Source organism: Orussus abietinus, unplaced genomic scaffold, assembly GCF_000612105.2.
Source record: "Orussus abietinus isolate OABI.00-Male unplaced genomic scaffold, Oabi_2.0 scaffold45, whole genome shotgun sequence".
Taxonomy (NCBI): Eukaryota; Metazoa; Arthropoda; class Insecta; order Hymenoptera; family Orussidae; genus Orussus; species Orussus abietinus.
Genome location: NW_019394256.1, coordinates 657,248 through 801,426, shown reverse-complemented (window position 1 = coordinate 801,426; position 144,179 = coordinate 657,248). Strand labels below are relative to the sequence as shown.

The following is a 144,179-nucleotide window of genomic DNA, read 5'->3' as shown; positions in this document are numbered from 1 at the left end:
AAGGTGGACTCCGAGATCTGCAGGCAGAGCAAAACACGGCCGCTTGCCGAATTGATTTCCACTTCGAATGAGTTCCGCCATTTTTCCGGACGCCTTTGGGAGCACTCGACGGAGCGGGTCAATTCACTCGGCTCCTCCGTGATATTCGATCAACGAATTACCCGAGTCAATCAGCCGTGTCCCTTGATGTAAGGCACGTCCAAACGGTCCTCGGTGCAACGGCAAGACTCGCTGTGTAATTAAGTTTCTTTCCTCCGATTTGCAATTCATCGTCGGGCACGGGACGTTTTCGAAAGCACCGGCACACGAGGAATCTCTGCTGGTAAGACATGAACCTGGATTGAGAGTCCCAAGTCTTGAAATTCAAGCATGACTTCGAGACGATAAGCTGTTCTAAATGCTTAGCGTCGGCGGTATCGCCATTTGTATTTTAACCGCACTCAAAATGTTTCCAGACAATTAATTAGATCCATGCGGCACGCGAAACGGCATAAATCCGAACGACATATTGTAATCGTCGAACTTCGTTAAGACCTTGCATGTCATGCCACTTCTGTTGATGGGACCCAAATCTGGCTTCTGACCAGCGTTATAAAGAACTCAGGGATTTTCAGCGTGGAATGTAACACACTTTATCCGTTCTGGAAATGTCGATTTGAAACAAATTTATCGAGTCCACTCAAAATAAATCCGGGCGACATATTGCGATCGACAAGCGTCGACAAAGTCTTGCATGTCGTGCCACTTCTGCTGATAGGATCCAAATCTGGCTTCTAATCAGCGTTATAAAGAACTCAGGAACTTGGAATGTAACACACTTTATCCGTTCTGGAAATGTCGATTTGAAACAAATTTATCGAGTCCACTCAAAATAAATCCGGGCGACATATTGCGATCGTCAAGCGTCGACAAAGTCTTGCATGTCGTGCCACTTCTGCTGATAGGATCCAAATCTGACTTCTGACCAGCGTTATAAAGAACTCAGGAATTTTCAGGGTGGAATTGAACACACTTTATCCGTTCTGGAAATGTCGATTTGAAACAAATTTATCGAGTCCACTCAGAATAAATCCGGGCGACATATTGCGATCGTCAAGCGTCGACAAAGTCTTGCATGTCGTGCCACTTCTGCTGATAGGATCCAAATCTGACCTGTGACCAGCGTTATAAGCAGTTCAGAAATTTTTAGCGTCGAAAATATCACACGCTCTGAAAATCTCGCTTTAAAGAAATGTGTTAAGTCCATTCAGCACGCGAAATGGAATAAATCCGTGCGACTTTTCCTGATCACCGAGGTTGGACGAAACCTTGCATGTCAGATCGCCAGCAAATGGCGTGCAAACTGCCAGCAGGATGATCGCAACGATATTTCGTAAATAGCCACAGTGTATTTCTCAAATTCCACTTCAAGAAAATTGACGCGTTCCCATCACTTTAATGCTTTTTCTCAATCATTCCTGCTTCCGTGGTAATTTATTTCCGCAACGTAGTCCCCGATTCGGCTGGAGAGCTCGGCACAGTGCTCCACTAAACTCTTCTCAACTTCTCTCCATCGCTCCCCGAGCTTTCACTAACTTTCTTCGGCATTAGTTTTATGTATGGGCATAATTCTTTCGGATGCCAGCCCTGGGCTGGAAATCGATCCTTACGATCTGTCCGATCGCTGGCAGAGTTCGATCTAAACCGCGGAAGACCATGAACGATGATCGTGTCTGGTCCAGCATTGAACTCACTGAAACCTGGACACAAACCACTGCTCGATACTTCTAGAACTGCAACCTTAGCTCCGTTTCTCTTTTTGCAATATCTGACGGAGAATAGAAGGATAAGAAAGCCTGCGTAGTGGAACGCTGATGGAAACTGGCATCATCTATTCGCGTTCCGCAAGGACCAGGGGTTATTGCATCGTTGTGCCATTCTTCCATTTCCCGAGCCAATTGTTACTTCACATTGCGCTAAAGCGAGGCATAAATGTCAAGTCTGGACTCAGTTCGGTTCCGAATCAAAGGATTTCCCGCTGTCGGCTCCGAAGCGGGGATCTGGAATGATTGCTGATCCCGCAAACGTGAGTTGCCTAACGAAACGAGCAATCGCTCCAGACCCCTACTCGGAATGAAAGTGCAACGTTTAATCAGGAATCTGGAACTGCTGTTCGTTCCGTTGTCGCAGGTAATGAAACGGGTGAGACAGGATTCGAAATCCACGGACAAGTGAGACAAGATTGGGAGTAGATCCGGTTTGAAACACTGGGATACCTATCTAGCGTGGGCTTGAACAACCACGCTCCTTACGGCGTGTATCTCAAATCACTGACAGGGACTTACTTATTAGCTGAAACCGAACTAAACCAGCCCTTGGGAGATTTAATTCCGCAGAGCTGTGCACCAGAAATGCCTGTAGTTTTGGGTCACATCGGCCACATTGGGTCACATTATCGCCACGACTGATCACGACTCCTCTTCCAAAGGGACACACACCGCTCCCCTATTCTTCGGATCGTTCGACCATCCGCTAAAGTAAAGTCTAACAGTGAACGGACAATGAACTGTTCAACGAGTCTCAGACCTAGAGAAGAACTTTGCATACCAAGAGCATGCCAAATGCAACCCATCAGTCGCTCTCCCAGACTACGGTTCCAAGAAGGAACGCCCAGTTTCGGAGAGCTCGGTCCAACATGGAATGCAACATGGTTCCCAATTCCCCCTACAAAGTAAAAATCACAGTTTCATTGCGACACGAGGTGTTCCACGCGCAAAAGAATAATTCACCCTCGCAATAAAAAATTTCACTCGCTCCAGGAGCTGTAAACACTGAAAAATTGACCGAAGAAATTTGTTTCGAGCGAAGTTTCTCCTTTGCGGACAACAAAAAGAATTTCCCGGCCCAAATGATATTTATGCAATATTTTGACCCACCGATTGAATCTTTTCCTCGGTTGCATCTGTGTTTATTGCCGTTGTAAACGTCTTTATTGTTAGTGGAGTTACCGCAGGAAGAGAAGCACTATCAGCAATGAGGTGACCTGTTCTAAGTCGTCTAGGGCGTCTTTCTACCCGTTCACACGAAGGGGCAGCTCGAACACTATCAACTACCAATCCGATCGGCTCCCGGAAGTGGTTCTGCCGCGAGCGTCTCGCAGCAATGCGCGAGCATCGCTCGGCGGGGAACCCGCGGGTGTACCTGGGCCTAAGCGGGCAAGAAGTACCTCCGAGGTACAGGCTAACAGAGTTGCAGATTGGGCTCGGCGGAGAAACGTCGGAGGCATATGCGTGCGTCACGCGAGCGGACCGCACGCGTGTAAAGATGGCTCGCAACGCGTCCAGCCCCGGCGCGGCCAACTGACTGGCTGACTCTCCGGTACCCTTCAGGAGGCACGTATCAGGGATATCGGATAGGAAACCAACGCAGGCATCCGCGTTAGACCCCGGGATCGACTCGACATCGAGGCTCCGGGATCTTTCCCTGGGCCCGGCGCCTTGATTGACGCCCGACGTCGAGCCAAACTCCAAGGCACGCGAGCCGAACTCCTGGGTGTTGGTCGGGCCAAATCGGTACAAGCCAACCCGAAACTCGTGGTCGCAGCTCAGGCTCCTTTTAATTCAACCCGAACACAACTGACTGTCAACCTGACATCTTGGAAGACACCCTAAAATAGTCGGGTGTTGCTATTCAGTTACTCATTAACGCTACAATCGCCACAAGGGGTAAAGGGAATTGTCAGAAAAACCACAATTGTAATGACTCCTGGGTGTTGTTCGGTTCAATTGAACCCCAACACGACTAACTGTCAACCTGACATCTTGGAAGATACCCTAAAATAGTCGGGTGTTGCTATTCAGTTACTCATTAACGCTACAATCGCCACAAGGGGAAAAAAAAGGAATCGCCAGAAAAACCACAATTGTGATGACTCCTGGACGTTAGTTGATGCAAATCGGTGTAAGCCAACCCGAAACTCATGATCGCAATTTGCATTCATTTCAATTCAACCCGAACACGACTAACTCAACTTGTTAAACGTCTTGGTGGTACCCGATTACTTACTAACTCTAGAATCGTCACAAATGAAAAAAGGAACGATCAGAAAAACCATAACAATTACGACGGCAATCATTCTTCAAGGCATCATGTCGGAGAATCTTGGCCGAAGGCTATGGCATCCAGCGAAACACATACGAAGAACAAAGTAAGGGTTACTTCACCGTTTAATCAAGGTAACTACAAGGTACGTATACCCATAACACCATGCTTATTGTAACCCCTTTACATACTTGACATCGCCGTTTCAAACAGTAATCACGACTGCAATTTTTTAGCACAGTGTCATACGTACACCCACTATTGACAAGGTAACATTTACCACCGGATGTGATCAATTTCACCGTTTATATAGTACCAAGTACCACAGGTTCTAAGGTGCTGTCAAGTCCAGCGGTTCTCCTGTCAATCCTGAACTGACCGCCGAAATTGTCATATACCGCAAACTAGTCAATAAATGATCTGTTTAAGGTTTGTGTTAAAAATTGTGTTGTAAAGTGAAGAATACTCTATATAATCGCATCTCATTACTTCGGTCCCGTTTCAGCTGTGCTGCTTCTAGCGCGCTAACGCGTGCGGGATGATCGCGTATTTGCATAATGTTTCTAATTTTTTTTTTTACCTTGCAAATCGGTCACTCCTTCGCGCTACTTACTGCTCTGCGATACCGTTTTAGTGGCATCGTTTACCGCACAATTTCGCCCGCGCGAAACCGTCGATAAACTGCTGTCAGCCGACCCGCGAGTCGTGACCGCGGCTTTAAGAGCCGCGTTTCGTCTCGTGCGCCGTTTAATTATCGTGTGTAACGAGTTGGAGTGGTTAGCGTGTGCTCACGAAACCCGAAGTAAGAGGGAGCGATACTGTGCGTGGACGCCCGCGAATCATTTCGATTTGTGGACGTCCCGGCGTGTTTCCCGGCGACACGAGGGCTTCCGCCGAGCGAATTGCGGCCAAAAATTCCGCGCAAAATCTGGAAAAAAATCGAGACACACTTAAATCGATCGATGCCGACCCAATATTTCACTGAAATGTCTGATTAATACACATTTCAGCGATATCAACGATGACAACGGCCGCGCGTGTCGGCCATCTTGGAGAACGGTGTACCAAAGCTATAACCGGGATTTACGAAGAAAAAATGTACAGAAACATATTTCGGTAATAATCCCGATGAAATTAAAGGATCAGATCGTTCTGACATCTCGTTGCAATTATCGTGCAATTTTAGTACACGGTTAAAAATAACCAATTCATTAACTACACGTTCTAACTAAATTTATAATCTCCTTGTAAATTTCTTTAGTATAAAATTTGTAATTTTACAACCCAGTGCATTTAAATTCTCTGAAATGTACAGACATCTCTATCAGTGTAGGATTTAATCGAAGAACGACAGCCTACGTTATCGAGACTAAGCGCGATATATGCATATTACGGGGAAATTGATAAATCGATATACACTGATAAAATATAAAATGTCATTGAACCAAACATCCCTGGGAATAGTACCAAAGAAATATTGAATTAATTCGAGGATTAATTGTTTGACTAAAATAAACTCCAATAAATAGGATGCAACATTCCTTCGGGATCGGGAAAATTCATTTTCCTTTATTCGAGTCGAATTAGTATCCCTTGAATTGAAATATTTCTTAGATACCATTCAAAGAAATATTTCCTCGGTTCATTGAATTTATTCTCCTCAGTGCAGAGATATCAACGAGAAGACACAAATCAAATAAGTCTTCTTTGAATAAAAATATATCTTAGGCACCATTCAAAGGAAACAATTCCCTGGTCTGATGAATCTTTTTTTCCTCGGTATATAGATATCAACGAGAAGAAAGAAAATTCAGGAATGATTCGTCGTTACCTCGCAAAGTGTAACCCGAGGATTTAGGTGCGCCCACCCCGATGTGTGCCATCGGGCGATATCGCGTCGAGATAATGTTAGCGCTCACGTGTGTGCCGATGCTGTCGGCCATCTTGACATATGGTACGTGTAACGTTGCCCCGCTGAAATGACGTAATCTGGCCGATCGGTGTATATCGGCGGGGCAAACGTACAACCATAAGGGGAAGTAGTAAGAGGTACGGGGTGTACACACGTGGAGGGCATAATAGGGGTTGGATCGACCGAGTGCGACACGCCACGAGGCCTGCGAGAGGGACAGAGGGAATCCGCCGCTCCCGGGCCGATTCCGAGTCGCCTTTGCATAAAACGCGGGTCGGGATTTATGGACCCCCCGCCGAGAAGGGGCCACTCGGCGGCCATCTTGCCCCCCGAAGGCCTGGGGCCGACTGGCGCCTCCGCGACTAACCCCCTCGGAGGGGGCGAAAGCGCCGAGGAGGACGTCGCCGGGGGCTCCGGGCTCTGGGGTTGCTCGCCCCCGCCTTGCAGGATCGGGGCTGCACCAGAGGGTAGAGAAACGTACCCCTGGGGGTCGCAGTCAGCTGTTCCGATGTGGGTCAGTCGCTTTTGCGGGACAATCGATGGTTCGGCTTTTTGGGCCGAGGGCGCGTCTTAAGGGGTGCGCGTCGGGCTTCAACCCTTACGGGCTAATAACGGATGTGGCGGGGAATTGTGCCCATTATGGGGGAGTTCGGCTACGCTAATCGTGGATTTCCTTGAGTGGAACCGTGGCGGATGTTAATGGACCCTGTGCCCAAACTATCCATGTTGTTAAAAGCGTTCATAAAATGCACGCACTTTTCATACGTGAAGATGTAGTTCTTAATTATATGATTTAAAAGTGAATGGTGCTAATAGACCCTGTGCCCAAACTATCCACGTTGTTAAATGCGTTCATAAAATTCACGCACTGTTCATACGTGAAGATGTAGTTCTGAATTAGATGATTTAAAGGTGAATGATGCTAATAGACCCTGTGCCCAAGCAATCCGCGTTGTTAAAAGCGTTCATAAAATTCACGCACTTTTCATACATAAAGATATAATTCTGAATTAGATGACTTAAAGATGAATGATGCTAATAGACCCTGTGCCCAAACTATCCACGTTGTTAAAAGGCGTTCATAAAATGCACGCACTTTTCATACGTGAAGGTGTAGTTTTTAATTAGACGACTTAAAGGTGAATACCATTACTATGGATTTCTAAATCAATTTCTAATACCAGAACGTTATGTTATAATTCTGTGAAATAGTGTAGGATACTTAATACATCTATGTGTATTAAATGCATGACATGCTGCACATTTGGAATATATGTTTATTTTATATGCACGCTATTTCGATGTACGCAATGCTGATTGAAACCTTGGAAAAAAATCTATTAAAACTGCATTATGTTTTCATTAACAGCGTGATTCACTGGGCCAATTTAAAAGGGGTGTGAGGTCAAAGAGATGGAATATGCAAATCAAATGTATATAATTACTGGTTCAAATAATCGCGATGCTTGGTGTAATAAGATCACAACTTTTCCTGAATTAGCATTGGAGTTTATTAGTGTCTGTATCCAGAAATTCCTTTTTACGTGAAGAAGGATCATAGATTGAAAGGTGACCTGAATGCCAACCGTTGAAGAAGGCTAAATTTGTTTGGCAGGTCATGTCGAGGGAACAAACTGTTCGTGTCTCGTGATTAAAAATTCCGACACGAAACAACCACCCTCAAACGATTCTGCGACGAACCCCTTCCGGGGAACTCTTACACAAGAGTCCACCTATGTATCATCTAGAGATTCCAGAGAGGATCTAAACTATCCATTAGAGAAAGCCAGAATATTTTATCAAAGAGTGGAAATCATTAAAAGCACCATTACCGCACACCCACGTTGTGCTAAACAACCGCTCGTTCAACAAGGGACCAGCCTGAATCATCCCGACGAGATCGGTGTCGAAATCCTTCCTTATAGGGACAGCAGGATCTCCCCGTCCCATCTATGATATCTCATCAAAGCATCCGAGGTGCGTGCAGAGCAGTCGTAACTTCTGCACTGCGCATTATTAGGCTCAGCTACATGTAGACCACTCGTCGAGCATGCACTAGCAATGTTGAAAGTCTCATTCAACACGAATGACGGGAACTTCAATGAGCAATTCGTACCGATGAGCAAACTCGGTCTTGATCTTACAGTTCTAAGAGTTCACAATGTAAATCTAACAAGCACCGATGGGTGGAGGAGCCGCGATACTCCTCGATTACCGAAAAAGAAGATGAGTCAGTCCGTACCGAGCCCAATTATGGGCGAGATTAATTGTAACGAAGGCTCTAGAATAAATGATTAATACTTCCTTCGCGCAATCGTGTTTTGCTTCTCCATGCATCCCCACGTGTACATGTTCGTGTTCAGATGGAAAACCTTAAATAGTCTTGGACTTGGTCTTGGACGGTCGAGTTTTGGCCCTTGTCTTGGAAATGTAGTCAGGACTTGGTCTTGGTCAAGACCAAGCATAGCCCGGTTATCCGATGCAGGCTAAAAATCACCTCAAAATAAATAGCCCGCGTTTAACCTTCGATTCTTTTCTTTTTTTTCCTTATTTATGGCTCGCAACTAAGTAAACCCTCGTTGGAAGGGAGAACGCCATCCCTAACTGGACCAGCAAACCAATCGTTAATAAATACGTAGAAAGAACTGCCAGATCGTAATCGGATTATTAATTTGCCGTTGGGTTATTACTATTTTCAGGAAATTTCCTCCTGGCTCCCTTAAGTTCAAGATGCCGACGCGGATAACGAGGTGAGTTAACCGCATCCGTCCTGTCTGGTAAAAAGTGCAGGATCAAGACCAGGACCAAGATTACACGACCAAGACTAATTTTACTCGTGACTAGTTGGTCGAGCAGCTTCCTGGTGGACGCAAGGTGGGACTGCACCTAGGCTATCTTCGTTGGGGGGATCAACAGGGAGTTCCTGCCTTACGTGGAGGACAAAACCCGTGATATACCGTCTAAGGGTCTCAGGAGCGGCCAGAAAGAGAGACGGGAAAGGACGTGGAACAGGAGCCTGGCGCCATTGCCGTGCAACACGGTGTCCCGATGACTTGCAGTTGTAACATGGCGTCGAAAGGGCCGTGATTATGGTACCAGTGGCTCCGACCTTTTTCTACGGCCCGTCAAGGAGGAACGTTCCCGTCGAGATGCTGTGGCACCTCCGTTTCGGTCTACCAGACCACATCGAAAGAACGTCGACATGGGATTTTTAGGTAATGACCGACACGTGATCTTCGGTCGAGGAAATAATACTACTGATACGAGCGATACAAATATTTCAATTTCTTGTTTCATCGGATATTCCCGTTACTTTAAGCACTTGGGTTTATGTATCTGACATGAGCTTCATAATAATCCGAGGGGTGTCGAAGAACCTAGAACCATTAAGGTGAAGTGAAACACGTCGAGGAACTTGATCGACGTCGATAAAGAAGATTTTTCTAAATGCCTACGCTGCCGACGTTCGTTTTTATATTGACAGCTGTGTCGAATTATATTGGGTATTGTACCAAATGGCATGCTTCACCTGTCAATTAAATTTTCACCCCGAGACCTCGTATTACCATCTTTTTAGCATAGAAGTGCATACAACACTTTTTTCGCCTTTATCCCGTTCAAATGCGAGTTTATCGATTACCGGAGTGTTCTAAATTGTCGTAAAATTGTCCTGACCCTTTCGATTCTCATATCAAAGCCCTCGATAATTTTATATTGATCGAAATATGAGAGCTCGACGCCATTTTGGTTCTTGCCTGGGCTGAGTTAAAAAGCTTTTTTTAAAAATCCAAATTTTGAAGGTGTCAGGTCTAATATTGTGTTGGTGTATGTGTTTGGTCTAATATTCTTAAAAAAAAGTGTTGTATTCGAATCGACTGATTTAAGGGGGTTTCACTTCACCTTAAGGATCGAAATCTTTAAAACTAGGAAAGATGGTATATCCCGATAAACTAGGGAAGTCCTTAGTTTTTCTTCACTTCGCTTTATATTAATTGAATTGACAACACGTAATTGTAACGCGTCGAAAATTCTGGGGTTTTAATGTTAGTGGTCTTGAGAATTTCCAACAGAAGTTCAAAGGGACGCCTCTAAATCTCCACTTCGTCCTTCGAGACTGCATGAAGAATACGTGGAAAACGTCGAAATGGGCTTTGAACTGATGAACGAAGGTGATCCCGTAACAAAGAGGAATGTAAATATCTTTCAAATTGTTTCAACATTGTTTATTATCGGACACTGCCGTTATATTGAAAAGAAGTCGAAGCAGGAGGAACCTTTAAGGGTCAGGATTTCCAAAGCAAGCAAAGATGGCGGATCTCAGCGGAGTGGACGGCGAGCGGAACGGGGAAGGGCTCCCTTAATCCTTCTTGTTTGTCTTTGTATTAATTATCTAGAATTAAGAACGCCGAGCGCCGCGGCCGGATTACTGGCTTTATTATTACTTGTTGCAGATTATTAATTGCCGGGTATTAAGAGGGGTGGCGCGCGAGGGGTGCCCGTAGGAAGAACAAGGAGAACAAGTGGAATGAAAAGAAAAAAGGGGGAAAGGTAAAGGCAAGAAGGAGGTTCTCGCAGAGATTTGTGTTTTCAATTAATTTCCAGGGAATTATGGAAGACCGGGCAGAGGAATCGGCTCGCCCCGGAATAAAGTTGGACAGAATCGCGGAGAAAAGTTCATCGGTACTTAAACCGAAGGACTTTGCTTAATTGCGTTCTCCCAAAATGTCGGAACACGGTTCGATGACTATTTCCCGAGTAAAAAAGTCGACCAATAATTCACTGCGATTCTATAACCGTTAAGGGGATGTGAAAGTGGCCTCGAAGAGGTTATGTTTATGAAACCTTTTTCCGAACTGGGCTTATCGAATCGTTTCGAACTATACAATGTGAATATGGAGAGTATAAGGAAGGTCCCGGCATGAAATTTCAATTTTTTTTAAATGTGTTTATTGATATTTTCAAAGTTGTACATAAAAACTGTAATTTCATGAGCATCAGGACCTCTTTATAGTCTCTATATTCACGTTGTAAAATTTGAAACGATTAGGTACACCCAATTTGTAGAAAAGTTTCATGAACGATTGAGCTTTCGCATGCCACTTTCACGTCGCCTTAAGATGTCACAAAATAAATCAGCGTGCAATAAGAATATTGTAACATTATTTAGAAATCAATAGAGAATTTCTGTACAGGGGTATAAGAGAAAATTTGAATAGATCGAGTTGATGCGACGTTAAACAAGCATATAAAAAAAAAACATTGAACAAGCCTTGCAGAAAATCCAAAGACGATTTACATCGATTAAACGAAAAATTATAGGGGGAGTGTAATCGTTAAAAGTTTAACAATAAATCATTCCCAATCCCACTCCCCAGCAATCAATTTTCATACAAATCTCTTCAACCATTTCTTCTTAACACAACATTCACTTTCCAAATTCCCACTTCCCATGAATGGTTCCATTCTTTTTTCTTTAATCGACATTTTCCTCCTCAGTTCCCCATACAATTTCAATACTCCATCTCCGAAATGTCATACAAATTAGTTGCGCCGTGAAACAAAAGTTCTTTTTTCTTGTTCTTGTTCTTTTTCTTTTTCTAAATCACAGCCACCTGGACCAGGACCTGAAAGGGCACTAGCTGGAAACAGTGATTTCCCTGCACTTTGCATGCCCCCAATATCTCGAACAATTACAGAAGCCCGTGTACGTAGGACGGTAATCCGAAACAAGGCCGGCAAGAGAGAGAGAAACATCATCGGCCTCCCATTGGGCGGATGTTGCCGGCGAACTTAATGCCATAAAGTGCGTGTATCTATATCAAAAGCAAAACCAACAATGGGGCACAGGAACCCTTATAATATCGCGCCGGTGGGCTTTTCTCCCCGCTGGTAGAAGGAAAAAATCGAGGGGCAGCTGCCATAACCGATAGAATTTATTGTAGCGAATAGACGGAGAGGAAGCGCGTCGAATACACGCTCGAGTGTCGAGGTCTACTTTGTACTTCTGTCGGGCACCAAGGTAGCGTTCTCGGAGCATGCAGCGCATGGGAGAACGAGAGAGAGGGAGACGGACAGACGGGCCACCCTGGGGAGAGAAAGAGAGAGGACGAAATCAAGAGTGATCTTTTTCCCGGTCGTGTTCGCTCGAGCGATCCAGGATCCTGGCCGGAATCCAGGATCAGAATCGCCGCTTCCGCCCTCGACGCTTCCGACTTATATATATATTTTCGATAATTTCCGAATCTGAACGCATTTTTATAAGAGGGCAAAATCAAGAGTGATCTTTTTCCCGGCCGTGTTCGCTCGAGCGATCCAGGATCTTGGCCGGAATCCAGGATCAGAATCGCCGCTTCCGCCCTCGACGCTTTCGACTTATATATATTTTCGATAATATATATTTTCGATAATTTCCGAATCTGAACGCATTTTTATGAGAGGACGAAATCAAGAGTGATCTTTTTCCCGGCCGTGTTCGCTCGAGCGATCCAGGATCTTGGCCGGAATCCAGGATCAGAATCGCCGCTTCCGCTCTCGACGCTTTCGACTTATATATATTTTTGATAATATATATTTTCGATAATTTCCGAATCTGAACACGTTTTCATGAAAGTCAGTCTTGTACAAAACGAATTTTTATTAATCGAGGGAATTTGGCGCATTGAAAGCAAAATTTGGTGGTTCGATAGGAAGAAAGGAACATGCATATGGATCGATATCTTTTGTTTAAAACATATTTTCGTATATTTTTATACGTGAATTCGATTATTCGGGAGCGATCCAGGATCAGGATAGCCGCATCCGCCCTCGACGCTTTCAGCAATAATGTCGGAAAGCGAATGCATTGTCAAGAGAGTCGGTCTCGCGCAAAACAAATTTCAGTAATCGCGAAAATTTGGCCCAGCGAAAATAAAATTCCCCGGGGCCCGAAACGATCGGAAAGTGTTTGCCAATTATTCGAAATGAATAATCGACGTGAAGTCGAAAAGGACGAACACCGAATACTCGTATCGAAGGATTCGTCCATATCACTAAGGTTCGGAAATTGTTGTAGGTGTTTTAAGATATGTAAGGATATAAAAGGACATTTATTGAACCCTTCGCGATATATAAGGATCCCTCAAAACGCGCACCAGGAAGGACCGCATTCTTCGAGAGAAGCTATGGACAATTACTTTTATTTTCAGGCTACTTTCGTTATCGCACTACATCATGAAGTGAAAATAAAAGAATTGATCGTTACCAAGAGTTGCCACAATGGGTAAATAATGGTTACCAGAGAACATATGGGAGACGACCGCAGGACATTTATCGGGGACTCCACATTATAAAAGGATCCCTCCAAGAGTGTCGATCCTTACAAATCAATTGAACACGCACATCGCGGTACATCCCATTCTCCCTAAAAAAGCCCTTGAGTCCACAAATCGGGGAGCTTCAAATACTATTGTAATTGAAGTGCAGCCCATAATTACCCGTCATATGTGCTCGCGGGGCGTAATTAAAGGAATTTCAAGTGGTCATTACCTCGTCCGGCGGTTTTGTCACGTGGCACGGAAACAAAGAAGAGGGGAAAAAAAAAGAAGAAAAACAGTTTATCAACGCTCGCGACTCAAAATACCAGGTCCGCGGGAAAAGTCAACAGACCCGGTTTTAAAAAATACTCCAAATGAAACGACCGCTCCGACGCGCTTTTCGAAATATTACATATTTTCGCCACCCCACGATCACCGCGTTCGATAAAAATGAAAATAGCCGGGGAAACAGAATGGGAGAGAGAGAGGAAAAAAGAGAGAGGGAACGATTCGAAAACACCGCACTCACCGTGGCAACTTGAAAAGTGACTCGAATCACGGCCCGTTCAATTACACGCCGCTCGGAAGAGTACCCGAGAAAATCCACCGGCCGTCAATTATCCGCCACGAAACCGCCGGTCAATTAAATTAAACGCAAAAAGTCCCGCCGAATTGAATATATGCCCCTCCCAAATTTGGGGCCACCCACGGAGAGACCAGTGGAGACATAATTGCTCGGTACTACGCCGCACTAATTGCACGTCTCTAATTAGGCGCAACAGAGATCAGCGGAGAACAAACCTCTGAGTCAAATTGAGAGGACTTCGAGCACAATTACCACTTTCAGGGAGAATCCTGCCCGTCCTCGATTAAGACATTCGGCGGTGCAATTAGCGCGGGAGGAAGATGGAGGGAGGAGGAGGGAGAGGAAAAAATTAAGAAAAAAAAACAGAGAAAAGAGAAGAATTGGCCAGAGGTCGGGATCGATCGAGTGAGCGATCGAGGATCGAGGAATCGAAAGAACCCCGGTCGGAATTTTAGGCCCACTTTAAACCGGTGTAGTCTAAGTAAGACCTCTGTTGGTTTTACTCCACTTTTTACGTCCTACTCGGTACGAGTTAGTAACACGGAATAATTTCTAAATATTTCATGGTAATCTTCGCTAAATTCCTCAGGCGATAGATTTTTCAAGATGTTTCGTAGATTTTATTCGAAGATATCTAAAATATTTCTTGAAAATCTCAATGACGTATTTAGTTTCAATCATCTGTAAACATATATCCAAATTACATTTTCAATTTATAAGCGATAATAATAATACATTTTTTACTTTACGATTATTATCGGAATTGCAATATTTTCCTTCCGCTATTTCATTGTGGTAGCAAAACATGGAATGACATGCTGCTTGTGAAATTTTATTTTTTGGAAAAGAAAAAAAATGTTATATTTATCTCGGAAAAGAACCAGAAAAATATATATATATATTTTTTTTCGAAAAGTGAAATTTCACGGCCAGCGCGTTCTTCCTTAAATCCTCCATAATCACGTGTTAAAGTTTTCGACAATATGGAGCGCCCAGTTTGTAGGAAAGTTTTATAAATATTTTCACTTTTTGGTATGTACATATCAGAGTTTCATATCACCTTAAGGTGTGCAATTAGAGATCCTCGAAATCTCCACGAGACAATATCCTGTATCGCACGGCCATCCGCGGGACCGGAAAATAAATATTAATAATCGAGAAGGTTGGTGGGTCTGCCGCGCCGTCGAGGCCCATTACGGGAGCCAATTAATCTATGCACGGTTTATAATTAAACGGCTAATAGCGCATAGAATTACGGACCAGGGCCACGTACTCCCACGCATATGGCGTCTGCCCTCTCCCTCTTTCTCCTTTTCTCTCCTTTTCCCTCTCCTGTCTTCCCCTCTATCTCTGGCGAGCTCTCCCGCGATCGGCGCGAACGGCACGGGCGATCTACAGGAAGAGGAGGAGAAGGAGGAAGAGGGGAACGGGGCCAGAGAAGGACGGAGGGAAGAACGATAATGGGTGAGCGAGAGAGAGGGGCCTCGGCAAAGGGAGAAAATTGTTAATCGCGCCTTTTTTCCGGGATACCAATTAGAGAGCTCGCTCGCGCACTCCCGAGTGGGCCCCCGATACATATAGGATGATCCTTCATTTGACTTGGTTAGGCAAATTAATGAATATAATTGATGCGACTCGTTAGCCGCACACAAAGAGCACCGCGTTGTTATTATTTTCCCCGGCGACCATTAGGCCGCGTATAGGTGCAATTATTTCAGCCAAGTGATACAATCGGCACGGTGCATCGGGAACTTGCATGGAGGATGCACCGGTGATAACGCGCCGTGGGTGTCTGAGCGAGTCTTCGATTACCCTAACCGAGGGATGAATCGATACCACCAGGGCGTCGATACGTTTACTTATTATCTACTTGCATGAAAATAGACCAGGCGTCGAAACAAAACAGTCGATATCTCCTCGTATCGAAACAAAGTATATACAAGGTTACTGACCAAGTCCTTGTAGATGGCAGACACGAGCCCTTTGCTGTCCAAGATGTTAAAATTTACTTTTTTACGTTAAGGGGAGTATCTGATCCAGCTGAGGTTATTTTTCAATGCGTTTTTTTTTTAAGGTAAAATTTATTACGTGTAAAGGTACATTTGAACAAAAAAAAACACTATTAAAAATTTGATTTGAATATATATATAGCGGCAGCAAGCGGAGAATGTGTTAGAAATTTGGCGTGAAACTCCACCGTATTTCTTAATTCGACGACTAATTATAAGTATCTAGATAAACGGATACTTTTGGTGACGCGTTTCAATTTTGCGAAATCATTAAATGAAATTAATACACTCGTGCACGAAATTTTTGACATGTGCGTAAGTATTATAAATTTTCTAACATATGTTGCACTTGGTGCACAAGTGTATTCCCATTAAATTGTGTTATAAAATTAGTACGTAATGGCTGAATGAAACTTCCGACGAGATGTTACGAAAATTAGATTATCCTTAACAGCGCGTATCCGAGCTTGTCGCGTATCTCAGATAACACCAAGTACAAACGAAGACGTCCACCTTGTGACCCTAAAGTTCCCCAGACGTGATTTTCCACCCGCGTTTCCTTGACGAGGACAAAAAGCGACGATCACAGCGGTCCCTGGAAGGTAATGTCACTTGCCACGAAATAACGCCACACGGCATGAAATAATTAAAGGACGACGTTACAGGACGTCCAGGAGCATTAGGAGACGTTAATGGAGAAACATTAAGGAGGAAAGCGAGTGCAACGTGAACCGCATTGCACATTGGAGAGCGATAGGCTCGCGATAACCGGCAGGACGTTTATCAATTATCAGCGGATTAACGTTAACAACGTGAGGAAAAGCGGCGGGGCGCGACAAAGGGCCCTATGGCCGCCGAAGTCTGGCGTAAAAGAAAAAAGAAAAAAAAGGAGGGGAAAAAGAATAAACCAGTACGTGCGGAATTTTATTATTTCCCAGTGACTAGGAAAGGCGCACGGGTGCAATTATGTCTGCCAAGTGATACAATCGGGGCCGGGGCCCGTTGCACGGTGCAGTGCTGCACCTCGGGCCTAAGAGAAGGCGCCCTAGCCCCGACCGGGAGCCACGAGTCCATCGAAAACGAGCGCCGTAAAGGAAAACTCGTTAAAAAGTGCGAATCCCTGAAAGCCATCCGGCCGGGTTAGGCCTTAAAGTCGCCGCCTCCGAACGTGCTTATTACACCTCCCAGGGAATGGTTCTCTCAGTGCGTTAAGGGCTTTTTGTTTCCGGCATTTCGAGGATCTCGATGCCGCGAATCGGACGAGCATATCGAACTGGGTGCCCTTCTTCTCTTCCCTCCTCGGCGGAGGGAAATAAAAAACCCGGTGGGCGCTGTTACGAGCTCCGGAACGTCCGCTGGAAAGATCGGCAAGCCGCTAGCTACCGGCAAGGCCGCGCGATTCGACCCGTGATGCGATGTACTGAGATATAACACGGCTCGATATAACGCGACTCGATATAAAGTGACCCGATGGGACGCGGCTCGATGTAACGCGTCTCGATGTAATGCAAATCTATATAACGCGACTCGATATAACGCGGTCCGATGTGACGTGGTTCGATATAACGCGACTGGATATAATACTATTTGATGAAAAGCGAATGTATATAACACTACTTCATATAACACGACTCGATATGACGAGACTCGATATAGCGCGAATTTATATGACGCGTTCAGATGTAACGCTACTCCATATAACACGACTCGATATAACGCGACTCGACATAACACGGATTGAGACGTATATCGACATAACGTGACTCGATATAATGCTATTCGATATAACGCTACTCCATAAAACACGACTCGACATAGCACGGATTGAGACGTATCTCGACATAATGTGACTCGATGTAACGCGACTCGATATAATGCTATTTGATATAACGCTATTCCATAAAACACGACTCGACATAGCACGGATTGAGACATATCTCGACATAACGTGACTCGATATAACGCGACTCGATATAACACTACTCTATAAAACACTACTAGACATAGCACGGATTGAGACGTGTCTCGACATAACGTGACTCGATATAATACTATTCGATATAACGCTACTCCATAAAACACTACCCGACATAGCACGGATTGAGACGTATCTCGACATAACGTGACTCGATATAATGCTATTTAATGTAACGCTATTCCATAAAATACGACTCGACACAGCACGGATTGAGATGTATCTCGACATAACGTGACTCGATATAACCCGACTTGATATAACGCTACTCCATAAAACACTACTAGACATAGCACGGATTGAGACGTATCTCAACATAACGTGACTCGATATAATGCTATTCGATATAACGCTACTCCATAAAACACTACCCGACATAGCACGGATTGAGACGTATCTCGACATAACGTGGCTCCATATAACGCTGCCCGGGGGGTGCGTTTTCCCCGGAACGGGATCCTACCCGAGCGGATCCTCCGTGTCGGACACTCGATCCGATCCGTAACACCCGGCGCCGTGAACCGCAAGAAAAACGTCCTGAATTATAGCTGCGGTTCCGCCCGCGCGTTACCGCAGTCGCGCAGGGTCCTCGCGCGCTGCGCTGCAGCGCGCGGAGACACAAGCCGACGCAACACGCGCTCCCGTATCCTCAGCATCACTCTACACGCAGGAGTGCACGCACCTATTCCCAGCCTATCTTCGAAATTACTATTCTCACTTGTAATATCCCTAAATTGCACCTCTTTAATTAAGGTACGAGCACTTTCCGATCAGAGGCGTTGCCTGTGCTTTCCAGAAAGCGGATATCGAATCGATCGGATCGATCGATCTGGCCGTTCCCGAATGTGATCGGTGGTACCTCGACATGTGCTGGGAAATAGAGAGAAAGAGGCCGATAGCAAGTTAAAAAGGCCTTTTATTAGTTGGATTTTTATTACACGGATTTTATTCCACCCTAGCATAATGCGCGACCCTACAATCTTTGGTATTATTCATGTGTTTCTCATATTACTTTCTATTATACTTTTACGAGATGATTACATTATTTACATTAAACGTTTAACAAAAAATGACATTAATTCTTTTTACTCTGTATTAGAAAGAAGAACGGTTATAGAACTGCACAACTGGCAAAATGTACCTACTCTATCTTCTATTACATCTTCTAATTCCAATAACGTACCAACGTGGACGATAACATTTATTTTGAATTTCTCGAAGAATTTCGTGAGAGCCCATAACATTAATGTTCAAAACTGCTTTGCCTTCATTCTTTACCCTTTATATTTTTCTTTACGGTTTGGTATATACTCGTCATCCATACAATCTTGATTTATGCTTATTTCGCTTCGCAAAAGTCAGTTTATCGATGTAGTATGAACACAAATCGATATTAAATCTTACTGAAACCAGAAATCCTTGAAAGATCGCATCTCCTTTTTTCTCGGTGATTCGCGAATTGTCGAAATGCAAAACTGTCAAGTAATACCACTGATGTTCAGAGTGAAGAACACGCTTCGGTTGCTTCCGACAACCAATCGGAGAACGCATGAAACGGCGAGAATGTTTTACCCGGGGATTTTTTGAAAAGAGATACCGGATACTCGATCCGATCCGTAGCACCCGGCGCCGTAAACCGCAAGAAAAATGCTCTGAATTATCGCTGCAGTTCCGGTTGCGCTGCTGCAGCCCAGGGCTCCGGCTTGCTAGCGGCCGGTGGTGCATTATCGGAATGTAACGATGCACCACGACTGCACACGAGGACCCCAGCCGCTTCATCACGACATTTTTCGCGGTTGCCAACACGCCTTTTCCGATCGATGGGCCGCCAAGCGCGGAATACGCAACAGGATTTTACGCACCGCACACATGACGCTACGAAACCTGGAACGGACCTCGAATCCCAAAGAGATGCACCAAATGCACCAGGGAAAAGATTGTAACGCGACATCGGAACCCTCCAATCTCATCAGGGAAAGAAAACACCGCTAAAAGGAACCGCACGCTCTTAAAAGTACAGTAGACCCCCATATAACGCAGTTAACCCTTTGGCTACTAATAGCGCCTGAAGGCGCCCGACGTTTGGTCCAATATTGCCTGCACGGTCAGACGAATTTCACCCATATGTCCAAATGGCTCCGTGTTCGAAGGGTTAATGCGTTACGCGCTGTATGAATTCGCGTTATAGGAATGTTTCTTGTATAACGCGCATAATGTAATTTATTATTTGACGCGTTATATGAAAACAATAATCGCAATATCTTCAGCGCGTTACAGGAATTCACGTTGCAAGAACACGCATTATACGGAAATATGAACTCGCGTTATAGGAATTTTTTTCGTATAACGCGCATAACGTAATTTGTCATTTGGCGCATTATATAAAAACAGCAGTCGCAATATCTTCGGCGCGTTATAAGAATTCGCGTCATACGAATCTACTGTATTCATGAAATGTATGCATCTTCGGTACCCAAAAAGTGATAGTGTTATAAGTTGTAATAGAATCAGAAATTATGCGGCTCAAAAGTGAATTCCAATACATTTATTGTATTATAAATTCCTGAATGACTGTATAATTATGTAACGTAGCGTTACAAGTGTGTGAGATTGTGTAGGAAAATTAATAGATTAATGTACAAAATTTGTAACGTGTGCATATATCAAGATATGTCATAGAAATAGTGTATCGCCTTTGTACAAATCTTCCGACTGAAATGTCACAAACTTGCGGCGTTTTTTTCAACAGTTCAAGAAACGGGTCTTTCTTTAACGTGGTCCGATAAAAGGACGTGTAATCGACGCGGACACGTTTCATTAACTCGATTAATCGTGCGTTTTTCCTGCTCTTCGCGCGATCGTTTATCTTCCCTGCACACGTTTCTTACTAATGCGACGATGCAAATCGAGGCGGAATTATTTCTCGGCAATCAGGAAACGTGACGACAGAAAGGTTATCTCTGAGAATGTCGGGAGAGATGTCTGAAAGGGAAACTTGGTAAAAGCTAGAGAAGAGAGAGTAGACAAATGTAAATGTCGTGTCTTGTCGAGATAGCTTATTTGCGAATTGTTAAAAATATTCATGAAATTCATGGACGCCTATTAAGGCGGTAGTAAAATTATACCTTTGTCTTCTTAAAAGTGACCTACCATATATTTATTATAAATTCCTAAATAAACCCGTAATCTTATGACATCGTGCCTCGACATTCTGAAATCCTGCAGGAAAATTAATACGTACCCACGTACCAAATTTTCAGCATATCTTTCGAATTTCCCTAGGAATTGTGTTGTAGGATAAAACCTTGAAGCGAAAATGTTATAAAGTTTTATAACGGTATTTTTTGTAGCAGGTCAAATTTTAACTCCGATGAGTAATGGATCTCGAGCGATCGTTGCTCTCGGCATTAATGGTAAAACAAGAGATGGGCCAAATAAATGGCAGGGAGGGTGATTCTTTTTTTTTCTCTTTTTTTTTCACTTTTTCGCATTGCTCGTAAATGAATGTTTTCTCTATCATTAACGCTGCGGTCGGCGATTATTTCGTCGTTTTGCGGCGCACCGGCACCACCTCTGAAGCTTATCAAATCCTAAATAGACTGCGACCCATGAAAACACAATTTCACGGTCCAAATTGGTTTTCGCCGGGCCGACGGCTCGTTTCGCGGCTGGCAATTATTCCAAAAGTGACAACACACTTGTCAAATGTTATTCCTATGACGGAAAAGGGCGCGCAGGGAAAACGTCACAGCCGATGGAAGAGAGAGAGCCGCAATTTCCACCCTCTCCCTGCATTTCCCTTTCCAAAGATTCGGTTTTCCTAAAAAGAAGAAACCGCCAGAAGTCTTGACGACATTCCGAAAATGGATCCATCGAAACTCACCTTGAAAAAAGGACCAACGATTTTGCGCATGCAACTGTTATAATTATACAGCAAAAGAATTCAACGCCTTAAAGTGAAGTGAAACACGTCGAGGAACTTGATCGACGTCGGTAAAGAAGATTTTTCTAAATTGAGATTTGAAGGGGGTTTAACTTCACTTTAAGGCGGTTGGAAACGTTACGACAAATCGTAGCGATTTGTAAACTGCGCGAAATTAAGTTTAAATCGAGCTCTTACCTAACTTCCACCCGTAAGGTTGAATTCTCTTATTCGAGGGAAAAGAAAAGGAATATTTGTCGAATCGAAGTGCCGAAGGAACAAATGCAACGAAAGCCTAACTCGCAAAACCATCTTTTATTGTAAAAATCCGTTCAATGTAGAGGAAAAAAGAACCGTGAATGGATAAACCATTATTCTCCACACCTACGCTTTATTTCCACTACGTTTACCTATCCCGTTAAAAAGACATTATAACTTTATAACACTTTCTTAGAAGTTCAATTCACACACGGTGTACTAATTCCGTAACATTTTATAAATACATTTATATAAAAACGTATCATACACTAATCCCACGCGTCATGTTATAAATTTAATCCGCCAGTGTTTTAACCCTTTGAACACGGAGCCTTTTCGACATATGGACGAAATTCGTCTGACCGTGCAGGCAATATTGGACCAAACGTACGGTGACTATAGTCACCCGTCGTAGCGAAAAAGTTAATTTCCCTTTAAAATTTCATAAAATTACAATGCAATGTCATACGACTATCATTTAATTCAGGTATTTATAATAAACACCCACCAATTAGAGTTTCACAAGTCAAATGTACGATTTAACAATTTTATCTAATAGAAGTATAAATTTTACAAACACCATTGACAGTTTACTAACTTTCTAACAACGCACCGCTGCCGATTGTTCCGAGGGGGTATGTTCACTCAGGAAATCATGGATATTACCCTTGAAATCATGTGGAAATCAGTTTAAAATCACCTAATGGTGTCCCAATTTTAAGGCCAAGTATCACTTGTTACCGAATCTCATTGTTTATCACCCGAAATGAAAGTAATTGGCCCTTAAACAAGGAAATCGTTTTCATTCATTTCCAAGTGCATAGTTCCTGGGATTGTTCCAATCTAATCTCGGTTTGCACCAATCCTATATCCTAGGAGAATGGAAAGAAACTCAGGAGTTAATCGCGGGACCTCTTTCAGAAGTGTCGGAAGGTTTAACAAGGTTTAACCCCAGCAAACCCTCAGTCGAGGAAAGGACACATTCGCGGTTGAAATTGGTTGGCGCGGGGCCGACGGCCCGTTCGCCGTCCGGGATTATTCGCTCCCTATCCCGACTCGAGATACACGATCCCTCTCTCTGTTCCTCTTCCGGGTCGCCCCCTGCTTCCGTCTCGCTCTCCGGGGTTCCCTCGACGGGTCGCGGCGAATCCGTTTCCGTTACGAGTGCCACGAGCCGGGCTGGCGAAATATTGTCCTGGCCGGGACCAGGACCCGGACGGGACCCTCAACCCCATCATCGCCGACGCTCACAGGACCCCAGCATCCGAGGGACCGTCGACTCCCAGCTGGAGTAGAACTAGTTGCACCGAAAGAAACTCCGAAATAGTCGCCAGGAATGGTGAATATCCTGGGGAGGTCCTCGGAGACCCTCCAGGCTGGCGACAACATTTCCCCAGGCGATCCGAGATCCCCTCGTTCCGTTTACCATTCCGTTTCGTCTGCCGTCTGCCGCGTGGGTGGGGTAAGCTTGTACTACAAGCACCTCTCCCGAGGTGGGGAATTCATTCAGAGAAACTGCCGTGAAAGGGACACCTGTTGGCCTTGGGACCCGGGGACAATCCTAGAAACAAGGGGCGCGTGCCGCGTCCCGACCGCATCCGGACACGCCGGGAGACACGTTCGGAGGGAAACGACCGGGATGCTCCGCGGGGATGATTTGCGATCTCGTCATCGCTGATTTACTGCCCGGGAGTTTCGAATGCAGGAGCCTGAGGACGCCCACGATGCCTCGGTATGGGAAATTAAGGCGACACGAAAGCGGCGACTGAGAGGTCTTCTTCTATATGAAACTTTTATTCAAACTGTGTACACCGAATCGTTCCAAACTTTGCTACCTGAAGATGGAAGCTATAAAGAAGGTCCTGACCCCCTCATTAAATTTCAATATTTCAATAAATTATTTACAGACATTACTAAAATCTTTATTAAAAATTCATATTTTATGGGCGTCCGGACTTTCCTTAGAGTCTTCATATTCGCGCTGCAATGTTTCAAATGATAGGGTGCATCCAGTTCGAAGAAAGGCATTTTATCAATGGTTGATCCTTCGGATGCCACTTTCATATCACCTTAAGTGTTCGCAGGATATTGGTCTGGTCGCAATACCGACCACCCCGCGAAATGATCGACCACGTTTCGTGGTGAATGACCGTGACGTCGATGATTGAGATCATCCGATCATCATCAAGTGCAGAAACGTAGTTGACACTCAAGTCCCATAATTGTTTATAAAATTCCATTTCCACAGTTTTTCTCGCGTTATCGCTGCTCGACGTATCAACCGACTACAAATGTCACCAAAGACCGCATTCACATTTTTCACATTTTCAAGTGAAGTCTAATTCCTTCAATACCCTGTATCACTGTTCCTAGTCTGACTTGGAAAGTGCAGAAACGTAGTTGACGCCCAAATCCCATAATTGTTTATAAAATTCCATTTCCACAATTATTCTCTCGTTATCGCTGCTCGACGTATCAACCGACGAAAAATGTCACCAAAGACCGCATTAACATTTTTCACATTTTCAAGTGAAGTCTCATTCCTTCAACACCATGTATCACTGTTCCTAGTCTGACTTGCAAAGTGCAAAAACGTAGTTGACGCCCAAATCCCATAATTGTTTATAAAATGCCATTTCCACAATTATTCTCACGTTATCGTTGCTCAAAGTATCAGCCGACTACAAATGTCATGAAATTCACATTCTTCACATTTCTAAGTGAAGTCTAATTCCTTCAACACCATGTATCACTGTTCCTAGCCCGACTTGGAAAGTGCAAAAACGTAGGTCACGCCTAAGTCACTTAGTTTTTTATAAAATACCATTTCCACGGTTTTTCTCACGTTATCGCAGCTCAACGCATCAACCGACTACAAATGTCACCAGATTCACATTTTTCACATTTCTAAGTGAAGTCTAATTCCTTCAACACCACGTATCACTGTTCCTAGTCTGACTTGGAAAGTGCAGAAACGAGTTGACACCCAACTCCCTTAGTTCTTTTTAAAATATCATTTCCACAGTTCCTCTCACGTTATCGCCACTCGACGTATCACCGACTACAAATGTCACAAAAGACCGCATCACATTTATTTAGTGAGCCGAAACTTCCTCAACACCATGTCCCATGCAAAGTACGTTGACGTAAAGTCGCGACATCGTCGTAACTCGAAATGTGATTACGTAGAGCAAAGGGGTGCTTTTCCCGAGTTCTCGTCGTTCCGTTTTTCCCACTTCTTGGAGCATCTTATCCGAGGATCGGGGACCGCATAGAGAGCGGAATCGCGTGCGGTGGAACGAGAGATGATTAAGTTTTAAGAAGCGGGAGGCGCACAATTAAAGTATTATTCGGCCCCCTGGTAGCGAAACGGGGCTGGGCGAAGATGAAGTGCTGCCCAGCGGCGACACCTCGCGTTATTAATGTATGCGAGGATTTTAGCTTCCGTTGGCCCCGCAACGGGGCCTTAAAGGAAGGCGTTTAAGACGAAGGAAGGGGACTAGAGCGTTTCATTGATACTATGAATCACGGCGATGGCCTCTGCAGATAAACCGATGAAAAATCCTAATTACCGCGCGAGGAACGCCGCTCCTCGCGCTATCGTTAGCCCGTTGTTCGGTGCCGAGATAACTCGTTATTCGACTGTTAACAATCGACGAGACAGAACAATTACGACGGTCTTTCGAAATTACGCGTCCCGTTGCTTGGCAACCTTAAATTAGTCGATCGCGTAAAGAGACTTGGCGCCACGTGATGAACAATCCCTGCTGAAGAAAAGTCGGTTTATCAAACAGAATTATTTAATCGACTGCCCTCGGTTAGTATAATATCGTTTTGATCGAGTTAACCGAATTTTAGTCCACCCGAGGTGCCGTCCTTAATTCGATCTGATGATTCTGGAAAATATTTTAGAAAAATGATCTAAACCTTCCGGTTAAACGCGCCAAATTACCTTAATTAACTGTAACATTAAGTTGGGGTGATCCATCATAATACTTAATGCAATCGGAAGTTATTAACCGATGAATAGTTTTTTTTATTATTTTTTTTTCTTTCTGTCAACCAAGTATTTGGTAATGAGTATATCCTGGTGAACCAATAAAAGTGGTGTAAATTCGGCCAAATAATTTCCCGCGATTAAACCGCGTTTCGGATATTTATCTTCGCGGATCATCCGGGGAGATCGATCGCGATCTTAAAATTTCGCGTTTTCTCTCCTAGAGGGACGGAATGTCCGCAACGTCCGGATGACTTGCAGCCGGCAGGTGTTAGAAAAATCTCACTTCATCAACGCCGGGTGATGGAAAGGTGCTTCGCGGAATTAAAACGGCATTCCCGAAGATTTACCCCGGAGAAAAGTTGAGAGCGTTTACGACATTTCTCTCAGGGAACGAAGGAAGGAATCCGAAAGCCGGAGTCGCCGGATTCCGGACGACCGACTCTCCCCTGTCGGAAACATTCGCTGTGGCGAATTAGGGAAAACCGAGGACCCCCTAAGACCGACATCTTGAGCCCTGTAAACCCTACACGACACGGTGTAAACCGTATTTACCAAACAGACGAAGAACCAGCCTCCAAAATTCCCGAAATGCGCCCTGACCATTTTATCAACATCGGAATTGCGATAACTTCTGATATCGAATCGTTTCACAAAATTGGGGATAACGTTATTAGCGTTTAAAGAACATACCTTCCGCAAAGGAACGAGCCGTGGATAAATTAATAATATACTCCCTGGAATTGTTGATCACTAATTAAAAAGCGGGTTCCATAAGGTCGCGGATAAAATTATAAATGTTTAAAGAACATACTTTCAACTAAGAAAGGAGCCATGTATAAATGAATAAGATCTGCAGCACTGTTGATCACTGATAAAAAAAGAAGCGAGATCGCGGTAACTTCTGATCTATCGTCAACTCTGATATCGAATCGTTTCATGAGATATGGGATAAAATTTTAAACGTTAAAAAAAAATACTTTCCGCAAAGAAACGCGCCATGTGTATATTAATAATATACTCCCCGGCACTGTTGATCACTGATAAAAAAAAAGCGAGATCGCGGTAACTTCTGATCTATCGTCAACTCTGATATCGAATCGTTTCATGAGATCTGAGATAAAATTATAAACGTTTAAAAAAAATATTTTCCGCAAAGAAACGCGTCTTGCGTATATTAATAATATACTCCCCGGCACTGTTGATCACTGATAAAAAAAGCGAGATCGCAATAACTTCTGATCTATGGTCAACTCTGATATCGAGTCGTTTCATAAGGTCTGGGATAAAATTATAAACGTTTAAAAAAATACTTTCCGCAAAGAAACGCGCCATGTGTATATTAATAATATACTCCCCGGCACTGTTGATCACTGATAAAAAAAAGCGAGATCGCGGTAACTTCTGAGCTATCGCCAAATTTGATATCGAATCGTTTCATAAGATCGGGGATAAAATTATAAACGTTTAAAAAAAATACTTTCCGCATAGAAACTCGCAATGTGCATATTAATAATATACTCCCCGGCACTGTTGAACACTTCACGGCACCTCCGGCGGTTTCAGATAAGCAGTTATCTCCAAACAAAAATCTATGCAACAGAATTTTCCTCTCGAAATGGATGAACGATCGAGATGAGTAGTCCCGAATTGCCCTGAATTTCTCGAAATTAGTAGAGGATAAGAAACGAACCCTTTTCAACGAAGCGAATCAGGATTAACAACGTACGCCGTGGTTGATCACTTTCCGGCTTCTTAGGTATAGAATTCAACGCAAGAATTCTTTCCTCGCGAGCTAATCGAACATCGCGATAACGATGATCGTCAAACCCGACGCGACACCTTCAAGGAATTGGGTTTATCGATATCGAGCTCCAGGAGTTCGGAGGCTCGATAAAAATAGAGGTCTCCTTTCCTCGACTGGCCCAGGTACCGCGGGACAACGTAAACCGCACCCGGGAAGAGTTTTCCATCCTGGCCGGAGGATCGACCCTCTCGAGACGAATCGCAATCCACCTACCTGGCCGTGGTGCAGTCCCTGTAGAGGACGTCGAAGTCCTTGCAGCTGAGCAACTTGCATCGGTTGACGCCGGGCTGAATGGCACCGAGACCCCTAAGGATCCTGACCTGCTCCACATTACACACGAGGGGCACGATATCGAGTCTCTTGAGCTTGGTGTAAACGGTGTGGAGTCCGCCGACGAGGTGTTTGAGGAAGAGCTCGAAGGCCTGGGGCAGACAGAGCATGGTGTCGCCGGCGATGATGAAGGCGGCGACCTTCTGCCCGCGATAGTCGACGAGCTTGCACTCGTTGGCGGTGGGGTCGGTGGAGCTGATGGGCGGCGGGCTGTTGTAGGACCTGGGGGGCAGGACGGCGTGATGGGCCGCCATGAGTTCCAAGGGCGAGCCGTGGTGGCCGCCGAGCATGCCGCCGAGCTGGCCCAGCAGGCCCAGCCCGGGCGGCGGGAGTCCGGGCATCCTGGGGACCATGCCCGGGGGCGCCCCGGGTCCGGCCCCGGCCGACAAGGGCGGCGGACTCAGGGGCAACCCCTGGGGCGGCGAGCCCCGCGTGGGCGAGCCAGGGGTCGGGACTCGGCGGTGCTGATGCTGCTCGCGGATCTGCTCCCGGGCGTGGGCCTGCTGCTGGTGGGACGGGGGCGGCTGCTGGTGCAGCTGCTGTTGCTGGCTCTGCTGCACGCTGGGACTGTGGGGGTGTTTGGGGCTGCCGGTGACGGGGCTGGCGCGGCTGCTGTGGTCGGATGAACTATCCATCGCTCCGTGGTCCATGGGCCGAGCGCGTCCGCTCCCGACTCGGATGGCTCCGTGGATTCCCTTCGGCGAGGGCGCGTCCTAGCGCATCCCGCGCCGTCACCCCGGGTCTGCTGCGCTGCGGCCGGCTCTCTGTCGGGGCGCCGAGTCACAGGCTGCCTCTCGGGTCCATTCCGGGACACTGGCTCTGGAACCGCGGACTCCCGGGGAGATACTCGACGCGGCGGAACGGTCTCGCTGCCCGGGACGGCGACGACGGGCACGACGGCGGCGGCGGCGGCGGCGGCGGCGGCGGCGGCGGCGGCACCCGTAACGCAGGAACGCACGTCGCTCCTTCTCAAAGTGGCAAACGCTCTCGGTCGAGTTGGGAGTATTTCCCTACCCAGTCACAGATGTAATAAATAAAAACATCGGTGGGAGCCCTAGCGAGGGGAGGCTGGGCGGAGCTGCGCGCGGCACTCGGGCCGCCGATTGGCGGCGTCCGCCCCGCCGCCCGGCTGGCGGTTGGCGGACCGTCAGGCGGGCGCCCTCCCGAGGTGGGCGCTCCCGCCCCTCTGGCCGCGCCGCGCGGCCTCCGCGGCGGATCCCCTCCCGACTACCCCCACCACGGCGCGCGCCCCCCACTCCGCGGCCGGCCGCTCGCCGTCCCCCCCCGGCGGCGCCGCCGCCGAGGCACTCCCCGCCGCGCGCGGCAGCGCGACGGTTCGACTGGGAACCGGGCCCGCCGAGCCGGGCGACCGCTTTTTTCCCTTTTTCCTCGCGACTTCTTCCGTCTCTACGAACAACCCGAAGAATGTCGCCGGCGTTCGAATCGATCGCCTCCGAGAGAGGGCGCAACGGCGCAAGAGCGACGCCTAGGGGCACGTCCTTTTTCTCTCCCTCTCCCTCTTGCCCGTTCTTCGCTTACCTCCGTGCGCGGGTATGCGCATATTTCTCCCCCTACTTACTTCTGCACCCGCGAATGCGTATTTCCATGCGCACTTCTGCATACTTACGGACGTATCCGAGGACGCGAGCGTTCTCCTCTCGGCTCTCCTCTCTCTCCTCTCCCCTCGCCCGTTTACCCTCTCCGATGTACGAACGGTGGACGAACACCCCGATGCCCGACATACCGATATACGTACGATGAACCAACACGCTGCTTCGGGCATATATCTTTGCTTACCTCTCGACTTCTGCCGCTCGTTCTTTCTCTCTCTCTCTCTCTCTCCCTCTGTCTTTATGTCTTTTCTCTCCCCGAGTTTTCCCCTCCCCTTCCCTTCCCCCGTCGTCGCCATTGGCATTACACATCGCGCACACTTATTTCTTCCGCAGGCACCGCCACCGCTTTTCCTTCTCTCTCTCTCCCTCTATCTCTTTCTTTCTCCCTCTGCGCCCCTGCGCGCGGACGCGCGCAACTTACCCTCTCTCCATCCCTTTCTTCTCCTACGTCTACTGTGTTTCTTTCCTCCGTGCCCCCCCCCGCCCCCCTCTTCACAGTACTTCCCCCACGCTTCCACCTCGGTGTGCGCACTCTGTACGGCTACCAGCATCCACGGCGTCTTCTTCGCCGGCTGCGGGTTTGTCTCCGACTCCCAGATCTCCCGAGGGAATCGCCACTCGGGGTGGCTCGACCTGGCGACTGCACTTCTGAGTAGAATGATCACTTCGACGTGGATTAGACCTCGGATGGATGTAAAATGGAAGTCTTCGTGTCAAGATACCCTTTTAGGGGGCGCCACTGAGAATGGAACCGATGCTGAGGCCTTTTATGGGACATGGTTGAGAGAAACTCCTGTATGTGGAGAAACTTGTACTATGTCGGCAAGTCGGAATTCCTGATATTTTCTGAGTTTAGAGAGTTTGAAGGTTTCATTTTCTTGGGTTTGTTTCTACTTTTTAACCGAATGGTCGCGTTGGACAGTCATGCGGATTGGACGCCTCGCACAGGATTCAGAGAGTGAATACATTGAATTCTAATCGCTTGAAATTTACTTTGTATGAAGTGAACCTTGAGTATTGGCGAAGCGATATTTAACGTTTTTTTGGGAAAATACTCCTTTGGGCGTTTATATCAACTTTTCAACGGCTTGGTCGCGTTTTCCCCCCATTAAGATCGGACACTTGGCGCCGTATGATGTAAATGAATTCTCAAAAATTTGGCACTGAAAATTGACTTCATCTGGAACGAATCTCGAGTATTGGCGAAGCGATATTGTACGTTTTCGTGGGAAAATACTACTTTGGGCGTTTATATCAAGTTTTTAACGGCTCGGTCGCGTTTTCCACCCATTAAGATCGGACACTCGGCGCCGTATGATGTAAATGAATTCTCAAAAATTTGGCACTGAAAATTGACTTCATCTGGAACGAATCTCGGGTATTGACGAAGCGATATTATACGTTTTCGTGAGAAAATACTCCTTTGGGCGTTTATATACATTTTTTAACGGCTCGGTCGCGTTTTCCACCCATTAAGATCGGACACTCGGCGCCGTATGATGTAAATGAATTCTCAAAAATTTGGCACTAAAAATTGACTTCATCTGGAACGAACCTCGAGTATTGGCGAAGCGATATTAAACGTTTTCATGTAAAAATACCCCTTTTGAGCGGTCGGGAATGAGAAAGGAATCGTTGCTGGGAAGTTTACCACATTTGCGACAGGCACATTCTTTCCGTTTTAAATACTGAGTACCGGCGAAAATAATGAAATTCTGAAACTGGTTGCCGCAAACTTGTATCGCATATCGTCATGGACGTGATTCACGTCAGCGGCAATCAGGAATAGAATTTAAAATGACGTGAATTAACGTCAGCGGCAACCAGGAATAGAACTTGAAAAGACGTGAGTTCACGTCAGCGGTCGCGAATGTATTAATGTTAGTTGGCTCGTTGGAGTTCTTGATTTTGTAAAATTGTTACAATATATAGTTATGCAAAAAATATACAAAACAATATAGTTAAATAATATAGTTAAAAAACAATATAGTTATAAAAAAAACGTATTAACGATGAGGCTCGAGCCGGTTACATGTACCTAGTAGTTGCCATATTCTGTACGGTGTAATCTTTTGACGCACAGTTGCGTTATCCGTAACGGATGATAGTATTCCAATTGACGGAATTTTTCCCCATTCGTTGTTTAGGTGTTCAATTTAAATATTTCTTTCGCGTGATGTCTTCATGTTTTTACGGCTATCTGCTTCGAAGTTTGGTTAACGAATCGGCAGAAACCTGGTCGCAAAAATTCACGTCATCGAGGAAACGAATCTTCGATGTCAGGGAAGCGCCATTAAATTCCTGAAATTAATGTATTATATATGAAAATACTTTGTCCACGTAAATATACGTTTTCAAGGAATTCGAGGTATCGCTGGGTTTTCGGGGATCATATATGTACCGAGAGAATTTCTTGTACGAGGACTTGAACAATAAATATGACATGTACGCGAATGTATGAATGTATCAAGAAACTTGTGTAGACATTTTTAGGGAAACGAGAAGAGTCATTTACCCACGAAACCTTGCGTTTTAGTGTTGGCAGTAATTGTCTACATTGTCGTGCAAGGTAACGCGTTGAAATCATTTGAAACTAGCAAGACCGATAAAGCTGGGTAACAATAATGTTAAATCAGTGGGAGATTGTTTGATACCAAGGAAATCGTAAGCAGAATGTTAGAAATCACTGAAAATCTTTAGAAATCTACAAACTGTTACGGAGATATTTTCACTTCTGAATTGCATTGTTGCTTATCAAGTGAAATCAATGACAATAGGTTCTCAAAGGACATCCTTTGGCTAATTTCCAAGCGAATAGCTCCTCGTGCACATCTTTAAATTTGTGCATTCCATGCAATCCAATGATCCGTGCTTTTTAGTTATCTGATTTGTACCTGGGGCGACAGGATCAGCATTATGCACAGAGGATGCTCACGCTTCACATTTTGGTACCTGGTCAAAAGGAGAAGTACGAAGAAATTGTTAAGTGAGAATTTCCGAATATTTCGGCGTATGGTATAGCGAATGACGTTTTGGAATAAATGTAATTTAACGCTTGTAATGTTTTTCCAATCTACGTGAATGTCGGATATCTCGAACGAAGCTGTACCTCCTGGGTTATTTTCACGACGATAACGACTTTTTGGAATAAATGTTATTTAACGTTTGTAATGGTTTTCAAATATCGGGAATTAAGCCGCCTAAAATCTGATATTTCGACCAAAGTTCTACATCTTCGGTCACTTTGACGACGTCGACGGCTACGAAGGTGCAATGTATAGGTACAACGACGAGCCGCGGAGTCACGGTCTCGAGATCGCGAAATTATCGATGTCTTCCTCGGCGGCAAATGGAAAACGGATCACGGGTCTGCATCGCAACGAGGAGGAAAAAAGGTCCATCCGAGATCCAGCGTGAAATGGATTTTTAGGAAAAAGCCTCGAGGAGGAGGCTTCTTTGGACCTTTGGCTTCTTTCGAGTCATTTGTCTCGAGCCATCGTACATTTTCGCCCGATCCGCCCTCGGCCCTCTACTACGAGGCTGGAGAAAGACCCGGGAACTCGGAAGCGAGGAGCCCCGGGCCTCTAACGCCTTTCTATTTATCGCCTTAGCCAAAGAACGACATTCCGTGGCTTGTCCACCAGAAACCAGGAAGTTTCCTAGAGGGAGTTCAATATTAGTTGACCATCAGATGGCCGGTGAACGAATAAATGATAAAAGATTTAGCAGTTCCATCGCCTCCACCTTTATAAAAATGCCCATGTAAATTGACATACTCAATCATTGGTTATTTTGATCCCATAATAAATTGCAGTAAAATTACAATGCCTCTATAATATCGTATTCGGCATCTAATTTAAGTCAAAGAAAGCTATAATGTAATATTACATCTAATTTAAGTAAAATTGCATCAGGAAGTTTCCTAGATGAAGTTTAATATTAGTTGACCATCAGATGGCCGGTGAACGAATAAATGATAAAAGATTTAGCAGTTCCATCGCCTCCACCTTTATAAAAATGCCCATGTAAATTGACATACTCAATCATTGGTTATTTTGATCCCATAATAAATTGCAGTAAAATTACAATGTCTCTGTAATATCGCATTCGGCATCAAAGTTAAGTTAATGAAAACTGTTATGTAATATTACATCTAAATCAAGTAAAAATGCGCTAGTACGGTTAATATTCAATGTTACGTGTTCCTAATTTGTAATTTTTCCATTTTACGTTTCTCTATCTAAACCTTCAGTTATGAGGTATGTAAAAATTTATGTAAATTTCCATCGATTCTTATCAGTGCACAAAGTATTTGTGATGCACTTGTCTCAATAATCGCACCCCACCCTTGTTACCGTAGAAATATGCAGGCAGCTCTTTTTTATTGGAAAAATTTATTGTAAATGGTGGGAGGCGAACTTTACTATTTACGACGTATTATCTGTTTACGAACGGTCGCTAGGAACCACTTAATTCGTAAAGACAGGGAAGATGTGTATGGATGTTTACGTACACTATTAAACAATATCGAAATATTATAACGTTATTGTTAAAAGTTTTAATTAGACATGCTATCCTAATTTTATAACGTTTTTTAGATTCCTTTATAACATATGGGTTAAATGTAGTACATAATTATGCCGAGCTTCCTATATAACTTTGTAACATTATGGCGCGGCGGTATAATATTATACATTTATTTAGTAATTTATAATAAATGTGTATTAATTCATGGGTAAGACAGCAAATTTATAATTTCCCTACAACTTTATACAGTAAAAGTATATGAATTTTATAAATATTCCAGACAACGTGGAATCTCTTTGATCCTCAAAATATATTTAAACAATTTCTATCATTCTTATTTTAATGATTTCTCATTCCCTACTTTAACTGAAAAGGAACGCAAAGATGTAATTAGTATCAACCGATTCGGTACTTATACAATGTTCACATAAGTTCTTTTAGAAAAAGATAACAGGAGAGTTGCCACCAACGATTGTCGATTCCTCGCGATATCCCTCGAAAAAGTTTAAAGAACTCTGAGACAATAAACATGAAATAAAATTGGATGTATATTGTATCAAATATTACATGGTCTATAAATAGGCCGTCTATAATGCATTGTTCTTTTTCCTGGAAAGTATCAGGCTACCAACTTGTATGTATATCATTTTTAGAAACAAAATTCGAGGGTGACTACTTTCATACCCTGATAAAAAAATAATATTAATGTGAAATAGGTATTACTCCCTCGAAGGGATTCGATATACAACAATATACCCACTTACGACTTGTACATTATTCCATCTTTCTGTAATTGTAATACAATTTTACAGTGATTACAATTTACGCAAGTATTACTTGTAAGTTATTCCTTGTTTCCGTAATTGCACGACATACGATTTTACAGTGGCGGCAATTTACCCAGGCACGATTTGTAAGTTATTCCTTGTTTCCGTAATTGTAATACAATTTTACAGTGACTACAATTTACGCAAGTACTACTTGTAACTTATTCCTTGTTTCCGTAATTGCACGCCATATCCCTTTTCAGACCTGTCGCCTATTCCGCAACTTTTCCTCGGTGCCCCGAATCATAAGAGCTCATTACCCGAAACTAAACCCCAAGAATGTAAAAACCTGTAAAATGGATGTAAAATACAATGAAACCAACATATCCTCGGTGCCCCGAATGTCACATCATAAGAGCTCGTTATCCGAAACTAAACCCCAAGGATGTAAAAACCGTGCAAAGGGAGAGCGCAATTCGATACAATTCAGGTACATCCTGTACCTGGGCTTCATTACGCCTGTTTCAGTCCCCATATGTCGAGCTCGGCGATACTTCGGAGCGAACTTCAGCAGACCCCTGGTGCCCACTAAAACCGCGGACTGTCCGATAGAATTTCATCGATCGGCATGGTTTATCGTGCGTTTACGAAACAATGCGCCGTAGGAACGGAGCGGGGCAGTTATCTGCAGGGGTCTTTCGTCACTTGGCGAAGAAAACGGGAAAAGCTGAAAGTGGTCCAATTTGTGCGAAGAGTGGGATTTAAGCCAGGCCGTGTCGGAATAATCGGCCGAGCCGAGGAACCAAGAGCTGGAAGGTAATCGCCGGATAGTAAGGCAATGCACACACGTGGTTGACAGGAACTCACACGTGGACAGGACGTTAAGAGTCAGCCTACATGTATCTGCGAAGTCAAATCGTTGGGGAAAGTATTCCCCGAATTGGGTGTACCGATTCGTTTCAAATCTTACCACGTGAACAAGTTGGCCCTGAAGTAGGTCCTGAAACTCATGGAATTTCATATCTCATTAAAAAATGTATCTACTCATCATAGACTAGAACCAACATGGCGTCGTCCGCGCACGTTTTCGATGTCCCACGCTTCTTGGAGGCTTAGGATCGAAAATCAAGAGTTTCAGGACCTAGCTCGAACAATTTAGAATACCGTAGATATGGAATATTACAGAGTCAGATGGGAAAATATGGAAAATACTTTCACCGACGATTGCGAGAGAATGTTGGCTTGTCCCGGGGCTAATGCTTGTTTTTAGAGCAATGATTTAGTTGCAGCTAAGCGCCACAGATGGCGACGTTGGTCCGTCAGAATATGAGCAGTCATGAATTCACGGTATTTCGGCAGTTTTACGTCGATCTTTTTATCATTACTCTACCGAAATGACATATGGAACGCTTCGGTTCGTATAATTCTCAACGTAGGCCGTAAAAGACTTGAACATAAATATAAATGTCGTTAACGGGACGCGACGGCTAATATTACCACGGCTAATGTATTGAAAATGGCGTTACCACCAACAGGGTATAGATGAATTTTAATTAATCGACCTCGATTAAATTTCCCAGCGCCTTTCATAGTATCTTAACACATTCGCATCGGGCTATTTTCAACGGTTATCTTTTAAAAACGAGAATTTTCGTTTCCCGATGCGAATGGGTTAAGTAAGCGGGCCGAGAGGCGGAAAGAAACGAGAGCACTCCGGCCGGCGTCGGCTGCGCGATTATCTTGTCGTAGACGAGATTCGAGGATGACCAATCGGGGGTCAGGGAAGTGGACTCGGGGGTCCCCCTGGCTCCTCTTTTGACCGGTCAACCCCTCGACTGCCCTCGTAGGCCCGCTGACCCACATCCGTAGAGAGGGTCCCTCCGCCCCCGCGGCCGCCAGGGACGCCGACGGTTGACCACAGCTGATCCCTTGACCTACGACAAGCCGGAACCCAAAGAGACTCCCGCTCCCTCCGGTTGACGACGCTCTCTTAAAAATACGCGCAATCGATTTTTTTTACAATACTTTGACATTTGTACTCAGGATTTTGGTGGCAAAGAACTCCACAGAATTTCGCGCCGAGTACAATGGGATCCGCGTAAAGTATGTGTATAACGTGTATGAGGCATGAAGGCGGAGACTTGTAAGCGGGTACGAGTGTATAATTTCGGAGGGCTTTTATCGCAGGGGGGATAAATTTATACATGTTTTGTGTATTCAGTGTGGGGTACACCTAGGAGAGGTGTATTCATGTTGGGGTACGTCAGGACGTGTATGGGTGGTACACGTGTATAGGAAAATTCGGATACTATAAAGGATACGATAACTATAAAGAAATCGAAGTAAAACTCCAGAAATCCTCTGGATTCATTCTTTCTGGGGCCCTAATTGACAGCAGAGGGACCCCCTGCGCCATCTGTGATTTCCAGGCCAATTAAATTTTCACTCCGAGACCTCGTATTGCCATCGTTTTAGCATAGAAGCGCATACAACACTTTTTTTGCCTTTATCCTGTTCAAATGCGAGTTTATCGATTGCCAGAGTGTTCTAAATTGTCGTAAAATTGTCCTGACCCTTTCGATTCTCATATCAGAGCCCTCGATAATTGTATATTGATCGAAATATGAGAGCTCGACGCCATTTTGGTTCTGGTCTGGGCTGAGTTAAAAAATTAAAAAAAAAAATCCAAATTTTGAATGCGTCAGGACAATTCTTAGATGATCAGGAGTGACGTGTCAAAGTTTCGGACAGTTTGGTCTAATACCCTTAAAAAAAAGTGTTGTATTCGAATCGACTGATTTGAAGGGGGTTTCACTTCACCTTAACGATGTGCAAGGAAGAGAGGACGATTTCGGGCGATTCGAGGTGCATCCTCGTGGTCGAGATTTCCCGCCTCCTCGGTCCCACCCCGTTTTTCCACCCGGTCTTTTTTCAACATCGGATGCGAGTCCGGCGTGCATTTTCAGCCAGGCCACCGTGTGATACGCATTGTTCGTCCGCCGTTCCCGGCCGCGTCGCGCCGTGTTTGCATTGGCGAGCTGTGTTACGTAGACCGCCGCATTGTTTGCCCGCCGTTGTGAACGTCGGTAGGACGAGAGCGAAAAAGAGAACGGGGGCGACGGAGGGGCCGACCCGGTGGATTTTTCACGTTTCGCGGCCACTAGGTGCATCGGCGTCGGACACGCGTCAGAAGGCCCGCCGAGCCGCGAGGCGCTCCGAGAGCCCTGCGGCCCGGCCGCGCGGAAAGAATCGCCCGATGGGCCGCACGACGACGCTCTTGTTGGCCTCCTACGGCGCTTCGTAACACTCTTTTTCCACGATTGGATGGCACCGTTTATTTGGCTTTCTTGTATGTCTTGTGTGTCTTCGACAAAGATTTGTCGGGATTGCTTAAGAAGAGTATTGGATGGGAAGGGACCATTGGAGATTTTAATAATTCCATGATTAAATGTCTAAAATGGTTCATGACACCTTTTTCTCAAAGTTGGATGTTATCGTTTGACTTATTTCCTCTACATCCTTCTCGAAGAAATATTTATTGGGATTGATAAAAAGTGCAGGTCAGTCTGGAAGGAATCTAGAACATTTTACCTTACAGCCCAAGCATTTTATTCACGTTCTTTTATTTAGCTTTTTCTTTTATTTAGCTTTTAGTAAGCTTCGTCGTTTCCTTCCAAGTATCGAATGGCTGCTTGGCACCGTTTCGCGTTCTTATATCGAGGATTCAACGAAACGGTTTGCTCCTCTTTTGTAAACCTCCCGCCTGGAACAATGGCACTTTGGAATGACCTAACCAGCGCAACAAATTAGAACACCTCATTCCTAGAGCTATGGAGCTCTTATACCGATTCTAGGACCATTCTTAACCCTTTCTCCAGATAATTGGATAATATTTGTTTTGGTTTGTCCTAGTCCTCCAATCTCGAACGAAGCTTCGTCGTTTCCTTCCAAGTATCGAATGGCTGCTTGGCACCGTTTCTCGCGCCTGCGCCGGTTCGACCGGTGGTCAACGTCGTCCTGGAAGTTCACTCGAACGAGATTCCACCTCCTCGATACTCGGGCGATCTAATCCTCGAACCACCTGCATCCGTTTCGTGGTCCAGGATGCGATAACGCCGCGCGTCTCCGTGCGTACCGCCCTTATCCCAGCATCCCCGTTCCGGTCCCCGATGGACCAATCCCTATCGATGGCCATTGTGCCGCATACAATGGCCACGATTTTATACACCCGATCCACCGTAATCCTCCCCTAGCCCCTTCTCTCTCCTGCGTGCTTCTCTCCCATCCATCTCGCGAACTCCGTCTCTCTCCTCGAATATTTCAACCACCGGGACGAACTCGCCGACTCATTTTCTTCCCCAAGGATATATCCCGAACACGCTGATTAAATGACTCCAAAGGCTATCTATCGACCCTGTCCATTCTGGACGATTCCTCGATCATTCGACATTATACAACCTATTATTAAATTATAAGATATTCTTAGATTCCCGAAATTCTTGCATTTCTTACGTTCTGATTATTTATTTCTGGAACACTCTTCGGTAATTCGATAACGCATCCTACGTTTAGATTAAAAAAAAAAAAAATAAGGCGTTGCGTTATATTCAAGTATTCGTTTCTGGACAATTTCTTAACAATTAAATACCATATATCCTATCCTTGCATTAAAGAAAAGTAAAATCTTTATATCTATTACATTGCAATAGTCATTTTTGAGCCACTTCTCAATCACTCGATATCGTATAGCTTAAATTTAGGTTCCAAAAAATGTAACCTTTGTACTTTTTACGTTTAAATATTAATCTCTGGACTGTCAATCATGTTACGACAAACACCATAGATAACATTCGATTAAGAAAAAAAATGTATATATGTATTCCTTGAATTTCTTACATTCAAATACTATTTACTTGCTATTTATGTAAATATGAATGTTACATTCGTATATATAAAATGTCAAAATATTTATACAATTTTTTCTCCGAACCGGGTACACCGAATAATTTGAAACTTTAACACGTGATTATAGAAACCCTAAGGAAGCACGCGATGCTCGTGAAATTTCATTTCTTTCAAAAAATGTGAAACCATTTCGAACAATTTTAATAAGAAATGAAGTTTTGCGAGTTTCAGGACCTACCTCAAGGTCTTTTTATTCATGTGGTGAAATTTGAAGCAAATTGGTACACCCAATTCGGAGAAAAGCTTTATGAACAATTTATACCTAAGATGCCACTTTCATATCCCCTTAAGTTCAGCAATGAAGAGAATTACCGTGGACTGTTCGGTGAGGTAGAATGGTAACTAGTTGGAGGAATGTGTGGAAGATTAGGAGGTTTAAGAGGACGTAAGGCATTATTCGACTCGGGGTCAAAGATACAGGGATGAACTTACAGGTAAACTCGGTTAAACTACGGCAAGGGGACGAAAGGACGATGGCGGGCGCATAATCGAGTTCCACCCTCTGGGTTGTCTGTTTTATTTATTCGATGGCACGCTATTACGGACACCACGCGTGTGGGTATCCCCGTAACGATAGGCTATTTATAATAACACACGGTGCTCCGGTAATTAGTCGCGCATAATGTGGACAAGGACAAAAATTGCGCTAACGATTACGGAGATAAATTAGATTCGTATTTTCTGCCACGTGCATTGGATGCATCGTAGGTCGGGAGGTACGGGTACTACCTACAATTAGATAGTTATTATTAAATAAAATCGGAATGTATCCCTGTATGAAGAATGAACTCTTGAATATTAATTGTATATTAACATCGAAAAATAGGGCAAAATTTGGAAGGCATTGCTGATTAGTACAGATGATACCCCTGTGCAATTGCGTATGTAACCCGCCTGTAATAATCAACGTAATCCTTTCTAAATACCCAATATTCAAGAAATGGAGAGAAACTTGGAAATTTAATGTATCGGACATAGGAAGATACAGATATCAATCGGCAATTATATTAATTACGGTTGTAGCGTAATTTTCATGTTTGAATATACGCGCAATCGCATGTAACCGATCTGTGAGGCCTCTACCGGGTTGTTCGAGTAATCTCTTCGGTGCTACGATTTCGGTGGTATCGGAAGGCCAGCGTTCGCTCTCTCTACCGACAACCTTCGTCCGGTGCGCATCGTTAGGAAGGACTGAGCAGTCCAAGGGTTCCAGGATGGAGCATAAGAGACGAACGTTTGTTGCTGCCCATACGTGACCACCCTTTCATCCTCCTGCGACGGGATACACAAACTCCTCGTCCGCATCGAGTGCAGTGAATCCCCTGGATTGAGGCCAGTCAAATTTATAGAGACTTATATTTTCTTATTCGTAAAATTCTAATTTAAGTGAGCATCTGTATTTCGTTAGCCCTATCGTATATTTGTTTATTTCGTTTCGCGACTTGTTAAGAGAATTAGTAAAAAAGACAGAGTAAGAAAACAACATTACACGGTGAATCGATTGTATCTGAGGGGAAATGGACTCTTAACCCTTTCGTTACCTTGGACGAGATATCTCGCGACCCAATACTGGCCGATTAACGCTTTTGATGAGATGTTTCGCGACCCGATACTGGCCGATCAACGCTTTTGACGAGATATCTCGCGACCCGAAAGTAGCCGATCAACGCCTTTGACGAGATATCTCGCGATCCGGTAGTAGCGGATTAACGCTTTTGACGATAATCTAGCTTCCTAGCACTAATATTTTGACATTCTAGACAAATTATTTTGTGTTCTGCCTTTGAGTTTTTATGTCGCTTATGGTATGTCTTGAGCATTATGTTGACAAACATTGAAGTTGAAACTGTATTTATTTCTTCCTTTTAGCTATACGAATAGAATTAGTTATAGAATATATTCATCTAGAATGTCAAAATATTGGTGCTAGAAAGCTAGATTATCGTAAAAAGCGTTAATCCACCACTACCGGATCGCGAGATATCTCGTCAAACGCGTTAATCGGCCAGTATCGGGTCGCGAGATATCTCGTCAAAAGCGTTAATCGGCCAGTATTGGGTCGCGAGATATCTCGTTCAAGGTAACGAAAGGGTTAATTATGAAAAATTGTGGAAAACTTGGAATTTTGGCAGCATGTGATAAGATCGCTCAAATGGCCCCAGTACATGCTTACTAATCAGTGCAATTATTTCTGATGAATTCCTATATGAGAAATGGACGCTTGCATTTATCATCTAGGTTTTAGCATTTAAAAAACGACGAAAAATCCAAGGATTTGATAGATGGTGTCTGTCTCATTCCTACTCAATGGTAGAACATCCTGAGTTTTAATTTATGTAATACAAGGTGTAGGAACACCGCCGCGCAAAGTGTCGATTGGTAATTCGTCTTCCGTCTAAATTGAACGGCAACGTAATGGCTGTATTGTAATAACGCAAATTGAGCCAGGGAGCAGCCCAATCTAATAGAAAAACCGTAATTCGAAACGACATCTTTGGAAGCGAGGAGGGCCGGGATCAGGACCAGGACCAGGGATGATCCTGCGGGACATTGGTCCCTGATTACAGAAGGGGAAGGTAGCGCTTTCTTAAATTGGAGCGGCCCGTCAAAATGCGTCTTTAACGACTTGCCGGGGGTTTCGTCACACGTGGCATTCAGGCTAAATACATTAGAAGGCTCATTTGAATACGACACAATGACGAAGGCGGACGCCACCGCGCGCGGATAAATTCCGGACCGAATTGGAGCTGTCCCCATAACCAGGGTTGGAAACGGGGCCAAAAGGACCCCCCTCGGCGCCGAATTTTTCCAGAATTTCCCACTTCCCGGAACCCCGGAAAATCTCGAAAACGTCGACGCGTTCGCGCGGAAAAACGCAGCGGCCATGCGAGAAAGAAGGTCGCCAGGGGCTGTTTTTCGGGACAATACTTTTCCGCGGTATTGGCCGCGGAAGACAATCACGTTGACACCGCGTGATGGATGTCCTACCCCCTCGAAAATCCGCCCCTTCGCCTCTCGCTTTTCCCGCCGGCAAAGCCCATTGTAAATGCGAACTATTCGAAATATTAGAGCGGCCGCGGCGATTACCTCGCCGTTCAGTCATGCCGCTGACGCGGCCTAATCCTTTCGCAGGATTTGCATCGAAACAACCGACGAATTTCGTCCCTTCCCCGAAGCTTCCAATAACGTTACGTTAGGACCAGGTGGAGACCTCGTCCTTTCAGCTTTTTCTATTATATTGCGTAAAAGCGAGGGGCTAGTCACCCGGAAATCGGACAAAACGGTGTCTTTTGGGAGCCTTTGATTTCAAGTGAAAACAGGGTAATCCAGTAGTAAGTGATGTTCGGTATTGAAATCTTTGTAATACTTATTCGGTCGACCTCTAACGATCACAGCAATTTCTTCATACTCTTCTGTTTGTCATATCATTCGCATGAAATAATTTCTCATTGATTTCGGATGACTCTTAACGAGTTTTATCGTTGCCAATAGTTTTAAACAATTTCAGGGAGTCATGTTGTACAACCTAATGCATAGAAATACTCGTTCGGAATCATTCGAAATCAGTGGGAGATGATCCGGTACAAAGAGAATCGTAAGCAGAAAGTCGAAATCGCCGAAACTACAGAAATCTTAATGCTAATCGCCAGTTCTTATCGAGTCAAATTGTTGTTTATCTCATGAAATCAACGCGAGGTGGTATTCACTTAGGAAATCATGGATTTTAATGCTGGAAATCACGTGAAAATTAGCTGGAAATCCCGCAAACGTTGCCACAATTTTGCCGACCGTCATTTGTTACTGAATGGTATTGTTGTTTATCATATGAAACCACAGGCAATTGGTTCTCATAGAAGGGCAACGTGGAATTCAATGCTCGAAATCACGTGAAAATCAGCTGGAAATCCCGAAAACGTTGCCGCAATTTTGCCGACCGTCATTTGTTATCGAATCGTCCCGTTGTTTATCATACGAAACCAAAGGCAATCTTCTTAAACAACGAAATCGTTTTCCTTCATTTCCGAGCGCACAGCTCCTAGGAATATCCTATCCTATTTACCCAACGGTAATTGCGCTTCCCTGATGACCGCGATTATGAAAATAAAAAATCCCCCGAATATCGCACACGCCTTCGCGATGACGTTCGTTATAAAGCACCCCCCAACGTATGACGCATTGTGAAAAGGAAATCCGCCCCCATGAGAATCATAGGGATTTGCGGAGGCACCTTTCAGAGCTTTTGCAGCCGGGGTATTTATAGGCCAGGCCGGGCAAAACGTCTTATTTACGCCCGTCTTAATCTCCATTATAATCGCACGTAGACCCGGGCAAGAGCTCTTCGGGTTGAGAACCCGATCGACCAATTTCGAACTCGGATTGCCCGGAGATGATGGATCGCTCTTTTGTATACGATGCTGATGATACCTCGCAGATGTATCCAGCACCCCTTTGGCCAGGGCCACTTGCTGGTGATTATCGATCGAGTGCATGCTCGCCGACGAGTCGACGTTTTCGATCTTCCTCCGGGCCGATTCCTTTTCACCTTGCCGATAATTCCTGTCCGAAACTCCGATCCCTTCGGCCCCGAGAAGTGCCCCAACGGCTCTCCGAGATTCCCACCAAATCGGCTCGCTCCTCGCCGCAGGACTGGCCGTGAAAAATATTCACAACCCCGAGGTTGAAGTGCCCGTTAAGGTGAAGTGAAACACGTCGAGGAACTTGATCGACGTCGATAAAGAAGATTTTTCTAAATGCCTACGCTGGCGACGTTCGTTTTTATATCGACAGCTGTATCGAATTATATTGGGTATTGTACCAAATGGCATACTCCACCTGTCGTTTTCGTATAATAATTATAAAGAAATCGAAGTAAAACTCCAGAAATCCTCTGGATTCATGCTTTCTGGGGCCCTAATTGACTGCAGAGGGACCCCCTGCGCCATCTGTGATTTACAGGTCAATTAAATTTTCACTCCGAGACCGTGTATTCCCATCGTTTTGGCATAGAAGCGCATACAACACTTTTTTTGCCTTTATCCCGTTCAAATGCGAGTTTATCGATTACCAGAGTGTTCTAAATTGTCGTAAAATTGTCCTGACCCTTTCGTTTCTTATATCAGAGCCTTCGATAATTTTATATTGATCGAAAGAACTCGATGCCATTTTGGTTAAGGTGAACCTTAAGGTGAAGTGAAACCCCCTCAAGTCAGTCGATTCGAATACAACACTTTTTTTTTAAGGCCATTCGACCAAACTCTCCGAAACTTTGACACATGACTCGCGATCATCTAACAAGGAAGGTATCCCAAGTCGATCTCTCCGATTTCATTTCTTTTATAATATGTTATAGTAGACTAAAAACTAAGCGACACGTATTTTTTTTTATCTGCCATTAAACACTTTAAGGGGGTGATTCATGCATATACTTTCGGAAAACAAATGAACATATTTTCGATTTTTCTGATGTTATAAAACGTAATTACCCCTTAGTGATTAATCGAAGACCCTCTGGGCTAACTGAATGAGAAGAGTGAAGAGTGAAGTTAAAGCTTAATATCTTCTTGTTTTTGTATTTACTAGGAAGTTCACGTTGAACGCTGACTTCCTAGAATATCTTTATTTAAGTATAAAAATAAATGCCTACCGTAGATTCATCAATTATTTAAGGCGATGTGAATCTGGCGTCAGAGAGGTCTCGTTTATGAAACTTTTCTCCGAATTGGGTGTACCGAATCATTTCAAACTTTGCCACATAAATATAAAGGCTTTGGGGGAGGTCCAGACTCCCTTAAAATTTTAATATTTAAAAAATGTGTGTACAGACATTTTGGAAAAGTGATAAAAAAATTAATTTTCATGGGTACCTTCGTTAGGTCTCCACGTTCATGTGGCAAAGTTCCGAACGATTGGGTAGATCAAGTTTGCAGAAAAGTTTCATGTACGATTCACTTCTCAGATACCACTTTGCACATGACTTTAATTCAACAAAGTATTTCGAAAAGCGCTCACGAAAAACCTTTAGCACATACGGAGAAACTGTAATCGATGCAGAGGGAAGAGTGGTCCGGACAGATGTCAGCTCTTCAGCGATAATCCGGAGCTTTTACAGTAATCTAATCGGCAGTCCCCATTAAATACGCAATGCGCGTAATAACGGAGCCGTAGGTGCGGTCGGCGAATGAAAGGGCCGATAAGGGCCGTCGAAAGAACGAGAGTGGAAAAATCCGAGATGTAAATCGACAGGAGGCGGAATATCGGCGACGAGGCCAAGGGAGGATTTATATTAGGTCGAGGAATAAGTTCCTGCCGATTTGATAACGTTGCGTTACTTTAACCCTTTTAGTGCCGGGCGAAAAAGAGGTGCTTATGCGAAGATAACCGGCCGAATTTTACGATTTTACTAGGATTTGGAAAAAGGCTCATAAAAACCAAACGAAAAGCAATGTTTACATAATTCAAAAAGCAGGGTATTGAGGACAAAATAGAGAATAAAACAGTGACGCTAATTTTTCTATATTCATTGAAAATTACATAAATAACAAGGGTATAAGTGATCAAAAAAAAAAATAAAAATTGAGTTCTCTGTTTCAAAACGTAATTGCTCATAGGAAAAGTCATCTTTTTATCATAAACTTATATAGACCGTTTATTGCAAAGTATATACTTTAAATTTCCAATATACTTTTTAACAAAATAAGTAATATTGCACATGAAACATAAAAAATAACTCCAAGGCACATGGTAGGCGCCGGACGGATTATCTCATCCGAAACAAGAAATTGTTATAGGTTATAGGTTGTTATAGGTAGGTTATAGGTTGTTATAGGTGTTGTTGTATTGTTATTTTAATTCTCTCGTAATGAAATTAGACTGTTTATAACGTATTATAAATTTATTTTGAGATAGAGATCTTTCGCAAAGCGAATAGTAAAGCGCTACAAGGTGCGGGCCGATATATCGGCTCTGACACTAAAAGGGTTAATAACGTTGCGTTACTTTAAAAACGGTGGGAACTTATTCCTCACCTTAATATTTCCAACGGTTGGTCAAATTATTGGTTACACGTGTTAAATTTGGACTACGAACAATTTAAAGCGGCAATACTTTTAAACATACAGTGGATATATGAATTATCAATTTTGTCCGAAGAATAAGTCTCACAAATTACGTAATGTGTATTGAAAAATAAAACTTCAAACATTTGTACAAGTGTATTCAGTGATACCGTGAGAATTTTTTACAAAGAACCCCCCTTGGCATCGATTACATTTTCAATCGATTTTGGCGTGCCTTGGATGCATTTTTTGCATCATATTTCGGTACTTGGTCATGACGCCAAACTTTTAATAACGCGACGATCAATTTCGTTTGATCTGTAGTTTTTTTCCTCGTAGATTTTTCTCTCGGGAAGTTCCTAGGCATCCTCGATGGAAGTATTGGTATTGTCACTAATTAAAACAAAGACGATATTGTGGCATTAAAATATAAATATCCGTGGAGGAAGGAATAAGTTTATGTGTAGTTACAAGGGTTGAGACTGAAACGTTATGGTGTGACTAATAAATTAGCCCCCCGACTGTAAATGTCCGCACTGATAACAATCGATGGAAATTTCCATACATTTATACGCACCTCATAACTGAGGTTTCACCTAGAAAAACGTGAAGCGATAAAATTAGAGAGTAGAAAATGTATAAATACCCGTAACATTTTACATTTACCGTATCAGCGCATTAAATGTAACGTTACGTTATAATTTTCATTAACTTAACTTGGATGATTGATGCGACATTACAGAGACAACATACTTTTACCGCAATTTGTGGCATAGAAATAACCAATGATTGAATATGCAAATTTCCCGGGTCATTTTTACCAGTGCGGAACTTTGTCGAGCGCTAGGCTGGAGAGCTTTCCAAGACCGTGCATTTTATCACTGGAAAGCTCTCCGGGTTTCCTTCTTCGGGGTGCCGAAGAAAGGCTTTCTCCGAGTTCCTCGAGTTTGACGGGCCACCAGCTTCGTGGCCGACCATTCCTTGGTTCGATTCGCCCCGCGCCTCTCTAGGTTCTCTTATATGGCCCCGGCCTGGAGTTAACTCGCCCAAGAAGGCGCAAGCTCATTCGACTTTATAAATAATAAATTCGCGAGACGCGCGAGAGAGAAGATGGCTGGTAATAAAGACCGAGCAGTGGGAGGCGAAGTGACGTCCTGTGTCGCGGAGTCGTAAAACCGTGCCCGGGCTCCCCGGGCTTACACTCTTATTAAAGCCTCGTCCTGCATATTGATGGTTATTGATCATCTTTCGTAACTCGGAGTTTTTACGAGCCGGGGACCGAGTGTCCTTAAAAATATCGGCTACCGGCTATGGGGTCTCCTCGGGTCCTGGGGACGAGCCCTTGGCTTCTGGGACCACGTGCTTCTGACGTCTCGGGCTTGACGTTTCCACTCCCACCGGCATGTGCCCATTAGCCACCGCAGGTCCTTCTTCGCTCCGATCCGTATCCCCGATGACTGATTTATTGCCGAAGACGGACAACCTTGTGGTCGCGATTGTCCCCTGAAAATGGGCAGGCGAGTTCCCGTCGTTTGGGGGCCTTCGAGCCGGAGGATTATCGGTGGATACGCTACGATTACTGGGAATGTATTACAATGGCTGGACATTTGTATTACAGTTATTAATTGCTGAACAGATACCTTCTATACCTTGACGAAGGGTGGATGGACGTTCCTTTGTCCCTGGTTTATAAATCGCATTTGATCGCACAAATATATTTCTCTTTATACATATCCTCCGTCTCTGGTAAACATTTGATAATTATATTAGTTTTCGCCATGAGTGCATTGTTCGTTTAGAAGATCTATTCAATGGATTGTTTATAATGTTCCTGCTGGTCCGGTTAATTGTCGGCATTTTAAAAAAGATTCTCGGAAAATAATTTGGAATTGAGATAGATGGGTTAAAATTCTGAATTCTTCAGACCTAATGAAAAGAATAGAAGGTCTGTGCTGTAAAAAAAATGTAAAAACCAACGCTACGCGGTGTTCCCAAGCGGTCACCCATCCAAGTACTGACCGCGCCCAACGTCGCTTAACTTCGGTGATCGGACGAGAACCGGTGGAAAGACGTGGTATGAGCGTTAGTTATGAATATATGTTTTATTTATAGTAGAGATACAATAACTTAATTTTAATGATTGAATAAAAACATACAATGTAAACAAAAGTTCTATGTGAGGAAAACATTCTACAAACCGTATCTGAAGGCATGTGTACAAAAATGTAACAAACTAGCATTTCGTCGCGATTTTGCTTGCGATATGTGGAAGTAGAATTCAAAATGTATAAATGTTTGTTATTTAATCAATTTCTATATTTAAACTCCTTTTAACCCACTTCAAGGTTGGTTAGAGGAAATCCTGAAATTGGTTTGTTTATAAAAGCATTTGAATGAGTACATCTTTTAAATAAAAACCAAGTCGATAATTCAGCGAGCTTCAGATATATTAAGAAATTTATAAAATTACGTTTACCCCTTTTCACCCTCTTAGGAGTTGAATTTAAAAAATCATGATGGAAAGTCACGATGCTCATACAGTATTATTAAAATGTCGTATCTCCTACTATTTTAACAATGTTTTTCTTTCAACTGTTTATCGGTTGTTGCAAATTATGGTACCGAGGCGTACTGAACATTTGAATGTAATATATTTTCATCGACAAAACAGGCGATCGATTGTAAAATCAGAGAATGCCGCAAATAATCTACTAATAAATCTTTTCGTTCTCATTTTATTGTGCTTTCGTCTTTCATTGCAAATGCGTAAAACTAAAAAATGATAATAATATTCTGTTAATACAAAATTTAATACTTATTGTTAGTTTCCATTGACGTATCCACACAAGTGAGTGTAGCTTCGCCATCTCGCGGACGCTCGAAGAATTACGGTTAGTGAGCAGGGTACGATAACTCATGAATTAAGGTCAGAAAACTGTATTACCAACACTTGGATTTACCTAGAAAGGGTATTTACGTTTTGCGTATTCGAAGTTTGGAACCTTGTTTTGGGCGAGAAATTTGAAGTTTTTTGACATGAAGTTGATATTATAGATGTTTATTTATTGATACTTCTTAATTTGTTTAACTACCGGTAAAATAAATTTGCTCCATTGTTAACAGATGCAACCAAATTGAATGCCAAAAGGAATATCTGTTTATTCTTATGTAAGGAAAAGTAAAAATCATACGCGACATGGCTCGGCTTACATCCGCGGTTAGGTAAGCCTCGGGAGTTTTTTTGAAGCATTCGACTCTTACGCATACTCGCTATGAGGGTCGACACATGCATGCTCACGCCTCGACTCGTAGCTTGGCGCTTGGCTGGTTGGGACGCGCGAATATTTCTAGGAGCGATCGCATTCACTCAGATTCGTTACATGTAGGTTCCGTACGTGTACACCGCATGCCCAACGCTCCGCATCTGCATCCAATTACAGTGCCAATCGGTATTTCAGAGTATGATTGTATCTAGTGTTTAACGTCTTTCTGTCGGTAAATGTCAGTGGGTAACTGCTTTTCGGCTCTGCGCTAGATCAACCAAACCAGACTGGACTCTACGTTTACTGACGTATCGCGCCTTTCGATGCCTCAGCTCCCGAGAGGGCAGCACCGCACAATAGTTCTGAAATAGGAGGTCTGGCTACTCTCATCTTCTCTCTGCGCTGTAGAGACATGAAGTCCCGGTTTCAAGTAATTTACATCGCTTACAAAACTCGTGACGTAAATATCTAGTAATTTACCTAGGGTATTTTACTTACCCAACCGTGGTGGAACAATCTGGTTCCATGCATTCCATGTTCCACGACGTAAATACCTAATAATTTAACTAGGATATCTTACTTACCCGACTTACCCAATTGTGGTTGACACTAGTGGAATAATCTGGTTCTGAATTGTTCTGAATACCGCAAAAAATTGAGATAAATTTGATAAATGCGTTGATAACTGTAGTTTTGTGTATAACGTGTAATTATTTATAATTTATTGATCATGTCAAAAAGTAACGTTCTTGAAGTCGATGAGTATGCATTGTGGAGAAATCTCTTACCGGTACGTACAATTTACATCTATTTGAGGTTAATTTTGTTATGAAAATGTAACGTATCATTCTGGGTGAGTTTACATATTTTGACGTTTTATAGAAAAGTGAAGAGCAAAAAGAATTTGAGGAGCTTCTAAAACTTTCAACTCCTTCTGATTGTCCTTCCGTGAAAGTACGTCCATTACCTGGTAATGTATCAAAAAATTGTTTATATAAAAAAATGTCATTAATGCTTTATATCCGAATTCATCCTATCTTTTGTTCTATGCAGGCATTTGCATAAAAACTAGAACGGAAGATGGTAAGAAAGTATTCATAAACTTGTGTCAGACATCTGAGATTCCTGAACCGAAAGATATATCGGAAGACATGTTATTTCAAGAAAAAAATCTGGAAGTTTCTGATTATGTGATACCAATGAGTATTGGCCAGGAAAGATTAGAAACTGATAAAGGTAACATTGTTTTTAATTAAATGAGTTACTTCTCTGGTGAAGGAATTTTCTTTAAGGTTTTGTATTAATTGTTAATCGCGTACAAGTTATATTCTTCACATTTCAATTTTTATAAGATTGTTGTTAATTATTAAATAGTATGTATTAATGAGTTCCTTATAATTAGATGGGAAAAACTGTTCAACATACGATGTAGCTATTAATTCAAATTACTTTCAAAAATGCCAAAAGAAAAAGATGTTCTTAGTGTTTACGATAACAGCTGTGATAGAGGCAATATCACAAAAGTATAATAAAACTCTGAATGAAAATTACATTATTCTTAAGAATAGAAAGGTAAAATTTAAATATTTATACAATTAGAGTACTTGTAAACAACATAAAGCACTTTAGAACTTTAAGTTTCTATCAGGTTATGGGTAATATACAAGACCATAGAATCGAGAAACGAGAAGTTAGGAAACCCGAAGTAAAGAGGCCTTTAATAGAAGAACTTCCAAGTGATAATAAGAAATCTGAAAAGAATAATGAAGATTTAGCATCGTTAAGTTATGTAATCCTTCGAACCCCTAAGGAAGGAAAAGCAGAACAGTTAATTGGCCGATTTAAGATTCACAACTCAGTTAAGTATTACAAATCAGGGATACTTTTTATGATAATGTTCTCATGTGTACTAATTCTTTAGGTTTCTCCAGAAGACATCACCGTTTATGTAGGTGAAGATCGCATAATTGTTAATGCTGAAAAAGTTGGATATTCGGTTGACATCTTTGTTCCACACTCAATTATATCAGAACAAGTCGTTGCATTAATGGATAAGAATATTGGGGTAAGTGTTTTGAGTTTTCTTTTGTAAAGAACGTACTGTTATGTAATAGTAACTTACTTTTATATCAATTCCAGATTTTGCAATTGAACATGCCTACTCGATGTTAAGCCTTTTATTACTTAAGTAAAATAGCAATAAATCGGATTTTTGATGTTTTCTAAATTATTTTACTAGGATCCCTGTATATCTACACTTAATGTAATTATTTGGCATCCTGTAAACTTTATGACAACGTTAACAAGTACGTATAAAATAACAACTCGGAGTACATTACGAAATGGCAACATTGCAATTATAAGCATCCCAAGCAGGATGCATTGCTAATTAAAAGTATCATTACATAATAGTTAACATTTTTTTACTGCACTATGTATTAAAAATTACTTATTTAAAGTAATTTTATAGATATTGTTATGAAACATAAAAGAGATGTACAAAAAAGAAAACAGAATTTCATCTAGAAAAGTCTTGATAGTATTTGGATTATCTAAGACGACTTACATTATCAGGACCAGTTGGGTTTGATATAAATTACCAAGAAAGTATATGTAAAAGTTAAGTTGTTTTACAAGGATGAATACATAAACGTGGTTATTGCTGATCTCAGTTCACGACAAAAGACGATTTTCTTCCTGTCTCTACATTTCCGTGTAAAATGTTGGCCGCTCTATACCGATCATCGTAAAAACGTTTGGCAACAGATAAACGGTATTAAATCCTATCATGAAGCAAGCTATGTACTTATAGACTAAGTCAACCAGGACTTTGTTTCTATTTTCCAAGCAGTCTTGACTCTTCATAAGCTCCTTGGAATTGACTCTTAATATGGCACACATAGTAGCATAGCCCAGGGATTTGCAAAGAGCTTTTGTTGCCATTACGCAACAAAACCCTAGTACAGTTCTAAGTATTGTATTACCTAACATTGAATACGAGGGCCATATAATGTTGTATGGTGGTGGTTGCAGTGGAGTGGACAATGCTCCAGTCCTGTAATTGAGCCATGCTCCCACGTGAACACCAGTTGTAACGGCAACGACCATAGTTGTATCACCTCTGTTTAAAAAATCTCTTCAGTATTTTCTGATAAGGCAAATAATGTGCATACCCGTTCTATGTACTTACCTCGTGGGAGTCCATTTATCACAACATGGATAGTACACTACGGTAGCAATACTAATTGCAATTAGAATTGCCAGAGCCCAGTCCTTTGTGAGAAAGTAATAGTCCGCTGCATCCACCAATGGCACTAAAGGAACCATTAATAGAATGGCTAATATCAAACCTACTATGACATCTAATACGGTGTGCATACCCAAATACAGTCGACTCATACAAACTAAAGTACACCTGCAAAATTCAAGATTAAATGAAATGTTTGTTTTTAAATAACCTATCGTATAGTATTAAAGTATGAAATGCTTACCACAAAGTAGCAACTACAAAACCTATAGGGAATGGGTAAATGTATCTATTTGTAGTAAATAATACTACACTAAAAGGAATCGATACACTAATCATTGCGTGAGTCGATGGCATTCCGTACTCTTGAGACCATTTTTGCTGTAACCTGTATGCTGGTGGACAAGCAGGTCTAGGCCAACATATTATATCTTTTAAGGTTTGACCTATGGAATTAAAGTCAATATCAAAATTAAGTCAATGCCTAATAAAAGTTTAAGTATAATTTGAGTTATCTATAAAAATTAACCATTTCTAAGACACAAGGTATCTAATCTTACTAAGTTCAGGCAAATACATAACCGTTGACTCTTATATAAAAAATTTGTACATTTGGTTAATTAAATAAATAGTATTTCATTTCCGATCTTACATATTTCAGAATTTGATAGGAGATAAATGTATTTTTGAAATGGTTTGCTTTTGGAACATAATTCCTTTCCATTTAACATGATCAGTCTTACCGATAGTCATAATAATAGCCCAAACTAGAACAACTCTTCGACCAACAGCTCCATCGATATTCCAAAACCAGAAAGGAATAAACGAGGAGTAAAAAATTTCATCGCCCAATTCTGTGCCAAATAAAAATAAATAGTACCAAAAGTGATTAGTAATTAAAAAATTTGGCTGGTCTGAGTCAGATGTCGATATGGTCTCTTCTTCACTCGATGCATAACCCTCTTTTCGATTTCGTACAGTACTAGCCTTGATACGGCCATTTATGCTATTTGTATGCGTGTCATAGACATATCTACCTTTGTTTTCTTTTAAGTCCGTTTCATTGATACATAAATTTAAATTATCATTCTCACATTTTTCCACAATGCTCTGAGCTTTGTTTTTTATTGAAGCTGAAGTTTCACCAACATTTGATCGAACACCAAAAAACTCCTGTATTCTTGCAACTCTCCATGGGTCCTTTAGGTATTCTATGGTTTCTAACAGCATTGTTATAACTTTAATTATGAAACATGAAAACTAAATTCATGGTGCTCCCATAATTCTAGAAAATAAAAGGAAAGAATATTTATAATCAATAAAATATTTTAATGGATTACTCAGTGATTAAAAATCACGAAATGCAATAGATAATTCAGCATATCGTTAACTAATCGATCCAAATAACTTGAATAATTCAAACGTAAAAGTATATGAATCTTGAAAAATTAAAATATTTACTATCATTTAAAAGTTGTATTTGTAATAACAACCAACATTTCATTCAGTCTCGTCATCATCAAAATAGAATTAAAACCTGGCTAAGAATTACAATTTACATTTGTGTAAAACTGCTATACTTTCCAAAGTATTATACATTTGAGAGATATTACTGACGTTATTAGTTATCATAAGTATTGGCAAAAAGATGCTATAATACTTATTTACGTGCTGCCTTTGACAAAATTAATATCTGTTTTAAAACATGATTCAGTATAAAACATTCGAAATAGTTACTTTACGGTCAAAGAGAAAATTTTCCATTAAACCTTATTAATCGATGTGTCATGAATCTTCGTTGCAAAATTTAAATGCGAAACAATTTAATCAAAAGTTTCAGTGTCTCATCATAATTCTCTCAAAGGTACTTGCCATTTCTGCATGTGAACACAATTCGACCCGCGACTTTGAGCTGCTTTGAGCGAGTTTTGCCGCATTTACCATGACAGTTGTCAACTAGGTAGATGAGTAGCAGACGAACAAATTCCGTGCCAATCATAGCTGTAAGAACAGAGATGAGTTGGGAGATTGCTTACGGGCAGGATGGTGCGATCACATCCTGTGCTGCCCTCTGGTTTTGTACGTTAGCTTTCACCGTTTTTTGCCCCAAGGGCGGCGCCACGAATTTCTGATAGCAGCTCGCGCACTCGCGATGGCGGTACCATCTACCAGTCGCCGTTGGCGGCTCACGTACTCGTGATGGCAATACCATGCGGCAGGTGACGGTGGTGGCTTACCTACGCTTACCAATACTGCTCGCTTTTGATGGTAAGGGAAGAACACTCGTGACGCTCCATTTGACTTTATCTACTTATCTACTACTATTAAGTACATTGTTGCCTCGAGTCGACGTGATGCGGAGCCTTGGGGAACGCGTCGGTGTCGCGTACGGAACTCTCATGCAGCGAATCTGCGTGAGTGCGATCACTCCTAGAAATCTTCGCGCGTCCCAACCAGCCAAGCTCCAAGCTACGGGTCGAGATGTTGAGTATATGTGCGTTCGGCGCTACACTCGACGAGTATGCGTGAGAGTCGAATACTGCAAAAAATCCTCCCGAAGCCTACCTAACTGCGGATACAAGCCGAGTCATTTCGCGTATGATTTTTACATTTCTCCACTAGCGTTATCAAGCATTTCCCTATTAGCGTTTTCAAGCGTTTTTGAACGTTTCCGAGCGTTTCTCGATCATTTTCAGAGCGGTTTCGAGCGATTCCAAGCGTTAACGAGCATTTTTCGACCGTTTTTGAAAGTTTTCGAGCGTTTTCAAGCGTTATCGAGCGTTTTTCGACGGTTTTTAAACGTTTTCGAGCATTTCTCGATCATTTACAGAGTGCTTTCGAGCGTTTGTCAAACGTTTTCGAGCGTTTTCGATCAGTTTTCGAGAGATTTCGAGCGTTATCGATCGTTTATCGAGCGTTGTCGAAGGTTATCGATCGTTTTCGCGCGTTTTTCAAGTGTTTTTGTTCCTTATGGAAGACCGTACAGTGCCGTTGCGTGTTGTTAAGTGCACTAGAGTGCCGGAGAGTGCCGGAGAGTGCCGGAGAGTGGCCACAGAGTGCTGAAGAGTGCCGGAGAGTGCCGAAGAGTTGCCAGAGAGTGCCGGAGAGTTACCGCAGAGTGCCGGCGAGTTGCCAGAGAGTGCCGGAGAGTTGTCGGAGAGTGCCGGAGAGTGCCGCAGAGTGCCGTAGAGTGCCGGCGAGTTGCCAGAGAGTGCCGGAGAGTTGCCGGACAGTGCCGGAGAGTGCTGGAGAGTTCCGCAGAGTTGCCGCAGAGTGCCGAAGAGTGCCGGAAAGTGCCGGAGAGTGCCGCAGAGTGCGAGCGCGAAGATTTCTAGGAGTGATCGCACTCACGCAGATTCGCTGCATGAGAGTTCCGTACGCGACACCGACGCGNTTATGAGACGTGATTACATGTTAAGCAGTTTTGGTAATCAGAAATTCGTTGCGCCGCTCTTGGGGGCAAAAAACGGTGAAAGCTAACGTACGAAACCAGAGGGCAGCGCAGGATGCGATCGCACGACCTGCCCGTGAGCAATCTCCCAACTCATCTCTGCCCAACAGAGGTGCACATCTCTGAAATGAAATTTCATATTTAAGTACAGGGTTTCAAGTCTGCTCTACAGATGGCGCTGCGGCGTTCCCCGAGAATTCAAATTGAAAGTCATACAAAGTCAACAAACGAATGGTTTTGTTCGACCAGAGAGTTTGTGCTTTTAATAAGTGAATAATGTGAAAAATGTAGTTCTTTTAAATCATTCAAATGGAAATGTGAAGAGTGACATCGATAAGAAGAAGTGTGCCTCCTTGAAGCGGAAGCGGGCGAAGATAAACAGAGAGAAAATGTCGATGGCGAATTGTTCAAGAATCTCTCTTGTCCGATACACATAATATGCCTTTATTCTAACATAAACAACTAGATATAGTTACAATTAGTTGACACAGCGCGAATAATAAAAACGGTAGCTTTTGATTGTCGAATAGGCACTCAACATGCTTTTTGCGTATCGAGTACTCAAAACTCGCAGACGATTATTAAAATCACTTTGCGGGGCCCTTATTAATAATTACATAGTTAAGTACATGCGTTTGTAGACTGAAAATCTGTTTGGGTATATTTAGTTTATTGGACTGGCATTCTCGTCCTCGAGTGTGTAGAAAAATATCGAGGATGGCACAAGTACACGTATACTTAAGGGCCTAGTGCTTATAAAAATAGATGAGGTTTTACATTAATTTATATCGAACTGTAATGTATTTCCTTCCACTCCCTTGTGAGACCGTTCGTTGTCTCTTTTTGCAACTTCGACGCAGACACAAAAAAGTCGAGGGACATTAATGTTGTTAACTGTAAGGTAATCGTGATAATTACTTGCGGTATTCATTTCTTCTTTTACCTCCACGTCTATACAAGATATTGAGGATGGGTGTAAAAGGAAGATGCTTTATTAAACAATTAATTTCATCCCCGATATCAAAAAAGAAGTTGTATTAAACAGTAAACGAAAATGATGGCTGCTGTAATCTATGTATTTAGTCGCAATAATGAATACGATCACATCCTGTGCTGCCCTCTGGTTTCGTACGTTAGCTTTCACCGTTTTTTGCCCCAAGGGCGGCGCCACGAATTTCTGATAGCAGCTCGCGCACTCGCGATGGCGGTACCATCTACCAGTCNTCATCCCCGATATCAAAAAAGAAGTTGTATTAAACAGTAAACGAAAATGATGGCTGCTGTAATCTATGTATTTAGTCGCAATAATGAATAACAAATAATTATTATTAAAAACGAATATTGTTTATGAAATGAAATATTAAACGTACTCGTAATGACTACCAGGAAACTCCATAGATTTTTGCGCCAAATACATATAAGAAACATGTTTAATTAGATGAAGAGGAGTTTCTGATGTGATATTATTAAACTAATGTAATGAACAATTGCTTTGTTGTTTATATGTACTTGAGATTAGTATTTGTAATTGATGTCAATGCTGTTTTTTTGCAAGTTACATGATTATTATAAGATGGACCTGGTGTCTGAGCTTTTAGGGATTGGCGGATCTCTCTTTTATCAGTGTACATAATCACTATTCAAATTATAATCATATACAGTAATCAACCATTATAATTACAATAAATGAATGTAATAAATAATTTCATACTTATTTTAAGGACTATTAGTTATGTACTACTTATAGCTAGTATAGAAAATACACACCAGTTATTGTATCAACAGAGAAAATATGTAGTAACAATCACTGTAATTCATTACAATAGTAAATTATGTAGCGCATTCTCTTATCGCTAAATGTGTAAACGTAGGCGAAACTTATTCTGACATCCGAATATAATTGCTAAACTATTAAATAATTCCGAATTTACTTTGCAAAATTAAATTCTGTCCGTGAAACGAGGTAATTGTTACTAAATAGCTTTCTCTACTTGTTACTTACGTGTTTTGTTGTTAACTAATTACGGGTACAATTTATTAACAACTACTTATCTCAGTTACAACCACAACTTATTGGTCTTTATGTTTCTAATATTGAATAATACGTGGGTAACAATATTTTCCTACCTTTAATCGAGAAGTTCATAATATATTGTTACATTTAAGATTATACATTAACGTACTACTTAAATATATTTTTGTTTGCAGTAAAAAGTGGAGAGACGACCAGCGTCATTTCGGACGAATCCAGCGTCCATTGACAGTCAAAATTCGTAAGTAGAAAAGGAATGTTTAGGAATGCGAAATTCCCTTTTTTTTTTTTCAAACTTTCGTTCGCTTATTTGTGCAAGTGCAATCCCCTCATATAGGGAAATGGGAAGTATGAAAAAAATGTTGTACAAAATTTCAAAAAGATACCTGATAATAGATATATCCGTATTCGAAATGATTTCAAAGGTATTACAGATAATTATCATATATAACGTTTGAAGATATATTTTATAATTCGCAATTTATAAAAAGACCTATGTAAACCTAATATACTGGACAGCCACGTCGGTCAAAATATGAGAACTGGAAAATTATTATTCCTCCATCATTCGAAAACTTGCAATCTTAAAACCCATTCTTATTAAAAAAAATGACAATTCCATAATTGTGAAAAAAAAAACACTTCAGTGTATTAAATCCAGCCGAGAAAATGGAATGGCTTTTAAATTTAGTGTTAGTTTAATTTCAGCCCATATTTATGAAATTGTTATTGACGTTCTTTTTTTTAAATGGTTGCTGTACAGAGTGTTAAATGTACAAATTAATTAACACGTTCGGGTACTCTTTAAAGAGCGAGAGTACATCGATAGGTAGTTGTAGATGCACGTGTTCCGAAGTTATGTTAATAACGTTGATTACCATTATAATATGCGAGCACTAATTTATACTACTCATTAAGGGGTGCGTAAAGTGACGCACATTGATTTCTAATGCTTAATCAATTCACTGCATTGCACACAGATGGTGTGTTCCCATTATCTGCCATCGTCTCTATAAGAACGTTCTGTTTGCAAATTATGACGAAAATGATTGCACATTTTGTCATATTTTACATATTCTGAAATCCTGAGTGAAAAATGAATGAAAATATTATATATGAATCGTACTATTTTTTTTTTAAATTAATCGAAAGCGCTTGATATGCACTTAATATATATAAAAATTAAAGCAAATGATACAAATAGTAACGATTTGATATTGGAAATATTTTATGAGACGTGATTACATGTTAAGCAGTTTTGGTAATATGGGTCCACACATTAAATTCTTACAAAAATAATTATTAAAATCTTCAGTTCTGTGACAAGTATAAAACCAATAACAAAATGTACATGCATATACGTAATAACACACCGTTCAGGTATATTCTTTACCTTAAATTGACTTCTCAAAGAGTATGTGTATTATGTTAGCACTCATTCTAATATTTTTCTCAAGTTATTGACATTAAGATAAAGGATATTTGTTTACATATTATTTTTCAATGCTTGTCGTTTGCATAAAAGTATCGTCCGTTCTGAAATATTCTTTAAGTACTTTTTAAGTTATGATGGTACAAGTCTTATACAATTTGAATTTCATAAATATTTCTCCCTCATGAACGACATTTCGAGAGTACAGGAGATAAGTGTTTTAATAATTATGCTTCCACGTTAATTATCATAGAATAGTTTTTCCATCTATTCACATTTCCTTACGTGAATAATTTAGAACGATATTTTGTTGTATTGATATGTATAGTGCGTAGTATTGAGAGTCGCAGTTGCAAGATATTTTACATTTTGCTACCGATATCATAAAGTATGGAAAATATTAATTTATAATTAACGACATGTTCAGATATTTTGATGTCAAGTTTGCACAGATCGAAATGGGTAATTTTAAATAAGTCCATTTGCCAGATTTTGGACTCCTCACGTTCGTTTCTTATTTTTTATTATTGCGACTAGGAAAGAGCCCATTTCTTTATTACCTACACCCGATTATGGATTGTTTATCATCATTTTAACATATATTACTTAACTAAATCATTCTGAAACCGCCGCGATACATTTTACAAACAATAGAATCATTTTATAAAATTCTTCTCTGTAAGTTTCTGTCGTTTTCTCAACTTGGAAATTGATCTATTTAATTCGCATTCAAAATTAATATACGATCTGCCAAATGCCGAATATATAACAATCTGTCAATATAGGTTATTATGCTCCTGGAACAAGTTTCTAACGCACTTTCTCTATTATTTTATTTAATAAATTGCACCGTGTAAAATCAGTACTTAAGTTTCCACTTAAAAATATATCATATATCAAGGGTTATGCAGATGATTTAAAATCCCAAATAATTAGTCTCCAAGTTGACTGTCCTCTATACCACATTCCCGTGATTATTTATTGAATTTCGAAGACTACACCCCCGTTTGGCATTCAAAAATTTGCTCATTATTTCCTCTCATCGACAAGATCTTATTTAAATAAAAATGTTTTCAGGAGCGCCATGATGCACAACTCTTTACTTAACCCTTTGAAGACGGAGCCATTTCGACATATGGGCGAAATTCGTCTGACCGTGCAGGCAATATTGGACCAAACGTCGGGCGCCTTTAGGCGTTCTAAGTAGCCAGAGGGTTAATTCGCAACGTAGTAATGCTAATGATTCACACATCATCTACAAGATGTTTCCTCTTCCGTCTATTGCATTTGACAAAGGGCATTTTCCTTACTATTTTCCTGATTTTACTTTGACGCTTTTATTTGAATTTCAGAGAATTAAGGTCGCTTTTCCTTCTACAAAACGTGGAGGTTCTCGCAACTCTTGCTTTTGTTGTCGTTCAAGCAGATCTTACTGAAGATTTCTTTGGCACGATTCAAGCTCAAAGCCGTTTTGCTGTTGTGCAGCTTTGACAACATCTTCCCCTTGCTGCCTTGTCTTCGCAGTTTCTTGTCTCTCGTCTCTCTCAGTCGAATTTGCTTCAAAACGCCGACTAAAAGTTCGTCGACGTTATGTTGAATTCCGCTGGACGTTTCTATGAATTTGCACTCCCGCGATGTCGCTAATTGCGTGCCCTCTGTAAAAAGAAATCAACGGTTAATCAACAGCTTATTATTATTAAAGTAAAGGAGAGTTGGCAGTTTAAGCAAATAAAATCAACAAAAGAAATTGCATTTCAAGCACTTCGACTCTGCCGTGGCGTACAAAAAGGAGGTAATTATCTCAAAGTAAAGAAGAGTCTATTATTCAATATTTGCCTCTTTACAACGTTTTAAGGAACTCGTTTCTCTTAACTATTTTTTTGTTATCGTAACATTTTCGTGATGTAACTGACTTTAATACAGGAAACTTTAAAATTATTCATTTTTATGCAACGCGTTACCCTTTTCCGTTCATCTTTAAATAACTATGTGACAGTTAACTATGTAGTATTTAATTTATTCTTCTATTCATTCTCTATTTCAGATACATATGCTACTTATATACAGGATGTCGTTTTTGAGATTCCGTTCTTTAAACTCAAGTAACTTCTTACTTTTTATCCGATTTCGATGAAACTTCATTTTCTTTCGGAAAAATGACGTTATTTAGATTTTTATCGGACTATTTCGTCCAATTGGCGAAACATTCAATATGCAAATGGATAAGATTCAAACAGATATTTTTTCGTGTCGGAAGACATTTGACTTAATCAATTTGTTCAAAATGCTGCGAGTGCGACAATTCTAGATTCAATCGATTCCCTATAAAATTCTGATATCTTGTATTAAAAAATTACCCGATATCACGATGTCAAAATGGTGTTACTTATTACAGAAAAAAACCTATGACGTCAAAATGCTACATTTACAGTTTAATCAAAATAGGCTGAAAAAAAAATGAAAAGTTCATTCAAATTTAAGAAGAGGATTCTTAGAAAGAACACCCAGTAATTCGGAACAGTGTCTCTTGACTATATAGATAGCGATAACTCATTTTACTACATATTAACTGATTTCTTGGGTTATTCAGTAAGTTATCTTTTTTTTTATTTATTTATTTTTTTTAATTATTTAACGTCGCATCAATTGCTCTGGTTATGAGCGACGCACCGTTGGCTTGAATAAATTGTGTAGGTGAGTAAGTAATGATGGTTAGGTTTTAAGTTATTATCTTGTTTATTAGTCTATTATGCCTTCCTAACCAGAAGATTCAACTTCCTAATGAAAAACACTTCCTAATCAGTAGCAAATACTTTCACAGACGTTTGTTATTGAGAAAATTTAGGAATTTTACCAAATGTCTAAAAATAGACGAACGACGCTTTACAAACGATTAACGGAGCGAATGGACAATTGTGAACACGCTCATGAATAATTATGCACGTTCCAATCATGCACACCGTATATCCATATCTCGCCTCTGCTCAGTTCTGTATAAACGTTTGATCACGCAAACGATCAATCGTGCACAAACTCAATCTCGGAGACGATAATGGCGCCGTGGATAAAGCGCTACTTATTGTTAGTTCCTCGGTCGTAGAATGGAGTTACAGCCCTTTGTCACACTACGATAATGTCGCATGTCTGCATATAGTTAAATCACGTTACGCCCAAAGGGCTCCGAAGTACTTTGCGACTGAAAAGCCAACTAGTGTTTCAGGAAAATTAGAGGGCCCCTTTGAAGAATCATTAATCACTTACAAACTCAGCCCTGCACACAAAAAATGACGCAGAAGTAGTAAAGAACTAAGTTATTTATCCGTTAAATATTTGATGAATTTAATTATTTCCTAAATTGGAAATTTAGGATACTCTCTGGCGAAAAGCGAGACAAGATTCCGATTTTTCGAAGTTCGGGATGTTTGGACCAATCGAAGTTCCTTAACTTCTTCCCTGGTTCTTTAATTACTTCGAGAGGATGGATTTCCGCAGTTCGTGGTTGAATTAGTTTAAACGAGCTCTGCTGAAAAAGTTCGGGAAGAAAGTAGTCGGGTTTTATTTGAACACTTGGAATTTAAGAAAACATGGCTCGATTAAAAAAATATAGATTAATAAGTTCGTTTCGTACTAAGGTTGAGAATAATTATTGATGTTCATTATTGAAACACTGGATTAATTTAAACGAACTCCACTGAAAAAGTTCGGGAAGAAAGTAGTCGATTTTCATTTGAAAATTTGGAACGTAAGAAAGCATGTCTCAATTAAAAAAATAAAGATTAATAAGTTCGCTTCATTCTAATGTTGAGAATTCATGTGCATTATTTAAATACTATAGTTACGTAAACGAACCTCGCTGAGAAAGTTCGAGGAAACTGTACTCCGATTTCACGTGAAAATTTGGAATTCAGGAAAACATTCTTGACGTATAAAAAGGAACAGAAATCAATACGGTCGCTTTATTGTAAGGTCAAGAATAATGATCGATATCTTATTTGTTTAATAATATAGGGCTCGTGTAAAAGTCCTGGCTTTTCATTATTACTATCCACGCATAAACGCTATTTAGATATGTAATGAATAAATATAGACACATTTCACAATTTCTAAGTAAAACGGATAACGTCGTTCTCCGAAAGTAAAGGTTATGTTTGCCTGCATTGTTAGTACGGCGTTATCCGGAATGTAGTTTCCTTTTGTCACGTTGAGCGACAATATTGCGGACGGAATCGATAACGACCAATCATGTTGAGTGTGTAATGTGTTCCTCTTCATTAATTTTGCGCGAGCTCTTTATGCAGTTATTATTGTTCGACATATTTTTAGAAAGGCAAACCCTGTACGTTCCATTGCAGTTCCGTCTTGTTTCCGCAGAGTACGCGGAAATAAGTTTTCCCGGTTCGAAAATGGCAAAATGACTCCGATTGGTTCCGTCATCCCGGATTCCGGGATTCCGGGATGTAATGGGACTGACTGTCCTCTGTGTGCAGTTTAGAGGAAGCCACGTAATTTCCTGTCTCGGTACTCGGTTGAGGTACTCTCACTTTGTCATAAATATCAGAATTGCAAAATTGAAACTTTTGGTACCAAAGCTTATGTGCACCAATTGATACCCGGAGTTGTGATTGTGATTTTACTTACAAGGAAAGGATGAAAGGTGTACCTCATTGATATTAATATCTCTGACGTATGACTCGGTACTCGGTTGAGGTATTCTCATTTTGTCATAAATATCAGAATTTTTAGAAAGGTACTCGTTCATGAAACTTTTCTGCGAACTGGGTCGTTTCAAACTTTACAACATGAACATGGAGGTCATAAAGAAGGTCCTGACACTCATGAAATTTCATTTTTCAGAAAAAAATTTCAAAATATCCATGAACAAATTGTTAGAAAATTGAAATTTTAGGGGCGTCAAGACCTTTCTTATATCCTCCGCGTTTACACTGTAAAGTTTGAAAGGATTCACTTAACCCAGTTCGGGGAAAAGTTTCATAAACGAAACCCCTTTGACGCTACTTTTATATCACCTTAAGTATGATATATTGTTGGAATCGTGATTGAAATTGTATAAACTGATGCTGATCCGGTCGAGAAATAATCCATATACGAGAAAGGATATTGTCTATGTATGATAAACATTCTATGAGGTAATTTTCAATTTGTGCTTCCTGTTAATAATAAATCCGTGCTTAACCCAGTTTATGTGCATCGATTGACAGAGAACGTTACCTAGGTACAATAAATGATCTACGTAATAACCGTCACCATGTATATATTTAATCAATATTTATCAAGCTTACGTGGAGTGATTTGACATTCCCAGCACGGCAATTAATAATAATGAAAACATGTCCTGCATATGATTGAACTAATTGTTTCCACTTTTCATTCATCCGTAACTCTCTACTTTGAGAGCGTTTGGTCAAAGTCGTAGTTATAATATAAGTAACAAACCAAAATCGCGTATTAATTTGTATAAACATTTAGAACATTGATAAATCAGATAATAGATTTAGTGTGCCATGCATTGTAGGGCCGATTATTATTAAAATGGCGACTATTATTATTAAAATTTTTACCTCCGGTCGAAATGGTTCGGCTTCTGTGGAGGTCTGCTTTGTTTCCGACAACTATTACGGATCGCTCTTGAGTATAGTGTTCCCTCCACAGATAGTTCAAGGTCTCTTCAGCTACTTGGAAGCTCCCACGCGAGACTATGGAGTAGACGACGATGCAGGCATGTGGCTCGTAGGTGGACATGCAGTTTTCCACCTTGAAAGAAGAAAAAGGTGTGGATTATCTTCAACTTGGACGTGGTGAAACGTTGAGGTCGATTTCGACGTAAATCGGCTGGAAACTTACAACCCTGTGATATGTCGTTCTTCATAGGAAATCCCGATACGGAAAATCACGGAATGTCAAAGTAAATTTAAATAAAATGTATGCGATAACTGACTACATTTCTGAAGAAAGAAAATGCCACGAGAGTTATTTCCTATTTTTTTCTTAAAAATGAAATTTACAAAAAGGGAGGTAACTGTACGCCAATAATTATGATCGAAGTATAATTGAAGGATTAGAGGAGCGTTTAAGTATAACATTAATTTTTATAAACCGTATTGCCATTTCATTCTTTTTAATCATTTGTAATATCACGATTATATTTCCAATTATATGAGACAATTTAGGTTTGGAAATTCAATTAATAATTCATTTGTGTATGTGTAACTAACAGTTTAGAACTATTTCATCCGAAGAAGTGTTATGATAACGAAGTTGTAATTACGGTTATGAGATTTGAGAAATGATACGAGAAAAATGAACTGTAGGTATCGAGTGTCAACTCCTTTAGGGAAAATGAAACTAGTTTCCAATGTTTGGCTTGCCAATATTCATTCAGCAATTTCTGGGTGAAAGAAAAAAAAAATATCGATTCCGCAAACGAGACAGCGGAATTCACTTCACGTGCACGCCGTGAGATAATTAATTTTTCCTCGACCTCCTCGATAGTACATCGAGGAAATTTCACCCGGGAAATTGCATCAGGAGTGTTCTCGAGGAGTCTCTTGAGAATCACCGCACTTAGGCTCAATTTGCAATTTGTAATACGTCTGCAGGTGACAAAGTGGAATTGAACATAAATAGAAAAATAAAAAATCGAATAATGTCTTCGGCGTATTTTTGGATACATTGAAAGACATACTTCTAAATCATTTCTTTTATGTAAAATGCATCGCTGGGGATTACAAATGGCGATTACGTAGGAAGGCACAAAGAACGTATTACCGATCGCAATGACGAACAATGGGGTTAACATTTTATTCTTAGGCGAAAAATAATTTCTCATTTCCCTTGGATGAACGTAACTAATTGGTTATTGAACGGCAGTAATCAGTGGTTTTTGTTTACGGCTGAAAGATTCGTTGCCTGGAGATGCACCGAGCGGCATATTGATTTATTTTCTATAAAGATTGTTGCCTTTTTTCCTTCGGTTGTTCCCTCCCAATTTTCTTGAAGAAGAAAAATGCAGTATTCGTTTTCCAATTTAAAGAGGGTGATATGTAAATGTGTGTTACATGTGTATATTTAAATTTAAATGTGTGTGCAAACGAATATGTAAATGCAGTTTACTCTGAAATTGTTTATCAAAGCATTTTCTACAAAAGTTTTATTTAACTTTCCGCTCTACTCACCAGGGCAATTTAACTTTTATATCCTTATAATGTTCGTTCAAAGGACGAAAAACACGTTAAAGTTCCTCGACTTCTGCATAAAGAAGAAGAAAATCTGCGCTAAACCAAATACTCCGTAATTTGGATACTTTGAAAATTTAGAGTTACTTAGAGTACCAATTCGAATTTCCTATTTTAAAATGGAAACTAATAAAATCCATAACAAATTGAAGAAACATGTGCCGGAAGTTTTCCTCGGACACGTATACTAATTTTATAATACATTTGTAAATGTGCTTAACATACATGCTTCCTAATTTTTCAGTCTGGCTTAACTCGTTAAATTGATGAACACTGCATACTTAAAATCATCGTATACATTTACTTTTAGTACAACTCTGTGATCTTAAATTACATTTACAAGCATTTTGACAATGAATGACCTGTTCAGCTGAAGGGACTTATAGAGATCTTGAAGTATGCTATCAGAGCAATACACCTTATCATAACATGGAAAAGGGTGAATCCTGGTTCCCAGGATCGGGATCAGAATTTAGCGAGCAGGCTAGTGAATTCCAAAACCGATTATGTATCTCGCGATTTCCCCTCGTAGGTCCGTCACCGACATTCGTAATGTCAAGTTTCCTCTTCCAACAGGAAATCCGCGGAAATTCTCATTTCCCGCCGACCACCGTGTCGAGTTTTCCTCTCCTCAGGGGCGCAATATTACGGGGGTGGGTTCTTCATTTAAAATTCCCACCTCGTACCCTGCCTTTCCGCTTTGATGCCCTTCTAGGCTTCGATACAACGAGGGATTCTCAAGTTCTGCGATCCGAATAATGCTCACTTTGAAAGAGCAACCATATCCACGTAAAGAAACGTTGAAGTCCCGATATACCGATACCCGATAAGAAATACAGGTCGAATTTGGTAGCTGATTGTATGAAGTGACGAGCCCAATACGATAACAAAGGATTAATCATTTAAAATTGCAGTACCCGATGATTCGGTTCAACAAAGACACGGTATTTTAATTATTGATTGAGAGGTCAAAATCAAGAGCAGAATGCAATAACAAAGTACTAATCATTTAAAATTACAGTACTCGATGACTTAGTTTAACAGAGGCAAGGTATTTTAATTATTGGTCGAGGGGTCGAAACCCATTTCCCATTATCTTTTTACTACCATGTTGCATTTCCTGAACAGTGATACAAGGTTTTGTGAATCCAATATTCACTGGATATATGTAAAGTTTAATTTATTTCAATTTATTATATATTCGATATCTCGAGAGAGTTGGAAGTTAGAGACTTATGTCTGTACTCATATCTCATTTTTAACGCTAAATGACGTCTCTTATCTGTAGTTTCAAAATGGCTAAAAGACATCCATTGTTGCTAAAAGTGAGATATGTATACGAGTCTAGAGGACATAGATTTTATTTGAATACTAATTTAATTTATGTTTAATGTGATGTGCAGAAGTTATGTACTCAAGATCATCATTCAGGGCTATGTATTGTAAACGACACGGCAAGGGAATTCCATATTCTTATAGGAGCTACAATGCGGCAACATTCGGTTAAAGGAAACGGCACGGAACGGCTGATAACTTATCAGGCCCGGCCAGCCCGGGGAGAATATCGTGCCGTATCCGATCTGTGATTGGCACGCTTCGATGCCACGAAAAGGTTCACAATTGTGCCCGGAATCATTATTTACTTCTATTCAATAAAGATACTTATCATCGTAGCAACAATGGCGACAGAATATTGTGATGATTTTCTTTAAATAAGTGGCACGATTTATCCCAAAAATAACATTCAGGGATTATTGTATATTTATTTGCGACTTGAGTGATCATCTATTTTTATGACAAGATGACGATTGAGCTTTTTAATTATTCTTTTCCTGCAGATTATGATATTTAGCCCAGAAGTCGAGTTTTAGGAGTTTTAATTAATTTTTCATACAAGAAAAATTGTCATCTATCGAAGAATTGAAATTGCGGATTTTTCAACGTTTTCATTAATGAAATCAATGTATTTCGCTCTGGACGAGTATCGACCGTGCCTTTGTCGGAACGTTATCATGCTGATAAGCGAAGCAGAGCGCAACTGTGTCGTTTCGTTACTGATACACTAGTGAGACAATCAATTTCTAGAAGAAAGAATTTCTTGAGTTGAATGGATCTTTACTGGCTACTATCAATAAAATAAGATAAAGTAAAGTTACGGTAAATTATAAACAATATTTAATTTTCATAAACTCAGTTTCACCAAGACTGTTTAACTTAATATTGTTTCATTTTCTGTGCATAAGTGCGTTAGAAAGAAAAAATGATTCATTTCAAAGGACGAAAGACTAAAAGAATTAATCATATTCTCGTAATAAACTTTAACTTAATAAAATTATCAGTATGTTTGTTGTTTTTTCCTCAAACCTCTAATAGTATCCGTGAACTCGTTCTTGCATCAATACTAAACGATATTAATTTTTCATATCAAGTACTACGTTGGTGAAGTTTAATACAACGTTCTATCCAAAATGTGATATAATTGTCATTAATACTTTCAACGCTTGAGACCAATTTTGTACATAAAATTGTTTTCGCAAAATGATTTCCCCTTAATATTAACTTACCATCGATCGAGTTGCAAACATGATGATTTTTGTAATACGTACAATAATCGATAAACTCCGAAGAATTTTTAAGACTAATGGAAAACGCTTACATAATTACGGGGTGTAAGAATAAAGTATAATGGAAGAAGAAGAGATAGACTTTGGCAGGAGATGACACTTACGCTCATTTCCACGTGGGGATGATCGATGAAGATCATATCCGACTCTTCACCATCCAGTAGAATGGAAACTGTCTTTTCTCCGAATTCGTCATCTGAAAATCCCAAGAAAAGAAATTTTCATTCGTCAACATTCAAGCGAAACCTTTTTCATCTGCACTGCTAAAAATTGATATAAATTCCGTGCATTTCCAGCATACTAAGTAATATTAAAATTACAAACTCAGCGTGGTGATGTAAATTAGGATCCTGATAATTAATAATAATCCTGAATTTATGAACAAATTGTATGACGTGTTTTTGGAAATCTTTAAAATCAGCTTGTAAAATCAAACTTCCAGTACATTTTTCATCAATTCATCAATTTTTTCTCAACAATGTACTCGTACAGGAAATGACTTATCCTACAGTTTCATTTAAAGCAAATACAATTACCATAGCTGTCGTTTCTTTTCAATCGTTACAAAAGTACTCTTGTTTATATCAAAATGAATGTTTCTGGTAAAACTTGCAAACCGTTTTTCCTTTATGGGGATTTCGTTCTTTGGTACAATAAACGTCACCACTCACAGCGGGATTTTCGCAATAATGTTGGCTCCATTGGCACGGTCAGTGGGAAACATGAAATTCCCATTATCACGTGGCGTGCAACAATCTCTGCATGATAGTACAGAAAGCATCGTGTCGCGCCATGGGCGCAAGTCGAAAATGTATAATCGTTACGTACATACACCATGCCGAGAAACGTTCGGCATGGAGTACATGAATGTATGCATGGCGCTTCCGTTAATTTAATTATCAGCACATCGATCGATCATCGCCCTCCAATAGGAATTCCTTTTGTCGGGGAGTCCTTTGCATAAGTGCTCGTCCCGCCGGAAATTCGACGCATGCATTTTGATTTAGGCTCGATCATTTCGACATTGGCAAACTGCTGAAACATGCCAGAGGGTTTGCCCCCTACGGTATGTGAAATATTTTACCGTAGATGCTTTGTTGGAGAAAAGTATTATTTTTAACACGTGCGTCATAACATAACGTACCACAGGAATGTACCAATGCACCGTAAGAATGGTCTTTGCTCTACAGAATTTTCTCTTAGACCTGTGGATATATTTTAAATATTTATTTGGAATATTTTTGAGGCACCTCCTCTACTTTAGTATTTTATTTTCAAGAGGAAAGTTTTATTCCATCGATATCTTTACGTTGTTTAGCGAATTTGGTTTGTGAAATTCCACAAAATGTCTGAAATATCCACCCCAATTTATTCAACAAACAGCCATTAATATTCATGGGATATTCATGGCCAAACATGGATAATATTATCTCACATATTCATATTAATTTATCGCGTGGCCCGGTGTCCGAGCGGTGTGAATGTTATTATAAATTTATAAATAATATTACATACCGCGAAGACTCAATTTGGCTGTTTGCTCTACTTTGACATTTTTAGCAGGTTCGTTATCACGATCAAAGAATCATTCTAGTTAACTACGATACGGACCCATTAATTCGGATGCATATTTCAGGATCTCCGATTTCCTATGATTTAACGACGCGAGCGCCACTTTCGGAAAATAAGGGAACTCCAATCCTACATGGCCAAAACATTTCCTGCCGCCGTAAATGACCTAAAACGCTTTTAATCTTGCAATTAAGGTACGCAAAGCGAAACGATAATTCACGGATGAAATATAGAATATGATATTTTAACGCGATAAAGACTAGCGGACCCGATAGCAAACGATAATTTTGAATTGCAAGCTTTCATTGAAGAGGTGCTCTCGGCCCTAGATCGGACAAAATCTGAAAATGTTGGATCCGTAAAGTGGGGAGGATTTCAATACATGGCATTGTATCTCATACTACTTCGTGGTAAATACCATGAAGTAGTATAATGAGACATAACGCCAATGGTCGATTCCGACCCCAGAATCGAGATCCCTGATCTCCGATTTTTTATGATCTAACGACGCGAGCGTCACTTGCGAAAAATGAGGGAACTCCAATCCTACATGGTCAAAACATTTCCTGCCGCTGTAAATGACCTAAAATGCTTTTAATCTTGCAATTAAGGTACGCAAAGCGAAATGATAATCCACAGATGATATATAGAATGTGATATTTTAACGCGATAAAGACTAGCGGATTCGATAGCAGACCATAATTTTTAATTATAAACTTTCACCGAAAAGGCGCTCTCGACCCTAGATCAGGAGGGCACAAGAACCGTGCACTTGTCCGTAGACGCAGGCTGCGTGTACCAGGTGACCGAAGGATAAAATCACGCGGCAATATCCGCCATGGCGTCCCGTGGGATAAATTTCCTCCCCAGAGTAAGCGCGCGTCCCCATTGCGATAAATCCATCGACGGGCGCGCCTTCTCTTTTCACCGGCGATGAATGGATTCCATTCGCGCCGGAGTATCGAGCGAGGGATATCTCGAATGCGAGTCCGCGATGAAACGAGCTCGAACGACTTCGATGAAACGCTCCATTAGTGACATTCTTCCTTTCGGACCCGGATCCTCCCCCATTCAACCCTTTCCTGGCGAATCGGAGTCTTTCACCGATCACTTCGTGCCTTTTCGCGATCCCACGCGCTTTCAGGACCGCCGCGATCCTCCCTTTTTTCCCCCTCTTTCTTCGTAATGTACCGATAATGGATGGGTGGAGGTATTGATAGCTGCAGGAGGGGTCATGTCGCACCTCGACAGAAAAGGCCCGTGTCGTACTTCAAGCGATGCTTGTAAAACATGTCGCGAGGGACCTCTGCACGTGGAAGATGTCGCTTGCATGCAGTATAGAGCTCGCGATAATGCAAGGCGGATGCGTGTATGATCTTGGCGCGCTTTCTGATGCAAATCCGTCGCGGAGTTCATTCCTTGGGGGACATTGGACCAACTGAATATCTACCGGATTTCCTTTATTATTTATTTCTAAATATGCTTCGCGACGTCGACTGCATCCGTTATTTTGACACTTCTGCCATTGTTGAGATAAATTAATCATCTTATGCAGTGAAATGTAAAACGTCATACGTTCAAATTACTGAAATAGACGCTGAAATAGCTTAGAATTGTTAATATTTCGGAAAGTATATTATAGGGATGCTAAAGGTAAAATGTAGTAATGTCATATTATATCCAATTATTCATAATGTTATATTACGTCTCTCAAAGTTTCAGTTTAAAAAAAATAAAGATGAAGGAAAAGATGTGTGGTGCTTTTTTTAACCTTTTTCTTTTTTCCTCCTACTTTGCTTCATCGATAAGGTGTGACAAAAGTATGTAATTAAAAATTCTTCACCAAAGAATATTGATTTGAAGAAATCGTTAGGGTCGTTTTATAAAATTAAATCAAATGTGGCTATTTCGCTGATTGTTATGTTTCTCTGACACGATTGTAAAGATCTCTAGGTGATTCCGTTCTTCGCAAATACCGGCTCCAATAATCAAAAGAATCCATCCGTGCACTAAAAAAGCGACCATTGAGCCGTCGTTATTGTCCCTTTTCTCCTTTATAAGCCTGTCACCTGCAAGCTTCCATTATGCAAGTCGCACTTCTTACGTAGTTACACGGCCCGGTCGTTACTCGTAAAAAATGCGAAAAATGAGAACCCCGACAACGAATAGTGGTATTGTTCGAGCCCAAAGATTAAACCTTTGTGTAGGTTTCCAAGGCTTCCATCTTGGAAGAATGAAGCTACCAACGTATGCGTTCCATGTACGAGCAATTTACGTGTACAATATGAGAACTTCCTCATAGATATTGCCAAGAGTTACGTAATAATATCGAAAATATATACACTTTATAAAAAATAATTACATTTACACAGTAATTAAAATTACCACGTCGATAAAATCGCCAAAAGTATTTCCACGTACCACAATGTTGGTAAAACTTGCATATCTACTTGAACCATTGATTATTATACCATTTTTACGGATGTATTTAACCTTTGAAATATATTAAACTTTTATATGGGTTCGCAAGGTAGAAACACCTTGCAATAATTATGCTACCGACGTATTCCTCCCACTTATGAACAATTTATGTGTACGAGCAGGGTACCTCCTCGTGAAAATTACCACGAAACACGCAATAACATAAAAAATCCTCACATTTTTGTAAAAACAATTACATTCGCAAAGGATTATTTTAAAATTACTACATTTGTACAATTATGAAATCTATTGATTGATACCATATTTATAGCAAAAGTGACATAACTATTTAAAGCAGTATCGATCTTCCACTTTTTTAAAAAAGGTGCTTGAATCAGTCGAAATATGTCGGTAATTAGTTAACATCTTTTTGAAATTTTAATAAAATATTATTACGGATGACTTTCATTCCAATGTATTTCGAAGGGCACATATATGACGCATACGTGTTAAACAGTTGCACAAGCACACATGTACAACTGAAATACATAGTCCAAAAGAGAGGGAGAAAGTACATGTGCATATATTAAAATAAATGCATACCTCGGACCAGAAATATAGAAATTCGTGGTCCATGGGGGCCGACACTCATCAGTGCACTAACTGCACTTGAAAAGCTCTGAACTTTATAGAGAAGTCGCTGTAAAGCGGTAAAGGCTGCCTCTCTTGATAAAAGCACAAAACGAAGAACACAGGTTCCCCCCCTCCTCAACTCGCGCGCAACTTGGCATTTTTATATTTATTTTTATTTCCGTTTTATATTTTGTCAAAGCCATGAAAGAGAAAGCACGAATGGGCGAAGCGAGCTTGTTATCGACGTCTACGTTTCAATTAAAGGAAGGAAATTTTTGGCTTAAAGGAATACCAAAAGGAGGAAAAAAATTAACGTTAAGCAGAGCTTTTCGCATTGGTTCGAGGAAGATCTTCGTTAAGGGTCAGAAAAGTAATCTCGGCATTTAATGAGAATTAAGGTGAAAGTAGCCAGGTAAATGATGAGCGCTTGCAAGTGGCCTGCAATTTTTGGAAAATAAATCAACTTCTCTTTTTCTGCTGACTTTTTAGAGTAAATGGCAAGATTTTATCGCACCGGTTCAATTAAAATTCCTTTAAAAATAATTTCGTTAACACGCCGTGCAAACAATGTTCGGGGCAGAAATGTCTAGTTTACTCAGGTGTTTATAAACGGATTTTACAAAACTTTTATGACGTCCGCACATGTGAAACGAACTTCAGGTGATTAAAGCGAGCATGGCGAGCTTGCGTTCGCTCGCAGCCGTAACCAAGAAAATAAAAAGCAAAGGAACGAGGCTTTCTTTAAGCTTCCCTTATACTGTTTCGCTTGGTTAATTACCCGTTTTCTTTTTCCCGAATTAACGCGACCATTAAACGAGGACGAAGATGAATGCTCCGCCTGCAGTATATATACAGACTTTTATTTTCACAACTTCTTACGATGCTTATACAAAAAGGTTCAATATATCAATTTTCACCTGCAAGCTTTTCCGTAAAAAGTCTGACAAGTCAAACGACTCAAAATGGATGTCACGTCAAAGAACGATCTCACTTTCTTGCCAGTTTATAAAATTGAAATAATGAATCGGAAAAGACGTAATTTGAATAAAAATGTCCATACAAATTGCAACAAAAAACGGACTGGATCGCGGTTCATCCATCATTTATGCATACAAGTCGAAAAAAGGGAGTGTAAATGATGTCCCATTACCATTGGTGGGCCTAAAAAGTATCCCTAATGTATCATGAAAATGTTATTTATGCAACGATTTTTCATTGCTTTATCCCCAATTTTCTTATACCTACATATTATATGTACACCACTTCGTATATTTTAGAGTAATGCCTCTTGTCTGTATAATACGACCATTACTCAGTTTGCTATTTTTTAATTTATTTATCCAGTAACATATGTATTAACTCATTTAGTCACTTATTAAAAGTCTTCCTGACTAATGAAACAATCATTTCTTTCATCAACTCGTTCAGAAAATTTACGAATTTCAGCAAGTGTCAAAATATACAAGCGATTCTGTTTATAGGCATACGTTGATAAAATATGGATTTTAAATCCTTCTTATTGTTGTCCACACGAATTATTATTTTCCTTTGCGTGATCATTTTCAGTTAACCTATTGATGGTCGTGATCGAACCAATGACGACCTTCTCGATTGAGTGCAATACAGCTAATTGCATTTCGCGGTATTTCTGCGATAATCAGTGGTAATTTGCGGGTGAGAGTTGATTTTCAAGTCTGTTATGTACATTGGGAACTGATTGCTGGATTGTTTCCTCTCACAGCTTAACCTTGCGTTATGATAACAGTAAACGTAGCATTTATTTCCCTCCGAAATTGTTTACGATACCCCAAGACCATGTCTGTACTGATATTGTAAAAACGACTTTGATTTCATATGATAGACAAGAATACGATTCGGTAACAAATGACGTTCGGCCTTAAAATGATGACAGTATTTCGGTGATTACCAACGATTTCCACCCGATTTTCACATTTCCCGATTTTGCGCGTTAAAATCCATGATTATCCGAATGAACATTCCCTCGCGATGTATACATAAATGAATTGTAATAACGTCTTCCGATTTCTCTGTTTGAAGAATTATTTCAAAGCGCAGACAAAATCAGTCCATCGCCGCGAATTGTTAAATTGAAGTTAAACACTTTGGGTCGATTCGAGAAAAAAAAGAAAAAAGATGGGAAAAAAAAGAGAAAAAAACAGAAAAGTACAGCGATTGGTTGGAAATCAAGAAAAGTGCGAACTATGAACGCAAGGAGAAGTTTGTTATCTCTCTAAGAAAGAGAAATAAGAAAGCCACAATTTACAGCCCGTCAAGAACTTTTGTATCCAGTAGCTTCAAGGATTGTACATATACATATATATATATTTACCTAAGCTCGCGTCGTACGTGTTCATGTATTCGCTGGTCATGAATTGCGAAACTAAGGCGGTCTTCCCAACTCCGGAATCACCAAGTAGGACGACTCTGTACTTTGGGATTTCTTCGGCATCGCTTTCCGTACTTTCCACGGCTCCACCTTGGCCGCTGCAGCAAGAACCATCGAAAGGGGATCTCTCCCCGGATACGTTGCTATTTCTGAAAAACGAATAGCAAATACATTAGGATCGTGCCGTCAAAAATGTCAAATACATTTCCGCTTCCGGAATGTCAATTAATTCTGTAATCTCGTTTCCGTCGCGCGATAGACCGATATAAGTTCTGGTATAAGTTCTGGGGATCTCACTCATAACCATCTAATTTTAAATACAAATCCAATGCACTGTGATGACTGTAACAGCCAAATAACATAATCAACACATAATCTCTGAATGTAAAAAATATCAAATGGCAAAACAAGGCTTCAAAATATCTAACTCAATTACCAAAGCTCTCGGTGACAAGAAGTTAACAAAACACTAATGTTCTTAAAAGAGACATTAACCTCCTACGTGAATTGTAAAACTTGATTACAAGTATTTACTCATACGTTGATAAGAGTCTTCAACTATAAATGTACTCAATTCTTTAAACAGAATTTTTTCATTGATAGATAACATTCTTCCATAATAATTGTCACAAAGCGAAATTTTACGAGTTTTAGCAAAATCATCTTTACAAAACACAGTTTTCTGAGGGTTAGGTATATTTCATTAAGCGACTGCCAACCAACGTTGTCGTGTGTCATATCAGTTTTAAAAATTTGACAACGAATTCAACCTGCCCTGGTCTATCTTTAATAGGAAAGAACCTCGTTTTAATTTATTCAATTCTTTGCGAGAACATTACGAAACTTACCGTTAAAATTCTTCCCTGAAGGAATTGACAACTTTCCCTGAGAGTTTTGTATAATTTTCTTTCAATCTCCTTTTTAATGGTTTTGTCGCCTTTGCGAGGTGTCTAATGAGTATATAAAGGAAGAGGGCAGGAGAAATAAAAATGTTGGGAAATTCAAAAGAGCTTGCGAACTAAAGGGTGATGAAGGAGAAGATTGATTTTTATGTAGTATTGCAAGACTCGTTATATTTTTCTTAAGGATTCTTTAATGGTTTCATCATGGATGTTTATAAGGTACAGAAAGAAAAAGGGCAGACTAAATAAAAATTCAGGAACACTCAAAAGAGCTTGCAAAGGCGGGGGAGATATAAAGGAAGATCCCTAAGATTGCTTTGATTGTATCAGTAGCATTACGAAACTTATCGTTGGAATTTTTTTTTCTTAGAAAACCCTCGCAACTTTCTTTGATTTCCATTTTTTGTATTTCTGACCTCCTCGCGGAGCAGTCAAGATCATCTAGACCTTGAAGAAGGTCCTTAGAACACTCCTAGGTCCTAAAGAGCATCGATGAAATCTGATTTCCTTATCAGAAATTGAAAAAGTGTCCGTAAATAAATGAAAAAACTTTGAAAGATTTGGTACACCCAGTTCGGAGGAAAGTTTCGTAAACTATTGACCCCTCGGATATCACTTTCAGATCGCCTTAATGGACAAATCTAAAAGAAAAGAGGGGGATGAAATAAAAATGCTGGAAAATTCAGAGGAGTTTGCCGATAGAGGGAATATACAAAGATCTTTATAATCGGTTTGATTCTTTGAGTGGCATCGCAAAAGTCACCACCAGAACCCTTTTCTAAGGACTTTATTGGCCCGTAAAGTTTCCTCGCGAGTTTTGTTCCACTTTGTCCGATTCCCTTTTTAATGGTTCCGTCGCCCTCGCGGGGCGTTTAATGGGTACAGAAGGAAAGAGGGCGAGAGAAATAAAAATGGCGGAAAATTCGGAGGAGGTCGCGGAGGGGGATATTGCGGGGCGCGTTATAAGCTCGAGCTTTTGAGGGATGGGATGACGGGCTTCTGGTAAGCCCATCCTATAGGAGCTTCCCTCACAAATTATAATTAATACTAAAGCGCTTTAGCTTCCCTTCCTTTCGGGCAGCCTCGAGTAACTTCGTGGTCTGGCGAAATCCGATGCCAATTACAACGAATTTCGCGATCTCTGACAAATCTAGGGGAAAGAACGACGATAAAAGGTTTCCCGTTTTCGTATAGCATTTTCCTACGTAATCCCGTGATCCCTTTCAAGCAATTGGTGGTATCGAAGATAGATTAATACTTTGTGAAATTATTCGCGATGAAATTCAACCGTCAATATTAATTCTATAGGGTCATTCTATATACACTTTTAGTACATGAGGTTGTAGGAGAATTATACATTTAATGTCCTAAAAGGGAATTAATATACACTTATTACAAATCTCGAAATGAACTTGCAATTTGATGACATCGTGTTCAAAAACTTCTTGAAATTGCGTCGAAAAATGAATACACTTATGTACTAAATTTATGACACATTTTATAAATTCGTTGCACATGTATACAATTAGTATACCATGTATGAATAAAACCTCCAACGAAAATATTATAAAATTATAATATCTTTTTTAACAGAGTATATTAATACGTCAAAATGCATGCATTTATAAATATAAAACTTTTTGTCCAAGTCGGATGCACCGAATCATTTGAAACTTCACCACGTGGTTATGGAGACCTTAAGGAAGAACGTGACGCTCCTGAAATTTCATACAAAAAAAAAACAAATGTATTCATGGTTCTAGTCTGGGATTAATAACAACATTTTTTTGAAACATGAAATTTCACGAGCATCGCGTTTTTCCTTGGGGCCTTCATAATCATATGTTAAAGTTTTCATGGATTCGGTGCATCCAGTTTGGAAAAAAGCTTTATAAATATTTTGACGTTTCAATGTATATAGAATGACCCTTTCATAACACCTTAATTCGCCAAAAATGCATTTTCTAGGCCAATTCGATTGTAGTGCGATCCCCGGAATGCCAATTACAGTGGATTTTCTGTGATTGTGTGTGTTGTATGAGCTACCCTGCCAAATTTCCTGCAATTTACCGAGATGGCACAAATCCACTTTACTTGCATGCCTTGTCCACCTGCCAAGAAAAATAACGTCCGGCAAGTGCGTACACGTGCACACAATGCACATGCAGTTCCCTGGACTTATTATTGGCCCTGGACTTATACTATATATTAACTCTGCTTTTTCGTGCTAACTTCGCGAAGTATGTGGGGCAAATATCTTGCTCGGCTATTTCCAAATGTTTTCGTTCGCGTCTTATAGCGTTAAAATGAATGCTTTGTATGTGTGGGAGTTACTCCGAGTTCCATGCCTCTACATGTATTTCCATATATATATTAATTTCTGAAAGGCATTTAGAAATGCATGGGACATTCATTACAAATCCGGGAAATGCAAAGGTACATGTCTGAACGCCTGGATATTTATAGAGCCGTATTTATCAAAATTTCTGCACTTCCACTAAATTTCGTATTTGGCAAACTAATGGATATCTAATTTCATATTTAGACTCGTGATTGTACCCGGTGATTCCCTTGGAACGTTCATAAATGTCAATTTAATCATTTGCTACGTCACATTCCGCCATGTTTTAGTCAAGATAGTGTTCTACTCGGGTAGCATTAATTTATTAAATTTCAGCCAGTGATTAAAACAATATATCCTACTCAATTCCATTTATAAAGAAGTGTCGAACTGTTTTTGGGGGTCAACATTGGGAGTGTTTTTGACCCCTTAAGGTGATACGAAAGCGTGATATATACATACCAAAAAGTGAAAATATTGATAAAACTTTTCTCCAAACTGGGCGCACCAAATTATCAAAAACGTTTAACACGTTATTAAGGAGGCTCTAAGGAAGAACGCGCTGGTCGTGAGATTTGATTTTTCGAAAGAAATGTTGCATTTACCTCGGATATGAACCGAAAAAAGATATTTTTTTCTCGAAAATTGAAATTTCACGGGCAGCGCGTTCTTCCTTAGAGCCTTCATAATCACGTGTTAAGGTTTCAGATAATTCGGTGCACCCAGTTTCGAGAAAAGTTTTAAAGATGTTTTGACTTTTTGGTTCGTATATATCACACTTTCATATCACCTTAAACTCGGGAATTAGCAGATAGAAAAAACATGTGTATGTTTTAATGTACCGCGACGTATGTCAGAATGAAGAAAATCGGTGATGTACACCCGGGATACTTTTCTTTTGAATCGGAGTGAAGTGTCTCAGTCCGAATCCTCGGATCATAGGTTCCTCTCCGCTATCGAGCTTCGTATCGTGTGACAATATTTACGAAAAGGAAAGTGCTAGGGTGCGGAAAACTCGGGAATATTCGATCCCCCCGACGGATCCGAGAAAATGGGGCTGGCAATATAAAGGCAGGGTGGAGAATTTACGATGTCATGACACTGTGTATTCGGCTGGATTCGCCGAATCCCTGATAACGCGACATCAGGAGAAGAATTTAGACCTCAGGTCTTACAAACATGTTCAGTACGTGCTCGTGGGTACGGGTTACCGAGTCTCTGCTACAAAATGTGGGAGAATTTTATTACCGAGCTTTCAGAAATATATTTAGCACACGCTTCTGGGAAGGTGAAAATGGAAAATAGTTTTTGCACTGTGTGGGATAATTATTTCTATGCTTCAAAAATACATTTAGTACACGGTGATAGGGATGGGCCATTCAGCTTTTATTATAGAACTGGGGATAATTTTCTTTGCAAATTTCATGAACATGTCTAATCCACCCAGGTAAGGGTAAATTACCTAATTTTTCCTGGGAAATGTGGAATAATTTCTTTTCGGATTTTATAAACATTTCTACTGCAAAATGTGAGAGAATTTTATTTCCGAGCTTTCAGAAATATATTTAGCACACGCCTCTGGGAAGGTGAAAATGGGAAATAGTTGTTGCACTGTGTGGGATAATTATTTCTATGCTTCAAAAATACACTTAGTACACGGTGATAGGGATGGGTCATTCAGTTTTTATTACAAAACTGGGGATAATTTTCTTTGCAAATTTCATGAACAAGTCCAATCCACCCGGGTAAGGGTAAATTACCTAATTTTTCCTGGGAAATGTGGAATAATTTCTTTTCGGATTTTATAAACATTTCTACTGCAAAATGTGAGAGAATTTTATTTCCGAGCTTTCAGAAATATATTTAGCACACGCTTCTGGGAAGGTGAAAATGGGAAATAGTTATTGCATTGTGTGGGATAATTATTTCTGTTTCACAGATACATTTAGTACACGGTGATAGGGATGGGTCATTCAGTTTTTATTACAAAACTGGGGATAATTTTTTTTGCAAATTTCATATCTAATCCACCCTGGTAAGGGTAAATGACCTAATTTGTCCTGTGAAACGTGGAATAATTTTTTTTTCGGATTTTGTAATATTTCTACTGCAAAATGTGAGAGAATTTTATTTCCGAGCTTTCAGAAATATGTTTAGCACGCGATTTTGGGATGATGAAAAGGAGAAATAGTTACCAAATACTTACTGCACAGCATAGGATAATTATTTCCACGTTTCACAAATACACTTAGTATGCACTGATAGGAAAGGGTCATTCAGCTTTTATGGCAAAACTGGGGATAAATTCGTTTTCAAATTTCACAAACATGTCTAATCTACCCTGGTAGGGGTAAATCACCAAATGTTTACTACAAAATGTGGAATAAATTCTTTTCAGAATTTATAAAGATACGCATATGTTGTGCCAATAAAAGAAGGTAGTCAAAACTCTACTACAGAATGTAGAATAATTTCCATTCTTTCTGCTCTAACTTTACAAATATTCCTACTGTAAAATTTGAAATTTATGATCATTTTTATTCTCATGAATGAGTATTTTCATGTCTAATGAGTATTTTCATTGATTTCATTTCTGCTGTCAGTTACCCGTTGACTCTTCATTGATATTGTAAAATTATGGCGTATAAAATCCAAAGGACACATTGAAATTTTTTGATAGGCGACGAGGAAACGTGAGGAAGGATACGAATACAGCCAAAGGTTTATGACATGGCGGCGTGTTATTGTAATATATTCCACTGAATTATGCGAATGGTCTATAACCTGCGTTGTACGTGAGATGCAAGGCATAAATGTGCTTTTACAGGCACCTCATAGCTTTAGTTCGATCCGATACTTTTGCATAGCCAAGATGAAGTAGAAATATCAGTGATGCAGTCAGACCTTAAAATTTCACTTCAATATCGGAGATACTTTCCTCTCTCTTATAACGCGTCCGTATAGGATTTCAATTTCCGTTATTAAAGGAACCCAGTAATCTCGTCTATTGATTTTTATATAAAGTGTCTTATCTTTGCAGATTATGTTTATTCGTTAACGCCATTGGCCCCATCTACATAAAAATTCGAAACTCGTTACACATTCAACCATTGCATATCATAATATTTGTCATTTGAATGCAAGTTCGTATACTTAAATTTTAAACGTTGTATATTTAAATGGTATGAAATTTACAAACACCATTCACTGCGTATCTCATTTATTTTCGGCTAATTTGAAGAATATATTGAAGCTGCTGGTACTCTTATGACATTTAGCCTAATCACTTGTACGAACAAAAGGAGAAAATAGGCTTTTTCGCAAGGACACGGCCAGGGTGAGAAAATCGAGGTGGAAAATCGGTCTCAGAATAGAAAAGAGAGAGAGTGTCAAGTCCTCGAGATGATGAAGAGGGAAGAAGTGGGCGGCCTCAGCTTGGTCAGGTCTCGAGCCAAATGGTCGACGCTTCGGCCAGACATTTATTGTCTATTTCACGTCACTTCTTGGCTTCGAGATCCTCCGAAGGTCCAGACGCGAATTCCCTCGGGAATACAAGATGACTCAGTCAGGGATGACGACGTCGGGATTCGAGTGATTCAGAGGGTATTCCGAAAATTCGATCCTATCGTGTAGACTGCCTTAGGAGATGACCAACACGTCCGAAATGGAGATGAGATTGCCGAGCTTATTTAGTAAGAATTTCATGAATCAGAGAAATGAAAATAAAAAATCATTGGTATTCCGAAAATTCGATCCTATCGTGTGGACTGCCTTCGGAGATGACCTACACGTCCGAAATGGAGATGATATTGCTGAGCTCATTTAGTAAGAATTTCATGAATCAGAGAAATGAAAATAAACAATCATTGGTATTCCGAAAATTCGATCCTTTCGCGTCGATTCCCTTCGGAGATGACCAACACGTCCGAAAGGAGATGAGATTGCCGAGCTCGGTTAGTAAGAATTTCATGAATCAGAGAAATGAAAATAAAAAATCATTGGTATTCCGAAAATTCGGTCCTATCGTGTAGATTGCCTTAGGAGATGACCAACACGTCCGAAACGGAGATGATATTGCCGAGCTCATTTAGTAAGAATTTCATGAATCAGAGAAATGAAAATAAAAAATCATTGGTATTCCGAAAATTCGATCCTATCGTGTGGACTGCCTTCGGAGATGACCAACACGTCCGAAACGGAGATGATATTGCTGAGCTCATTTAGTAAGAATTTCATGAATCAGAGAAATTAAAATAAAAAATCATTGGTATTCCGAAAATTCGATCCTATCGTGTAGATTGCCTTCGGAGATGACCAACACGTCCGAAATGGAGATGGGATTGCCGAGCTTATTTAGTAAGAATTTCACGAATCAGAAAATTGAAAATAAAAAATCATTGGTAAAGTCAGCTTTAATATATTTTCAACCATTACAACTCAAGAATACGTCTAGATACATAATCACTTTTACATAATGAAACTGGGCTAAGAATGAAATAAGAATTTGAAGCTTAATGAAATCCATTCCTAGTTTTCAGCATAATATTCACAACTTGCGTCAAAATATGTCAGAGATTAAAGTTCCAGTCTTAAAAAAAGGAAGACATCTTGTTCACTTTTATTGACTTTACGTCTTGGGTTCTGGTTGCATTTATTTATAAAATTCCCAGATTATTTTTCGTGTAAAATCACTCAGAAAAATGTATTCTTTATCAGCTAATGTTCTGTTTTAAGAATCTTTCGTAGGGAAACGTCAAAGGAATCGAGATTGTATATCTTTTATCATTGATACAGGAAGATACCCAAATAATTTTCAAAAAATCCCACTCTTCCTTCTGGCGTCGTTTCGTTTTAAGTACGTCTTTAAAGTATAAAATAGCATGCAAGTAATGGAATGGCGCAATGAATAAATATACACCTGATAAAGGAGCACCGAAAATGCCATAAATATTCAGAAATCTGACGTTATTGTTCCTTGCTTCCTGCCATTTTCTGACACGTTGCCATCGAGTTTTTGGATTCTTCCCAAACTTTAATAGTCTTGATGATCATGGCATTGACAGCTGGGAATTATTATTATTCTTGAATTATTATACGCGGAACATCAACGACCATGTTTGTGCAGATTTCAAGTCGGCAATTTGCCAGCATAATTAGTGTTTCGTACGGATAAAGTTTTATTAAATATAAATTGGTCCCCCCGCAGAATTAATTGGCTTCGTTTAATGAAAGATTAACACCTCTGACGTGCCTGTATCAAAAAGTTTGACACAGTTTAGGATTGAATACAACCGATGCATAATAACGAGAAATCCGATAATTTCCATAAGTTGGTAATTAACTATAGTGAATATGACGAGCATCAACCAAGTACTTATCGACGTATCCGAAAATTGGGAATAAATTCTAATAATCATCAATTGTCTACATAACTTTTATTTTAATTTCGTCATATGAATGAATTAAATTATCAATACGCGTTCTATCCGCAGTTATATAACCCTGTTATACAACGAATAATGTAACGTACACATAACATATAGGAAACACGTTACGTGTTATGTTAACATTATATAACTGCAATGCTAACAAATTTGTAATAATTGTACCAAACGGTAATAATTCGACGTTTTAAGATATCAATATACCATTTGAATAACATTCGTTATATATCACGTTATTCCAGTGTTATGTAACTGTAACATAGTGTGTTTAGTGGGTATCAGTTTAATAGCGAATTGAGGTATTATATTTTTAATTGTATTATATTTTTAATTATATTATATTTTTAAATCAACAATCTCCGGCGTCGCCACTCATCTTCTTCTTTTTGTTTGCAGACACTCCATTGTCCACGCCATCTTGCACCACATAAGCATCGCAATAATCAAGACAAGAATGGAAACTGGCTGCTCTTCTTGCCAAGAAAATGAGAAAAAAAAAGAGAGAGGCTCGAGAGCATTGACTTACTTCTCTCGCCGCGAGCCATTTGAAATTCCACGAATATTCGTCGTCCCACCTAACCTAACTTTTCCATTTTAACCCCCTCCACCAGGAGCTTCTGCTCCGTCTGTTAAGTCGCCGAATTAGAATCGCCAGAAGCTCGGCGGTTCTTCGCATTCTCTCCTCGACCCTCTGTCGATCTACTTCAACTTCTTCGGTTTACTTCTGCTTCCCGATTCTGGGGGTTGGCTTGGTTCTTCGGCAGCCATCTTTGATTTCTGCAAAACTTCTTCGCCACGCCAAAGTGCTTCTAGCGTCATGGAGGTCGCCAAAGGTAAGAAAGAAATGATCCGACAATTTTTAATTAACTTGGGATATAAGATAGACACGCATAGAGCAACGTAAGATTTGGAAAAGTTAATTAAATTGAAAGTTCCAAGCCGATTAATTTGTTCACAACCGGTTGTCCTTCGACGAAATTGTGATATTTCATGACGGATGAGAATTTATGAAAAATAATAGGAAATAATAGTTTATGATTGTGCAATCAGATCGTTTGGAAGAACTTATTAGTTAAGATAGGGAACATGCATAGTGCAAAGTAAGATTTGGAAAAGTCGTGAATCAAATTAAAAGTTCAAGTCGATTAATTTGTTCAGAACCGATTCGATGATTACTTGTTCAATTTCATCACGGATGAGAGTTTATGAAAAATAACGGAAAAGAATAGTTTACAGTGCTTTAATCAGATCTTTTGGAACAAATTATTACTCTGAGTTACTGGAATTTCTTAAAAATGTTAAACAGAGTGAAACTCGCTTTATTAAACCTTACTTCGTATTATCGACGTAAACTGGCGGAACGAAGTCTCAAAATACAGGATGTAGGGATATGAAGAGATGAAGTATAATGTGCGAACTTTATGAAAAAAGAAGGGGTTCCACGGAAGCTGAAGGATTATATGGATTTTTTCTTAATAAAATAAGATTTTCTCCAAAACCACGTATCGCACTTTTGTTAGGGCATCGTGTATATTTCAATTTCACTTTCCTTATATTCTCTTAATAAAAAATTAATTAATTTACAATGCTAACCAGGAATATATAATTCCTACTGCATGCAATCGGATATAATGATGCGATACCACAATAATAACGTGATATCACTTTTTCTTTCTCAGTAAACGACTCAACGGCAAGTCTGATCGAACAGTCATCGAACATCTCCACAGCCATGAAGTCACAATCGGTGAAGTCATCGAAAACCGTTCAAAGTGTGCAAACAAAATCAGTAATCGAATCCTCGTCTTCGGTGAAATCAGTGACGTCATCGTCCGTCAGATCGCAAAGATCGTTGGAGGTGGAAGAATCGATCGAGTACACGGAGTAAATCTAAATTTCCCAATTAAATTGATCGACGCGTCTACGCATTATAGGTGTCCATATTTGCAGTTAAACATTCCTCCCCACAAAGACAATACGAAATGGCTAGATCACCAAGACAGATAAAAAATCACATCGAAAGGAAATATTTTTAATAAATTTCGTCTTCAACGCTGGACATTTCTGGCTGGATATTTTTGCCAGAATGTGGATTACTCCTCTCGTGAAATCCCGAATTACGAGCAAAACAAGTTCCAGTAAACGAGCCGAAGAAACGGGAAAAGAGGAGCTCCGAAATCCTGCACAAATGATTTATGCAGCAGCGATTAAATTTAACCTTCCTCTCCAGTAAACAAAACGTCGATCATCCCAAAGAATGACCGAAATATTTGGATTCATCCCAAGACGAAGGAGAACGAAGAGAAGGAAAGAGGTGAAAATTTAACTGCAAATCTCGACGCCATTGTGCTCTAAAGAAACTATAAGAGTTGAGATGGTTTCCATCCGTTCCTAAAATATCAACGGAGACGCTTTTGGACGAACCGAACCGCAGGAAGAGAAAAAAGGAAGAAGAAATGAAGGAAAGCGAACACTTTGGAATATCTCCATCAATTGGCCCTCTTCCAATCGTCATGGCTCCTCTTGGAGCGAGTCATTTTCTCTTTCATTTTGAAGAAACCTCGTTTTTTATAGACCGACTCTCGTGACCTAACTGTTATTAATAATATTACATTATAAGTAGGATATTTCTTTAATAAAATTCCAAGTAAAGAATCCTCGTCTCACCCCATTTCGTTTGAAATCGTGCCATTAAAGTACGATAGACTGTAAATAAAAAAAGGTGCTTTCATATTAATTAGAAAACGGGATGGTTTTCAAAATTGTAAGTCAGTGATATTACCAAGCGTCTATTTCTTCTTTTGTTATTTAAAGTAGGTATATTCCACTTTGGAAATTGATGCCTGCTTAAGAATTACGATTTGTGAAATGATTTGAAATAAACATATCGGCGTTGGATAAGCGTTTAGTATTAAAAAAGAAGCAGCAGCATTTTCTTTTTACTAATGTGTTGATTTTGAGGTAGAAAATCATTTACGTCATTGCTTTGACTGACAGACCTCTGAGATTGCAATTCATCTAATTTTATATATAGAAAGGAAAACGTCCCTAGAATTTCTTTTAACTCTTTGAATACGGAGCTCTTTCGACATATGGGCGCAATTCATCAAAGCGGGCAGACAATTTTGGACCAAACGTCCGACGCCGTTAGGCGCCTTTAGTGGTCAAAGGGTTAACAACTCTCCGACACGCTCTTAGTTTTTCGATTTTTTTTTTTTCATTCTCCAACTTAAATTTAGAAGCTGACAATTTCTTGTTGCATTGAAACCTAGCTAGGGTGTATCTAAAATAGATTTGAATTCATCTTTTTTTACTACAAAATTAAACAACGTTTTTATAGGACGAGGTTTATGCTTGTTGCAGGATATTCCGGCGATAAAAATGAAAAACTCTGAAACTCCGAGACGGTCGGTAAGGCGAAGCTAGAGAGGACTTGGGCTTTTCACAAGATTAAAATTTGTGAACCGAGGACATTTGCGAAATTGAAAAGACACCATTAGGCGTATAGGGGGTTTTATGGAAAGTGCAAGCACAGAAAAAGCACCTCTCAGGGATCCGTTCTTTTCCCTATTTTATTTTACAAACATCTTGATGGAGTCACAAGTCTCTTACGTTGGCATCTTCTCGTTTTAAAACGCGCTTACATTCTGTATAAAATAATGCATAAAATTAAATACTCGCACAAAGATCTTCCTGGGAAAGTTTTCGATTAATCATCACGACAGAAGGGGAACTAGACAAGGCTTTAATTGATTCCACTATGGTTTATCACTGTAATAATTACTATCATACCACTTTGATGCAGCAACTATATCAATGCAATTAGCCGCGTGTAATTAGTAAAGTTTGAATAGGCTGTAACATGATATACATATACAACGTAAATGCTCTTCCAGGTTCTAAATTGATGTTCACTCCCTTGCCGATACGGTGGGGTTGGATTTCTCAGAGGGTCATCAAACTAAACTTTGGAGTAATTAACTACAGATAACCAGTGTTTTGCTAAGTGTTTACATTGTTTTTTTCCTTTGTAAACCGTTTATATAATAAAACTGGGCTGAGTTTCAGGACAAATGCGTATACGTATCTATATACAGATAGTTCGCGCCTTCACAAATTAATTCGTTCTTCAATTTTCTCGGGGTAATTGACGTTGAATTACTCGGCGCTGCTGTATTTGGAATAAATTCCATCGACGTCAAATTTTCGACGTCAAAGAAGAGGGGAACGAAGGAAACGCCATTCGTCAGGGTCCTTTCGAGGATTGGTTTCATACGCGTGTATGATTCCTTTGGAGATTCCAGATCACCGAGCACAAGCACAGTAGGATTAAATAGGATAATATAACATATGTATTACAATTTTCTCGGGGTAATTGACGTTGAATGCTGTATTTCGAATAAAATCCATCGACGTCAAAATTTGAAAAGGGGAACGAAGGAAACGCCATTCGTCAGGGTCCTTTCGAGGATTGGTTTCATACGCGTGTATGATTCCTTCGGTAATTCCAGATCACCGAGCACAAGGGCGGCGTCTGGGCCTCCGGTCAGTCTCTGGGGTATCAGTGAAGGGTGGTTAAGGGAATAAGGGCTGACGTGAGGTCGCAGTTGGAAAGGCTGATGTTCCCCCGAACTCGGGCAACAAAGGTAGAAAGGAAAAAGTACTCTCATTCCTTCGGGTTAATACATTTTCCGCGGTCATGTCTCGGGAATCTTCGAATTTCCTCGCAGGCCGAAGAATAGTTTATATTTAAAAAATCGAATCCACGTTGAATCATTTTTCGCAGTATGATAATGAGACCGCATTATCGACAGGGATGGACGGCTGGATTTTGTTCGAAGGAAGTTTATGGGTTCTTTTTTAGGAATCGCATTTTCTTATTTTTGGGTTTTTTAGCTCTCTTCGGGGTTGGCAGATCTCTCGGAGAGGTGTTCAATGGTTTCGGGGCCACTTCAGGACCGAGCTCAATACGCACGACCTCCGAGCACGCTCTTCATTTATTACATTTTCTCTTACGAACCCTACCGTATATCACACTCCCTTTCTGCTACCCCTCGATCGATCCTTCACCATTCCATTTCGATATTTCTTCATCTGAACCCTTTTCTTTAAAATTGAGATAAAGTTTGTTAACGAAACTAACGGCAGTCGCTATTTTTGTCACGGCTGGTATCGGAGATATTACCTTTCTATGAGTTTATTACATTATTATTTACCGCTTTTATATTATTAATATGTATGCTAACCCCTCGGTCGATCGTCCATCATTCGCTTTCAATATTTCTCTATTTGAACCTTTTTATTTAAAATTGAGATAAACTTTATTAACGATACTTACGACTGTTGGTACTCTTTACCACGGATTAGTAATACTAATCGTACACATTAGTTTGAATTTATTATATTATTATTAATTATTACCTAAGTAGTGTGCCAATAAATAGAATTAAGGAAACATGAATTTTCTATAAAATGTTGTGCATTTTAACTTGAGTGCATGAACTCGTTACACGTTTGCAAGATGAAAATGACTATACCATTACTGTTGGTGGTACTGCTCCATAAAGCCTTCGACATTTCTACCTACTTTGCATGGACTTAAGTTTTTTAATAATCTCCATCCTTAATTTCGGCAGAACGGCAAAGGTTAATTTCAGATGGGACGAATTTAATTAAATCTTAGTATGTCGAGGGAAACATTCTGCGAACCCGTGTCGCCGGCCTGTTCCATTAAACCGAGACGTTTATACATATCGTACAACGATGATACCATTATCCTCGAAGAATGTGCGAAATTAATGAAACTGAACAATAATTAAAGGGCTCGTTTCTAGAATACCTGGGATTTTCGAATTGGAACACATTGAGTCCATGTTTTGGAAGAACATAACTTAAAACTAAATAGTAATAATATTCTCCAGCGAATCGAGTTAATAATTACTGTGCATAAATGTGAGTAAGGAAAAGCCAATGTGTATAGAACAAATAATTAAACCTTTATCTTAAACCCTTCATGACCGACGTTACATTTACTTCTTTCGAGTTAATAATTACTGTGCATAAATGTGAGTAAGGAAAAGCCAATGTGTATAGAACAAATAATTAAACCTTTATCTTAAACCCTTCATGACCGACGTTACATTTACTTCTTTCGAGTTAATAATTACTGTGCATAAATGTGAGTAAGGAAAAGCCAATGTGTATAAAACAAATAATTAAACCTTTATCTTAAACCCTTCACGACCGACGTTACATTTACTTCTTTCGATTTATTTAATCCAGACACACTTATATTCTCTTTGTACGCTTTTTAACATTTGAAAACCTTCATGAACAATTTTCAATATCTATACTAAATTATCCAATAGGCTTTAAATGTATAAATTAAAAGTTTTTTCAAACAACGATCGAAATAATTACGAAGAGTATTTGAGTTACAAATTTCTCTTGTGCCCTGAGAGACTCAAGAGGAGTCACGGACGTTTAATGAAAGTAATAATTACTTATTTCTTCCCATTTAGTGGATATCGTACAAATTTTTATTTCCTCGTCACATTCGGAAGATTCATGTCAAGGATGTAAAATCGATCCGAGTTGAGTATTGTTATTGTCGCGTAGCAATAAACCAGTTAACAATGCGACCACCACGTCCTAGGGTCCGTTTACGACTCCATTTCGCGAAACTATCGGAATTTAACAATCGATGTCACGATTCGCGTGATCCCTAGTGTCTCTTGGCACAGTTTCACGACTTCAAGTGCAATGTATTACTCCCCCAATCTATCGTTACTACGTATCATTACTTAGTAAAGCCTCAGAAGAGAGTTCCTCTCCCTTCCTAGACCTCCATTTCCCTTGTATTTGCAGCATCCCAGAGATCATCCTGCGCGGAAAAAAAGGCATTTGCAATTTTAGCAAAGGACAGAATTACTGATAAAACTCTTACTACAGGAATGATCGTACCAACAGCAACAAAATTTGCAATCACATCGAATCTAGACTTAACCATTGAAGAGTTCCCTCTTGAGAAAATATTTGCTAAATTAGCAAATGATCAGATCAATTTAACTTAAAAATGTAAAACGTACAATTAGTTTAATTTATTTAAAGTTTGATTTATCTAAAAATGTATCAAGACAAGCAACACTTCTTTATACGACTTCAGTTGAAAAATGCCAAATATAAATTTTCCAGAAAGAGGCAATTTTAAAATATGAACCGCGACGAAGAAATACAAGCTTGGAATATATTTATATATTCAGTCAAAATGAAACGTACCTATATAAACATTCCTAAATGTTCGCAGCGAAGCCATATTGTCAATGTTTCATTGAAACGGAGTTCCTAAACAATGAACATTTTACGTCGGACTTAAAACGAGATCAAAACCGTGAATTGCACGAAATATTTCACGGGATGCAGAGGAAGTGCACGCATACAAATTTATCGACTGCCATTTACCACAGGAGGTACAAAGAAAATTGTTTATTCCAGGTGATTGATTTCGCTGGTTACGATCCAGGTTAGAAAAGGAGGAAAAACTTCGGGAAAGAAAGGTCCCTCCAATGGTCGCCGAAAATGGGGGACGATGGGAGGAAAAGTCTCCCCTATTCCGGGACGTTGGTTAAAATGGTAATATGGTAATATGGTAATATAGTAATAGTCTAGATGGCGGAGGTCGAGACGGGTCAAAGAATCGAGTTTCTAGACAGAGACGATACTGTCGGGGTGTCCAATCCTGCTGATCTTTGTCAGGTCCATTCGAATCGAGTCTATTCGGGTCGACAAGAACATGTTACGGTCAATACAGGGCTCGCTGAATTGAATGTAAAGTGGACAGACGAGCATTACTCCTGAAGCACATGATCTGCAGACAAAGGAGCCGAAAAGTTGACTGGACATTGTATGATCGGTTTCTACCGATTGATACACTGTTAGAAATATTCATAATGTTAGATGCACTATTAATATATAAGGTTGTAGTAGAATTCAATGTAAAGTGAACAGACGAGCATGACTCCTGGAGCACATGATCTGCAGACAAAGGAGCCGAAAAGTTGACTGGACATTGTATAATCAGTTTCTACCGATTGATACATTGTTAGAAATATTCATAATGTTAGATGCACTTTTAGTATGTAAGGTTGTAGTAGAATTGAATGTAAAGTGGACAGACGAGCATTACTCCTGAAGCACATGATCTGCAGACAAAGGAGCCGAAAAGTTGACTGGGCATTGTATAATCAGTTTCTACCGATTGATACTCTATTAAAAATATTCATAATATTAAACGCACTTTTAGTATACAAGGTTGTAATAGAATTGTAAATGTTAGGTCCTGAAAGTAAATTAGTATACATTTATTACGAGCCTCTAAATAAACTTATAATTTAACGACGTGTCATGTTATAATTTTGTGAAATTGCGTAGGAAAATTAATACACTTGTGTACTGAATTTTTGTAACACTTTTTATAGACTTATCGCAAATATATTTTATAAACTTAGTGTACCGTGTTTGAAGAAAATTTCTAGCGAAAGTATTATCAAATTATATTTTTTTTAACAGGGTACGTGTTATTAATTCCCTACGAATAACCTTCGATTTATGTAAACTTATCCAAATACAAAAAAGTTGACTCGACACTGTATCGCCAGCGTGTACAGAATTACGCTTAATTATTAATTCCGTACAAATAACGTTCCGTGTATAAAAACTTAACCAAGTACACTTAACTCAATCCAATCAATTGTAGAAATAGATCAAATTGCTCCCCCTTCGTAAAAAACTCACTATTGATCAGAATTACAGAATTTTCATATCATTCAAAACTTCAAGTAAATGTTTTAAATGTCACGATAGACTTTGTTTCACGTATGAACAAAGTACGTTTGTCAAAAAATGTATATAATTTTGCTCAAAACCGTATGACTGAAAATCTAGAATTATTATATGCCTAATCATTGCATTGTTTCATGACGCGGAATCACAAAACAGATATCGTAATTTCACGTGGTAACTTAAATTTCTCGAGGTTTACGGTTCAGTTTAATAATAACATTACATCCCCCTCAATTTGTCCGATTGTCGAAGCGTTGTAATGAATTTCAACAAAAGGCGGAAGGGAACAAACAGGACATTTCGTTGATCTTCCACCGAGTTAAAGGAGTTTTTCTTCGTCGATGAGAAGCTGATTAAATGTCAAAAATGTTTTAACGGGTTGGCTGTTTGCACCGAGGAGCCGACTTTGACTACAAAAAGCTAAAAAGCAGAAAGGCGAATTCAATCGGTTCCTAATAAGCCTCTTCTCCGAAGTCGGGCCAAGAATTACGCAGAGATTACCTCGTTAAATACTTTGTATATCGATCGAGAAGTCTGAAAGTATGCCCGGTAAAAACTTCCCTGGCGGTAGAAAGTGGTCCCTTAACTTTCAAGTGTTGGCCATGATAAGAGTAAAAAAGTTCTTCCAATTAACTCGGCGGAAAGTTCACCGGGTCGTCTTTCGCAAAGTTTCGCCGGCATCTCCATTAAGGCGTGTGTTTATTAAATATTATATTCTTATTTCTCCCCCAGGGGACAGAGAAATGATTACGAAAATCTGCGAAAGATGCGATTACCAAAAACATCAGCCAAGGTAAACTAACTATGAAAATATAATAAAGACGAAGAAAATCCAACTGATAAATTTTAAACAGTCACAGCGCGTACCAAAACCATCCACGTTTAATTATTCTGTATCGGAGTTCGCCAATAACCTCTGAAATTGAAGATATTAATATTTACCTCATCAACGTACCGAATTCTCGTATAAGAAACTCGGTCGCCTGTGCTCATACATATTTATGTGTGTGCTTGGTGCGAAACTCTGTCGAGTTTCGGTATCTATTCAAGATTCAACGCTATGGAACCGTCATCGCGAAGTCAAATGTTTGTTTCTCCATTCAGTAAATGTTAACGTGCGTATTAAAACGTCGCATACACCCGACTTTTTCCGCTGAAATGAGTTATAAGCAAGAATAATCGTTTTTTTACAAAGCGTGGCGTGTAACTTTCAAGAGTCCCTTGTTATATAGCTTTACTCCGTTATGGGAAATCGTAAATATTTTGAGCCCCTCCTCGATACCGAGAGAAATAAATTACGGTCCTTATTCGCGAGCAGGTGTACGAAAATATCGATTGTACGCTCAGCAGTGCTTGAGTATAATGAGAAATAAATTACAGGGGATTTTTTCACGTCAGGGGAAGGTGAGATTGGTACCGTTTGATCCATGCGGTGCAAGCTTAAAAGATTTATTGATAACTTCAATACCAGACTGGGTCGAACGACGTATTTTATATCCTCTTCGAGGCGAATCATTTAGAAACCTTTTTCAGACACGTTTCATAACCTTTAAAAGATTTTATTAGTTCCCCAAATATCTGAGGATGAAATATCAATTTTAAAAATTCAACTTCACTTTCTTTTTCAATTCGTACATATCACGATCTGTTTATTTTCCGTATAACCGCGCATTTCTGTCAACCATCGTTTGTCACGAGAGAATCTGCAAATTTACACAAATCTGATAAAATCAATATTTCACTAATTGATCTACCTCGGCATTTTGAGTTGTTTGACATTTCGTATTTGACTTTGGGCACTGATAGTTATCTTGAAATGGGTGAATCGATTTTCCTCTACACATGTAAAAATAACGAGGGAAGTGATTCCAATTTTCCACGCCATTACAAGTACATTCTGCATAAAGATACTAGAATTAAAGTAAAGAGGAAGTACAAGTGTCCCTCAATTTACGCGGAATGTCCGCTCCACGTGGATTCGTTTTACGCGAATGAAAATCCCGTCGCATAAAGTCTGTCCGTACAAAAGAAAACATATTGGAAACAAAAGCCAGTACATATAAGTTTTAGATATACGTCCCTTGTAGCATAGAATAATTTCTAAATATTTCTTTGTGATCTTTGCTAAATATCTCAAGCGACAGATTTTTTAAGATTTCTTGTACATTTCATTCGAAAATATCTGAAATATTTGTTGAAAATCTCAATGACATATTTACTTTCAATAATTTATAAACATATATAAAAATATATTTTTTACTTCACGACTATTATCAGACACTTCATTTGGTATCAAAAAACACGAGAAATTTTTCTAATACTTTCGTTCCGCTATTTCATTATGGGAGCAAAACATGCGATTTTGATTTTAAACATTTTTAAAATGATTATAATGTATTCGGCAGATAATATTAAAAAAAAAAAATACTTGTATTAAAATTAAACGAAATGTTTTGTATATCTAGTAGGAAAATATTATGAAAACACATGGAAGTAATATTATATAAATATTATAAAGGTAATATTCTAAAGTACACGTCTTGCAAATATTTCAAATGCCTGATAAATATTTACAAAATGTACGATATTCGTTAAATATATAGACAATATAGGAGAAATATTTTGTGCTACTAGGGGTATTTATTTCAAATAGCTTAAGAAGGAAATAATAATGACGCTTCAGAACCGCGTAAAAATTGTGTCGTAATTTACCGCGTAAAAAAAGTGTGGTGTAAATAGAAGGAGGGGTGTATATCTAGGAAGCGTTACCCAGAAAAGGATAGAAATTCTTTAAAGAGATTACCAATGACGACGAATTAAAGGGAAAAGGAAAAGTACGCAAAAAGGAAACCCGTGTGTCTGATTTCATGTCGTCATTGGTATTTCGCTTTTCCATTTGTCCTGTCATTCCAAAGTTTGGAAACCCTGGGATTGTCCTTTTCAGGGGGATCGAAAAGTTTTCCGTAATTCATGCCGGTCTTCTATCTTACAGCTATCTCCTAAGCATTATCTACCTTTTTTTCCCCTCGACGGAGGAAATTCAAGAATCTCTTAAGGCGACAGGGCTAATTCAATTACTGCCGCTCTTAACGAGTCCCCACAAACCTTGGCAGGAGCAAACTCGATTATCAAACTTTTCGGCCTGTCCTAATTCCACTTTCTCCCTTCTGACTTTCTTCTTACGTCTCTTTTCCTCCCTTTGTCTTTTATCGCCTTTCCCTTTCCTCGATAGCCAAAATTTCAGCTCAGCGAATTTTCTCCACACACACACATATGTATATCTATGTGTTTTTAAAATTCATTGTTAATTCGAATGTCAAATGAATAAATAATCAAAATGATAACGGGGACCTTCTTAATGTTTCATGAGTGGATTTACGATTTTTCCACAAATTTTTACTTTCTGTCGGACCTGCTAGAAAGTTCATAATTTTATTTATCCGGCGCTAATCTTAAAATTAATGTGGCCGATGTTTGTAATACAGCAGGGCTCATATTTTTCCTTGAAACAAGAAATTCTATCCTGAAACTCGAGTCCTGAGGAAAGCTCCGGGGAAAGCCAAATAATAGAAATGGGAAACGAAGACCAATCGGCAAATTGGGAGCTTTATTATGTATACGGTAAAATCAAACACGAGTAATTTTCAAAATTTTTAATTTAATGTTTATGTATGGTATATCGGCTATTGTTTAAATCCCCACCTGCATAATGCTCTCTGTTGAGTTTCACAGTATGAAATCGATATTTATAAACGTTATATAGCAGGGTCGTAAACATCGCAGAGTTTATGCGCACTGAAATTTCGTAAAAAATTAATATCCTCAAATTGACGATCAAAAACGGGATGTCCATTTAATCCAGGGTCTACTCATTCAGAAATTAGTGAAAATAATTTCTTTCTTTGAGAGCCGATTGCCTTTTGATTTCATATGATAGACAACAGTGCGATTTGATAACAAGTGACGTTCAGCCTTAAATTTCTGATCTGGTGATTTCCATCAATTTTCTGCGATTTCTGCTTGCGATTACTGGATGATTTCCACACGATTTCGAGTGTTAAAATCTATGATTTCTTTAGTGAATACCCCCTCGAATTTAATTTCATCAAATTGTACTTACCTACTGCTGTTAACGGAAGTGTTGCTTCTGCTGCGTCTTGAGATAATGGAGTCGCCACGATTGACGACACCTTTGTGGGTAATACTGAAAGCCCTCAGTCTGTACAAATCGTCACCAGCTCTTGGATTGTATGCCTTCTCCGGTAAACTGTGTACTCGAGGTCTGATATGATCCGGGACTGCAATGATAATGGAATTTATTATTTAACGATAACCTTCCTGCGACTACGATAAATTTGATTTCAAGGTGCGGCGAAAATTCTACCAATTTATAATTATTTTAGCCCGACACGACTGCCTCATAAATTAACGAATCGACCTCACTGGCCGGTTAACATTTATTACACTAGTAATAACTTTCAGAAGGCAAAAGTACAAGGAAAGCTCGAAATTCATTCCCTTTACCTCAATGCAATTTTCTATTAGTTCTTGTGGATAGGATAACCTACAAGAAGCACTACTTGTGTATTACTGTAGTTAATTACTGGCCAACTACTTTTTCTGGTAAACTGTGTCCTCGAGGTCTGATACAGTCCGGGAGTGTAACGATAATATAAATTAATATTTAATAATAATCTTCCTACGTCTAGAACGGATCCTATTTCGAGGTGCAGCGAAAATTCTAGCCATTACGTAACTATTTTAGCTGAACACGACTCATTATCTAACGACTCAATTACTAGGTAATATTTATTGGACAAGTAGTAACATTTGAGAGACAAAATTGTAACGAATGCAGAAAATTGCTTCCTTTGGCCTCGGTACATTTCTTTTCGTGCCATTTTTAAGGCACTTTGGGAAACCGCTGAAATTTTCGCCGCATTTTTTACAATACAACGAAAATCCAAGATCTCTTGGAATCGATTCTACGGCCACTTTCTGTGGAATCAATCATAGAAGTTATGTCTCCTTATATTATTTCGTGTATCTAGTGCCAATAAATTATTAAGGTGATATGAATATAGCATATGAGGGTCTCGTTTGTGAAACTTTTTTCCAAAATGGGTGTACCGAATCGTTTGAAATTTGACCACCTGAATATGGGAACCCTAAACAAAATCCAGACACCCGAGAAATTTCAATGCTTCTTAATTTGTTTATTAACATTTTTTAAACTTGTGTACAAAAAATTAAATGTCATGGTTGTCAGGATCTTTATTGGGGACTCCATAATCACGTGGCAAAATTTCGAATGATTCGGTGCACCCAATTTAAATAAAAGTTTCATGCACGATCTTCAGAAGCCACTTTCATATCACCTTAAGGGCTGTACAATGTTCCTTTTTTATAGTGCGATAAGATGGAAATATATGCATGGTACATGTGAAATATGCGACACGTGGTTTATCTCTATTAATAATATACAATTACATTAACACGGTAATAGATTCTGGTCCCGCCTCATCGATCTTAATAAAGTAACCTTAATTAGGAATCTATGGTCCTATCTGAAGCCCAAGGAGCAGGCTCATGGACCCTCGATGGTCGATCATAAATTTCCCCTTAGGAGGGGAATACTCAAAAAACTTAATTGATGTTTGCCTGTCGAGTGCCTGTCGCCAAAAAATCCATGCCACTGATTAATCATTTCCTGACGGAGATGCTCTAAAAAACGTCTCCTGGCTCCGTCAGTATTCTTTAAAAAAAGGGTCTGAAGAAGTCCAAAATGGATGAACGTTCCGCAGGATATCTGAACAACTCCATTTTAACCTTGACTTCCTAACCATAGCTTCTCACTAATCTCTTCGGGATCGTTTGAAAAGGATATTCGGCGGCTGGGGTCCAGATCACCATCATCATCTGTTACTAGGAGATACCGTAATGTCGAGGAACATTACGTACATGCTTGTACATTATTTTGAGGTCCATATTGAGTGTGTACTCTTCAAGACATCCCGGCAACTCCGTTTTGACCTAGATATCTCAGGTATCGTTTTTCGCTTTACTCCTTTGGATAGAATGAAGACGATTTTTGACGGTAAATTTCTACATCACCATCTCTCGTATTCAAAATGTCCCTTAACGAGAAAAGGCATCATGGGCATGTACAATATTTGGAGGTCTGAAGTAGATATGAACTCTTCATGTTGAAAAAGGCATCATATGCATGTACAATATTTGGAGGTCCGAAGTAGATATGAACTCTTCAGGATGTTTCAGCGATTCCATTTTTATCTAGATCTCCCAGGCATAACTTTTCGTTATTCTTTTCCGGGTCGTATAAGGACGATTTTCAATGGGTAAATAAAGTCCTCAATGGAATCAAGGTGATCATTATTTACGTCCAAGATGTCCTTTAATGTGGCGTAGCATTACGTGTATGATCAATATTTTGAAGTTCAAAATAAATGTTCCCTCACTAGAACGCCTCATCGACTCCATTTGGTTTTAGATCTCCTAGATACAACCTTTCGCCATATACAACCTCTTCTGGGCCGTACAAGGACGATGTTTAATGATGGGATTTCAAATGATCCACCTTCGCGCCCAGAGTGCCTCAAAACGTGAAAAAGCCTCATGTGTACGTCCAACATTTTGAAGTTCAAAATGGGTATGTACCCTTCAGGTAGTCTTATAGACTATGTTTTTACCTAGATCTCCTACACATAGGACTTATGTCATTCTCTTCTAGGTCCGATAAGTACGCCATTCAATAATGGGATTCCAGATCATCCACATCCGCGTTCAGTGTCCCATAACGTGGAAAAGTATTACATGTACATCCAATATTTCAAGGTTCGAAATCGATACGTACTCCTCGGGATGCCTCATCGACGTCATTTTGATCTCGACTTCCCAGCTATAGTTTCACGTTTCCTCTTCAGGGTTGCAGACAACTTTCGATACCGGAACTCCAGATCGCATCATGTCTGCTTGCAAGGTGTTCCGCAACATCGAAAAGTCCCACAGGTACACATGCCCAGAGATCCACACAAATAACACACACCACGTCAAGGGACCTAGGCCAAGAGGTCGATAGACGAAGCTTCCTCGACGTGCAGCTTTTATCTCGGTCTCGGTGGGCCCTTAAGGCCTGACAGCGTATTCTCCTGGGGCCGATTTCTACTCTTTACATCCCCAAGGATATAGGGATCCCTTCGAGGACTTTCCTGCTGGACCAGTCTTCTCATCTTCTTGACTGAAAATGTTGGCTCTATCGACTTTCTCGACGGCCAAACCCTAGCAGCGGGATATTGTCTCCTATCGTCAAATTCCCCCGGATTTTTTATCACTTTAAGTATACGCACGCGGAGACAAAAATTCGACAAAAATAGTGTTAATCATTCACTGAGAAAAAGAATCTGTTAAACTTACAAAAAAGTATGTATAATGATTTTATCCATTGAAATAACAACGGCAGATTATTTCCGTCAGAGTTACGACGAAGCTTTCTTTACTCAAAACCGTAAAAAGTGCAGATAAATATCTATAACAATTGCGCAAATTTCGAGCTTTAAAACCACTCAGAAAGTTTTGTTTAAAGACGATGACGAATTTGCCCGCAGTCACGTCAGGAAGCGGTTTTGAATGCGATTTTTGCATCCGGTGACATTTTTATCCCGCTGGGTATTTTTTATGTCATGTGATACTATGTTTTTATGATTCGATGGTGGAGAAATTTTCCAGGGAAATAGCAGAACATTCGTTCGTTCATTCGATCGGCGAAGCAGGAAATCGACATTGGGATTCTCGAAAAAGGGGTAGATAATATAGACAGTTGATTCGGACGGTTGATTAACCTATCAGACAGTTGATTAAACCACCTCGTTGTTTTCGTCGTTTTCTCGGCTCGCCATTTTCCGGCTCGTCCGGAGCGTTTTTAATTGACATTTCCATTTTACTGGACATACTCGCGAGCTAACGTTTTCTCAACTCGAAGTTTATTTAGTCCCTCCGGAAATATCAGTCAGTCAAAATTGGAGGTCGAAATTCTACCAGCGTGGAAATATTACAAATTACCCCCCACCCTCAATATACGCGACACTTTTCTCACTTTAAATTATAACACCATTTATGCGGTAATTTTTATTCGCGATCTTAATTTACGCCGTCGGAAAATATATTTTTCTAAAAGTTTTATAGTAGCAACTGTGATATCGAATGAAATGTACTTTTGTCTTTGATACGTCATTATTTTTTTTGTTAAGCTATTTGAAATAGATATGTATTTTTTAAACTTATATGTACTAACTTTTATTTCCAATATATTTTTTTTTGTACCGACAGACTTTACGGGATTTTCATTCGCGTAAAACTAATCCACGTGGAACGGATACTCCGCGTAAATTAATGCGTAAATTAATTGAGGGATGAAAGGGATGCATATATAATGTAAAATTTGATGTAAGATGTTTATTTTGATGGTCTGTAGAAAACTGGAAGATTTTGAGGGCAGTTAGTGCTTTCGCTGCCGTAGTTCACTTTATTTGACATGAAACCGTACTGATACGAGCTAATAATGTTTAACGATTGGCTTTAACGCCTGACGTTCAATTTATCGTTTAATGTCGACGTCGTCGTAAACATTTTACAGGTTCACTGAACTTAATGAAGACTCGCCTCTAAGGAGCGGGGAAATATCGACTAAACATTACATGTTCTTTTGCTATGCCCGTCTGAATTCGACCGACAAATCTCGGTTGTAAAATGAGAGAAAAAATTTAAACAACGCCCTAAAAAGAAACAGTGAGTAATAATCGCTTGCAATTCCTTCAGCATTAATTGAATTAATAATAATGTCCACTTCCTACAGTTTCGAATATTTTCAATTTTTGATACTATACTTCTAATGTAACGTACCTTAATGCAAGAGTCTCAAATAATGTTTATTAGGAAACTGATGCAAAACTTTACAATAACAATAACATTACATGTATCAATGCAAGTCTCTACGTTAATAACTCATTTCCACAAATTATTTTTGGATCGCTTTAACTGAAATTAACGCGGGTAGCATTTTTAATCGACACGTGAGTTAATTTAATTTCACCCCGATAGTAATATATTTAAAATATCTTAATATACAGAAAATGTCGGACATTAATAAATGTTCAAAAATTTCAAATTCTTCCGCAGTAGTAGAAGAATTTCGTTTTTTCAATTCCTCATTATTCTGTACTGCTGTAATGTGTTTGTCACCCAAGTGACTTGTTTCCTCGTTACATCCTTGGTATTGAAATTTAATTACTACCTCCTGTCTTTCCGAATTTAGGTACTTGATAAGATTAACTGACATTGCGAAGAATTACAGAGCCAGTTTGAAATTCTAATAGCCAACCAATTCGCTAATGCACCGAATTTACGGGAGATTTCTTTCCCCATGGGGAATTTTCTTTCCGCCTCGATGAAGTACAAATTGCTCGTGAGAGCAATGGGTAATTAATCATTAAATCAACGTCCGGGGAAACATTTCATGAAATATAGAAGTCCGCTCCGAGTGGTCTGAAAATGAAGCACCTGTTGATACGCAACATGACAAACATGGGGCGTTTGATTCCATTGTTGCTTTATCATTTATTTAAATATACGGGAAAGGGAGTGCCGATTTTTTATCATTTCTACTTGTTTATTCAGCCGGTAGACTATTAATAGATTTGCGCCCAAAACCCTGAGGGTCGAAGAGGGTTCTGAATAATTGAACGCATTCGACGATGTGTTGGGATGAAAATAGAAACCCTTATTTTCGCCGTAGAGAATATATTCGTTAAATTGAAAAATTTTTATTCTAATAAATTTTCGTGTATTTAATTACATTCTGTAATATCTGCTCCATTACCCTGTCGAAAATGTTTCTAAATTTAATTCAGTTTCAATGTACACAGTTGTACAATAACGACAATGATGATTTAAATTAGAATGCAATGTTTGTTAACTTATGAACAAGTTCCTAATCTCCTGACGTTTTATCGGAGATTGTTTAAATCATGTTGTGAAATTAAAAGACGTGTATGTTAAATACATCTACGAATGTGTTATAACATTAACACATGTAGTGAAATTACGCGGTAGAAAAAAGGAAGGTTAGTTCTCTAATTCTTCGCATAGAAAAATATAAGAATTCAAGGTATCAATAATGAATGAAAAAAAGCCGCAGGTCATGGAGCGCGTTTTCAAATATTTCACAATTCAGGAATTTCTATTCAAAATGAGAAATATCCTCGTAAATTTCCATCAAAATCGCATGCATAGATAACCTCTTTTATGAAGTATGCACGATTAACAAAGCAACCGTAGATTGTACTTAAATTGCGCACGGAATGAATAAGTTGTGTCGTTAGCTTTGACTTCATAAAACCGAGGTGCGAAGGGGCAATGCATCAATGCAAGCACTTGCATGCAAATGTTTACTTAAGCTCGTATAAATCACAGTTTCTATTGTCAATGGGGGCGCCACCGTCGTTCTCCGCCCATTTCTGGGCGAATAAGGGGCGCGATTAATGGTTCTACATTTTCCAAGAGTCCATAAATTGCGACGATAAAAGGCATCCGAAAATCCATTCCACGGAATTGTAAAGCATGTACGTAAAATAAAAAAAAAATAAAAAAGTTTCGTTTCAATGAATATATTCACAGACTCCGAAAGTAATATCCGTAAAATATTCATGGTATATCCGTGATTACTCTATTTATATATTTTCAGAAATCAATTTTTTTTTTAAGTCAAAATAGTAAAATAGAGATCGCACGTCTGGCATGCAACAATAATGAAACAATGAATTTAAATGAACAGGTCTACAGGTTACGAAAACCATCGAATATCGACTATTACTCCACCTTTTCATTCCTTTTTTGAATTGAATTCCTGTCATCACAATCGTATAAAAATTCCAAGGAACACATTCGACGATTATTTAATTTCCAGTGAATCTCATTCGATACACGTCACTTGGCCCTAAATTTGCGGGCGCGAAAGTCATTCAAAAATTCATACATCCCATGGAATTATGAAACGCAAATGAAGAATATATAAAAAAAAATTCATTTGAATTAACAAGTCTCCGATTTACGAAAACCATGGAGCATCGACTATTACTCCATCTTCCCATCCCTTTTTTGAATGAAATTCCTGTCATCATAATCGTATAAAAATTAGAAAAAACGCAGTAGACGGTTATTTGCAGTGAATCTCTTGTTCGATGCACGTCATTTGCCCTAACGACTGTAAAGCCAGACTGGGAGTCTGTCGAATTCGGATTTCCTAAACGCTGAGGTACCTGGCCCGAAGAGAAGCGAAATAACGCAGACAAAACGGGGTAGTTATGGTAATGGTGGTGGTAGTAGAAATCCCGGGGGTAATGGCGTGTGCCAGCGAGGGTGCACAAGTCGAAGGATGAATTCGAAACGAGAATTCCGAGACCCGAAGGGTCGCCCGAAAGGGTCACGACGGTTTGGTTTCACCTGTTCTTGGCATTACTTTACGGATTTCCATCCCTCCGACGTTAATGACCCGGCATTCAAGGGTACATTAAATAACCCTGCCCCTCCTTATGATTTGCCGCGCCATCTTGAAAACACCTAACCTCAACGCGTCTTAACATACCACCGTTAAAAACATTTCTCTGAAATATAGTATATACATGTGGTCGAAATATTTTCAAGATACGGTATTTCGAAATTTTGCACGCAATCGTGGACAGGATTTTAGGATACACCCATCCCTCAATTTACGCGGAGTATCCATTCCACATAGATTCGTTATACGCGAATGAAAATCGTGTCGCATAAAGTCTGCGAGGACAAAAGGTAAAACATTGGAAATAAAAGATAGTGCACATTAGTTCTAGAAATACAGACTTATTTCAAATGGCTTAACGAAGAAAATAATGACGTTTCAAAGCCGCGTTAATTGAGGGACGCACTATATTCTTATAGAAATGAATAATGAAAATGAAGATTATAATTCTTTGGTAGTTTCGAATCAATCATTTTGATGAAATCATTTTCAAGATTTTCAAGATTTTCATTTTAAGTAATTCATTTTTCATTTTAAGTAATTCATTTTTCATTTTAAGTAATTAAGAAGTACAGTTCCTGTAAATTCTCGAACGTAGTTCAAACTTCGCACAATCGTTCGGATTCATTTTGGTTTCAGAGATGTCCAATTATCGTCATATTTTGAGTAATGTTTACGCGAACCCCAGAATAACCTTTTTCAATTTTTCTTTCGAGGTTTGTTCATGTTTTCAGGTGGGAAGTATTTCCCGCCGTAATTTCGAGGGATTGAATTCTTTTCCATGAGCAAGTGTTTCAGACATTACACGTGTTGGGGCCGACACGGCAGAAGAAAATCAAAGGAAAAGTTGTTAAGAAAAGACTGGAAGGTTGTTAGGATTTCCAGGCGGCTTTCTCTGGTTCCCCATTACTCTCGTATTTCCTACTCCATGTCGTATGAAGGAAAGTCGAAGAAAGAGAAAAGAGTGAAACCACCGTCGCCTTCTTCTGGGTCACGTGTCTTTGATTTTTACAAACCAACGTCCTTCGTTATTTTCAAGATACTCTTCTTTACCCAGTCCGCCGAAAATAGTTTTAACAAGGTCCTTCTTAGATACAAATTGTGCGTTAAGAACGGGACAAGTCACGAGAAATATGTAAACCTGAAGTGGGGAAAAAAGAAAAAACTAAAGAAATTTACGAAGTAATCTAAATAAATGTTAAGATGCATATTCATATTTTGCTCGTCTCGTACAGTCCATTCGGAATGTCCATATATTGACAAGGTGGTTGTTAAAGAACTATATTAATTGAAAAAGAAAACCAGTACTTCACTGACGAACATGAATGTTTGCCACCCGCAATATATAAAAGAAAAAAAAATACCAAACACGCAAGAAACCTTGCCTTTGTAAAGCATTTTTTTTAGTTACACATTTCTATGGGCTTTTGTAATAATCTACATGTCTACATTTTTTAAATTTCATTTCGAAGATAGGAAATAAAAATCTGAATTCTAAATTCACGAATGTGATCTGAAAACTCCACATCGGATAAATTCTAACAGCTTGAGTGATATTTGAATCATCCGATTAATTTTGGAGCACAGCTGTGAAATACAAGAAAATGTCCCCTTTAGAAGAAACACTTTTATCAACTCCACCATCCGATGTCCATTTTTCTTCGCAGCTGGACATGTAATGGCATGCTTTAAAAATGTCGCAGGGCACTCGTCTTTGAGACGACCTCTTCGTCTTGAAAAATATTGCTAGAAAGCGCCAACGTTGTGCTCGAGCACGATTTATAAGGCGCTTCGCAGGGGTATTTACAGCAGACAAGGTTGTCGTCCAGCCGTGCAAGGTTTAATGGAAAATACTTGTTGCAGGCCATTATTATCTCCCATGGAGTACGAATTTATACTGGAAACGTTTTCACGCAGCGCTGCCGGGAGTCTATGAGTGGGAGAGTATCGAATAAATCCTCCCTAACCATAAAAAGGAGGGAGACCAGGATTAGGGGAATCGTGAGATGTGCATTCGGTGCACGTATTTTTGGATTTGTATTACATGCCCGACCGCCTGCCATTACGTTCCCTATTGACAACATCCAGGGTTCGAGAGTGGGGCCACTTTTAAATCGAAACATTTTTGGCATTACAAGGTTTTAGGATTCCCAAAAATACCTTCAACATACTCTAACTGGGATATTTTGTTAACCTTATCGAGTTAAGATGTATTTAAAAAATTGCATCTAATAATTTCACCTTAGTTATAAAAAGAGAGAAAATCGGGATCAGGAGAATCGTGAGATATGCATTCGATGCGTGTATTTTTAAATTTATATTACTTACCCGACCGCGTGCCCTTAGATTTTTTTAATAATAACATTTTTTAATCGAAACATTTTTGGCATTACAAGATTTTAGGATTTCCAAAAATACCTTAGTCTGACTCCAACTGGGATATTTTGTTAACCTTATCGAGTTAAGATGTATTTAGAAAATTGCATCTAATAAATTGACCTTAGTTATAAAAAGGGAGAAAACCAGGATCGGGGGAATCGTGAGATGTGCATTCGGTGCACGTATTTGTAAATTTGTATTACATGCCCGACCGCATGGCATTAGATTTTTTTAATAACAAAATATACGATCAGAGAGCTGATCCATTTTTGAATCGAAACATTTTTGGCATTACAAGGTTTTAGGATTTCCAAAAATACCTTAATCTTACTCTAACTGGGATATTTTGTTAACCTTAACAATCCAATGCAGGTACAGTAACCCAAATTTTCGTTTTTTCACCTAGATTCTTTATTTCTTTTTTTTTGAGTACACGGTTTATTTCTTTTATAAGCGACTCCTAGGAACGATCTACACACAGTGGAATCGGGAGTTTCGTCGGAATTCGAGATTCAGGGGATAAACCCTGGTTTTTGGGAAAATCAGATGTTCAAAGGAGGCGTTTTCCCCGGTGGAGATTGCCCCCAAGTTGGGGGGGCCTCGTTCCCCCCACAAGCCACAGAGAGAGGCTGTCCGCTGGTGCGAGTTCCAGCCCTGAGAAAGATCGATGAAGCCCTGCGAATTTGCAATTCCGGAAGTATCGCGGCTCGGCCCATTCCTCGTGAACGAGGTGTGGTAAATTCCCGATGAATCTCGAGGATTTTCGCCTCGATGATCCGTAGATCGACTTTTCATTCGGCGCCTCCAGGAGCCGATCAATTGGGGCGCTCCTCGCGAAACTCACCGATTTGTCGTATCACATCGGAAAAGTCAAGTCAAGGGAACCGGAATTCAACCAAAAAATATAAGAGCCAGAATTCCGGTTAGTTTAACTGGATTAGATTGTTAAATATGCCCTTACTATTTTCCTGCCATTGAATGGTATCTAAGAAATCTTTTGTTAATTCAAAGCATAGATAAATACAAATACATTTTCATAATTCCGAGGGAATGTTGCATCCAACTCATTCGAGTTTATTAGTTTAACTGGACTAGAATGTTAAACATGCCCTTTCTATTTTTTTTCTGGTTAAAAACATCCGCATTTCTTTGAATAGTGTCATAAAAATATTTTGTTAATTCAGAGAAGAGATGAGTAGAAATAGAATTTCATAATTCCAAGGAAATGTTGCATCCAACTCATTCGAGTTTATTAGTTTAACTGGATTAGATTGTTAAATATGCCCTTACTAATTTTTCTGGCTTTGCATAGTATCTAAGAAATATTTTGTACGCTCGAGGAGGAAAAATAAGTAGAAAATTAAGAAAAACTCATTCGTATAATAGGCGCATGCGAAAAGTTTAAATTGCACGAAATTGGTCTAAACGTCATTTCATTTCAATTTATAAAGGATTTTCTGAAATACCGGTGAAAGTTTTTCAAACTAAGTGAAGTTAAAGCTTGTGAAATAATTGAATAAGTAGCTGGGAGTTGTAAAATATATTTATTAATCGACTAAAGGTTCACGCTTTTGTCTAAATGTAGTTAATGGAAGAAACTTCTTCCGACTGTAACAAAATTAGTGTTAATCTCATGAGGCGCGCGCGTCCCTTTCTTGAGAACAAAATTACTCCCGTTTTAATGCACTTCTGTCAATGTGACCAAGTAACGTGGTTCTGCGTCAGGAGAAAAGGAAAGAAACGTAATCTACAGAAGGAAGGTCTCGGAAAAGAAAGCAGTGCGCACGTGTTCGCTTTCTCCAGGGGTTGTCTTAAGTACAGGAAGTAACCCAGTAGGGAAGAGGTCGCTAAAAAAATTCAAGGAAATGAAACATTCCCCAGGAAATGAAACGCCATTACGTTTCAAGTTATAAATTAGCCCATTTAAAAAAAAAGAAAACGGTGTGGAGCAATCTCACCATTTAATTAAACTTCACAAATAGGAATATCTAAATATGTACACTTTTACATTTCTGAAAATAATCCACATTAATTTTAAATAATAAAACCCTAAGATATCTAATGCATGACGAGTTTGATGAAAATCTATGAAATATTAAGCAATTAACAAAGTTCATTATTACCGTATCGCTTTTTAATTTGCTAAACGTTTGTTAAAATAATTCCTCGAAAAACGTGCGGTTTTAAGCCACATGTTAACTTTCCGTTTCTTCCCTGTACCTAGTCATTCACTGTAATGACAATTACCGCGGAATTATTACGCTACTTATGTACACATTGTGTACGTTACTCCATGTTGGTAGTAAAAAAATATAGGACGTAATTCACAAAATGGACGTATTACGGTTAGGCAAGTATTTCAAGAGTTCCCCATGCATCAACTTTTTTCAAAGGGAGTACTCTTCATGTGCAGGAAATAATCCAAATAATATGCAGGAAGAGCATTGAAAAATTAGATCATTAATTTTTCCGAACGGCAGAGAACAAATAATTGGATCTCTTATTGCAGATTTGAAACTTATACGGATATTATTCTGACGTCGGTTTGAGGCGAATTATATAATTAATTCTATGTAGTGTTTAACCTATGTAACGATTTAATTACTACAATACTTTGATACATACATCGAGTGATTTCACAAGGGTTAAATTGCACCCATTTATTAAGGCGGTAACTTTCTACCAGTGCAAATGGCACGTAAGACAAAACGTCAATACATGTCTTGTGCAAGTGTCCGGCCCTGACCTAACTCAAGGAATGAATTACTTGAGTTTACGATATTAGATCCGAGGAAGGTAAAGAGCTCGCCTATCGATCAGATTCTCAAGTTCCATTGTTGCAAAAACTATCGGAGAACAACATTCCATTCCGAAATCTTTCTTCTAACTCCGGGATAATTTAATTTAATAATTTTCTAATAACAAGACATTTTGTTAACCGGTCCCCAATCGCGCAACATTTCGTCGTTTGTACTGAAGAGAATTCCATTCCAATTAGTAAAGTTTAGCAATGCTAATCAATAATATATTCTCCATTGTCATTCATGGTTCTTCGCAATATTCACGCAATTTCTCGATCTGTCGCTTAAGAAAACAATACGTCATTAAATGTTGAACATTTAAACAGCACGGATTTACGGATCAACCCATGTTAAAAAGTACAACCTTTCTATTTAACTTTGTTTCATTCAAAATTAAATATCAACTTAACTTGTCCAGTACGAATCGTGAGTTCTTTACTTTAGATTCCGTGGGGGAAAAAAAAAGAAAAAACATGTCGCACTTTATTAGTTGCTCCATATCGTGCGAAACAAGCAAAGATGTTTTTTTTTTTATATCGACCAGTATCCGTGGCATTTATTGTGGTTAAACAGGCAAATGGCTGTATCAATGGAGCATCAAAGTATGTCTAGATTTACCTCGATTACGAGTGGATGTATAGTGTCTGTAATGGAAGGACGTTTCGCACGCAAAGGTGAATATTCCCGGGAAAGGAGAAAGCTTCCTTCTTCCTGATTACCTACTTCAACCATAAGGCTACTTCCTAATTTCTAAAATTCCTCAAAATGTTCTTAACACATTCGCGACCGCTGACATGAATTCACGTCTTTTCATGTTCTATTCCTGGTTGTCGCTGATGTGAATTCACGTCATTTTAAATTCTATTCCTGATTGTCGCTGACGTTAATCACGTCCATAACGATACACGATACAAATTTGCGGCAACCAGTTTCAGAATATCATTATTTTCGCCGGTACTTGGTATTTGAAACGGAAACAATTTGCCGGTCGCGAATATGTTAACTTTTTTGTTATGGTGGATCGGCTCGTAGAAGCGCTGCCTCGGTATGGGGCAATCCCAAAAAAGACGGCCTTAAATTTTACTGCCAAGAGAACGTATCATATAACGTCTAGGGACGTGAGGTAAATCATTAACGCTTTACTTAAATTCCAGAAAACTAATGCATAACAGATAAAAAATAAGTTTATTTACAATGCAACTAGAAAGTATAATTTAATAATGTAATTTCATATGAGAAGTTTCAAAGCACGGGTACACCCTACGTCACATATCTTACATTGGTAATGCGTTTGTCGTTGCACCCCATTTTTAATACAAACAATACCCTTCCTCAATCCGCCTTTTCGTTTTGTTCATCCGCACATCCAGGATCGCTTTGTTTACAATCGTCTTTATGGTATTTCCGTGAAATTTGTCTTATTAATTCAAGATGAAAAGCAGCTATAGAAGTATCTTTGGGTGTTTTGTATTTATATAAACAATTAGAATTCCAAAGGGCAATGTCTTAGAAATGAAAAAAATGAAAAAGAAATACTTCTTAGCGAGCGTCAGGCGTTGGGTGACTGTAGTCGCCATTAGTAGCGAAGGGGTTAATTAGTATCGTTACTTTCTAATATTTTTAAGATTAAATCAAGCTCACCGGGCAGCTCTAAGAAGTTCGACGTCCTTCTCTGTCGTCCTCGTGGATGTGCACTGAAGTTCAAAGGACCAACACCCTCGTTGCTGATGTTCGACAAATTCGATGCTTGGCTGTCCCGAGAGCCACGCCGTGAAGCCAAATACGCTGTTGCAGAGAAAATAATGTATTAATCGGTGATCGATTTGAACCCGCAAGTTACGAGGTTGGTATGTACGTCCCTAGGTAAATCGCGTAGCTTGTACAATCGGTGCAATCACTCCTAATTGCGAGCCTATTCGACCAGTTTAAACAAAGACTGAATTATGTTCGCTGGACGTCATTGTGCCAAATGTCTGATAACATCATTTGGAAAGGTGATTGGATGTTATGAATTATTTAGGATTCTTCGCCTATTTACAGTACAGTGAAATTGATTACATAAGTAATTCGTATTCGGTTATTTTTCGGGGTCTGATCCGACGGGGTATTCGCTCAGGAAATCATGGATTTTAATGGAATCAACTTTCTTTGATCACTATTTTTCTTTTTATATTTCTGACATACTCATGGAATAGTTAAGATTATATAGGCCCTAAAGAAGGTCCTGACACCCATGGAATCTATTTTCCTTATCAGAAGTTGAGAAAGTGTTTATAAATAGATTAAAAATTGCGAAAGATTTGGTACATTCAATTCGGAGGAAAATTTCATAAACGATTGACCCCCTCAGATATCACTTTCGGATCATTGTAATGGATAAATCTAAAACAAAAGAGGGCGAAGAAATATAAATGTCGGCAACGCGGTTCATTCGAAGTCATGGGGAAATCAGCTGAAAATCGCAAATTACTGAACACTGTCACAAAATTAAGGTCGAACGTTCTTAGTTGCAGAATTACATTGTTGTTTATAATATGAAATCAAAGGCAATCGGCTCTCGGAGAAGGAAATCTTTTTCCCTGATTTTCAAGTGATTAGCCCCTCGGTCTGATCAGTATCACAGTAGTCGAAAAAGAATTTCAAATTGCAAGAGACCAGTTCACGTCGAATGCAGTTTAGCGAATAGTTAATTCTGCTTTACACTCCTTTTCTCATTGTTTGCCCCCTCATACGTGGTTATATCATACAAGGATGTTGATTACGCGTTAAATCGCTAATCGATTTGGTTTTTCCGGTACTGAAATCTCGCAGAGACTTTACGCTCTATAATGGTTATCTAATTATTCGTTACGAAACAAAGGAAAATTAATTTGAATTCGGTACTTTCATCGCAGGATTCTGATGGATATAAATTCAATCGGTAATGAAATTGCTCCCAAACTAGGATTCCCTAAACTAGGGCTTCGCAAAATTTGTTGGCCATAAAGAGGCAGAATTGATGGTCGATTACGTGTCGAATCAGGAATCGATTCGGTTCTTCTGATAAAGGAATCTCGCAGGGACTTAATATTTCACAATAGCTCTACAACTTCTTTCCGCACAAACGAAAAATCGAATCAAAACCTTTTACTCCGTTCTTTGCATCGTCAGAGTTCGATTTTGCATCGCCCTAAATTCCACTCGGTATTGAATTTCTTCACTTGAAGAATCTCATTTTGCTCGCAAATAAAATCTCCCAAAAAAAAGTGCCTAGCAAAAAAGTAGTAATAACGAGAATTCGCGGCTATCAACTCGAGAATCGATTTAGTTCTTCCAATATTGGAATCCCTTGAGGAGTTTGCATTCCGAGCCTCGAAAAGTCTTCGAAAGAGTTATACAACATCTCCCCGTACAAATAAAAAACATCAATAAAAAAGCCCTTTGCTCCATTACAATTCAATTTCCACTAGCCCCAAATTTCACCGACATCGCAGGATATTAATCGTCGGAAAAAAGTAAGTTTCCCGAAAAGATAGTCCGAGAAAATAAGCGGTGATAATGAGCAGGAAGCGGAAGCTAATTACGTGTCGAGTCGCGAATCGATTCGGTTCTTCTGATAAAGCACTTCGGCCCCATACATACATAATTCCTATCCGTACAAATACAAAAAAAAATGCACGCAAAATTCATTATTCGGTTGGAATTTAATACTTCCATCGCTCTGAATTCGACCGCTGTAATCTCTCATTTGGGGGACTATAATATCAGGGAGCGAAACCAACATTTAAAAATAACTACCCACCATTCAAAGGGAATTATCAGACTGAATCCTGCGAAAATAAAACAACAACAAAAATTGCCACTAAATCCTTACAAATACAAAAAAAATGCACGCAAAATTCATTATTCGGTTGGAATTCAATTCTTCCATCGCTGCAATCTCTCATTTGGGGGATCATATCAGGGAGCGAAGCCAACATTTAAAAATAACTACCCACCATTCAAAGGGAACTATCAGACTAAATCCTGCGAAAATAAAACAACAAAAAATTGCCACCAAATCCGTACAAATACCAAAAAAAAAAAAATGCACGCAAAATTCATGACTCGGTTGGAATTCAATTCTTCCATCGCTGCAATCTCTCATTTGGGGGATCATATCAGGGAGCGAAGCCAACATTTAAAAATAACAACCCACCATTCAAAGGTACCTATCAGACTCAATGCTGCGAAAATAAAAGAAAAGAAAATTGCCATGAAATTCTTTACCCCATTAGAGTTCCATTTCCCGTCGCCCTAAATCCCCCGGTTTCTCATTATTGGAAAAAAAAAAAGTAAGGTTCTCCGAAAAAGATGGTCCAAAAGAAATCGGCGGCGATAATGAGGAAGAAGTCGCGGCTGATTGCGTGTCGATTCGGTTCTTTCGGTAAAGGGATCCCGGAGAGATTTGTCAGTTTCGGGTTGGCGCACACGTCGGCGTCGATAATGCCTCTAATCCTGCGGATATCGCCGGTCTTGGTGGCCTCGGGGGAATAAAGGATGTCTCCACGAATGACGTACCCCGAGCTTAATGGACGGACTCGAAATTGAAAGGAATAATGTCAGTTGGATCCCGCGTGTCCGTTCTGCAGGCTCGTCACGCGGCCACCCCGGTCTTCCCTCGTAGCTGATAACGCTTATCCAGCCTCCGATAGTTCGTTAAGGCAGAGATCAGATTTATCAGCTGCCCATCTCGCTTCGACCCTTTGCAAGCCGAACCCCTTCAACTTCTTTTTCTTACCGCACCCTCTCTCCTATATTTTTAAGAGCCGCGCTGTTTAAAATACCTCTTCAAAATTCCGGTATACACTCTAAGAGAAACAGTGAGTGAAAGGAAAATTTCAATAGCACCAAAGAAATATTTCGTTTAATTCAACGAATAATCATTTCACCTAAGTAAACTCGTATAAATTAGACGCTACATTTATCCCCAATTATGACGATTTATTTTAATCTAGTAATTATTCTTGAAATTGACTAAAGAATTCTTTGGTGCTGTTCTAAGAAATTGTTTGTTTGGTCCGATGCTTTTCTTTTTTTTTTTTTCTTCGTTTAAGAAAGACCGGGGCACAACGGAAGGGAATAATTTGAGTCTACGACTAGTTTGAAAGTTTAGTTTTTGGAAACATGGGAAAATAAGTTCATGTTGTTAAGTGGACTTTTTATTATACCGTTAAATATTATCTATGTGTTCCAGTACCTTTGATTGCTTTTATATGTGCAAATGCATATAAGCAATGCAAATGCTTCACCGTGCCCCACACTTGGGGTACTTTGTTTCTTTTCAATGTTATCAAATTGCAAGATTTTAATTCATTACTAAACCATAATGCGCGTAAAGCTGTTCCGGAAATTTCACGAAACTGCGTTTGTTGCGTTGCAAACTCGTCCTCATATATTTTCATAATTTTATTAAATGTATTAGTTTCTTAATCAATGGAAACTGTAATTGTGGCTTAGAAATGAATGCGATATCGATGGTTTGAAAAATTTGGCAAAGGTAACATTTGAAATTGTTAGATATATGATTTTGAAAATATGCCTCCGCGTTTTCATTACGAAGAGACTTTGTCAAATAAAGTCGAGGAAGAGGATATTAACATTGGATTGTTATCACTCTGATATTGGTAAATGGCCTCGGGGCAGGTTTCGGTTAACTCGAAACGGGGGAACAAATATAATCAAAATTATAGCTACTACTACATGAAACAATCGAATGGAGCTTGAGTATTGTTTGGAGTTCGCAGCTGTTATATTTAATAAAAAGGGAATTATTGTGCCATGAAATATTAATAATTATCCGATTAACGTACAAACGCTAGAGAAGCGTTTCGTGCAAAATGAAAAGATACAAGTAACTTCATAATTTATTTTAACCACTTGCAGATTTCAATGTCAATTCAGTACTGATCTTAACTTGCAATGATACAGAAACATAAATTTTATCACATGAATGTAAGAAATTTGATTCCACTATTTACCGAAATAATTAAATAAATATTTAAAACTGTAGAATTGGAACACTTAATTACGAAGCAATTGCAATACCAATTATTATTTAGTTCAAACTTATCAATGTCGCAGCTTCTTTATTATCGAGTAGGCTCAGATGTTTTACCTGATAAATTACAGTTCAAAAAGTATAATTTGATGGGTCAAAATTACTAGAAAAATATCCCCCACGACGTTGGGGTCAAGATTTAGCGATTTTTATCCCAAAATGTGCGGTCAGCTAGGACACTTGTCAATAGAGCGAAACAATGTTACCAGGATTTATTTTAATCTGACAAGTCAGCGGTGAAGCACGACAATGTCACGGGGACTAATTGCAATACGGAATGCAGCCAATAAAGTGTCACTTTCCTAAGTCATCTTAAACATCACCTCTTGTCACGAGGGAAGAGCCAACGACAAGTGACGTAAATTCACGGAAATGCAGTGGTGTGACGTAAAACGACAAATGACAAGTTCTTATAAAAATAAATTCTTCAGTTAAGAATTAAATTTTCGAGCCATTCCATTTATTGCGAACACCAGAAATTCATTAGTCTCAATTCTCCATAGTGCTTTAAATTACCATACAAAGTATATAAATTTGTGTATGAAATAATGTATGAAATTATGTCATTTTATCTTTTTTTTTTAATTACTTTATAAAATTCAAAATCATGTATATTAAATATATTCACAAGAGCAATATAAATTTAACATACAGTGTTCGAATAAAACATCTAATACACGTATAGTGAATTTTTTATGGATTTGTTTTTAACAATGTCGCACACAGGGCAAACGGCACTTCATTTTTACATCTCGATTCTGATCGGAATTGAAAATGATAATACATCTCAAAAGGAAATTGCTATTCTTAATTACTTCACTGTCGTATTTATCCGATTACAGAGCTGAAAGGGATTTACTGCAGGAAATGTAGATTCCCTTCAGCGATGAAGGTCAAGCTGTACGTAATATCATATGTAACAATTCTTTTAAATAAAAATCCAGACATAGTTATATGCAGTCTGCAAAACCCCGGACATAAACTAGAAGTGATTATATTATCCATGATAATTAAAACATAAATAACATTCGTTTTATTATCCCCTTAAGGGGATGTGAAAGTGGCATCCGAAAGCACAATCATTCATGAAACTTTTCAATGAACTGGGTGTACCGAATCTTTTCAAACTTTACAACGTAAACATGGAGGCTATAAGGAAGGTCCTGACACTCGTGAAATTTCATTTTTTGCTACAAATTTTGAAAATATTAATAAACAAATTGTAAAAAAATGGAAATTTTATGGGTGTCAGGACCTTCCTTATAGCCTCCACAATCACACTGTCAAGTTTTGAAACGATTCGGTATACCAAGTCCGGAGAAAAGTTTCATAAACGAGCTCTTTGACGTCGCTTTCACATCGCCTTAACCCTTTCATTACGGCAGTCCGCTCACAATTGAACGCGACACCGTGCCAAAAGGGTGCACATTGCGGTTCGGCAGTCTTCGGTGTTCGAACTTACGTCTTCCACCTGAACAACACCTCCTTGACTGCCTTTTTGTATGTACACGTCGCCTAGGGGTTAAATAACAACTGTTTTGTCCTATCATTCCATTATTAAATTTCCAAATAAAAGTCTAACCTTAAGCTTTTAAGAAATTAAAAGTTACCCCAATAGCTGGTCTCCTCGATGGCCAAACTGTGTTACGTATGTTCAAAATCTACTTTTAGGATGATTAATCCAATTCGGATCAATTCGATCAAAAGATACTCTGCAGATACAGCAGAATTTGTTACTGATTAAAGTCGGCGCTCGTGAAGAAAGGGTTAACTACGACGGAGTCGAACGTGTAGATGTACCATCTTTACAGGTAACCAAGGAGTGCTGATATTTCATATGAACACGATATTCATCGTTTTGAACAGGTACATGGGAATGAAGGGAAGTACTACAGTGGCGTTCGGTAATTGAAGGTTTAATGTATACCTAGACCTCCTTTCATGGACCCTCTCCTCCTAGGGCTGGACAGAACGGTGACCTCGGTATCGGCATCTCCTCTATCGGTAAGATCGCTGGTGGACCTCCTGGCCATGGCCTTTTCGGTCTTCTTGGAGTCCCCTTCATCATTTCTCGCAGTCTCGTTCAAGCACCCCTGGCTTCGGTTGAAATGGCCTCCCATGGTGGTCTTCTTCGGGCTGTCCCTGTCCTGGCGAAGTCCAGGACTCTTTCCGGCGGTATAAAATTTCCCACCCTCCTGGGGGTATTGCTCGAGGTCCTTCCGCTTTTCCCTAGGTGACCGGACGTCTTGGACGTCCTGGACGTCAGGATATTTAGGGCTGGTCGGAGTTCGTCCATCTTGGGTGACGATTGTGGGCGACATAGGACTTCGTCCATCTTGGGTGACGATCGTCGGCGACCTCGGACTTCTGGGTCCGAAGCTGAAGCAGGAGTTCCTGCGTCTGTCGAAAGGCTTCGGGCTCTTCTGGCCGAAACTCGAGGAACTTGGAGATCTGCTCGTCAGGCCGGGACTTAGAGGACTTTTTGGGAGATAATGGGCCTTCTGGCCGTTCTTCCTCGGGTTGCAGAACTGGAATATCGCCGATTTACTCCCGGAGGAGTGTACCGAGCTCGCGTACTCGTTCGGGCTCTTCGGCTCCTGCTGGTCCTGGATCTTAGCGAAGTCCTCGAAGTCGAAATTCCTGTTCGGAGTCTCCGGATAGTATTCCGGGGGGAATTCGAAGACTCGAGGGGTGCTCGGGGATTTTTGACCGGTTTGGCAATTCCCTTTTTGGACCGACACCGGGAGCTGGGGAAGCTGTCGCGGGCTCTTCGGGGATTTCGGATATCCACCCGGACTGTTCATCGCCATCTTGGATCCCGATTTTTCGGCCGATATCTCGCGAACCCTTGCATTCAAACTCAACGCATATTTCTTCCTACTTTGTTTATTTCCACGTCCTCATTGTTATTAAGAATAAAATTGGGCAATCTTTCGGAAACTTTCTCCGATTTTCCCTCTCCAGTCGAGATGCAGATATTTATTTCTACCGCGTGTAATTCGATTTCAATGCACCTTCTAGACGCTGCTCGATTATGGGACGTTTATTTATTATACAATGGATAGGTTCTACAAATCTCTGGAAATTGTTGTCCTCGAATTGTGTTTCATACAGCTGAAATCAGGTCCCTTAGGCACTTTTTCATATGCACTTTCGTCACATGCTCGCATGTGCTCTTAATGGTTTCAGGCATCTTGGGCTCTTACGATGTTTAAACATTACTCATATCTCATTGTCAAAGTGACCTGGAAACGCATTCGTCCAGTTTTCCGGTACGTTGATAACGGAGCACATAAACACTTTTTATTTCTAATTCGTTTGAGTTTCTCGACTGGGATATGGCCACGTACGCGCACTTGGATTAACACTCAGTAATTACAGTTTTCACGGATACATTTATTTACTGGAACCGCGCAATTAGTCACGAGAACATAAGTCTCGACGAGCCCTGTTTCCAAAAGTTTCGAAATCAAATAACCGAACCGCCCAGATTTTAATTTTCACAAATTCCAAACCTTCGGAGTTATTCTACGTGTCTCGCTCATGTAAATATTTAGACTACTGAACTGGACAGAGTTGACGATCTTCCTATTCACGGCACAATATTGACATTGACCCCTGAAATATTGAATCATATCAGAAGAAACATTCCTTAACCAATCTCATTTTATGTTATTTAATAATTAACCTCCGGTCTGCACTGTATAACACAAAAAAGCAGAGAGTATGACAAAATTGAAATATTAACGAATAGAAGCGACATTCTTCGTAAATAATTGTCCAACAATACCACCATGTCGAAATGTTCAAATACCAGCGAGAATAAATTAAATAATAAAAATTGGTAAGCACTTCTACATATTCTTCTTCAAGCTTTTTCATTAACTAAAAGTGCCGAATTTCTCATACAAAGGTAACACTTTCGGTTTAAAAATAATGACAAATTCATTACTTCATTGTAATCTTAAGGAAAGGAAACCATATTACTGAATCCTTTAGAAGTACTGACTAAGAGAAATACTTTTACGATAAACATTCCCAGAAAAATATGTTTTATGTTCGGCATGCAAAAGTATGAAAATCATATATCATTAAGTTCGTAATAAGTTTAAGTTGTGTCATATATGAAACGAAGGAAAAAGTCGAAAGTGATTATTTTATTAATTTATGGGCGTACACTGGGGATAGTACTTGCACTTGGAATTTCTTTTTAAACAGATATGGGTTGGCCTCAACAGCTAGGAAAATTCAGAGCCTTCCAGAACCTCGAAAACGTTAGAACGCCCATTTCGAAGATTTTTTTTCCACGGCTTAGGCTTCTTGCAATGGCTTGCATTAATTTGCACAAGTAAATCGAGAGAAGTACATATGCTCAGAATTTTTACGGGACCGATAGGAGTAGTCCTTGGCAATGAACAAAATCAGAGTCCTTAAAAACTTTCCTTTCACTATTTTTATGATTTTTCTTCTGCAGTGGCTTGAGTTCAAAGAGAATAATAAAACTCCCCAGTGGAGGACATGCGTGAGGACTGAGAATAAATATTTTACAAGTTGCTTCGTCACCCCGAAATATAAACAATTAATTGAAAATATAGGGCAGGCCCGACCTTTCCTCGAAATACAAACGAATATGGATTCATTGATTCGAGCGCAAATATTGAGCCGTCAATAATTTCGAGCCAACCGTCCTCTACGTGGGAAAATGTTCGGTACGCAAGAGCAACAAAGAAGCGTAACTTTTTCCGACAGCACGTAACATTTCCTTTTACCTAGGAGAGCAAAAGAAAGGAGGAAAAAAAGGAAACAAAACACGAAAGATCCTCGAGGCGTGCTTCGAAAAACAAGGACAAACTGCTACGTGCTACTTCCTAAAACCTGTTGATCACAAACGTAGAAGACCTCTACAGGGTGACTCAGTGAGCCAATACTAGTTCATTCCTAAGCAAAAATAAATGTAAATTTATGTAAAATGAAAAATCGGAGGACATCATATAATTTAAATTGGATAAATAAAATAATCTTATATGAAACTATCATGTGCTATTCCCGAACTTGTTGATAAAAAAACGCAGAAGCCCTCTACAGGCTGACTCAGTGAGGCGATACGAGTTCATTCCTAAGCAAAAATGAAAGCAAATTTGTGTAAAAAAAATAATAGAAGAGAACTTCATTTAAACCCGCAGGACATTATACAACATAAATTGGATAAATAAAAAACTTCAATATGAATATTTAGCCGGGAATATTGAAACGTGCGGATCGTTGTCGGCGAATGTCGAGCCGAAACAACATTCGATTTATTTCTACAGTGCAATCCAATTTGCCTAATGTACCGCACATGATCGGAATTCGACAGCATTCGATAAAGCCGCATTAATAACGAACGAAATGAAAAGGACCTTGATGAGATTATTATCGTGCGTCCGTCGAGGTTGTTTAATGTAAAATTTATGGCAAAGCGGGTGTCGAATTAATGCGATTACCGAAATGCATATTTCCGTAGGAAATGTTAACTTGGTGGCTTAGTTTACTAATCTCTCGGGTGCTTCGTTTTAATCGCGAGATAAGTATTCCTGACATTCGTGAGAAATCGTCTTCCTAGGAAGACGTGGCTCTTCTTGTACCCGCGATTTGTCGCGAAAATCTGAGGAAAGTGAGAGCTTGCCGCACTTGATCGAGATGAAAAAAGGAAAGGAAAGTTTGTTCGGCGCTCCCTTATAGATTGACCGGGGAGAGTGATTGATGCTCAGCTTTGGAGATGACCCTGAGTCACGTGGGGCACGGAGGGCTATCGCCACCCCAAATTCTCGATGATAATAAAAGTGTGACCAAAATGTGGGAATATTTTGCCGTAAGAAATGACGAGGACTTTCGACAGGTGCGCGCGACAAAATTTTAAAAAAAGCTCAGGGTAAACGATGACATGAATTTTTGCAGGTTCAATTCTCTTCACTAGTGTCTTTTTTACTTCATAATTGCGAAAGAAGTTGTTGAGAGCTGCCGCTCTCCCAAATTCTCAATGATAATGAGTGTCACAAAAATGTGAGAAAAATTTGGCGTAAGAAATGACAAGGACTTTTAGCAGGTGCGTGCGAGAAAAATTTTCTTCACGAATTTTTCTTTCATAATTGTGAAAGAAATTGTTGAGCGCTATCTCCAATCCACATTCTTGATGATAATAACAATGCGACGAGAGCACGCGAAGAATTAAATTTAAACAATTGTAACCAATTTTTCTAAATGCAATTCCTTTAATCGGTATTTTTCTTTTTTTTTGTAATTGTGAAATTACCACTAGATTCCTTAGCTGCGCAATATTTTTAGTGATAATGAAAGTTTTCAAAATTGTGAAGCAATCAGTCATCGTTATAAAAAAAAAAAAGGAATTCTTTCCCAATTTCTTATAAAACTGATTATATGAAAGGGAGATCGGTGTGATAAGAATTGTACGGAACATCGAAAGCTATCAAGAAGTTAATGTAAATTCGCCTCTAAAATCTAGTAACTGTTACTACGCAGAAAATTCAGTTTCCTTCCGTGCGTATGAAAAGTTACTGCAATGTTATGTGCATTTTATTATGCAAGTCAGGACTGTAAAGAGCCAGTGTAAATGAATCTCGCATTACGGTAAAGAATGAGAGCTCGAGCTTGTGAATTGTCGGTCGTAAAACTGTTGCACTGTTAAATAAACGCTGCTTTCAAATGCCGGAGCAACACTAAGAGCCTTTGGATTTTTTAATTTTGTCAGCTAATGTTGCACTATTGCAGATACTAAATTATATATATTAATGAATACAATTAAAAATATTTAATTATAAAACCGTGTTCCTTCTATAAAAAGATATTAATCCCCCATTTATACTCAGAATAGGTAGAAATGTTTATTTCTGCTGCACAGAAATGTAAATAACAAACTCGCAGAAAACGTTTCTGCATGTGCACGCACTTGCACGTGCGTCTTGCATGCGTGGGCATGCACGAGTAATTGCGATATCCTATTTGTAAGTACCCCAATTCAATTACGGTTCAACGGAGAAGTTTCACATTTAACAACATTGTTGCAAATTGGCACACGCAGAACTTCGTTAATGCTGAACCAAATCGCTGCGCAGAAAGTGAGCTTACGAAAAAGCTGCATATTATAGTTATATATTTTGATTACAAACTATGTTCTAATATATCGATAACATCGTCCTCCGACATTATTTAACAGAAAATAATGTCTTAAGTAACACGGCAACAGTTCTACGTACAGCATTCCGATAAACCACGAAACACCATAAAAAAATCCTACGCATTTAATCAACGAAGAAAATTGCAGAGCCGAATTAAAAAAAAAAAAGAAAAATTGTGCAGCAAAGATTGTATAATTCAATCGCGCGTAATAATACATTACATTTCGTAGCAAATCCTGCGACGAGCAAGAATTCAAATAAAGCATTATTTAAAAAGTTTAATTATTTTTACATTTAAGTACTCCCGCTTACTCGTCTCTATTTTACTGCATCGTAACAGTTTCTCTACTTTCGTCCGTACAGAAAGTTCTAATGAAATTGTATCATCAACTCCCACCCAAGTTCATATACTACTTCATAACATTGCGTAGCAAATTCACTGATAAGCAAGAATTCAAATAGAGTATTATTTAAAAAGTTGAATAACTTTTTACATTTAAGTATTCCCGTTTACTCGACCCCGTTTTACTGCATCGTAACATTTGGGGCACGATTTACAGTTCCCCCGTTCCCGTCTGCACAGAAAGATGTAATGAACATCGGATCAACGATTCCCACCCTAATTTCGTGACCTCGCACCGATCAGTCCACGGACGAGCGTTCCCCTTCGTCAAGGCAGTTACATCGACAGAGCCAATCGGAAGGATCGAACCCCGCGGAAGCCGGTGCACGCGGAGCGCGGGAGCGAGAGATGTTAGCCCCGCGACGGCCGGCGCGCGACTGAGGGTGAAAGCCGTCCCGCGCCCTTATCGGTGCGCGCCGATTGGTCCGCGGCAGCGCGGTGGCCCTCGTGTGGAAGCGCGCCTGCTTTCCTCGCGATACTGCCGGCATCCACCCCGGGGTGAAGGGTGAAGAGGGAGGGTGATGGGTGAAGGGTGAGGGTGAAGGGTGGGAGTGGGGTTAGGGGGCCGGTGAAAAAATTATGTGGTTCCTCGCTTTCCCTCAGGATACGCCTTGAGGCAAAGACGAAAGCATTGTTTCACCGACCGCGCTTGGGAAATAACAAATGTGCACCTTACTCCAAAAGGTGCCACGTTATTTTTAAAAAATTCCGCCATTTCGGCGAAATTGCTATCATTGTACCTTATCAAGTTCTTCCTTTAGCTTATGATCTCTAGCAAGGAAAGTATTCCGGATGTACCTTACCGATTTTTATTGTTCTGAGACATGTTGTAGTACATAGAATTCCATACTTGGTATGCCTCCCTCGTATGACAAAATATATCTAACTGACTAAATTGTAAATTTTCTGGGACTTCAAAGTTTATCGTTAAAACTCGAAGGATCTATTTACGCGTTTATGAAAAATACAGAAAATAATCTTGAAATTTGGTAAGATTTTATGTTTTATCCGAGGGGCTATTCACTCGGATAGCAGTGAAAGCGATTGCCTTTGATTTCATATGATAAACAACAATGTGATCCGATAACAAGTGACCGGCGGCCTGAACATTGTAGCGATGTTTTGATAATTTCCAATGATTACGAGTGTTCTCCACAGATTATTCCACGTGATATCAAGCATTAAAATCCATCAATCTCCATCAATTCCCTGAGTAAATACCTCTCGCCATTATCGGTTTATCAAGGGGACCCGATCGGAACTCGAGTTTGTCATGATCGGGTCCTGATCAGGGGCCCGATTCTCGAGTTCATACGGATTTTTTCGAATACGAATAAATTCACATGACAAATTTTGCATAGGAATAGATTCACATGAAAAATTTCGCATACGAATAGATTCGCCTGAAAAATTTCGCATATGAATAGATTCGCATGAAAAATTTCGCATAGGAATAGATTCGCATGAAAAATGTCGCATACGAATAATAAGACAAACTCTTGAGGACTCTTCGAATTGGGTTCGTGCAAATTACTGGTAGGTAATCGTATGCGAGTACGAAGCAACATTGCTGCTTGCCGTGAAATGCTCGAACCAATAAAATGTTCGCTTTAGCAATTGTTTATTTTTTCTCCTGACATTCCCTATATGGTTGTATTGATCTCCAGCCCCTTCATAAAAACCGATAGTTTCGCGTTATTTTCGTATACGAATTATCACATTCGCATATGACCCATGCGATGTAATTCCCATATCATTCGAATACTAAATTGGTGATCACTCAGTAATACCAACTGTTTAAAGTCATATACGAAATTGTCAATTTCGTATGCGAAAGTTGATCGTGTGCAGTCGAGAATCGGGTCCCAGACCCTGTTATCATTTTTACTCGAGTAAAAGAGTCCCCCATTTTCCGACATTGCTGTTCCTCCAGCCATCCTAAGCGGGACTTCTCTTGGCCTGCCGGACGAAAAAATGACGTCGTCCCTCTCTTTAGCACCTCGTCCCTCGTTTGTCCCCAGGATACGCCTCGAGCCTGCTCGCGTGGATCTCTTAACACCCCGAGGACAATCCTTATGACCCGGCACGACCTCTTCCCTCGGAAATTTCGAGCCACGTGGGTCTCCTCTTGACGTAACGACGACGGAGGGCTTTTCCCTTTTCATGCTCCTTTTTTCTTTCTTTTTTTTTTTCTTTCCACCGTTTCCTTCCGATCTTATCCCTCGCGGCCAACAGCCGACAGTTTTTCTCTCCCAGGGGGTAGAGTGACCCCGACATTTTTGCGCAACGGATAAATCGGCCCGAAAAAAAAAAAGTTCATTCGCCTTTCGGCTGTGAAATTACGTCCCTCAATTTACGCGGAGTATCCATTTCACCTGGATCCCTTCTAGCACAAAATATTTCTTTTATATTTTCTACACATTTAACGAATATCCTACATTTTGTAAATATTTAACCGACATTTGAAATATTTGCCAAACGTTTACTTTAGACCACTAGCTTTATAATATTTGTATAATATTAGCTCCACGTGGTTTCGTAATATTTTTCTTATTCATGTACAAAACATCGCCTTTCATTTTAATATATGTATTTTTTTAAGTATTATCTGCCGAATACATTATGAACGTTTTAAAAAATATTTAAAATCACATGTTTTGCTACCGTAATGAAATGGCGGATCGAAGATGTTGAAAAAATTTGTCGTGTTTTTTGACGCCAAATGAAGTGTCCGATAATAAGCGTAAAGTGAAAAATGTATTTTTACTATGTTTATAAATTAAAAAATACAATTTCGATGTTTCTAAATTAGTAAAATTAAATACGTCATTGAGATTTTCAATGGACATTTTAGATACGTTCAAATGAAATCTACATGACATCTTAAAAAATCTGTCGCTTGAGACATTTAGCGAAGATTAGAAAAAAATATATTTAGAAAAATATCCCGTACTACTGGGGATTCGTTTTACGCGAATGAAATTGGCGTTACGTAAAGTTTGTCAGGACAAAAGAAAAAGTATTGGAAATTAAAATCACGTAAATTGTGTTACACGTTACCGCGCAAAAAAAAGTTCCGCGTAAATTGAGGAAGGAGAAGATATTTCTATGGTCAGGCAAGGGAATAGCGTGGTTTTTGATCAGATATTTTTGTGCCGTGATTATTATTTTTACCATGCCTCAAGACCCTTTTCATGGACCTTTGGTCTCATTTTTCATTTGGATTTATACGGATCGGCTGGGTCTCGAAAAATTAATTTCGAATCGAAGGGATTTCATTAAATCCTCCTTGTTTAGTCATCCGACAAATTGAAATTCCCGGCAAATACGTTTGTTATTCTGCCCATCGAGTAGCCTGCCCTTAACTAGAGAAATTTTCCAAAAATTCGGCCTACATGTCGATTTTCTAAACTGTACACTTTATTAAAACACAACCAGTAATGATTGTTGACCGTTCTGATACGTGCACAATGCATTAATAACATTTTGAAAAAAAATACGCAATCGGTCTCAGCAGTTTAAAAGTGGAAGACTTAAAATATTTTTTATGTTCATTCCCTAGTAGCACAAAATATTGTCCTATATTTTCTATATATTTAACGAATATCATNAAATATAATCTCTATATATGTTTACAAATTATTGAAACTAAACATGTCATTGAGATTTCCAACAAATATTTCGGATATCTTCGAATGAAATCTACAAATCTTAAAAAATCTGTCGCTTGAGATATTTAGCTAAGATTACAAAGAAACATTCAGAAATTATTTTATGCTACTAGGGTCGTTTCTTTAACATAAGGTCCTAAACCCCGTTATCAATTTTATCACGTAATTAAGGAAGAAATGAATAAAATGTTAGTATGTGTTAACAATGCGTCTTGACAAGGAACTGCCATGATATAAAATATCAGAGATTCAATTGACACAACTCGGACATAAAAAATGATCGGCAGTTTGAACGATCGAAAGCTACTTTTAGATCTCGATAAGTCGGAAACAAGGGTGTCATCATTTCCAGAAATCGGATAACCATTGAATTCGTTTAGGTGGCCCGTTACGAAACGACCATAGCATTATCCTTCTAAATGGAAGAGAACGGAAAATAGGATTGCGCCTTCCGAGGGAGAAGAAATCTTTATTGAACCGTTACTGGCAACATAAAAATACGTCATAACAGGTGCACGATTTATGGCGCAATCACGGCACGCGAAAGCTATTATTTTATTACCCGAAACGTAACACTTATAGCGGAGAATAAATGCGAATGTGTAAGCAAAATGCGATCCTTCGGAATGAGCATTTCCGTAACAATATGACGAAGACTCGTTTAAAATCTTCTAATAATTTTCAACCATGTTCTTTCCAACTAGAAAAAAAAGGGGATAACGGGAAATATCTAGAAATCTGTAGGATTATATAATCAATTAAATTCCATCGGAGAACTTCAAGAAAATTCCAGAAATTGTTCAGAGATCTGAGAGTATTAAAGTTTTGAGAAATTCCTATAATTATAGAAAATTGTCTATTCTAGTTAAGCTCTGACGCTTAAAAACTCAAGTCCTCAGTTGTACCTGTTTCGGTGATAAAAGGGTTGAAGACATTTTTTATATCACTCTTAATGTCTTCATGGATCTGTTTAGATCCGAATTGGTATTATTTCTCTCTTGTACGTCTTTGCTGTATTTATAATTATGTAAATAAATTTGCGGTGGTAGTATCTTCAAATTTTATTACAATGGGTCCAAATGAATACGATTTCAGTGAACAATCTCAGCATTAAAGAAGACACAAAGGTAAATCGTGAGATAATGCAAATAAAAATACACGTTGATTCTCCGAATAAGTATCTTTCATTTTCAATAAAAAAAAAAAAAAAACATCCCGAAGCACGTGTTACTGAAAATTGAATTTTCCTTGGATTTTTCAAAGTTCAGAGTCATAGATTACTTTACTGCCTAGTTCTCGTCCATATGCAAATAAATCTGAATACTCAACTTATCGATAAGTATTTTCGCATGTTTAATTATAATTAATATATCTTCACGTTCAATAATATCGATTGAAAAGCATGTATAACAGAGAATTGAATTTTTCTCGAGTTTTTCAAGGTTCAGGGTCACGGACTACCTTAATGACCAGTTCTCGTCCATTTGCAAATAAAGATACATATGAAACTTCTTAATAAATATCTTTTCACGTTCAATAAAACAGATTGAAAAACACGTATTAAAGAAAATTCATCTTTCAACGGGCTTTTTCAAAGTTCAGGGTCACATGCTTTCCCTCTGACGAGTTCACGTCCACTTTATGCATCCCATGGAACACTTATTGCAGTCACGTGTTGCGTGCAACGTGTTGCATCCAGTGCATCGCATGCAACACGTACTCATTTCAGGTCGCGTCCGAGCAATAATTCAAAAGTTTAATAATGTAGAAGTCCGGACAGACGAGAGCTTCGATTTATGCTTTTAATACCAGAACAATATTGAACGGCTTAAATCAAATTCAGAGAGGTCAAAACACGGTAAAAGAGATTTACCGATTAAAGTTTCGTCTCTAACTTTTGATTGCGTCAAGTGACGCAATTGATTTTTAACCCATTTGCATCATAAGCGTATATATACGCTCAGTTTTCCTGGTAACAATGACCGGAGCGTATATATATATCACGCTCAATTTTATTGGTCACTATCATTCAGTCTGAAATTTGGTGATAAGCACCATCTTTTTCATACTTCCTTATGATGTAAATGGGTTAAAGTTTATCTTTTCACATATCTTCAAAAACCGCATTCACACACCTGCGAACCCATTCTAAAATCTCGGAAATAATGAATTTCCAGTCACCCGGGGAAGATGAATCTTGGTATATTTACACAATTTATTTTATATCTCAACATCATCATATCATAATAGTAATCGAGTCATGTCAATAGCAAAAGTAATGCTAAGAGAGGAGATGAAATTTTCACGGGAAAAAGGGAGGAAACGAGCTGGGAATGAATATAACGTATCCTAAAAGTGTATGATCTAGCATATAAAAAAATAGATCGAGAAGGAAGATCATCTTGGGGCAATCTTAATACACCGCAAAGTGACGACGAGAAATCTCGCAATTTCAAATTAATAATCATCCGAGAAAAAGGAAACGTCCCCTTTGCAATGCATTTCAAAATCGTCGGTAGAATCTTGAAAGGCCGAATTTCGATTTGTTCGATCAGTCCTCCTTCGTTAAACTCTTTTGATCTAATCCGATAATGAGGCTGGATTAAAATGCAATTAAAAATTTTAATTCTATCAAATACTAGATTTTTTTTTTCCTTTGCCTTATCTAGGCGATAAAAGAAAACAAGCGAAATCGAATCTCTATTATTTTTTTGGCCACATGAAGTGGAACACATTCAAATTACAGGCTCCAAACTTATACATCTGCAAAAGGATTCAAGGTAATTAAATACAAGGAATTAAACAGAGTATAAATATACTCCTCTTCACGGAATTCTACGTAAATCAGAGTGTGTATGAATAGAATATATAATTGACATTTACAGAAAAATTATTCCTGCTGAATTGGGTTTCTAAGAAGAATCAGTTATTAATTAGAAAATATAAATCGCCATTTCTGCGTTAAAATTGAAATTTTAAATCATGTCCTAATCAGGCCTTTTTACCGGGAATAGAAAAGAAAGAAAAAAGGTAACGATAAGGTTCGTTTCCGACATGTACACAAAAAAGGCTCCGAGGGGAAAACCTCTTCGAACTAATTGCTAACTTGAACGAATCTTCCTTCTTGCAAGTGTCTACGGCTACAAAATGGCGGCGTAACTTTACAGGATAGCAAAAATGTACACGGTCTGACGATTCGCCTTCTAATCACCGAATCTTCAGTCTCCACGCCTTATCGCAGGAACTGAAAATCCGAATCGTCCCATCATGTGAACCTCTCTAAATGAACGACCATTATTCGTCAAAACTAAACCGAAGCTCTTTACAAATCTACCAATGAAGAAAGAAATGCCATTGAACTGACGAAAAGAGAAATATTATTTCCGCACGTGTCGCAATGCCAATTAATACGAAAATTTTGGTTACTCCTTTCGCTCATTTTACTTTTATAAACAGAAAATGCCGATCTTTAAAACCTCTGAGCATCGATTGCAAGTACCTTGGTGCTTAACTGCCAATTAACTCATTAATAGTTACGCTGTACTTCAATGCGCATTAACGGAAAATCGTAACACATTTTCGCATATAAATCAATATAAATCAAATAAAGACAACATTCTTGGCCGTGAAACGTCAATAATTAGGGTGATTGAGAATGCATGAGAAGCTGGCGATCGGTAAAGTATTGACAGTTTCACATTATCCTGTAACTAATTCACTTCCGATAGATTACAAAGTGTGCAAATTAAATTTCGTTACCAGGAAGTGCATCGAGTTTCTGCGAGATTAAGCTAAGAACAAACATACCTAACAATGCAAATATTAAACGATTTCGCAGACACTTTAAATCTATCGCTGTGCGTAACTCGTAGGAAGTGATATTTAAAAAAACGCATTTCACGGATTACAAAATTAGTACAACCATTTGGCAAAGCGCTCAAAATGTAACTTAACTTATCATATACTTAAACCGTATTTGGCCTAATTTAAAAAATACCTCGAACGCATTTACCCCCAAAAATTCCAAATTTTACGTATCTAGGCACATTCAACAGTAGGATTGACAAAATATAATTCCTACACCCTTAGCCTTATAGTTTTAAAAAAAAAGATCCGAAGGTTGGAATAAAAGAAATCCCGAAAGTGAAGCCACTCGTGAAATTTCCCTCGAACCGTTAAAAATTAGATCTAATAAATTTACCCCAATTAGACCCGCAATAGACGGTATTGAAGAATTCAAAAAATACATTTACGCCGCCCTTCCAAATCAAGTTAGAAATTGAATCTCGCAGGATTATCACCTAGGCAAACGATCCCATGTCCAATTATCTCTTAAACGTAACTCAATCACCCCGTACATTATTCTTCATCTTCTACGAGAGCATTTATAATTCGTCTGAAATGCTTTTACGCAAAGTTATGCTATATCGGTATGTCGCCGTGTGACCGTTCAATGCGCCGATGTAATTATTTCCTGTCGGAGCATGCCTTCTGGATTGATGTGTGACTGGAAAGCATTACTAGAAGACGCTTCATTACTAGAAGGTGCCCACTCCGGGAATTCGTAAATTCCTTGAAAAGGCACAAAGTTCCATATGGGTAGGATCGAAGGTGCGTAGTCGTCTGGGTCCATAACCGGAGCATTATGGAAATCATGTCATTGAAGTTCGGAGTCCTTGGTCCAACTTAAGATGCTGGAGCGAAGCCTCTCTCTCTCTCTTCGGTCCATCCTAAAACTGTGAGTCGATGACAGATGATGTCGATGCAACTGGTTCGCTACGAGCCTTAAACTTCAAACCGGCACTCGGCGCCATAAAAGCACTTAGCCTTAACAGTAAAACTTAAACAGAAAATCTGGTAAAACCTTTCGACAAGCCACTTAAGGGGAGACCAAAGGAGCACTTTGTAAAATGCGCGAAAATAATTCATTCCCACATTGCCGAATGTTATCGTTCCACTTAAAGACCCTCTTTTTAAGTTGCGCGTATATCAATAATGCTACATTGAGACGTGGTATTGCACTTCGTGAATCATCGCCGGTTTTTTTTCTTTTCTTTTTTTTTTTTCGTATATCGACAACTACGGGCATCGATTAACCGATTAGAAACAAACAATTCACTTAATTCTACGGTACCAACGGAAGTGTACGAACCATTGTAATCAAATGACTTTTCACTCTGGAATAACTACTTGCGTTCGTAATTGCAACAAAACCACCAATTCATGGTTAGAAGTACGCTTACGGAATCGATTTTCACGTATCGTGTTAATTTAAGGCGATGTGAAAGTACCGTCAACGAGGTCTCATGTATGAAATTTTTCTCCGAACTGGGTGTACCGAATAATTTCAAACATTACAACGTGAACATGGAGGCTATAAGAAACGACCTGACAGGCATGAAATTTCAATTTTTTTTTAAATTGATCTACAGACACTCAACATTATTTTTCTATAAAAAAATGAAATTTCATGGGTGTCGAGACATACCTCATAGCCTTCACGTTCATTTTGTAAAATGTGAAGCGATTCGGTACATCCAGTTCGTAGAAATGTTTGATGAAAGATTGGCCTTTCGGATGCGACTTTCACATCCCCTTAAACGAAACGTATAACTGAAACGTACCGGTAAATAAAGCACAATAATCATAGAAAGGAGGAAACAAACGCCAATACTAGCATTCCTCTTTGACGATACTAGATATCTTTTCTAATATTAAAATTGTTTCTCTATGAACAGCTTTACGGCATAGCTTTATATGAAACAGTTATATAAAACATATAATCTTTTTCACATCAGTATTCAACATACACGTGGCAGTTATCGAGGGTTTGAAATTGGAACATGTTTAATGGAACGGTCAATTTTGTTTAGTGCATTTTCCCAAAATCACCCATCCGACCTGCCCTTAACTTTACATGGGCAACATCACGCGTAAGCTCACAAGGGATACGAGAGTGACACCGTTTTCTTCCGATTACGTTTAACTTTGCTTAGAAGGTACAATGACAACGAGGTAGAGAGAAAAAAAGTCAGAAGAACGGAATCGCGCGTGAAGATCTTCGTTAAACTTCTTCGAACAAGCTGTACATTTGTTCCCACCTCTACATTGTTTTACCACAGTCTATCTACGTCGGTTACAAGAGCGCACCGTGCTCGGAGAAAGTTTACGAAAATACTTTATTCCTCGGTATAATTATCGGGAATACTAACAGGAAATTAAATACTAACATTACGCTAAAGACAGTTTCAACTGACGTATGGATCTGATATTACAACGGCGAAATCATATTAAAACGAGACCTCTTAATGAAACTCTTTCAATGAAACAGTTACCATCGGATAAAAGCAGTTTCATACCAAACGACAAGTGTTTTTCGTTAAATCATATCTTTAATGTTAATTATCTCTGGTCTGACATAATGATTCAATGACGAAATTTGACGGCCCATAAGTTCGCAGACTTTAAAGAATATTCGCCAGATTCGAATATCTTTGTACATTATGGAGACCCTTTAAACAATTTGCTTATATAAACATTACTCTCGACATCACTGAAGTATTACAAAGGTTCAAAGTTGCCTAAATCATTTCCCAACGAGATATATGAAATACTGAATTCTATTTCATATTGACGCCAGTGATGATATTCACTTGTGCAGAAAGTCGAACGGAAATGCAGAAACAAAAAGGTATTTGCCTCGTTTGTTGATGCTTCAACGTGAAATTGTTTATCTTGAAAAAATAAAAATATATTTATGGATAACTTCGCTATAGAGAAATGCTCCTGACTTTCTTTCTAAGCCTTCCTAGAGGTCTTGTCGGTCAAGAGGAAAAAGGAACTGTGCGCTCTGGCTTTACAAAATTTGCTTTATGTTACAATAGCCTTCCCTTGGTTTAGGACAACCAACCCTCAATATATTATTATCATAAATAAATTTGGTCTATCGGTAATAATGTGAATACGCCGGTAACAAATACTGGCAGTATTTGGTTAAACGAAATCATGATTACTGGAGGTAGCAACTTTGTTATGTCAACAATCCTTTGATGCATGTTTCATATTTAGTCTTTGCATGATAAGCTTGAACGTTATTAATTAACATTTCATTAATAAGAATCACAAGTAAACGATTATTTGGAGGACTCGTTACAACTGAGTTATATCCTCCAGTAAATCTGACTCGAAACTCTTTGAACGGATGGCCGGGGTGTTCATAAGTCTCTTAACTCGCCGAAGACATGCATCGGTCAAAAGTGGTAAGTCCTCTTTCAAGAAATGTATTAGTCAAAATCTATAACAGGCATCATTCAAGCCAAAGTAGTTGAAAGATAGTCATACGGTAAAGTAAATTGAGATCCTTCCATTCGAAGATATTCCTTCGTCTCATGGACACTTCAGAATTTGTCAACGACTAAGCAGCATTACCAATGATCGTTTGGTAATGATGTGCACAGTAATAATATTTAACATTTTAACATGTGTAAAATAGATTGTAAATTGGGACATGTCTACGGTCAAATTGATTGGTTCAACGATTATGTAAATAGCTCTTCGTCGGACCATGACATGTGAATTAATTAGAAAAACTTATTTGACGGTTATTTCCTTAACACTTCTGCCGATTAATGAAAACAGCCCCGGTCAGCTTGTTATATTAAAACTATCGTGATCCACTTATTCGTTTTGTAACTCTGCGGTATTTCGTTTTAAAAAAATAATCAATGTGGCTGTGGTATTATCGTGGCGCATTGGGTTCAAGACAAACATCAACATTTAGTCTCTACTTCGCATTTGCATACGTAAGGTATAACGTTAACGGTATTTCTCGAGAAAAGAAATGTCATTTACATCACTCTCGCGTTGATCCGAGTCATGAACCGGAGGGCGCAGCATAGCCCGCCTGTCTTGTCTATTTGTGTTAACGTGTGTTTCGTACTTTACGCAATCACTTTACAACATTACAAGTTCCTTTGTTTCAGTCTGCACGCTTCTGATAACACCTGAAAAAGAGAACGTCTTCGATTAATAATTTCAAAATAATTTCAAGAAGTCTACCAATGTGATCCAGATGGTAATGCGTTATTATAAAATAAATCCTTTCGCATGTTGAGTTTAACATATCGGTCATTGAAAATTTATTTTACTTAGTATCACTAAAATCAGGGTGGTTAAGAACTCAATATTTTTCGAAAAAAACTAGGCAGACCTGCTTTCATCGAAAAAATCGAAGTTTAGTCTATTCTGATTTTATTCAACATTTTAAAATAAAGTTGTTTGTTGAAAAAAGTGCTTTTTACATTGACTGGTTATGGTAAAATATAGTTGTTATGGAAACGTATGTATGATTGTACACGTTGAGATGAAAGTAATAAGGAAAATCCATCAATTTGGATTCCAGATATCACAAGTTCAAATTTCGATCAAATATTCACATATGAGGACCATATTGGATAAAATTGAGTGAAATCATAACCACCCTGATTAAAATTAGAAGGAGAATTGAGTTTTACCGTAACTGAAGACGCGAAGACCTAACCCTCTCTCTTAATGGCACCGGGTGCTTCGGCTAATCCTTTCACTTTAAGTCGATCTGCAGTTTTTAGAAATGCCGGCAACTGATCTTGCGAGACATTTACTTCCCCCGCATACATAAACTCTAAGATCGCTTGGAGGTGACTATATGCTACATCCTTAAGAATTATAATTGGATGCTTGGACGGATTTTCCTAAAACAAATGGAAACCATTAATGAACATAATCACACCTTAACTGATTACTTATCGTTTGCAGGGAATTAATACTAGATTTTATAGTATCCTTTCAATTACCTCTAAAAGGGATTTAAAGTAAGGACTGCAAGCAGAAAGAACCATTTTATGAGCTTTACATGTCTGGCCGTCGCAGGCCAACGTCACGTCTGTGAAACTTTTTTCATCTCGTAGGTGTTTAAACGATGACACCATATTAGATTGAAAGTCATTCCATTTGAGAAAAAACTGCTGCTGTTCCCCAGCCATTGCGGATGCGACTGCTCTCCTTGGAGGTAAATGCACAAATTAAATCTAGAAATTAAAAATTAATGGTACTATAAGTATTTCTTACATTATGCATTAACATAGAGATTTTGTCAAATTACATAACCATTACTTTTTCAAGCAGTACTTAATGTAATGAAATCTATTAACAATTTTTACATATAAATTAATGTATCTAGATATTAAATTTTAGACCATGATTTGGTAACATTCTACGCTAACTCTGATTTTGTGATTGCAGACAATAATAGAATATTACTCATAATTTGGCGAGCTTTAAAAAAGTATAAGGCAGTAATTTCAGAATGCATATAAAATGTCAATGCATTGGCATTATTAAGTAAAATCTTTAACAAATCAAGCTGAAAATAAAGAGAAGCGGAAAATGTGCAACAACATTCACAAGACATTTGACTTTGTATAGATATTCTTTGTCAGGACAATAATAAAGCAGATGTATCGTGGATGTTAACCATGACTAAAAATTAGTTATCGGAAGATGTTCACAGTCGAAACATAAAATCGTCTTATTACTACCAAATGTAACTCAGTTACAAAATAATAAGGCAAAACGGTAAACCTTTAAAACAGATATATGCTTAGATTATTAATGCATTTCATCAGATATTCTTATAACGGAAACATGGCAAGTCTTCACGTGCCGCTCACAATTATAAGAACCTGAAAAAATGTTATAATTCATATAATTCTGCCATACGTATCAAAACGATTGCATTCAATCCATGGCACACAAGCGAGACCAACAGAGTGGCTCCGATAAACGCTTATCGAAAAACTGCCAGATCGGAAGGAAGATGAACCTAACGTTATGTTAATTCGACATCGTACACTTGCCAGCGATACTGTATGTACACAATAAGCAGAGATGTGATGAAGGTTTCAACTACGGCTGCATTCTAAACACTGGTGGAAATTACCCAAAGCTGAAAGAAAGTAGATGAAAACGTTAAATTCATTATGAAACGTAACTGGGTTACAAAGGCGCAAGTAGGGTAGTAAAGTTTCGGCGCGGTCCCACTGGCACATTTTTAGGTTAACCTGTTTAGGTAGTCCCACGATGTGCTTTCCGGGCGACGCTAGCAGCACACGATTCTCGCAAGAGCGAGCCTCAATCGGTATTCGACGAAAATATAGAGAGATAGAGGACGATCCTTTACTAGATTTTGGCAATGGATGCTGCGCCGTTTGCGATCGCGTCGCATGACAACAAAACGCGTGCGTCCATCCCGTCAAAAGCTTCGGGGCCCCTCACAACGGGCCCCTTTTATTCCCATGCGAGCGAAAAAGTTTGAAGCTTCGAGTATCGACTCACCTTTCGTGTACCGCCTGTTCGAGTTCCAGCCTGAGAATTTAAGGAGGAAACAAACGGAAGAGCCGTGCGATTGTATATTGGCGAAAACTTTTTTAGCGAGTGGTATGTACGAATTTTTTGTTGTGGCTAGTACCACGGCGAAGATTTCGGGAGGGCTCGGCTTCGCCTCGGCTGACTCCGCTGCTCTTCGTGGAAACTCGGAGCTTGTAGCGAAGTTTGTCACAGAGATTGGTAGATGCAGAGATGAGTTAGGAGATTGCTCACGGGCAGGATCGTGTGATCGCATCCTGTGCTGCCCTCTGGTTTCGTACGTTAGCTTTCACCGTTTTTTGCCTCCGAGGGCGACGCAACGAATTTCTTATAGGAGCTCGCGCACTCGCGATGGCGGTACCATCTACCAGTCGCCGTTGGCGGCTCACGTACTCGTGATGGTAATACCATGCGGCAGGTGACGGTGGTGGCTTACCTACGCTGACACTGCTCGCTTTTGATGGTAAGGGAAGAACATTCGTGATGCTCCATTTGACTTTATCTACTTATCTACTACTATTAAGTACATTGTTGCCTCGAAGTCGACGTGATGCGGAGCTTTGGGGCACGCGTCGGTGTCGCGTACGGAACTCTCGTGCAGCGAATCTGTGTGAGTGCGATAGCACCTAGAAATCTTCGCGCGTCCCACCAGCCAAGCGCCAAGCTACGGATCGAGACGTTGAGTATGTGTGCATTCGGCGCTACACTCGACAAGTATACGTGTGACTCGAAAACTGCGAAAAATCCTCCCGAGGCTTACCTAACTGCGGATATAAGCCGAGTTATTTTACGTATGATTTTTACATTTCCGTACCAGCGTTATCGAGCGTTTTTAGGCGTTTCTAGAGTGTTTTTAGGCGTTTCTAGAGCGTTTTTGAACGTATTCGAACGTTTTCGAGCGTTATCGACCATTATAGAGCGCTTTACGAGCGTTTCGAGAACGTTTTTGAAGGTTTTCGAGCGCTTTTCAAGCGTTTCGAGAGCGTTTTTGAAGGTTTTCGAGCGTTATCTGGCGTTATCGAGCGTTTTTCGACAGTTTTCGAACGTTTTTGAGCGGTTCTCGATCATTTTCAAAGCGGTTTCGAGCGTTTTCAAGCGTTATCGAGCGTTTTTCGACCGTTTCTGAACGTTTTCGAGCGTTTTCAAGCGTTATCAAGCGTTTTTCGACCGTTTCTGAACGTTTTCGAGCGTTTCTCGATCATTTTCAGAGCGGTTTCGAGCGTTTTTAGACTGTTTTTTTAGGGTTACCGCACGTTTTTCAACTGTTTTCGAATGTTTTTAGTGTCTTCGAGCGTTTTTAGAGTCTCTTGGAGCGTTATGGAGCGTTTTCGAGCGTTTGTCAAGCGTTTTTGAGCGTTATCGATCGTTTTTCGATCGTTTTTCGGTCATTTTCAGAGCATTTTCGGTCGTTGTCGAACGTTATCGATCGTTTTCGCGCGCTTTTCAAGTGTTTTAGAGCCTTATCGAAGGCCGTACAGTGCGGTTGCGTGTTATTAAGTGCAGTAGAGTGCCGGAGAGTTGCCGGAGAGTGCCAGAGAGATGCCGCAGAGTGCGGCAGAGTGCCGTAGAGTTGCTGGAGTCTGCCGGAGAGTGCGGGAGAGTGCCGGAGAGTGCCGGAGAGTGCGGGAGAGTGCCGGAGAGTGCCGGAGAGTGCCGGAGAGTGCCGGAGAGTGCCGGAGAGTGCCGGAGAGTGCCGGAGAGTGCCGGAGAGTGCCGGAGAGGGCCGGAGAGTGCCGGAGAGTGCCGGAGAGTGCCGGAGAGTGCCGGAGACTGCCGCAGAGGGCCACAGACGAGAGGGCCGAACGAGAGTTCCGTACGCGACACCGACACGAGCCCCAAAGCTCCGCATCACGTCGACTTCGAGGCAACAATGTACTTAATAGTAGTAGATAAGTAGATAAAGTCAAATGGAGCGTCACGAGTGTTCTTCCCTTACCATCAAAAGTGAGCAGTATCGGTAAGCGTAAGTAAGCCACCACCGTCAACTGCCGCATGGCATTACCATCACGAGTACGTGAGCCGCCAATGGCGACTGGTAGATGGTACCGCCATCGCGAGTGCGCGAGCTCCTATCAGAAATTCGTTGCGTCGCCCTTGGGGGCAAAAAATGGTGAAAGCTAACGTACGAAACCAGAGGGCAGCACAGGATGCGATCACACGATCCTCCCCGTAAGCAATCTCCCAACTCATCTTTGGTAGATGACGCGCGACATCGCAGCTATGTGGCGCGGGTAGAGTTCGAAAATTCTCGGTAACAAAATTGGAGAAAGTAACTGTGAAACATACCGTCAGTTACCGAGAATATCGAGAATTTATGAGAACGTCAATTTTTTTATTACGTACTTGATGTTTCTTCTTTTAAGTAATATTTCTTTTCAATGCATTTCGAAGTTCAAGTGCAAATGTAATAAATATTATTAAAAAATATAAAGAATATTTATGTATAACTTCACGTGAAATCCATGTGATATGGGCCAGAACAGGGCCGATATTTTATTAATCCAACGGCATCGTTCGATGAGGCAAATGAGAAGTTTTGATTAACTGCAGAATATGTACAGCGGAAGTTCCTCCACGCCAGTGTTTCTCTGCAACCAATCAAAATCTCACATTCACTTCGCCGCAAATATTTAAATTCTCATAATGCCTGGAAAAAAGAAGCTTTTGAGAAATTACTGATAGGTTCTCAGAAATTTCTCATCGTTCCTGACGTGACTTACCGCGTTTAAAAATCTAGGCGCCATCTTATTAACTTCGATGTATAAAGGAATAAGCGATTTAATCAACAATAACTTCGTTTTTGACAACATTTAAATTTTCGCGGTGAATGCGTCACTAGATTTGATGTATCAGTTGGTATGGCAGTTACCAGAACGGCTATAATCACGGTTCTAGTTACACCGCTGATCGATAGATAGCGCGGCGCGCGCACCGCGAAAGTTTGAACGTTCATAGGAGTAGATTTGTTTGTAAAAACCAGTGTTGCGCGAAGTTAACATTTTTACACGAAAAAAGAATTACGCATGAAGTGAACAATAATGTCCTCTTTAATACAGGCGGAAATAAACTAAAATCATATATTATTATAACTGAATCGCCTTACAATGGCGGGAGAATTTGAATAATTTGAAACGACTGAAGGTAAGCTTTTATCATCCGAGTTTATTTACATCACTATTTTTCTTATTCCTGAATGTTAATTCAAGGCAGTATTTACTATGCAGATTTATAATTCAAGGGACTTGTAGTTTCCGCCAAATTGCCGATTTCGCCACGAAGTTTCACACAATCGCTTCAGAGGGCGCTGTGAAGAAAATGCAGTCAAATTGAAAGAACCGAAGATACATAACCTCTTACCATCCGAAGTCAATAATGTTGTTTTTACTATTCGTGAGTATAAGAGCATGTTAAAACTTTAAATTTGGATATCTACGTCTATAACCAGTTATTACCACAAATGCTCATTCTAAATATGCGCAGTAAACAGAAAATATGATCTGTTTCTTTTGATTATAGAGGTACTTACTGAGTGCAGAATGGCATTATCGATTCAACTGTTCGCTTTATCAGCTGTCAGTAAATTATCACTATAATTGTACTCGGTGAGTTGAAAACGAATTGTTTGTATTCTCAGTCGTTAAACCTACGGAAGTATTTTTAAACATTCGCTTTTATTTCCTTCTTTAAAATTTGAACAGCTCTTGTACGATTCATAGTGAAACGTTTGCTCGAACAACGTGTAGATGGCGATACGTGTGATGGAAACGAATATTCAAAAGCACGCAAGAGAAAGGTAAATATGAGCATTTCTAAATTCATTCAAGTAAAATGCAGCATTCTTTCAGCTATCTAAATTACCGATCCACTTTCGTAAGGATGAAACGATGAAACAGCTGAATCGTTAAAGGTAAGAGTGAACCCAAATAACAGTTTTTATTGCCTCCTGATATAGATTTTTAATCTTCGTTTCTTTTTTTAATCGAGTTTTAAAAATAAAACAAACTTAACTGGAGATTTGATATGACGTACTTTCACTTTCTGAATTTATAAACAAACTATGTGTAATTTAATTATGTAATTTGCATTTGCTCAGATAGTTATTTTCGGGTACAAATTAAAATCAAGAAGTTCTCAATCATTTTATACGAAAATCGCAATGTTCTGTACAATATTTATTTCTAATCAATGGATTTTTTATGAATTTTCGGTAACATTGTCCATGTTTCGTTTGAAGATAACGACAATTAATTATTTCAGCTGATCGGCGAAAGTGAAACAGCATTTCGACGCCTTCGTGTTGGCTGAGGTTCTGATAATTTGCATAATACTTACCAACAGCTGGTTAAACAGTAAATCCAACTCAAAAGCATTGACGTTCTCTTATGCTATGAAACTGTTTTGATAAAACACAATTGTTTCTGCCTTAATGAATTACGCTTCTTACTTCACGTCAATTGTCATACTGTCGATCGTAAATCTCCTAGCGCAGCTGATAACTCGGCAAGAGTATTAAATTCGATGTAATTGTTGTGCAATGTTTATTTACAGTTTCACATCTTGAGAAGGGATAAACTCATAGCAAAAGAGCAATGCGAGCCTTTTTACAGTTCTTGTGTTCAACGAGGTACAAAATGTATTGAGTGATAATGCTTCCGGCCAATTTAGATAAATTTGATAACGCCTATTGTCGCCAATCGGTGACGAGTACGTTATGTAAGCTAATTTGTTTTCACGAGAATG

The 144,179-nt window shown here is 39.6% G+C and overlaps 5 protein-coding genes and 1 non-coding gene across 11 annotated transcripts; 1 reads left to right on the top strand and 5 right to left on the bottom strand.

The window, feature by feature from the left end:
• Nucleotides 1-28,047: 28,047 nt before the first annotated feature.
• LOC105694409 (dachshund homolog 2) lies at nucleotides 28,048-28,803 on the bottom strand. The gene has a single exon (XM_012415050.1). The coding sequence runs from the start codon at nucleotides 28,801-28,803 to the stop codon at nucleotides 28,048-28,050; it is 756 nt and encodes a 251-aa protein (XP_012270473.1).
• A 20,262-nt stretch (nucleotides 28,804-49,065) lies between these two features.
• Nucleotides 49,066-49,183, bottom strand: LOC111674340. The gene has a single exon (XR_002762378.1). It is a non-coding gene; the product is annotated as a 5S ribosomal RNA (ribosomal RNA).
• A 1,740-nt stretch (nucleotides 49,184-50,923) lies between these two features.
• On the top strand, nucleotides 50,924-52,585 carry LOC105694432 (PIH1 domain-containing protein 1). Its single transcript, XM_012415101.2, has 7 exons — nucleotides 50,924-51,148; nucleotides 51,241-51,328; nucleotides 51,412-51,594; nucleotides 51,761-51,930; nucleotides 52,007-52,216; nucleotides 52,280-52,423; nucleotides 52,498-52,585. The coding sequence occupies exons 1-7, from the start codon at nucleotides 51,089-51,091 to the stop codon at nucleotides 52,528-52,530; spliced, it is 888 nt and encodes a 295-aa protein (XP_012270524.1). The 5' UTR covers nucleotides 50,924-51,088; the 3' UTR covers nucleotides 52,531-52,585.
• A 289-nt stretch (nucleotides 52,586-52,874) lies between these two features.
• Nucleotides 52,875-55,605, bottom strand: LOC105694431 (sphingosine-1-phosphate phosphatase 1). Of its 2 annotated transcripts, none has more exons than XM_012415097.1 (5): nucleotides 55,478-55,605; nucleotides 54,349-54,890; nucleotides 53,850-54,051; nucleotides 53,549-53,773; nucleotides 52,875-53,479 (listed from the first exon to the last, which is right to left on the bottom strand). In XM_012415097.1, the coding sequence occupies exons 2-5, from the start codon at nucleotides 54,833-54,835 to the stop codon at nucleotides 53,062-53,064; spliced, it is 1,332 nt and encodes a 443-aa protein (XP_012270520.1). In that variant the 5' UTR covers nucleotides 54,836-54,890; nucleotides 55,478-55,605; the 3' UTR covers nucleotides 52,875-53,061. The 2 variants fall into 2 exon arrangements, with proteins under 2 accessions (XP_012270520.1, XP_012270521.1); XM_012415098.2 differs by lacking the exon at nucleotides 55,478-55,605 and adding an exon at nucleotides 55,375-55,407.
• Nucleotides 55,606-58,292: 2,687 nt separating this feature from the next.
• On the bottom strand, nucleotides 58,293-125,713 carry LOC105694415. Of its 2 annotated transcripts, XM_012415057.2 has the most exons (8): nucleotides 125,459-125,713; nucleotides 119,717-121,407; nucleotides 113,352-113,495; nucleotides 99,079-99,256; nucleotides 77,374-77,579; nucleotides 70,502-70,593; nucleotides 66,100-66,292; nucleotides 58,293-62,175 (listed from the first exon to the last, which is right to left on the bottom strand). In XM_012415057.2, exons 2-8 carry the CDS (start codon nucleotides 120,597-120,599, stop codon nucleotides 61,895-61,897), a joined length of 1,977 nt encoding a protein of 658 aa, XP_012270480.1. In that variant the 5' UTR covers nucleotides 120,600-121,407; nucleotides 125,459-125,713; the 3' UTR covers nucleotides 58,293-61,894. The 2 variants fall into 2 exon arrangements, with proteins under 2 accessions (XP_012270480.1, XP_012270481.1); XM_012415058.2 differs by lacking the exon at nucleotides 125,459-125,713 and having other exon boundaries at nucleotides 119,717-121,456.
• A 9,370-nt stretch (nucleotides 125,714-135,083) lies between these two features.
• On the bottom strand, nucleotides 135,084-139,595 carry LOC105694419 (longitudinals lacking protein-like). 4 transcript variants are annotated; one of them, XM_012415071.2, is made up of 4 exons: nucleotides 139,410-139,595; nucleotides 137,870-138,103; nucleotides 137,552-137,767; nucleotides 135,084-137,041 (listed from the first exon to the last, which is right to left on the bottom strand). In XM_012415071.2, exons 2-3 carry the CDS (start codon nucleotides 138,056-138,058, stop codon nucleotides 137,573-137,575), a joined length of 384 nt encoding a protein of 127 aa, XP_012270494.1. In that variant the 5' UTR covers nucleotides 138,059-138,103; nucleotides 139,410-139,595; the 3' UTR covers nucleotides 135,084-137,041; nucleotides 137,552-137,572. The 4 variants fall into 4 exon arrangements, with proteins under 4 accessions (XP_012270494.1, XP_012270495.1, XP_012270497.1 ...); XM_012415072.2 differs by lacking the exon at nucleotides 139,410-139,595 and adding an exon at nucleotides 139,067-139,299; XM_012415074.2 differs by lacking the exon at nucleotides 139,410-139,595 and adding an exon at nucleotides 139,136-139,299.
• Between the last annotated feature and the right edge of the window lie 4,584 nt (nucleotides 139,596-144,179).

Bases quoted from the DNA above. Each gene is read 5' to 3' on its own strand.
- LOC105694409 (XM_012415050.1), bottom strand. From the start codon at position 28,803: ATGGATAGTTCATCCGACCACAGCAGCCGCGCCAGCCCCGTCACCGGC.
- LOC105694432 (XM_012415101.2), top strand. From the start codon at position 51,089: ATGTCAAAAAGTAACGTTCTTGAAGTCGATGAGTATGCATTGTGGAGA. The intron at 52,217-52,279 runs GTTAAGTATTAC...CTAATTCTTTAG, and splicing joins GATTTAAGATTCACAACTCA to GTTTCTCCAGAAGACATCAC. The intron at 52,424-52,497 runs GTAAGTGTTTTG...TATCAATTCCAG, and splicing joins TAATGGATAAGAATATTGGG to ATTTTGCAATTGAACATGCC.
- LOC105694431 (XM_012415097.1), bottom strand. From the start codon at position 54,835: ATGCTGTTAGAAACCATAGAATACCTAAAGGACCCATGGAGAGTTGCA. The intron at 54,052-54,348 runs GTAAGACTGATC...TTAATTCCATAG, and splicing joins GGCTATTATTATGACTATCG to GTCAAACCTTAAAAGATATA. The intron at 53,480-53,548 runs GTAAGTACATAG...TTTTTTAAACAG, and splicing joins GATAAATGGACTCCCACGAG to AGGTGATACAACTATGGTCG.
- LOC105694415 (XM_012415057.2), bottom strand. From the start codon at position 120,599: ATGGCGATGAACAGTCCGGGTGGATATCCGAAATCCCCGAAGAGCCCG. The intron at 66,293-70,501 runs GTAAGTGTCATC...TCTTCTTTCAAG, and splicing joins ATCCCCACGTGGAAATGAGC to GTGGAAAACTGCATGTCCAC. The intron at 62,176-66,099 runs GTAAAAATTTTA...TTCTTTTTACAG, and splicing joins CCGAACCATTTCGACCGGAG to AGGGCACGCAATTAGCGACA.
- LOC105694419 (XM_012415071.2), bottom strand. From the start codon at position 138,058: ATGGCTGGGGAACAGCAGCAGTTTTTTCTCAAATGGAATGACTTTCAA. The intron at 137,768-137,869 runs GTAATTGAAAGG...CATTTGTTTTAG, and splicing joins ACTTTAAATCCCTTTTAGAG to GAAAATCCGTCCAAGCATCC.